The sequence below is a fragment of the Mus caroli genome, unplaced genomic scaffold, assembly GCF_978045245.1.
Source record: "Mus caroli unplaced genomic scaffold, Mus_caroli_1 scaffold_4, whole genome shotgun sequence".
NCBI lineage: Eukaryota > Metazoa > Chordata > Mammalia > Rodentia > Muridae > Mus > Mus caroli.
The window spans coordinates 85,837,042-85,981,220 of record NW_028227259.1 but is presented as its reverse complement, the minus strand read 5'-3'; the positions used below and the strand labels follow the sequence as shown (position 1 = coordinate 85,981,220).

General features: G+C 35.4%; 1 protein-coding gene across 3 annotated transcripts; it reads left to right on the top strand.

Annotated features, from left to right (window-relative positions):
- Nucleotides 1-26,370: 26,370 nt before the first annotated feature.
- On the top strand, nucleotides 26,371-116,995 carry Tecrl (trans-2,3-enoyl-CoA reductase like). Of its 3 annotated transcripts, XM_029477523.2 has the most exons (13): nucleotides 26,371-26,703; nucleotides 28,528-28,557; nucleotides 41,190-41,241; nucleotides 69,505-69,549; nucleotides 73,458-73,561; nucleotides 82,407-82,522; nucleotides 88,966-89,071; nucleotides 92,477-92,549; nucleotides 93,768-93,811; nucleotides 107,918-107,975; nucleotides 111,773-111,858; nucleotides 112,286-112,331; nucleotides 113,023-116,995. In XM_029477523.2, the coding sequence occupies exons 1-13, from the start codon at nucleotides 26,476-26,478 to the stop codon at nucleotides 113,148-113,150; spliced, it is 1,116 nt and encodes a 371-aa protein (XP_029333383.1). In that variant the 5' UTR covers nucleotides 26,371-26,475; the 3' UTR covers nucleotides 113,151-116,995. The 3 variants fall into 3 exon arrangements, with proteins under 3 accessions (XP_029333383.1, XP_021019580.1, XP_029333384.1); XM_021163921.3 differs by lacking the exon at nucleotides 28,528-28,557 and having other exon boundaries at nucleotides 26,372-26,703; nucleotides 113,023-116,994; XM_029477524.2 differs by lacking the exons at nucleotides 26,371-26,703; nucleotides 28,528-28,557; nucleotides 41,190-41,241 and adding an exon at nucleotides 61,622-61,730.
- The last annotated feature ends 27,184 nt before the right edge of the window (nucleotides 116,996-144,179 follow it).

The following is a 144,179-nucleotide window of genomic DNA, read 5'->3' as shown; positions in this document are numbered from 1 at the left end:
CAGCCTGACACCTTATAGAACCCAGAAGTATCAGGCCAGGGATGGTATCACCCACTAATAGGCTGAGCTCTTCCTCATTGATCACTAATTAAGAAGATGTCCTACAGCTGCATCTCACGAGAGGCATTTCCTCAACTGAGGCTAATTTCTCTATAACTCTATCTTGTGTCAAGTTGATGCAGAAAACCAGCCAGCCAGCCAGTGCAAGGTCCGAGTCCACACTGAGGAGTTAATTGGCAATGGGCCGATTCTCAGGGAGTTAGCATCATTCTTTGTTGATGATATGGCCTATGGTAGGTTTGTAATTGTTCAATAGAAGTTCCTAACCCATTCACATATGTATATATGAATTGCACTATCTAGACTAACTAGGTTTGCCAAAACTAAAATAAATTTTTTAAAAAGGCATGAAGTGCAGGATAAGAGAGTATGAGGAATTTTTAATTAATTAATTTTATTTCCTGATGGCTGTTTTCTCTCCCTTCTCTCTTCTCTGTCCCTCCCCCAATCCTTACCTTTTCATCCCTTCCATCCACTCCTCCTCCATCTCTCTTCATCAAAGTGTAGGTCTCACATGGATATCAACCAGGCCTGGCATACCAATTTGCAGGAATCTAAGGTGCATCCTCTCCTATTAAAGTTAGATTACGCAATCTGTCAGGATAAAAGGGTGCCAATGACAGGCAACAGATTCAGAGACAGCCTCTGCTCCCACTGTTAGGAGTCCCAAGCTACACAACTGTAACATATGTTTGGAAGGCCTTGATCAGTCTGATGTAGGCTGCCTGGTTGGTTGTTCAGGATCAATGAAGCCCTATGGTTTCAGGCAAATTGATTCTGTGGGTTTTCTCTGGCTCCTGCAATCCTTCCTCCCCATTATGTGTTGGTATCTGTTTCCATAAGTTGCTTGATGAAGTGTCTCTGATGACAATTGGACTACTCATCGGTCTATGAATATAGCTGAGTATTATTAGAAATCATTTTCTAGGACTTCAACAACAGAAATGACAGGAAGCCTATGAACTAATAAAAACTGAACAACACACTGTTGAAAGACCATTGTATATTCATTTAAATGATTTCTAAGAAATCTTTAATTTCTTTCTTTCTTTCTTTCTTTCTTTCTTTCTTTCTTTCTTTCTTTCTTTCTTTCTGTTGAACTCAGTTATCAGAGTCATCAGTTTGACAGAGTTATCATAGTTGTTCCATTTTCTTGAGTTTGTAAACTTTCTGTTGTTTTTTTACTTCCATTTTTAATACATTGTGTGATAGGATGCAAGGAGTTATTTAAATTTTCTATATCTGACTTGGCACTGTATCTGAGTTGGTGGTCAATTTTGTCAAAAAAAATCTATGAGGTACAAAGGAGAAGATATACACCTTTGTGTGAGGGTGAAATGCTCTGCAAATGTCCTGTAGGTCTTTATAACTTGCTAGTCCAGAATTTTTCTGTTTAATTTTTGTCTAGATGATCTGTCCATTTGTGAAAGTGGGGTATTGAAATCTCTCGTTGTCAGTGTCTGAGAGTCAATATTGTAATTTAATCTGAATTAGTGTTTCTTTTACAAAATTTGGTACCATTTTGCAAGAGCATTCATATTAAGAATTGTGTGTCATCTTTGTGGATTTCCTTTTAGAGGATATGTAGTGTTTTATCTCTTTTGATTAATTTTTGGCTTGAAATTTATTTTAATATTATAAATGGATATATAATATTAAATATTATGTTATTAATATAATATAATATAATATTATTAATTAATATTATATAATATTAAACATTATATCAAATATTCATATAATAAATATATATATATGTGAATATATAATATTAAAATGGCTACATCAGTTTCTTGTTTAGGTATATTTACTTGGAGTATCTTTTTCATCCCCTTACCTTGAGGTAATAACTATCCTTGATGTTGAGGTTTATTTCTTGGATACAGCAGAAGGATGAGGCTGGAAGATTTGTTCTGGGAAAACAGGAAGAAGAATGATGTCTGAAGGCAGCCTATAAATATAATGTTATCTTTAAAATACAAATTGATATCATTTTGCCACTAATATTAATTAAAATTTAGTTCTACAATAATGTTTAGTGTCATTTAGAAAATTAATTATATAAAGTTACTCTCATTGAAATTTCCACTTATGATCTTCTTATTATAAAGGATACACTATTTAGAAACATTAGTTAATAACAAAAACGGCATATATAAACAATAAGAAAAGCCAGATGATGTGAAATAGGATTTCTTTCATTCCCTTATCTCAAACCACTCAATAGCAACAGGTAGTTGATGGACATCCAGCCTGGTACCTGGTGCTGGATACATAAACATACATACATCAACACCCTTTCTTAGTTATTGCAATAGTGTTGCTTATACAATTTTGTGTATGTGGAGTAAAAGCAAATTATTTCTGATGGAGATCAGTCTATGTGCGTGACGATCTGATTTCTAGAAATTAGCAAGACATTCTTGTTGCTAGTATTACTGACTCAAAGTGTAGAATGTGCAGGATAGTAAGCATCATAATTAAGAGCCAACAAGAATGAATGCCAAGATGCTAAGACATTTCAATACTTGATTATGAAGCGGAACAGAATCATTTAAAATCATTTTTGTAATCCAAGAAATATAAACTCTATAACCATTAATAATCACCCCAAGTCTCCCATTTCTATCCCAGTCTATCCTTCTCCCTAACCACAGCTGTACCACAAAAATGGGAAAAGCTCTTGTATCTACGGTGGGAAAGCACTGGTTTCCCCCCTTCCGATCTTTCCTAATAGTGCAGTCTAATATCAGCATTTTCACAATTAAAGCATATGTAATGTTACAAGCAGCCTACCAGTGATTTAGAGCACATGGGATAAATTAATTGGTTACCAACAAATGCTAAAACATTAAATTAGAGAGTTGAATGTACACAAGATTTTAAAAAGATTATTTTAAAACTCAAACAATGTATAGGAAACACTATTCCAAAGAAAGAAATGACAAATGAAAAAATGTTTTCAAAGAACAAAGAGGGATAAATGCTTTCTGTTATGGGATACATGTATAGGTTTGTGGAAATAGTCATTGCATTTAAAAAAGAACATTAAATGTAAATATGTATTTATTTTTCAAATTATATGGGTTATTTTATTTTTAAACATTTGAATTTTTAAGTTTTCATATTAAGCAATAAATATTGTATTAAATAATAAACAAATGCTGTATTGATAAACTACCCTGACTCCTTCCACCTTATTCTTGAAGGCTATCTTATAATAAAAATAAACAAAATTCATTGTATTTAAGACTAAACCTAATTCTCAAGGATTGGGCTATGCCACACCTTTAACCTTAACTGCAAAAGGTTATGTATTGCCTGTTCCAGGAAACAACAACCATATATATTAGAACATTTATATTAGAATCTTCTTATTAGAAAATTTATATAACTTGTGGAGTTTCTGTTAAGTCTTTGTATTAGAGTATGGATTATACTATATTAAGTTTATTTTCTGTAAGTTGCAAAACTTTCAGCATTTGTCATACACTCTAGAACGTTGATAACTACATCTTTGTTTTGAAGTAAAATCCGTTGGCAGCATTAGGAAGGCTACTTTCATTTGCATGGTAATTGAAAAGAAAATAGGGAAAAATAGCAGGATGATAAAAGAATTCTATTTGTCCCAAATAAACTTAGGTGTCACATATTCATTCCTATAAGACAGGAAAGTAACAAGACTGTCCGATTAATTATTCACATAGATTGCAATTCTGGAGCAATCTTCAACACCCCCCACAAGGAAATCTATTAATCAATGAGAATAAAATGAATCATAACTTTTCTGGCTCCTGTTCACAATTTTAATTTTTGACAGATAAAAGCTGAGAGTTTCATATTGATTTGAAGATGACGAAGCTCATTTAGCTGGTCAGATATTCCCTAAATTGTTCAGCTCATTCTGATATTATGCAATAAAACCACTGTGGAAAAATCTTGTTCAGCTTTCAGGGTGACAAGGTTATTATCCTTGAAGAATAGCTAGTATCCTGAAATTCATTTTAAATCAGGTTTAGCATTTTGTTTTAATATAATTGACAAAGTTTTATGATAAAATCATAATGATCTTTGTTACCTTATAATAAACAAAGTTGAAAATCACATGAAAATGTCTAGCAGTGTTTGTATATCCAGTAAATGAATTTGTATAAGGACAGTTTTTGAAATTGATTTTGTTTAGATAAAATGACTGTAATTTGTGTGTGTGTGTGTGTGTGTGTGTATAGATACTCATTGACATGCAATAGTCTTCTAACTTTTTACATGCAGTTTTTGTCTGTTTGTTTAACTTGATTATATATTTTGCATTAGAATATTATGGATATTCTATATCTGATGCTACACAGGGTGCTTTCAAGTTTCTATTAATTTAATTGATATACAATCACACACATACACGTAGCATTCAATTTATAGCTACTAAAGAAACTTGATATTACACATATGGGCATATAGCAAAATACCAGATATTTTACCATAAAAAGCAATAATACTTAAATAAGTTACTGAAAGCTAAATTTCAAGGAGCAATAAATATTTTCATGTGATAATTTAATGTTAGGACCATTATGCTCTCCATTGCATTTACTATATTTTTAGCATTTAATAATATTTCAGAGGTTTACATTAGTTAATTTAAAATCTAATTAATTAAAGTAAACTCTATGGGAATACTCCATGAAACAAGCCATGGAATGTATTAGATAGAGCAGAAAATAATACAATACTGGATGCCAGTTATTCACGTTAAATCTTGGAAATTTTCCTGCAATAAAACTTAGAGGTACATTGATTTAGCTGTACTTAACAGTACCAACATGCTACATTGTCAAAATTTCATACTTGAGCAACTAACATTCCCACCAATCCAAGAAATTCTCAGACTTTCCTCCTACCAACATCCAGGGGCACTTCCTTTTCTCTGACTTTCTTTGATAATTCTGTTACTCTTACATTTGAAGCTCAATTGTTTTTTTTCCTGCTTATAATACTTATAATTCATGATCTATCTCTCTTTACAAATGCATACTAACTCAACATTTCTCTGAAATTTTGCTCTATCCTTATACCTTTTCACAAGACAATAACTTCTGAATCAAATCCTGTGAGTGTTCATAGTAGTTTAAATCATTTCTTTGTAGGGATAGGGATTGGTAGAGTTTATGTTAGCCATCTCATTTTGATTTCATAGATGCAGCTTTTCTGTTGCAGGGTACACCATCTCTCAGAAGACATCCTGATATGTTGGGTCCTGCAATGATTCCACTCTTCTTCTTCTTCAATGTTTCCTGATCCTAATGTTCAGGAATTGCACTTTGGTATATAAGTTTGAGTAGGAGACCCTGTGGTCAGCTAGATCAGTGTTTCTCAGCCTTCTTAATGATTGATTATGCCCTTTAATACAGTTCCTCATATTGTGGTGAACCCCATACATAAATTTATTTCCATGCTATTCCATAACTAATTTTGAAACTGGTATGAATTGTAATGTAAATATCTGTGTTTTCTGATGGTCTTATGAGATTTCTGTGAAATGGTTTTTCAACACTATGAACCTTTAAGTGTTATGATGCACAGCGTGAGAACTACTGTACTGGCTGGTTTTGTGTGTCAACTTGACACAAGCTGGAGTTATCACAGAGAAAGGAGTCTCCCCTGAGGAAATGCCTCCATGAGGACCAGCTCTAAGGAATTTTCTTAATTAGTGATCAAAGGTGTAAGGGCTTATTTTGGGTTGTGCTATCCCTGGGCTGGTAGTCCTGGATTCTATAAGGAAGCAAGCCAGTAACATCCCTACATAGCCTCTGCATCAGCTCCTGCTTCCTAGCCTGCTTGAGTTCCAGTCCTTTCTTCCTTTGGTGATGAACAGCAATGTGGAAGTGTGAGCTGAATAAACCCTTTCCTCCCCAACTTGCTTCCTGGTAATGATATTTGTGTAGGAATAGAAACCATGACTAAGACAAATTGGTACCAGCATAGTGGGGTATTCCTGTGACAACCTGACTATGCTTTGCAGAGGACTGGGAAAGACTTTGGAACTTTGGACTAGAAGAGCCATGGGTATTAAGAGCTCTGTGGGATGTTCTGTAGGACCTTGGAAGATAATGTTGAGAACAGTGCAGAAGATAAAAGCCTGGCTTGTGAAATTTTGGAGAGAAGATTAAAGGCTCTTTACAGGATCATTGCTGTTTTGATTACAAAGATTCTGTGGTTTTGGTTTTGTGTTTCATTGGGATAATAAGGAGCTGATCAATGTGGACCCAAAAGTTATCTGTGATTGATAAGAAGTCCATACACTTGAGATGAATTCATCTGTCTTTCTTTGGGACAATAGAAAATAACTTTTTTGGGTTCAAGGCATAGAATCTTGTGAGTAAAGGAAGAAGATGTAAAGAATGAACAATTTTCTGAAAGTGAGATTAATGGATGAATGTTGAACTGTGCTAGAATTAAGGACAGTGTAGAACTATGTAGCATGACAGACCTGGTGACTGACAAATTCACAGAATATATACTAAACACTATGTTGAACATGTCAAAGATGTTCAAGTTATGTATAACTGAGAAGGGAGTGGTGATACAGAAATAAAGTTAGGATAGAAACTGATGCCAGAGAAATGAGGTCCTTGCTATGGCAAACTTCACCAAGCTGATTTGGTGTTGGAATGTGAATGATTTTAGAACTTTGGCTGGAAATATCATTGAGTGCACAGAGCTTAATGAGTTAATTTAAAAACTGCTTGGAAGATAAAAATCACTGAAATCTAACCTTTCCAGAGGGAGTAAAGCCTACATTGAGACTTGGTATATGTGCCATTTGTGTAATTCTTGGCTAAGAGTCTGTGTGTGGTGATCACGCTGAGGCAAAGAACCAGCTATCATGCCAAAGACATAAGAAGCCACTAAACTCCTTTCGTGTTTCATAAAAAAATAAAAAATAAAAAATAAAAGGAGGAAACTGAACAATTTAAAGCCAAAGGGTCAGCTGTGGCTCATAAGAGACCTGAACATTCTAATTTACTTCTGCTTTGCTCCATTGGGTCAAGAGGAAAGTATTTTCTCTGGTTCAGTACACAGGGAATGGTCCAAGAAAGTCTGACTGCATCTTTAGTTTGTATCAGTACTCAGTTAATTTATGAGCAATCCAAGTGTTAATGGTTTTAAAACATATAAAGGTCATGAAGCATAGCTAAAGCAGGGTCAGTTCTGAAATCCTAAAAAGTGTCCTTGAGAAGACACTAGTGATGATGAAGCCTCCTTTGCAATGGAGATCCCAGCCGATTGGAGATCTCAGGACTGTGGGATTTCCATCAGTGTAAGTTGCAGTCATGAAGGATAGTTGGACCAAGAGGAAAGCTAAGTTTGTAGTGGATGGCAAATGAGACTGCCCTTAGGTGTCCAATACTATGCTACTAGTTTTGATTCACACTGCCAAGACAGATGTATCCCAACTTCAGGTTTTTAGGAACCTTGAGCACACTGCACAATTTACATAATAAACAAAAGGTTGGAGAAGGCCCCTGCTATGTGGTTTAGTTAGTCCAATTTTCCAGCATCTGAGCTGTTTTGGGCTTCTTTCAGATAAGCTGGTCTGATCTGAGATTCTTCTTTGCATCTTATCTCCCACCTCACCTGAGAGGAACTGTCAACTTTTATTTTGACAAGGAGCAGCCTAGAGCATCTAGTCAGTTTCAGGGACTTCCCATAAGTAGGTTGAATGAATACTTCCCTCTTAAAAAGCTTCCATGCTGGGTGGAATGGTTTAATTTCAAAGGAAATGGTTGTATAATTGTGGCCTCCCTTCCCCCCAGCCTGGAACCTGCCTGCTCAAGGGTGGAACTACCGGCTCATTCGTCCTGCCACGCCCACTGCTGGAACCTGCCTCTGCTGCCTGGAGTCACACACGTGTTCGTCCTGCTACTGGACCCTGAGTTACTTGGCGGGAAATTGGGTTCCCTCCCCCTTCCTTTATAAACTGAGTGTCTGGAAATATTAAATTGAGTCTTGATCAGAGTCTTGTCTTGACTCCATTGTTTCTTCCGCCCCGTCTAGATTCCTCTCTTTGCAGGGAACTGCCATTCTCAGTGAACCGTTCGTGTTGTGGACCGTGGGCGGGCCGCAACAGTTGGCGCCAGAACTGGGACCTGAAGAATGGCAGAGGGATGTTAAGAGAAACGACTGCTGTGTGGAGCTCCACAAGAAAGGAAAGAATCTTCGTATCGGAGGAGCATCGGAGCAACGGACAGGTACACATGCTAGCGCTAGCCTAAAAAATTTCAGTTTTGTAAAGTGTTGCTGAGGATGCGGTAGGATACGAATCAAGTTTGAAGCAGTGCTGACCCAACACTGTTTCTGCTTGGGGTCAGCAGTTTCGTTAATCGGAACTAGATATGGAGACAGGCGGTGTGCCGCAGTTTTTTAGAAAACTGCTTAGGTGGAAGAAAGAAGGGTTCAAAAGCATGGATCAGGCGGTTGTTTTTAGTTTTCAGGAGTTGCTTAAGGATAAAGGAAATTCATACCTGAAAAGGTATGGGCTAAGCTGAGACAGCGTTAAGCCCGAGCGCTGGTTCACTTAGGTTCAGCAGTGAAGCTTAAGAGGAGCTAGGCACAGGCAGTAGGCCGTGGCTGGAAAAAAGCTACATTGTTAGGTGTGAGAAAGGAAAGGGTTTATTAAAAGGAAATTAATACAGGCGGATTGCTGCAGTTATAAAAACTGCATCATGAGGGAGGAAATTGTCCCAAATAGCAGGAGTACTCTGCCCCATTTTGTGTCTTGTTTATGTCTGGTGCACCAATCTGTTCTCGTGTTCAATTCATGTACGTTCGTGTCCAGTCTGTATGAATGAATGTTCTATGTTTTATGTTGGATAATAAAAATGGTATAAAAAACTTTATCTGCAAGGCCGAGAGCTGCCACGTGTTTCAGCCAAAAACCAGACACGTGGCAGGAGGGCCCCTGATGGAAAAAATGTTCGTTTTAAGAAAAAGCAGCGAGTACACAGCCTCTTAGTTTCGAATCTGATAAATGGTTCATGATTAATGTGTTTGACAATGGTAAAGTACTTTTTTATTCTATGATTGTAGCTACAAAGATTAATATTCTCTGATTGGTCTAAAATTAACTGCTTCATTTGGTTCTTTATTAAAAATGTGCTCTGCATGTTTTCGCATTCAGCTCATAAGTTGTTGGTTAAAATTAATAATTGTTACATTGCTACAGATGGTTAATGTTAAATTTGATAACTCAAGTTTAGAGTCCTTCCGACATGTGGCCTAAGGCAGCCCTAGAGGCTGAGTCTCTTAAGATATTTCTAGTTTAGATAATGATTAATGTGGTTCCTATCCTAAATAATAAAATTTAAGATAAGATATAAAGCAATGCCTCTTTATTAAAGCGTTAAAGCTTGCTTTAATAGGTATTCATAGGTATTAATTGATATCCAAACTTCGTAATATGATAGTAATGCTTCTAATATTGATTTTAACAGTAATAAATTGTTTTAAACATAGGTTTTGCTTTCCCAAAGTTGTAGATATTATCCTAACCTTGCACAAAAACTTAAAAATTATGGTTAAAACTGCCATTGTTCCATTGACTGCAGCTTGCAGTTTGATTACAAATTTAAGATTAATGCTCAGATTAAAAGGTATTTTACCTTTGAGTCAATACAGGGCTCTGGGCAGTCCCAGAGCGGCTTGTGGCCTTTTCTTTTGTTTTGCAAATAATGCCTAAAAAAGTTTTTCCCTGTGTTCAAAAAAATTTCTTTTTAACAGTGTTACAGATCTATTCAGATGTTTAAAATAATGCTTAAATTCAAAGATTTTTGCTTCTAGTAAACTGGTAATCACTAGAAAATTTTGCCTCTATGTATGGCTAATATAGCTTTACATTATGTAAGAAAAATGTTTATTGTTTCTGCTTCTTTACAAGAAGCCAAAAGTTTTAATCTTTCAGTATATATTGTTTCCTAAGTGGAAAGTATTTTATTAACTAATGCTTCTCAAGGGAAGTTTACCTTAAATCCTTGCTCTCACCCAAAAGATTCAGAGACACTATCCTTTTGTTATTTGGTGTTTTGGTTTGCTGCAAGGGGTTTTGCAGGAAATAAAGAAAGCTTTTATAATTGTTGTTAATTGGTAATTAAAAATTAGTTGTGCCGAAGACAATTCTTTGGCCAAAAAAAACATTATTGTAAAGTCATTTTTCTCATCCTCCCAGCCGATCGTTAGCCCACGTGGGCCCAACTAGCTGCTGTGGAGCGGAGTCTTAAGACACACAGTTGCCCCTATTCCAGCACAAATAATCTGGTTGTGTGCTGTAGATGGTGTTTTAAAATGCTGAACAATCAAACTTTAATTTATATATTGATAGTCAATGCTATATCTCTGAGCTCATAATTACTTAAAATTGTTCGTCCCTCAGATACTATTAATTCTCAAATTTACAATTGCTTATACATATTTCTAGTTAATAAATAAATAAATTATGCACGTGTGACTCTTAATAACTTTTCAAGCTTTCTAGTTACAACCGTTCCTTAAAAAAAAAAAAAAAATTAAAAGTGCAATCAGTCACTGCCCCTTTACAGCCAAATATTTAAAATGTTTTGTCCAAAAAGTTATTAATTCAAAAGGTTAGATATTGTAAAATTTTAAACTTTAACCTCTTAAAAAACAAAAGAGAGAAATTGTATCCCCATATATACTATTTAGTGCATTTCCATGCACACTATTTAAAACATACCTTTATTTTCAAAATTTGAGATTAAAATGTCAAATTTAATAAATGCTTTTTAGTATCTTAAAAAGATCTACTTATTGGCTTATAAATTGATCCTAAAACAGCTACCTTATTAGGAAAAGGAAAGACAGGTTCTCTCCACAGAACTCTACAAAAACATATTGGTAATTCGTGTGCTGAGCTGACAGGTAAGTTAACTCAGTGTCCTGATTAAAAGGACTAAAAGATTAAATTCATGTTTTAGATCCATCCTTGCTTGTCATTTTTCCAGTTTAGACTAGCTTCTAGCCTTTTAACTTTATGGCAATAGTACATCAGAGACTGTATATTCAGACTTAGTAAAATTAGTCATTTAATAAAGTCATAATGATTTTTCACTCTTCTTCAGTGTGACCAGCCATTCTAACTCAATCTTAGACTGGTCTAATATTCAGTTCAATTATTAGAGATTCCCATATTCTAAATTACCTAGCAAAGTTAATTCAGAGCATATCCCCCAAAGTCACCAAAGGCTCATCTTGCCTTTACCTTATTTGTCCTAAACTTTTTGCAAACTGACATTAAAGGTCAGTCTGCAGCGAAACGCCACTGGCACCCAGTTACTTCTAATTCTTATGCATTGGTAAAATGGAAAGACGCCCTGACTAATAAATAGAAGGGTCCAGATCCAGTTCTAATCTGGGGAAGAGGCTCGGTTTGTGTTTTTTCACGAGATGAAGATGAAGCACGGTGGCTACCAGAGAGATTAATTCGTCAGGTAAACACAGATTCTGTCTCTCCTCGTAAGTATCATTCTAAAGACTAAAATTCCTCTTGTGCTGGGAGTGGAAGCTCTCAGAAAAAATTGTTTTCCTCTGAGCCAATTCCCCTAGAAGAGGCCTGAGATTAACTTTAGCTTTACAATTTGCATCTAAATAAAGTACCTTGACTTCTCCAAACAAAAAATTTACATTGCTACACTCTCATTGTTTAGAATTCTTCCTTCTCTCAAGCAGGTCGATCTACATTCTCCGGTTCTCCGCCCCGCCCCTACGAGCAAACAGGTGGTTCTGCTAATCTCCCTTCCAAGGACATCCCAGCATGTGGCTTTTAGTCTAAGATAAGATCTAGATTTACCAGGAGAGCTAGAGAAGTAGAAATTTCATATATATTTACAAAGATTAGTTCTTATTTTGATAGATATAGGCTTAGTCCCTTAGCTGGCCTCTGGCTTTTCACCCTTGCTGTTACTGCAAGGTGTCCTTAGTTCCTCAGGCTACTGAGAATAACAGAGATGAAGAAAAAAGACTTTCAGCTCCTAGTTTAACCAAAATTAATGGTGTTAATACTGATATAATTCTTGTCTAGGCCTTGCTAAATCTGAGGTTGACAAGTCTCATATAGAGACCTCGCAATAACTCAGAATTGCGATACTGATTCATAATCATATGAATACGGTATGGGTACCGCTTGGCGCAGGAGATTACTGCGGAGAGAAGGTCCAGTTTGACCGTTTCTGAGTTCCCTGTGCGACACACCTGATTTGACGGAGGTTGGTATCCGACTCCAGCTAAAAACCAAAAATACTTAAGGCTCTGCCTCCCCTCCCCAAAAGATACCAAGAGCCACAGATGTGAGTCGTTACAATACTCACGGGAGGAATCAGGCCAATGTCCACCCAAGTCAAGGTTAAAGGCCCACTCATCTACGGATGAAAAAATCATTTGATCACCTCTGTTGAGCATTGCCTATTTAAACTTAATTAATAGGGGGGAGAGAGGTTGGAGACCTTGCTGTCGTAAGGGCAAGCCCTTCACTGCCTCCCACCCAAATAATAAAAAAGCCAATTGGCCTTGTACTAAAGAGCTGGTCTTAACCCCTTCTCATTGTTCCCCTGCCTTTTACCCAAAATTGCAGAGGATTATCAGTTCAGTGTTATTCTAAAATTGTTTAGTTAAACTCAGCCAGGGTTCCAACGCCCTACTTAAAAGGCAAACAGGTAGCTACCTATTCAGCACTAATTAGCATTATAAAGTCAGAGCCTACAGCCCAGTGCTGCTATTCAGTCAGTGCTTTTAAGACAGTCTCAGCCAGATACAGTTTTTTTTCTTTAGCCCTAGGAACTCAGGCAGAACTATTGAACATAGATAATTTTTCTGCCACAGGCCACCCCCTTTTTTTATTTTTGTTTTGTTATCTAATGGGGGGAAATGTGGCCTCTCTTCCCCCCAGCCTGGAACCTTCCTGCTCAAGGGTGGAGCTACCGGCTCATTCGTCCTGCCATGCCCACTGCTGGCACCTGCCTCTGCTGCCTGGAGTCACACACGTGTTCGTCCTGCTACTGGACCCTGAGTTACTTGGCGGGAAATTGGGTTCCCTCCCCTTTCCTTTATAAACTGAGTGTCTGGAAATATTAAATTGAGTCTTGATCAGAGTCTTGTCTTGACTCCATTGTTTCTTCCGCCCCGTCTAGATTCCTCTCTTTGCAGGGAACTGCCATTCTCAGTGAACCGTTCGAGTTGTGGACCGTGGGCGGGCCGCAACATATAATAATGACTAGCTGACAAGGTATGGGTTATACTGTTACTCTTATTTGTTGTGTTTTATGATAGTAACTGAAAGGAAGTAACCTGGCAAGTTTTGCTGTTCTTGTTTATTTGTTTTTAAGAATTGATAAATAAAAGAGGCAATTTTGTTTTCTTTTGATATTTCCATTCTCTTTCTTTGTCTCAGAAGTATAAATTATAATTAAATTGACTTAGTGCTTAATTCTAAATATAGATATATTTATGGTTTACCCAAGTCCACATTGGAAAGTGTTGGTAATGAATTTTTACAGTTTTGGATATTATTTTCATTTTAAGTGAATCCTTTAATGGTGTCAAGCTTACTTCTAATAAAGTATTTAACTAAAATTTCCATGAGTCATTTATAAAAAGTTTAATATCAATGTAAGACAAACAAACAAACACCAAAAAAAAAAAAAAAAAACCCTTTATCTAACCAATCTAAAATGTTGGTAGTGTACACGGATTCCCTTTTTCACCAGTTGAGACTAATGGCATACTGGCTACACAAGTTCAGATAAGTGAAATGGATTGAGATGTGAGGAAATTTATGAGAAGTCATGACACAAGCAGAGTGAATTTCTGTTGGAATATGCAATTGCATTTCTCTTTCTGAGAGAAAAAGTTTTTTTTTTTCCCCAGAAAAAGGTTTTTCCCTATTCTGAACCCTTCATAAAAAATCACAGTGTCTTTGTTGAAAGAGAGGTGTACATATTTATTCTTGTTGTATCATACTCTTTCATCTTAGGCTTTGATTTCTACTGCAACAGAAGTATAATTGCTAATTATAAAAATATTTATAGATATTATATGCATGTAGGCAGTGTTGCCTTTGACTAATCCCCAGATGTGATGTACTTCCTATTAAGATCGCTTGCATGCTGAACAGTATAGGAATGATAAGGATTTGACTTTTCATTAGTTTAACCATGCTACTTATATGAAAAAGGTATATAAAATACTAGTATATTGGGCTTCAGTTTAAAGCAAAGTTGTTTTAGAAATACATAAAAGTTTTAGTGTGGTTTCTATTTACTTTTGATTCATCTGGATTTTTTATTGCTCTGCTATAGGATTATTTAGAAATTAAATTATTTAGTGCCATAAATAAGAGTTCAAGACAATAATTCTGCTGTTTATTTATATTTGAGAGACATTTTGGCAGTTGAATGTTTATGCTAAGAATATTTATTTGTGGTGTCTTTGAACACATATAATGTCTATCATATTATAAATATATTATACATAAAACACATATAAAGGTCACATATACCTGTTATATGCAAATATTAAATCATGAAAAGGTTAAGTAATATATTTACAAAAAACATGCTTTTTTTGTATATTTCTTCTGGCTCCATCATTTACTTAGGTACACATCTTGGTGACCTGTTCTCTGACCTGACACTGGACATGTTTTTCTTTAGTGGAACAATGAACACTTGGGACCTACAAAGGCTGTGAGTCTGAATTATTTTCAGGGGTATATGAAAAAAAAGTTAAACTTTGTGGGAGATAAAATTTTCTGATGGTACTCAAGCAGATGCATAAGTAATTCAACCCTGAGTAAACTCTAACCCCTTGAAATTCAGTAAAATTAAAAACAAACCATGCATAGATGGTTGCTTTCTCATGAAACTAATTAAGTTGTATGATATAAAATTTAATAGAAAATTTTCTCCATGATAGATTCATATTAATATTAAACATTTTTAAATGGTCTGAGTTAAAAATAGACAGTATATTATAAAGTCTTATTTTGACTAATTTCTCGGAGATAATGTGTGAGATACACAAAAAGTTAGAGTCATGTATTATTAGACACACTCTATATTCGTAAACATATGACACTTTCATAACTCACTCCATTATATTTACAAGAATTTCTATTCTGAAAAGCAGGTGCTGCTAAATACATTGTCATACCAATTATGATAGTAAGGATACCTTCCTATCAGATTTCCATATCCATTTCCCATAAAATAGAATTTCAAGAATATGAGGAGAATCAATGTTCTATTAGCAAGAAATGATAAATTGGCATAAAATAATTTATTACAGAAATAAAAAAAATCAAGGGAAACTGTTTGATATATTTAACAGTCAGAAGTCAAATAGTGTGACATTTCATCAACTATTTTTATCTAACTTTGCTACATAATTTTAAACAAATTAATAAGGGTATTAAGCCAGCATTGAGACATAATTTTATGAATAGTTCTTATAGCAATTACACAAAAAAGCTATTTTATTGGAATATGCTCTTAAGTTATACATAGTGTTAAGGATTTTATAAATTAGTAAAATATGCATGAGGAAGTTACAAATATGAAATGTAAATGTACAAATCTTTGATGCAGTATTTCACAACTAACAGATTTTAATGAAGAAAAAGGACCACAATATTTACATAATATGTTGGCTTCTTGATTTCCTGGGAATGCAGACTCTCCTTTTCTGGAGTTTATTTCTCTGTAAACAGCAAAGCACAGATTCTCATTTGATGTTTGTAGAGACCTTTCATTCACTTCTTCATATTGTCACTCTGTAAGGTAGGCCCTTTGTTTTTTACAAAGAAAAGAAAAGTAAGGTCTACTTGATCTTACTCTTCCAACGTTGACTTCTCAACCTATTTTCAACTCAGCACCTACCTAAGATAACATTACTAACTCAGACAATGACAGTCACCTCCTAACCAAACCTAAGGTCAACTCATCTCTGGTTTAATGAAAGTTGGCTCCACCTTGTGATGCTTGAAAGCATGCTTTTGGCTCTCCTGAAACCTATATATCCTGTGCTCCTCCAGGACAGCTATGAATTTCTCTCCGTATCCAAACATCTTCTCAGGAATTTTTTCTGTACAATATAGTCAATGTTTGGGAAACAATTCTTAATGATTATTTCATACTTTGCTCAATTTAAGTTTCTTTTCTTAAGTATTTATTGAATTATAGAGTAACTTAATATGCAGTGCTAATGTTCTCTAAATACGTTACAAGCTTTATGGGGATAAGGACCGTGCTTCTTTAAGCCATTATCATTTCCTGATACTGAGTTTTGAAAATGTAGAATTTATAAACAGTATTACTATTCAAAAAGCCATTCTTTAATTTTCTTTTCTTTTCTATTTTTATTAGATATTTTCTTCATTTACATTTCAAATGCTATCCCGAAAGTCCCCTTATACCCTCCACCTACCCTGCTCGCCAACCCACCCACTCCTGCTTCCTGGTCCTGGTATTCCCCTTTACTGGGGCATATGATCTTCTCGAGACCACGGGCCTCTCCTTCCATTGATGGCCAACTAGGCTATCCTGATTTGATTTTCTTATAAAATAAAGTCAAGCTACTAAATTTTGTTGTAAAAAATAGTCATTTAATTTAAAACTGGGTTAAAATTCTTTTATATTAACTTGTTTAGTATTGCTTTATCTTATACACCACAATGTAGTTGTATATAATGAAATAATACAATACTTTGTAAACGTACATTTTAGACTACTTAGATTAATAAACCAAAGTATTCTAAAATCTACCCAAATTATGTTTGCATATAGAATAATTATAACTTTTTAAGTAATGTTATTCTTATAGATGAGTAGATGAAATTAAAGAATGATCAACATCAACCACTGAATGAAAATAAGAGATCACAGAATGATCTAAAAATAATGTCCAGAATAATACCTGAACTTCTCTTTCCTCAGAAATAAAAGGTATTGACTTTCGGGATAGCATTGGAAATGTAAATGAGGAAAATACCTAATAAAAAATAATGAAAAAAAAAACAAAAAACAAACAAACAAAAAAGAAAGCAGGCTTAAAGAGCAAAGAAAAAACAAGCGGAATAGAAAATAATGGGGAGGAAAAGGAGAGAAAACGGGACAGATTACTCTGAAAAGCTGCTGATGTTGTCTTAATGGAGGCAAATACAACAGCAAGGACCAAGTGTTGTCATCTTCCAATACCAGCTTCGTGACTGCATACTCAAGGGGATTTGCTTTTAAGGAAAAAAAAAATAGTCGAGTAGTGGTGGTACATGCCTTTAATCTCTGCACTTGTGAGGCAGAGGCAGGCAGATTTCTGAGTTCGAGGCCAACCTGGGCTACAGAGTGAGTTCCAGGACAGTCAGGGCTACACAGAGAAATCCTGTCTCAAAAAAACAAAAAGAAAAAAAGAAAAAAAGAAAAAAGAAAAAAAGGATTAAATATAATTGCTGATGTACAGTAGCATACATGATTAGTCCTGGCAGAAGATTTCTATATAAAATAAATTCCAAGGAAAAGAGCTAAGAAAATAAAAGACAAGAGAGAGAGAGAGAGAGAGAGAGAGAGAGAGAGAGAGAGAGAGAGAGAGAGAGAGAGAGAGAGAGAGAGAAACCGCCAAAGTTTGTGAGATCAGCAGCATTGCTGGATACTTGTAGTAATGCTGAGTGATGACAGAAACAACATTTCAGAATATTCTCCATTTTGAGGCTCAGTAAGTATGTGAGGAAACAAGAACTCCATACGACCTATAATGGAACCAAGGATGATTTGGAGATCTGGCTTGTCACAAAAGAAAAGAGACACTTTCTTTATGTTAATTTGTTCTTATTAAATTGCCTCTTTTATATTAATTTGTTTACTTGGCATGTGAGCCCAACAAATGTGACTCTGAGTCTCGTTCAAAAACAAATTTCTGGGAAAGTTCCAGGAAACTGTTATCAGTCTGGAGCCTACCAGTACTAGACACTTGAAATGTTACAGTTTCCACAAGCTTGACCTCTAGCTGCAGGACTCAGCTGAAGTCTGATCTATGACCTTGATTTAGAAAAGGAATTCTGTCTTACTACCAATGCCAACAACCATAGTTTAGTTGGTGGTTGTAGCTGAATACCAGCAAGAGAAGTGAGCGGTTGTCTAAATTTGTACTTCCCTATAGTTTGGCAACTTTTGCATATCCTCAGCCCTGGAGTACTATAGACACACCACCTTATTTAACACAAGAAGCAGAAGGCTCAGAACGGAACTGACCCAGCAAGAAACAATCACCACACATCCCAGGACATCATGATGCATTGCTGAAAGCAAGAGATTTCAAGCAGCACAGTTTTCAATTGTAGCACACACATACCATTTTTATCTAAAAGTAGTTGGTGAAGTAGACTTTATTAAAATTTATATGTATCTCTTTAATTTTTAGATTTGTCCTTTTCAACAACTACTTAATTTGATTAAAATGAGAAAGAAGTTAAAAAGAAATACAAAGAGAAATAGGAGAGACAGCTAAATATATTAATTGTGATGTTTAACCTGTCTGTCACCTTGAGAGGTTGTGCACTCAACTAAGAGAGAGACTTCTGGGTGAGTCTGTAGAGCACTGCCATTCATGGCTGACTTAAAGATGGGACCCTCTCTTAGATGGGTGGCAGCTTTTATGTCACTGGTCCAGATAAAATGAGGTCCAATTTATACTTGCTTGCTTGCTTGCTGATTGATTGATTGATTGATTGATCGATCGATTGATTGTAATTTTCATCACATCTAACTCTGTCTGTTTCCTACACAACTCCTCCCATGAATTTAATCTCTCAAAATTATGACCTCCTTTGGATTTTTACTATACACAAACACACATTTGTATAAATACATCCTGTTCAATCTGTTCGTTGTTATTTAGATCTGCTGTAGTGCTAGTGTCCATAAAAACCCACATGAGGGGGTGTGCACATAAAAGTTATGTGCTTCTTCCCCAGAGGCCTCTGGGTGCCAGGTCATCACCCAGTGTATAAACATTATTCCCTAACTCAAAATGACAAAACGTAAGAAGGATATAAATTACAAATATTTCTGTGCCATGAATCATTGTTTACATGTGATTCTTTGCTACTTCTTTATGTGTTCCCTGAGTAGTGTGTGGTTTTCATTCATTTCATTTCTCAGCAATCATGGCTCATTGATCTCTCGTGTTCTTTCAGTGTGAGAAGGAATGAATGTATTATTAAAAAGATAAATAGATGGTAGATGAATTAATAAATGAATAACTTAATAAAAAAAGTAAAATTTCCAAAAAAAGGTTATCTTAACTTCTTGTTTGCCTTCCTGCTGATGAGTGCCTCTCTGACTGTTGCTGCTCTTGAAACCCTCTGCTGACAATGAACTCAAAAGCTGATCAGCTTTCCATTGGGTTCTGAAGACCACCAGCTCCATGGATTGATCTCAGATCATTGATTTAGTGGCTACCTGACCTTAAGCATCAGCTGCATGTAGACAACCCCTGTTAGATAATATGTACACTCCTGCATATGCTATACCTGCAAATGTTTTCTCAACTTATCTTTCATTAAAACATGTCTTATTTCAGTGATATTCCTTTAGAGAATGCCTATGAATAAAATTGTTAAAGTTATTATACAATTTTATCTGAACACAAATTTAATGTTTTCTTTTTCTTAGTCCAAACATTTGAATCAGAAGAACAAACTTTTTGATAGACCAGGTCATTCCAGAATTCTTTTCACACACAGAAGGTATGATATAATGAAACTGAAGATGAATTTAAAGTGATTGCTGTACTCAAATGGAAAGCATATTTAAAAACTTATATCTTCTGAAGTAAAACACAATTCTAAACCATAGAAACAAAAGTACGTGATAGAGAGAAATCGAAAGGTCATTATTCTGGATCAGTTATTATTATTGGAATTTTACAGTTAAATTATAGTATTATTAATATATTAAGTATAAACAATAATTTTTAGAGCTAAGGGAAATTTTTGCCACCCAATTTTAATATTATATCATGAAGTATGTTTATTTTGCATTATATATATAATATATATTATACATATTATATGTTATACATATATATAAGTTTATGGTCTATTCAGCATTTTTCTTTATTTTTTGTGAGTAAATCACATAGCTTTGTCCATACAATCAGCAACAATGTGACTTACATGAAATACTGACACTGACTGACTTTCATTTAGTTAGATAGGAGAAACAGTGCATACAAATTTAGAAAAAGGAAGGTGTGTGATTATGATTTAGATTAGTGAAAAGTGAAAGAAGCCATAAGAGGGAGTACAGTAAATATAGTATGCATAATTTTGTTAAACATGATTGTTAAAAGCTTTTACAAAAATTGAGAAATATTTTAAAATTTTAATTTTTGGTGATTCCATTTGCTACTAATTTGACTCTGTCCTTGGTTTTTAAGACACAGGCTGTAGCCAGGGCTGATTTGCAGCAGCAAAATAGTCCTCATCCTTCAGCCCCAATGCTAGGAACACAGCTGAGAACCATCATACCCATCTACAGTAAGTTTTATATAGATGGTAAATTGCTCTTCTATATGCTTTTCTACATCTCTAAATCAATATGCAGTTGTAATAATTTCTCAAACAATATAGTGTGCTAAGTACTGAGAAATAATAATGTGTGGAATAGACTCCAATGACCCAGCTAGCTCAAATCCTAAAATCCTGTCTAGGGTGCAAATTAAAAAAAAAATACAGACATATAGACACACCTAAAATGATGCTACCATGATCAATATATTGAAGAAAGAAATATACTCAAAATATCACAGACCTTAGAGATCAGTACATTTTCTGTTCAGTTATTACAGTCCCTGAAGTTATTGTTGCTTGAAGACCAACTACAGTGAAACAGGATAGACTATATGTGTTATAAATTCAATTATGTCAGAATCATGAGGAAAAACGTAGGAAGATATACAAAGGTAAGAAGAGGAACAAAAGAAGAATGGAGTGGAGGAGGAAGTGGAAAAGAATACCGGGAGGAGGATAAAGAAAAGGAACAGGAGAGGGTAGGAGTCAGCAGATTACAGTCATATTTAAAGTAGATAGGATGATAACTTTAGTATGAGTGGATTCTGAATAAGGTCACTCACACTGAGTCCTGGGCATGCCTCAAATCATATGTCACATTCTAGAGCTTCCCTGCACACCCTCATTCTAACCCTTGACAGCTGTATATTTCCATTTATTATCTTGGCCTTCAGAGCTTCTCTTCTATCTCTGATCATATCAAATCCTGCCCCCCTTTGACCTCTTCTTCACAATTCCTCCTCAGATTCCTCTCTCCCTCTGTCTCCCATGATTATTTTGTTCCTTCTTCTAAGTGGGATTGAAGCATCCTCCTTGGACCTTCCTTCTTGTTTAACTTCTTAAGATCTGCAGGATGTATCATGGGTATTCAGTACATTTTGGCTAATATCCACTTATCAGCGAGTACATACCCTGAATGGCTTTTTAAGTCTGGGTTATCTCACTCAGTATGATATTTTCTAGTTCCATCCATTTGTCTGTAAATATCACAATGTCCTTGCTTTTAATAGCTGAATAACTATTGATAAATGGGACCTCTTGAAGTGGAAAAGCTATTATAGGGCAATAGACACTGTCAATAAGACAAAATAGCAACCTATTAATTGGGGAAAGATCTTTACTAACCCCACATCCAGGAGAGAGAAAATATCAAAAATATATAAATAACTCATGAAGTTTGACTCCAAGAAACAAATAACCCAATTTAAAAATTGGGGGTACCGAGCTAAACTCAGAATTCTAAACAGACGAATAAAGAAATGTTCAATATCTTTAGTCATCAGGGAAATAAAAATCAAAATGACCCTGATATTCCTCCTTACACCAATCAGAATGGCTAAGATCAAAAAGTCAAGTGACAACATATGGTGGCAAGGATGTGGAGAAAGAGGAAGACTCTTACATGTCTGATGGATTGCAAAGTGGTACGACCACTCTGGAAATCAACCTGGCAGTTTGCCAGAAAATTGAAAGTAGTTCTACCTAAAGAGTCAGCTCTACCACTCCTGGGCATATAACCAAAAGATGTTCTACCATACCACAAGGACATGTGCTCTACTATGTTCATAGCAGCCTTATTTATAATATGCAAAAACTGGAGGCAACCCGGATGTCCCTCAACCAAAGAATGGATACAGAACATGTAGTTTAAAAGAATGTATCCTCGTGAAATGTGATGATCATTGAGTCATAGCCCTCCTGATGCAGAACCCCAGGGAATTTGCTCCAAGTTATTTTTTAATATTTATTTCAGAACATTATTTAGATTTGTGACAAAATTATATGTCTTCCTATATTTTTTCTCATTCTTCTATTGCCAATCAATCTTGAGGATTGTCTGTCTATAACTTTATTGACTAGTTGAACACTGTTATCTAATTGACCACATACAGTATCTTTCAATTTTGATATCTACTGTATTCACTTTTATTGATATCATTTTGCTAAAGAAGAATATAATATAATTCCAATTTGGGCTACTAACCAGAAGTACAGATATATAAAACATAGTTAGGAAGTAGTATGCAAATATATCTGAGATTTCAGACTTAAAACTCAGTAGTCAGAAATCATACAAAGTGCAAATGCACAAAAGCAAGAGTATAGACCAAGCCCATTAGCGAATGCTAATGTGAAATGAGTGCCTTCAAATTATTCCTTGTGCTCAAACAATGAGATATGATAGCATAATTCACATATATTATGTCTGGATTCTATAATCCAAACAAATGAAAATTGTTAATGGGAATGTGGAATGACATGAGCTAGCATTTAATGCTGGTGTGGTTTAAATATATTACAGGAGGACTGCAATTCTCTAAAGTATTTTTCTGTTGTTTCTTTCGTTTTTTTAAAAACTAACTGCAAAGCTACCATTTATGTTTATGTGAAAACCAGCATTAAACTTCTTACAACATTAGAACACACATTTAACCCTTACCATGAATTTAAAGTGTTATGAAGTTAAAGTAACTCTAATTTGAAGGTGTGAGGATAAGTACAATTTATGCAACCATGGGAAGCCACTTCAGGGAACAAGTGGTGTTAAAAAAAGAGGTAAAGGTTGGTTTAACAAACAGAATTATGTGGGAGGAGAGCCATAAGGAGGCTACCAGGAGTTGGTGGCACAAGATTAGGACTGGTGGATTGGGAGAGAAAAGCACAAAGATAAAAGAAAAAAAAAACTGTTCTGTATTGCACAAAATAGGAGCAACAATAATCTGTAAAGAAAATATAGTCAGAAATTTCAAATAGAAAGTGACTTTCTAAAGTAATGTTTGTGAACAATATGTTGGACATAAAAAGTAAAATGTTCTCAAGGGCTCAAGCCGATAAGAAATATGTATGGAATTACAAGCCACTTTATATCACAGTATTCTAGGATGAGCAAGATACTATTCACATTTCTAATCTCAGAATATGAAATTCAAATCCTGGCCATGAAAATATTCCACCAATATCTATATCTCAACAAAATGGTTCTTCAACTATAATATACCAAAGGGAAGGTTTGGGCTAGATCTTGGCCCCTTACACATATGTAGCAAATATGCAACTTGCTCTCCAGGTGAGTTCCCTAACAAGTGGAGCAAGTCCTAACTCTCACTCTGTTGCCTCCCCTTGGGTCCTTAGCCCCTTCCTTGGCTACCTTGTCTGGCCTCAGTGGGAAAGGATATGCCTAACCCTGCTGAGATTGAATGTGTCATGGCAGGTTGGTACCCATGGGGGTCTTTCCCTTCTCAGAGTTCTTGCAGAGGACTAGAGTTCTGTTATCAGTTCACAAGTCCTTCACTTCTCTCTGTCTTCTCAAGGTCTGTCTCTTATTCTAGCCTATGTGGCATTCTGCTTATGTGCACACAAATATTGATAACCATTCACATCCAAAAGTCCTAATTACAAGCTAAACTAAAATTATAAAAATAATGCTAAATTGTTTCTATATATTAACATTTTTCTACAAAGTTTGATTATTTTATGAACTAAACTAATGAAGTGCTGGAGAGACAGATAGGCAGTTTAGACCACTCCCTGCACTAGCAGAGGACCTTAGTTTAATTAGCATCTTAAGTGATTGACAGTTGCCAAAATCTCCACACACAGAAGATCCAAACCATATTCTGACATCTTCTGACATCTGTGGGCACTTGTCATGGTTTACATGCAAAGAAGCAGGCACATATACATATACATAAATATAAACACAGATTAATAAAAAGTGAACCCAAATGATTTTGTTTTTGAACTGAGGAAATTATTGATTTTTTCCTTGCTGTTGTTAAAGACGACAAAAAATGATGAGACCAGAAAAATGATATTCCTTTTGAAAATTCATTTACATTTTATTATAACTATATTTCATTAAAATGAAGATTCTTGTTCATCACTGATTATTTTATCAGTTTCCAGCATGGCTGCAAATTTTATTAATTTGCTGGTGTCATGAATGTAATGAGTCATTGTTAATTGAAGTATCAATGTTATAAATCAACTAAGAAAAACCAAAAGCACTTTATTTTAAATAATTACTTCATTCGTATATGATAAAAATTAGCTGCAAATGTTTTTATTTTCTCATATTTTAAACAAGTAATTATCACAGATTAATATATACAATTTTCAAGATTTAAGCTATAACTTTCCCTATCATTTTCCCTTTCTTTAATCATTATTGATATTATAGATAATTTATTGCTGAGTGGGTTATTATGTCATATTTTACATTTTGAGATCATTTTACACAAACTTTGAGATGAGTGTATTGTGGTTTTTGTAATCTTTAAATTATAGTTTGTGGCTGGGCGTGGTGGCACACGCCTTTAATCCCAGCACTTGTGAGGCAGAGGCAGGTGGATTTCTGAGTTCAAGGCCAGCCTGGTCTACAAAGTGAGTTCCAGGACAGCCAGGGCTACACAGAGAAACTTGTCTCAAAACAACAACAACAACAAAAAACCAAAAACCAAAAACCAAAAAACAAATTATAGTTTGTGTGTGTGTGTCTGTGTGTGTGTGTTTGTGTGTGTGTGTGTGTGTGTGTGTGTGTGTGTGTGTGTGTGTGTTGGGTGTTGGGTATTGAGATGCCTATGGACATCAGAGGGCCATTTGCAAGCTTAGTTTACTCAGTTCACCTTGTGGAACCCGGAGCCCTAATCAGATATTCAGGCTTGGTTGTAAGGTCCTTCACTCACAGGGTTTTCTCTCTGGCTTGAGTATATCGTGAATAGTTTTAACATTTACTGTTTGTGAAGTTTCTTCTAATTTAATTTCCTTTCGAAACTGATAATTATCCCTGATAATGTCTTGTTAGTCAAATTTCTGAATGTTTTTGTTCAAACAATAATTCAGGGTAAACACAGAATTTTCTCTATCTATCTCTCTATCTGTCTATCTATCTATCTATCTATCTATCTATCTATCTATCTATCTATCTATCTATCTATCTATCTATGCACACACACACACACATATATATATATATATATAAACCTACATATGTATATATACATATATATATACACACATATATCTTATAATTATATATGTATATATTATATATAATATATATTATATAGATATATCCATATATCTTATACATATGAACATATGTATATGTGTTTATATATATTATATGCTGATATAATGTTTACATTTTTAAAGAGTATTTTTCAAATGTACTCCAGTTTGCCTTTTATGTGGTTACATGGTTACAATCTATGCTGCCTGCCAGTTTTTTCTCTATGAACGTTCAATTTTTCTCCTTCTGGGCTGTTTCTAATTCTGTCACTAAATGAAACTCATCCTACCACTGACTTTATGTGTATCTTATGACTTTAACTATAGACTGAATTTAAATGTCTTATATAATATTTTGCAGCGTTATAATTCACCCTATATGGTGTCACCCTGCTGGAGTATATTATGTATGAATGAGAACCAGTGTGTAATAGGTTTGAAGATTACTGTATCCGGAACTGGGAGATAATAAAAGCACTCTGTTCTTTTCTGCTTTGGAATTTCAGATAAGAGTACTCATAAGTAGCAGAGATAAAAAGAGAAAGCAAGAAATAATTCAAATGCAGAAGCCAATGCACTACTCTGCAGCAATTCTCAATAGTGTTATATATAGAAATCAGATCGGTCATTGTTTCCCAGCCTGCTAAATAAAACTAGACCGCTGGAATGGCATGCCACTTGACCTCCAGGGCGTCCACAGCAGTGTTTAACAGGCACAAAGGGAGTACTCTTGCAAGTATCTCCTGTTTACATGCCAGATTCCCCTGCTAGTTCACACAATGTTCAAAAGGCACAAGTCCCTGGAACGCAAGAGGGAATTGTTATTCCAGGGACTTCCACAGTCCACAATGAAGAATAATACAAGAAATTTCCACTCTTTGTCACAACTTGTACTCTCAGCAGGCCCGCTCAAAACTACTACAGCAGTCAAACATTCAAAAACGACTCACTTTGAGATCGAAATACTGGATGCTCATACAAGAAAACAAATATGTATTGTGGATAAGGTAAGCTTTATTTAATCTTCTTAAATGTTTCATGTTAGCATATATTATTAACTTATTAGCAAAATTATTAACTTCAAAATTGAATGACAGGACTTTGCTAAATGCATTACTAATCATCAAACTTAGTTCTTGAGTGAAGAAGTTGCCTTATATACTGATTCAAGGAGAAACATTTGCTTAATTTTCATATTTACCACAAATAATCATTTTAATTTCTGCTGTATTGCCTATAATCCCTAAGTAAAAACATTTATAATAAAACACAGATTGCATCAAAAATTTTTCTTTTCATGCTTTTATAGCAATAAAATGTACACCATTTTAGAAGTGCTTGTAGAAAATAGAAAATAGAAGTAATAAAAGTTAAAAGTATTTAGTATGTGTCCAAATTGTAAACGTTTTAGTATATTTTAGTATATTGTTTTTGTTGTTTACTTTTCTAAAGATTTTACCTTTTTAAAGAGCAGTCTTTAAAGTCTTAAAGAATACAGCTTTTTAAATGTCCCCTTTCTCTGCATCTGTAGGCACAGATGTTTCAAGAAGAGTGCTGTAATCTGTATATCTTAGATCAGAAAAAAATGAAATATGAAAATGTGTTTATTGAAGATTAAAGGGCATGTATCATACACCAAAATGTTTTTCATCTATTTGAAAAGGCAGCAACTTCAATTCATTACAGCATTGATATTTTCAAAAAAGTTATGTATTTTGTTTTATAGAAACACTAGTGGGTGCTTTTTGTATAAACAAAATATGCAATCACTTATTCTATGTAAGCATACTGCAGGTGGATTGCTAGGTAACAGCACTGTTCACTGCTCTTCATAACTGTCAAAACATTATATATGTTCAAATTTACTAACTGTAATGGCAATCATTTACAACTTAAACAGAATGATTTACTTTTAGGTTAAAAATATTAGAATGTTATATTTTAGTGCAGGTCACAAGTAACACTAAGGACATTCTAACCATCAACTTGTATATAGTTGGAAATCTTATAAATCTATATTTCTGTAAGTGAGAAATATGTTTTATGTTAAAGAAAATTTGATATATAGGTTCCATATAATATGTTTTGTGTTTAATACAAAAGTCTTTTCTTTGATTTTTTTTTCCAACATTACTTTCAGGAATAGAAAATAGTTATAAGTTTTAAGTCTTCTCAGAAACAGCTGACATTTGCAACATTTGCCTATTAAATGTCTGAATGGATAAAAAGTTCAGAAGAGGTAATTACGCAATTAACAAATGGCAGAGAGTAGAAGAACTGTTCCATTAAAATAAGAAATGTAAACACTTGTTAATTATTATTCTCATATCTGATATTGTCCTTGAAGAAATGAGAATAACTTTCAGTTTCATAGATATTAATTCAATTAAATAGGAAATATCAGAAAGCTACTGTCTTAGGAATTTCAACTGTAAAATCCTGGTGCTCACATCTGAGTTGTATTATTTTATAGAAATAACATTTTACTAAGGGGTTTACTTTGAGCTCCTCACGACCCTATTTCTTATTTTCTTTCATTACTCTCTTCTTTTATACCCAATTGCTCCACTGTTCTTTTATTTATTTATTTATTTATTTATTTATTTATTTATTTATTTATTTACTTTTCTTCCTTATGGTAAAGTCAGCCCAGAGCACAGTGCATATTGTGCCAGCCCCCTACTACAAGCTGCCACGCCCTCACACATGCTATAAGACTGAGGCATATTAATTTAAATCTCTGATTTTGCATTATTAGGAGGAGTTGCTCTGTAATTATTTTTGTTTGTTTGTTTCCTTTTATGCCATAAAATGTTTCCATCATGATGAAGATACATGAAAGAAACAAGATATGGGTAAAGGTACATTTTCGGTTGTTCTTTAATGATTTCAATTAGTTTGAAATTTTAATCATGACAGCTGATATTGTTTGCTAGTTTTATGGTTTTTTTTGTCTTTCTCATGAAAAGTATAGAGTAAATATAAAATGTTCCATTTCTCTTATTAATATTTTTCAAACCCAACTCTTGTTACTCTCTCTGTTTCTCTTCTCTTATTCTATTTATGTCTAAGTCACTCAGGCCTTTATATTCCTCAGTTCTCAGAAGTGGAACTTGCAGAATCCAGAGCATTGGTGGCAAAGACCCCCGAATCCCAATATGTCACAGTGGGGTTACAGCATGTTCTATTATTAATCAATTAGAAATGTTCTCAGGATACTTGTGTTTATCTACAAAACCATTTTATTTCTACAGTACTTCTTTAGCTTTAAAAAAAATAATTTATTGACTTTTGATCTCTGTTGATTCATCATTGTCCAATTCACTAGATATATATGGTACAACCTATCATCTATCTATCTATCATCATCATGGTCTCCATCATCTTCTATGTAGCTGTATCTTTTATTAGACCTGCCTAATTTAGCATATCTGAAGCTGATAATATATGAGGCATCTTAGGGCCGTTCCTAAAACATAATGTGAACAAAGTTACTTTTTAATTATACTCATGATTTGGAAAGACAGTATTTGTTTGTACAAACACTAAGAAAAAAGGCTAATACATTTATTTTATTATGATAAATGTATGATTTGAAGAGATATTTTATGTATTTAGTTTAAAATATTATTTTCAAATACCAGGAGTGGGCTCTGTGTAGATCTTGCACTAATTAGCTTCCCTAGAGATCTCCAAGTAAATAAACGGAAACTACCCTTCAAATAACTCTCTAGATACTCGTGGGAGTCATGACTCATCCCTTAATCTCATGCTCCACACACCATCCATCTTCTTGACAATACCTTCAAAGTCTATCCAGACAGTGACAAATCCCTGCCACTTCCACTGCCAGCTTGCTTAAATCTGCAGCCTGCATTTGTCATTATCGCCTACAGTGGATTCCCTACATGGTAACCAGAGCTAGCTGTTACATTGTGTCAGATAATACACTCCACCTGGTAACTAGGCCATGCCTTCCTTTGGATTTCCCTGTCACATTTTCCTCCAAGGCTATTTCTAATGTTGAGCCTTTAATGTGTTCCAACATGCCTTTCTCCCATATTCTCTACAAGTGTTACTCTATGACATTGTGTTTACTTTTATTTCATTGTTTGGTCTGATTACAGTATGTTGGATTCACAAACTGAGTGGGTTTACTATTTCTTTCCCTTCAACTTCTTTTGCATTTAGACCAATGCTTGGTACAGTTTTAATGGCTAGGTGGTTAGTAAGTGACACCCGTTTCAAAACAAGAGCCTGGATATTGCTCTCCTTTTCTAAAGTTATAGGTTTAAATTGGAGTATTATAAAACATTTTGTGATTTCCTAGCTGTAATTAAGGTAAACTTATTCCCACATGAAGACATTTCTTGACATTGGATAAAATTTATTTTTATTTATTTTTTAATTTTTTAAAATTTTATTTAATCTTGTTTTTTTACACTCCAGATTTTTTACCCCTCCCAGTCAACTCTTGGACTGTTCTACATCTCATACCTCCTCCCTGCTCCCTGGCTTCACGAGGATATCTTCACCCCCCACTCCCCACCCACCTCACCAGACCTCTATACTCTCTGGGTCCTCCAGTCTCTTGTGGGTTAGATGCATCTTCTCTGACTAAACCCAGAACCTGAAGTCCTCTGCTGTATATGTATTGGGGACCTCATATCAGCTGGTGTATGTTGCCTGGTTGTAGGTTCAATATCTGAGAGATCTCTGGAGTCCAGGTTAATTGACACTGCTGATCCTCCCACAGGGTCACCCTCCTCCTCAGTTTCTTCCAGCTTTTCCCTAATTCAACCACGGGGTCATCAGCTTCTGTCCATTGGTTGGGTATAAATACAGTCGATAGTTAAACCGTAGAAAATTGTATAATATTGGCAAAAGCTGTCATAATTTTCTTGGATCATCTAGTGATGTTTATTAACGAACGGTTTTTTATGAATAATAATAAAACAACATGAATAATGTCATTGCTAAGGGATTGCTGGAACACCAAAATATAAGACACTGCATAAAGATAATTTTAAGGAAATGGTGAATCTGTAGCTCTTAGCTATTGTCATTGGCTCCTATATTTAAAAATGCCAGAAGCTTGCCTGATGCTAAGTCACTTATTCAAGAACAGAGCAAGGGCATAAAGCACTGTGAGTGATAGATAGTCCAGGGTCTTCACATTCTGTTCTCTTTATCTTTATTCAAAAGAGATGGAGGTTATTTTATTCTTCTCTTTACCCTTAGTCCCCAAGAGAATCTTTCTAATTGTCTCATAAAAATAAAGCACAAACATCCCTCCAGTGGTGCACATATGACCTACTGCTACAGAACAGTAGAGATGACCTTAGAATTAGAATCCCTTAAATAGTGTATCTTTAGATACTTTTTACAAAATTCTGAGAAAATTTAATACTCTATGTAGTGCCAATTTAAATACATCTAGCAAATTATAGCCAGTGTGTTTGTTTGTTAATATTATCTGTTCTAAAATGGTTATGTATTATTTTTTACAGAGACTTCTGGGTTTATTTTTAAATTTTTACATTTATGTCACTAACAGGTCTTGCTTCTTTTCTTCTATCCCTTACCAGTACCCCCTTTCTTCCACACTCACTTTTTTCTGCTCAGTTCTCTTCCTTGCATTTTCTATGATATAGAAAGATACAGCTAGCAGGTTATGAATATTTAATTCAGACATATCAGAATGTTATTAGAAAGCTGAACAATTTTTAATTGCCCAATATATCTTATTTCTAAAAAAGGGAATACTATCAATTACCCTTTATAGTATAAAAAACACTGAAATATATATATTTTCCCACTAATAGATATAGCTTTAGGATCTTGTGTAGTTTATGTTTTGACATATGGGAAATAAAATAGCATTAGTTAAATTGTACAAATGAATAAAACATAAGCCTTAAGCCAGTATAACAGTAAATTAAGACTTAATACCCCTTCAATTTATTCTATTGAAAATAGATTCTTCTCTCAAATAATACATCCTGGCCCACATTTTCTGCTCTCTCAGTACTTCTAGTCCTCCCCTATCTCTACTCTCTCCCAGATCCACTCTCCCTCTCTTTTTACTTCACAGAAGCACAGGCCTCTGAGAAACATCAACCAAAAAAGGCAAAACAAGATACAATAAGACAAAACAAATCCCTCATATCAAAGCTATAAAAAGAAACCCAAAAATTATTGAAGTGATGGTTTCCAGTTTAAAGTTCTATGCCCTTTTTATTTGATATAACACTACTGCATATTTATGGGTATGGTGGGCTATTTTGAGAGATGTATGCATTGTATAATAGTATATCAGGCTAACTGGCATATCAAATCAATAGATACTGCACATATATGGAATATACATGTAATATATATATATATATATATATATATATATATATATATATATTAAAACAATACAATAAATGCTCAGGATAATTTTGTATATAAAATCCCCTTTTATATATTTTTAACTACTTGTGCTTTATTAGGTGTATTCAACTTGATTTGTAAAAACCTCCAAAAATTTTAATCTTAACAACTATTTAAATTCAATTTTAAACCCAATTGACCAACAAATATCTCCCTTCTTCATCAACCTGTTAATGACAGGGATCATCTTCATAAGTTTAGTTGTTATATAAAAGATTTTATTGTGTATATTTAACTAACTTATGTCTACATTTACATTTAAATATATTATTACATAAGAAAAATATTTTATTGCTAAACTATATATTGGCTATACACTGATTGTAAATCTATACAGTGACAAGGTATTCATGGAGGACTTAGCAATGTGTTAAGTTGGCGCCCTCCTTGAAGACATAGTATTTATATGTATATGATGAACTGTGAATAGCAAACTGGATAAATAGAAGGGGATATGATAATCTATGAAGTATGTTTGGTTGACTATGGAGATAGATGGAGAGGGCTGCAAACAAGATGCTGGTTCATGTCCTCGAGCAGTTCCAGACCATGGATTGATATAGCTTACTGTCTTAAATTGAGAGATTTGTTCGTTTTCTTTCAATTTTTTTTTTTTTTTTTTTGCTCAGACACGTAGAAAGGCCAACATGCATGCTAAAATGTACATCATACCTACATATAATAATATATTAAAAGTAGAAAATACTATAAATATTCTTCGTACCAAATATTCTTTTCTGAACTGACCAGAGTATGTTAGGTGGTTGTTTGAGGGGAAATCCTGTCTGGAATTGATTTATCAGTCAATACTGGAGGACCTTTGTGAGAAGTCTTTATTTTGTAGATAGATCTTTGAAAAAAACCTGTCCTAACTCAATCTTTCACTCTGCTCTCATTTACCAATAATAATTTTATTTTAATTAGTATGTACATGCTCCTCCTCTCTGTGTTTGTATGTGTGTATTTGTATGTGGGTGCAGGTGCAAGTGTCTGTGGAGAGCAGCAGTTTCAGAATCCTGGATGGAGAGTTACACATACTTATATACTACCTTACCTGGATATTTGGAATCAAACAAGGACAATATAGAAGAATACTATTGGGCTAAACCATCTCATAGGGCTAAATCATCTCTCCAGCTTATGTTCTGTCATCATGACTCTGTCATTTCTGCTGCTTGGATGCTGCCAAAACCAGTACTGCATGGGAGAAATTTACCTCTTGGCAAGTTTGTTTGACAGCTTGAGGAGCAATGCTGGCCATCTGTGTGCAATTTCCTCTATGAGTTGACCCCAAGGAAGTACTTCCCAGAAGATTTCATTGTTGATGATACTGGTCTCTTACTAATCACAGATGGTTTTTTGAGTCCAACTACCAAGTAAAGGTTTTGTGTCTACACTCCCCATTTAAATACAAATGGCTCTGATAAAATCTGGAAGGAATCCCAAACTTCTCTCTAAAACTTGATATGCCTGGGCTCCAATGTCTTCATTTCTTTAGCCATTCCATCTCCAAACTTTCCCCAAAACAGTCAATTAAATTTTCAACATTCAACAGCCTCTTCAGCCAAAAGCATTCAAATACATCTCCCTATCCAAATCAACATGGCCAATTATATGAAGGTATACTCATTAAAGTTTGTTGAATTATCTATTGTCAAACTCAAAAATATTTTGCAGTGACATAATCCTAAAAAAAGAAAAAAACTAGAGCTCATGTTTATCTTCTCCTTCAATCATGATGTTCTCTTTTATCCTCTGCTTTCCTGCTTATCTGGACTTGCTTCAACAATTATTCATTCTTCTGTTTTAATGGGCTCTTCACTGCAAATTTAATCACCCATAGATTAAGAATTACAGAAAAGGTGCCTCCATACAGTACATTTATAGTATACATGCACAATCTTTGTTGTTATTATTCTCTGAAAGCTAAAGCAGTTATTTACATCTCATCTGTCATACATTAGGTATTTAAAGTAACTAAATGATGGATCAAAGTAAATGAGAGGAAGTACGCGGGATTTTTGTGAACATCATACTCACTTGATATAAAAGCTTGAACATCAATGAGTGTTGATTTGTGAGGAATTCCTGGAAACTATGTAAGGGAAGACTGCATACTGAGTATATCATAGAAGTGAGTCACAGTCTCAGACCCTAGGTTGAAGTCACACTGAACCAGAGAATTTTCATACTCTTCAGATATCCCTATTATTGAAAAAGACATGCACATGTCATTTGACACAAGTAAAGACAATAATTATTTTTTTAAATGAACATGGTACTTGATGAGTTCAACTAAAGTTTTTTTTTATGTTATTGTTTTTGTTATGTTTAATTTGTTTTGTTTTATTTGAGATAGGGACTAGGCAATTGCTCTACTCCTGATCTGAATCTCCAACTCCAAGACTGTAGAGTGTCCTGTGTGTGTGTGTGTGTGTGTGTGTTTGTCTGTGTGTGTGTATGTATTTAGAAGAGCTGATGAAATGTCTTCCATTTAATGTGCCCAATGACTTCATCACATGGGAAGGTAATCATGGGTCATCATGAGAGAGGTGGCAAAGGAGGCAATTTCTTTCTTTCTTTCCTTTTTTTTTTTTTTTTTTGAGACAGGGTTTCTCTGTGTAGCCCTGGCTGTCCTGGACCTCACTTTTGTAGACCAGGCTGGCCTTGAACTCTCCCAAGTGCTGGGATTAAAGATGCAGTAAAGATGCCTTAGAGGAGTTCACACAGGAAAGCCAAATAAATGATCTCATCCCCTTAAGTTTTTTCCACGTGCAAATTTCTCAGGCTCCAAACCACTAGGATATCATGTTTTATTGGTGTATTTTGAAGCTGATTAATCTCTGTTGATCTGCTAAGATTTAAGGAAGTGACCTGATTGAGCCAACAACTGCAGTGTGATGTGTCCCAGAGTCTGACATTCTCTCTTCAAGAGATTCATTTTGAATGCCATGGTGCATTGCTCTTTCTTTTTGTTAGAGGAGTGTTGAACTTCTGTTTTCATTCTCTTTTCAACTGTGCAAATGAGGGATTAATTAAGAATTGTGCTGCTTCTGGCCACTTAACTTTGTCATTCCGTGGTTTTAAAGTTTCTAAAATGAACATTTAAAATTATTTCATGTTTAAAGGCTTTTAACTTTGCAATTGTTCATTATTTGATTTTGAAACCCATAATATAATGTAATTAGTAATTTCTTCTAGCAAAGTGTTTGATAAATTGCTTTCTTGATGAGTTATTTATTTGTCTATACAGGTGTTTGCATCACTGAAAACAGATTTATTACCTGCTTGTCGTAAACATCACTGAATGAAAATCTGAGCTTCATTTAATCAGAATTCAGACCTAAGTCAGTACAGATGTGATGCTAAATCTACTCTAAACATGGGTAAACTGCAAAACTCTACAATTATTTTTAATTATTTTTTACATTTTTTTGTTTTTGTTTTCTGTTTTAAGCTGTACTTCAAGTAAATTTTTTACAAAAATCTACTAGTACTATTTTGGCATCATATATAACCATATTTATTCAGATGTATCTATTTTTTAAGTTTCTAGGGTACATGCTTTAGAGAAATTGGCATATATATATTAGTGCTCATGTTTTGACAGAAAGGCATATTTGGTATCTGTTGGGGGAATACTATAATATATAAATATTTTATGATAGAAGAATCATATTCTTAGAAATGAACATACAATCAGTAATATATATTGATTTAACAGAGAATTCATACTGAACAGCTCATTTTTATATTTATATTATTAAGAAATATTATTAATAAACTGCAAATTTCATGCAAAGTACCCCACACCTTGCCATGGGGGACAATTTTAAAATATCTTCTTTTTTTTTTTTTTGGTTTTTCAAGACAGGGTTTCTCTGTGTAGTCCTGGCTGTCCTGGAACTCACTCTGTAGACCAGGCTGGCCTCGAACTCAGAAATCCGCCTGCCTCTGCCTCCCAAGTGCTGGGATTAAAAGCGTGCACCACCACGCCCGGCAGGGGGGAGGGGGACAATTTTATATAACAAAGACTGGCCTCAAGTTTATAATGTTTCTGAAGTTGCCTTTGAATGTTCAAATCCTTTCTTTACCTTCAGTTCATAATTGCTAGGATTTTGAGAGTGCCCATCATACTGTTTGATGTAGTGCTGGGGCTCAAACATAAGCTTTCATGCCTTGAAAGCAAACCTAGGAGATGCTTTGAAGCATCCCTAGCCACAGAGTAATAGATACGATCTACCAACATAAGCATTTAGATGATTGGATTCAGTATCCAGAGAGCTAACTTTCATTAAGAATCTGTTCGACTATTTCTTAATTAATAAGTGAAAATTAATGGAAAGTGAAATCTTAAGTAAATGAGGATTTTATTTATATCAGTACTAAAATATTACTTGCTCATGTAAGAAATACTTACAAATTTTAAAGCAAATTTTCAACTTATTATCCCATTTTCTAAACTAAAAATTCATAATAGAAATTTACAGTTACTCTTCTTTTCTGCATTAGTCCTGGGTTTGATTCTCTTGGGGCCATGTTCTTCCTTCTGTTCTAAAGCCAAAAGTGGCAGTTTCTACCATCTATCAAGCCTGTTTGAGTGATTATATTATGTGTTCCTCTGAGGAGTGTTACATCTTAATATTTAATCATTTATGATGGAATATTTTATTCTGTTTTCTTTTGTGCTTGTGTAACAGTTTTCTCAGTATTCATTGATAATTTCTGAATCAAAAATTGCAAATTTTTAACAAATAGGTTGAACCAGCTGTTGGTTTTTTTTTCCACTAACCATTTCATTTTCCAAAATTCTAGTGTTGACAGTCTTTCAGAGATGTCTGTTCAATTTTAGGAGCTCCAGGACACATGAGAAAAATATAGTTATGCAAACAGTGATAGTATGAATAGCTTATTTTAAAAAGACAACAGATGGTAAACAGACACTACTTTTATTTCTTGCATGTGAAAACTTTGCTTTCATCAGTGTAAATGTTGGCAAACCAGCAATGAGTCAAGCCTCAACGACAATTTGCTGAATTTCAGATGCATACATTGGTTCTGTTAGAAAGCTTTACCTTGCTTGCTTATTAGTTCATGATTGATTTCTTATAAGAAATATTAAATAGTAGAATGTTAAAGTTTCCAGTTTGGGCATTTGTATTTCTTATTTATTTATTTAATCATTCCATTCATTTTCATCGCAAATGATCTCCCACTTCCCAGTTACCCCTCCACAAATACCCCTCCCCACACCACATCTGCCCTTTCTCCCCTCCCCTTTGTCTCTAAGAGTGTGATTCCCCATCCATCTACCCTCTTCTGCCTCACCACTCCAGCATCCTCCTACCCAATGCTGGGGCATCAAACCTCCACAGGGTCAAGAGCCCCCCTCCCATTGATGTCAGATAAGACCATCCTCAGCTACATATGTGTCTGGAGCCATGGATCCCTCCCTGTACACTCCTTGGTTGGTGGTCTAGTTCCTGGGAGCACTGGGTGGTCCAGCAAATCCACATTGTTCTTCCTATGGGATTGCAATCCCCCTCTGCTCCTCCAGTCCTTCCACAAGCTCCCCTACCTGGGTCCCTGAGCTCAGTCTGATGGTTGGCTCCAAGCATCCACATCTGCATTGGTCAGTTGCTGACAGAAGCTCTCAAGGAGCAACCATACCAGGTTCCTGTCAGCAAGTGCCTCTTAGTAACAGCAACATTATTTGGTTTTGTTGACTGAAGACAGGATGGATTCCCAGGTGGGGTGGTCCTCAGATGGCCCTTCCTTCAATCTCTGCTCCTTTTTGTCCCTGTCTTTCCTTTGAACAGGAACATTTCTGGTATAAAATTTTTGATGGGTAGGTGGCCCCATTCCACAAACGGAGACTCTGCTTATCTACTGAAGATGGTCTCTGCAGATTCTATCTCCCCTTCAGTGAACATTTCAGCTGAAGTTATCGCTGTTATGTCCTGGGAACCTCTTGCTTGCCTGGCACCTGGGACTCTCCAGTGGCTATCCCCAGTTCCTCATCCTCCACTGCTATATATTTTTTATTCAATTTCTTGACCCTCTGTACCTCTCTCTGGTCCCCTCTAGTACCTGATACTGCCCCTCTTCTTTCTTCACCCTCCTCTCTCACTTCCAGGACCCCCTCCCTCCATACCCACTATCACCCTTTTTCCCCAACAATGCAGGACTGAAACATCCACACCCTGGTCTTCCTTCTTCCTATGTTCCATATGGTCAGTGGGTTATATCATGGGCATGGTGAGCTTTTGGGCTAAGATCCACTTATCAGTGGGTACATACCATATGTGTTCTTTTGTGTCTGGATTAACTGTCCCAGGAATCTTCTCACAACGACCCCAAAGAAGAGAAACACCCTTTAAACCCCAGTGTAGGGGAATCCCAGGACCAGAAAGTGGGAGTGGATGGGCTGGTGAGCAGGGGGACAGGAGGTTTGTGGAGGGGAAACTAGGAAAAGGGATAAAATTTGAAATGTAAATAAAAAAAAACTAATAAAAAAAGAAATAATAAATAAGTTCTAAGGCAAGGAGAGAGAGAGAGAAAGAGAGAGAGAGATTTCTTTGAATATATAGCAGTGACTTATGACAATGACTAAATTAATGTGCTGTTCAGTTATCCTTTAGAAGATTCTTGAAAACTGGGTGAAAGGGAAAGGCTATTAAAAAACATGTAGAGACAATTCCTGGGTCATTCACTTAGCAGTCATAAGCTTTCCATACTTTGTTTTTGGATATTCCTATTCATTTCTTCTACCTTATCTTCAGATCCTGAAATTATTTCTTTCACTTTATTTTATCTATTGGTAAGACTTCCCCTGAGCTTTTTGTGTTATTTCTGAGTGTTTTATTTCAACTTTTATTTCAATTTGACATTTAGTGAATCAGTTTCTTTATGAGATTACATTTTCATATCTCGAATTGTTTTGCTTAATTCATTTTATAATGTCTTATTTGAAGTGCTTATTCATAATCTTTTGAAGTCCTTGACCTCATTCACAGTTCCAATTTTGAAATTCTTGTCTTGTATTTCAGCTAAGCTAGTTTTTAAGAGAATGTTAAAATAAGATTTCTTGTTTCTGGAAAAGGTATATTGTGTCATTTGTTTATTTCTGTGGTTTTGAGCTTGTATCTTTATATCTGGAATTAAAATGTGTATGATGTTTGTTGATACTGTGTGGCTGTTCAGGTCTTTGATTGCTATTATCCAATATGAAATTTTGTGTATTAGTAGCACAGTGATGTTTTGTCAGTTTAAGGGTCACTCAAGTTTTAATTTTCAGATTCCAACTGATCACATATCTGAAGTGCTGGCTGAAAATCTTGGAGCATATTCCAAGCAGTCCCAGATTAGTTAAGTGTGTTCTAGTGGTAGGGAACTTCAATGACCCTTCAGGTTTATACAGGCATGTTTGGCATCCAGCTCCATGGACCACTGAAAGGTCTAGCCTATGCACTACCAGAGAATCCAGTGAGTCTCAAGGGAATGAAATGATCTAGGAGGATAGGCTGATGTGGGCAGCAAAGGCAGAATTATTGGTACCCTAAGGGAATCAGAATGCAGGAAATGAAGGAGGACATAGTGTGCACTGGTCTCTGCCAACAGTGATAGCTGTGGGGTCCAGAGAAGACAGTGTGTCTGGTTAGAGGTGGGTCGGTTGTCACAAAAGAATGGGGCAAATAGCTGAGGAATGGAGCAGATGAAGAGCTATGAGAAGCCTCTTTCTGTACAAGGACTGGCAGCCCAGTCCCAAGATGATGAGCATGGGCTGGGAGGATGGAGTGAAGAATTTGCATGGAAGTCAGAATCTATGGAAGTCAGAATAGAGGAATGGAAGGAAAGTACCTGGGACCATGCCGTGGGTAGTAGCTGTTGGTAATATAGACATCTTAACAGTACTGAAATATTGCTCATAGTGTCATTATGCAGGGAAGATAAAGTGAAATAGATATATCTATTGTGTAACTGTAGTTTAAGTGCAATACAATACAAAATAATTGAATAAGTATTTTTTAAATAAAGAAAAAATATTTTAATTAATTAATTAAATAAGTTCGTTTCCTTTTTGCCTGAGAAAGTCTTTTTTTTTTTTAAATCAGTGTATAACCTTTTTGGATAAGTATTTTATGTATGCTCTTTCATGAATATTTATTTAATTATTTTTTTAAAAAGCCATAATTCAAAATCAGTCAACCAAACTTGATAAACATTTTTTTCTCATATGGTCATCATATATTTCGCCAATCTCCTAAACCTACAGGAGAAAAAAAATCAAGTTGTAAGAAGTGACCTTAAAATGTGCTTTCAAGGCATATTTATAAGTAAGTATAAAGAATGAGTGGTGAAAAGAATTATGAGTTCTGAAAATTGATATAAACAGAAAGTCAAGATTACTGTGATAGCTTGATGTATTAGTATAAAACCGTTGGTTTCAGTCATTTTCTACTGTAAATAATTCAAACCAAGTTGCATTTGTAAATAAGTTATTCTCAGTAATTAGAGATAAAAATATGTTAAACCTAATATATGATGCACCTTGTATGCTTTTTGGTGTATGTTTAATGTATTTAGTTGAGAATTGTTGTAAAATCATTTACCATTATTTATTAATGAAATCATGTAAGTGACTTGTCTCAAAACAGTTCTATATACCATAAATTTTTAATATATTTACTGTATGATTCAAATGCACATCAAACAGCACCTGATTCTGAATAAATGATTTTTTTTTTGGTTTTAATTGGTCATCCTTTTTTACTCAATATTCTCTTGATTGTTGAAGACTGAAATTACATAATTTGAAAAGATGAAAATTTTAAAGATATGCTTTAGAGGAATATATTTGATTGGACTTAAATTACTATTATTATATGTAAAAAACACAAATGTAATATTAATAACATATTATTTCTTAAAGTAGAATTTAAAAGTTATTTAAAATATAAATTTATTGAAATTTTACCAACATCAGCATGTTTCTTAAATATTTGTTTAGCAGAAATTATCGTGTTTTTCTTATAATTGTATTTCCTTCTTTCAGGTCACACAAACATCAACTATTCATGATGTCAAACAGAAGTTTCACAAAGCATGTGAGTTTCATTTATCTATTAAAATGTATGTCAACATATTTTCAAATAGGCTCAAATTTTTCTTTAAGAGCAAGCACATGAAAGCTGTATTTTAAAACTGATCTCTTTGATAATTTAGTATTTAGTAATTCTTAAATATAATGATTCTCACACATGATACACTTTTTGATGCTTTAACATTAAACAGGTTTTTGTGAGTACTGGTCGTGGAAATTCTTGCCGATATTCAGTAGACAGGCAGTTAACAATATCCCAAAAAAATCTTCAGTTTTTTTCAATGAAATTATATATAAAATTGTTTTTATTCATAGTTCAATGTTTTTTTATATGAAGACATTTTAATATATAAAGACATTAACTGAAAAAATATTTCTTTTATATTAGCACAAAACATTAAAATGATGATTTTATTCCAACTATTTAAATAAGTTAAATTTATTCTAAATTAAAATTATTTTACAAGACCTATAAATGATATTGTTCAAACTTATTGATGGATAACAGTGTTCTGTGAACAAAATTCTCTATAATTTGCTTGACAGCATTCATATTTTACATATATATTTACTTTTTATCTAGCTTTAATAATTAAATTCATTCTAATTTTCAAACAATGAAAATAAAATTACTGGAAAATATGATTGTTTACTATTTTATAAGGGTAAGTTTGATTGCTTAATAATTAAAATCAAGTCAATGTTAGAGACATTTTCCAAATAGATAACTCTCTATATGCATAGCCCCCTTCTGTTATGAAAGCTCTTCTCCAGTGTAATAAACCTATATTGATATATCATAATGTGCCAATGCCTGGAGGATTAAGATATATCATTAATTTCTGCACTTATATCATTTTGAAGATTCTTTTTACCATGTCTTATTGGACAGAACATGTGTTTTGGGGAATATATTCAAATTCATAATTTTATATATTGATTCATTGTATAAAATTTGAAGATAAACTCAGGGAATAATTAAATTATTTCTTTTAAAAGAAATAGAAACATTGATTGGTATCTAGATTTATATATAGCTATCCCTATGATATGACTAGTTTAGTTACAGTGCAAATAGTAACATCATTCCTATTAAAATAAAAATGCCTATACAGTATTTATATACATCTTAAGAAACAAAAAAAATATAACAAGGGGTAACAATTAGTAGAGTTTAAATGGATAACTATTTTAGGACTATTGATCTTAATGTATTTTTAAGAGACATATACAATGAGGAATATAGTTACTTTAAAACTGCTTATATTTCAAGTTACTTTGTGAAGATGTGTTTTGATATCTTATCTTAAAGGCATATAGGTTTTTAATACATTAAAAATAAAAGATCAGGACTGGAGAGATGGCTCATCGGGTAAGAGCACTGACTGTTCTTCCAAAGGTCCTGAGTTTAATTCTCAGCAACCACATGGTGGCTCACAACCATCTGTAATGCGATCTGATGCCCTCTTCTGGTGTGTCTGAAGACAGCTACAGTGTACTCATATAAATAAAATAAATCTTTAAAATAAATAAATAAATGAATAAATAAATAAATAAATAAATAAATAAATAAATAATCAGGGCATCACAGCATCCAAAATGAAATACAGGGTATCCACATAGCTTTTCTTAATTCATTTTTCTAGCACTAACTTGGTTATCATATTCTCTGTAATTGTGTGCCTATGTTTTCTGAAGCATGGGATGTCTTAAGATTTAAGTTATTAAAACACAACTTTATTTTTGAGACTTTGAATGTGGTAGTACATGCCTTTAAGCCCTCCAATGCAGGGTTGAAAAGCAGGTGGCTATGGAATTGCAAGCCACCCTTGGCTAAATATTAAGAAGCCAGAGATAAGTTGAATTATTATCTATTCACATTTTTTATGTAGGTAATCATCCTCACTATTCACATAAAAATCTCTACCTATTTATACTCTTAGAACACTTATTTAGGGATTATGCAATCTGAGCATAAAGCACTTATCACAATAAAACAGTAATTGCAATGCTAAAATTTAAAATGTCAGAAATTTAGTCAGAGGAAATTGTTATTTAAGTGAACAGAAATTTGAATATGACTTTAAAAAGTAAAAGTAATTTGTTCAAAATTTGAGACATATCCAACTGGCAGAGGTGTTATCAGATTTAATAACTATAATAAGACTTGAGATTTATTAACTACTGTTAAGTGATCCTCTTTCCCAGGCATAATATTTAGTATGCTTATTAAACTTACTAAAATAAAAGCACACCTATCCCTCGAGAGACTTGAGGCCCCAGGGAGTAGGGAGGGCCAGGCGGTGGTGGGGTAACATTCTCTTAGAGACAGGGGGATAGAAGAATGGGATGAGGAACTGTGGGAATGGAGGGCAGGAGGGGGACAATTGTTGGATTGTTAAAAAAATAAAAGTCATAAAAATTCATAGGCAGACATAGTTCGGGAGAAGGAGCTGAGAGTTCTCCATCTTGATTGGCAAGCAGCAGAAGATTGTGAGCCACACTGGGCTTTGTTTATGTGAGCATATGTGACCTCAAAGTCTACATCCAAAGTGCCACACTTCCTCCAACAAGGCTGTGTATTCCAACAAGTGCATATCTCCTAATAGTGCAACTACCTAGAGGACAATTATTAAAAAGCACTTTAGTCTATGTGTGTGGGAAGCCATTCTGGACTCCCTGGCCAGCCGGACAGAAATCTGTGTCAGGCAGTAAACAAGCCCATATTTGGTGGATGGCTCGCCCTTAATCCCTGATTGGCTGAGCAAGCCTGCCTGGTGAGGTGATGTGACCTGTGGTGATTGGTTGAGGCATGGTTGTGGCTTGAGTGGATACGCTGTACCCCAGGCGCAGGGAATTTGAAGAGAGAAGCTGTCTGAGTAAACTGCTTTAAGAAGAAACGGTGGTTGCGTTTTCCTTGCTGTTCGAGTTGGACTCAACATATGGGGGCCATACCTATTCAGCCTATCACACATAAATTTATGGGAATCCATGAATAGCCATATTCTATAATAATTTTATGCATGAAAATCCACAACTTTGAGGCTTAAAAACGTTATTTTCTGATACTAAATTAACTTCTTGTCATGTCCTTTTCATATTATTTGTCTTTAGGTCTTAGAGTTTAAAAATTAGAATTATTAGTGTCTTAAAACTCTAAATGAGTAAATAAACCATTCCTAACAGCAGGCTCTGATTCTTACAAGAAAAAAGTCTTTTGTTAACTTAATTCATTAACAAGTTTACTGTACAACAGCATTTGTTTATGATATCTCCATATAATAATAATACTTTCTCTATTGGTCTATATTTCAGTTTTTCTTTTTCCCTATCATCTCTTTTTCCATCTCTAAATCTCTAAGACTCCCTCTTTTAGTTCTCTGTCTTGCTCTCTCTCTCTCTCTCTCTCTCAAAACATAAGAAACACACATACCTTATAGACCACATGAATACATATTAGACAGCACATATGTTGTTTGTGTTTGTAGAATTGACTTGTTTCATGAATATATTGATCCTTAATTTTATCCACTTTTTTCTACAAATGGAGTATTTCATTTTGCATGGCCAAATAAAATCTCACTGAGTATACACATTTTCTTCACAGTTGTAATGATAAATTGTAACCTCGAGTAATTTTATTACTTGGTTATTGAGAATAGTGTCTCAATCAATGTAAGTATTCAGGTATCTCTGATCTTGACTTGTTGAAGTAACTATCTAACTTAGGGTTTTATTGTGGTTGGAGAGGCATTGTAACCAAGGCAATCTTACAAAGAAAAACATTTAACTGGGTTTGGCTTACACTTTAGAGGTTTCGTCTCTCTCTTTCTCTCTCTCTCTCTCTCTCTCTCTCTCTCTCTCTCTCTCTCTGTCTCTCTCTCTCAGCAGAAAACAAGGTCGCTTGCAGGAAGATGTGAAGTTAGTAAGAGTTCTGCCTTCAGATCTCCAGGTAGCAGGAAATGATAGTGTCACACAAGTCGGGATTGAGCTTCTGAGATCTCAGAGCCCACCCCATAGTAATACACTTCCTCCAACAAAGCCACAGCTCCTGCAACATGGCCACACATCCTAATAGTGCCACTTCTTATTAGCCTATGAGGGCCATTTTTATTCAAACCACCACAGAATCCACAAATGGGTAGATCTGGATGTTATGGATGATGGGTTTGTTTTTCTTTATTTTATTTTATTATTTTTCATAGTGTCTGAACCAAGTAGACTGCAATGAATAGAATATGAATCTCTTCTTTCCTTCTTACACAGAATGGCAGCAATTTCTTTTACTTGGTGAACTTAATGATGGCCACAGTGAGAAAAAACTTCAATGTAGTTTTGATTAAGATTTCCTTGATAGATACTGATGATAACTAGGTAATTAATGAATCCTGCCTATGTAATTTTAAGACATCATTCTTTGTCATCTTTCTGATTTTGTTTTCTAATTTCTTATTCCACCCCCACCCCCGTGAGCTCTTCAGGTACAAACTGTACCATGACTCAACATAATTAAAAAATGAAGTCTGCCTTGTCATCCTCCATATTTTCTGCTGCATGTTAAACTTTCATCTCAATTTTTATGCCATCTTCATATCCTGTAGCAAGCTATGTTGATCATGCTCAAGTTCCAGTTTATTAGATAATTTATCATTTAATCTGTAGTTAATTAGGAATTAAATTCAGTTACTCAATCTTGATAATGTGGGTCATAACAAATGATTTTCTCTTATATTCTATGTCAAATTTACATGGCCTTCAATAATGCTGAGCCTTTAATATGTCCTTATTTTAAAGCTCATAACTCCCTATCTGTCAAATGTATCTAATATTCATAAGGGATAGCCGTATTTTCCCACTTCCATAGCTATTTTTGTGCATTGTTTATTCACTTTTATTTCCAGCATCATTTTCATGTTTTTTTTGTGTGTGTTATAACTATCCCAATGCTGTCCTCATACTATATGTTATTTTTATTGCTTCTAACTTTTACTGTAGTAACAGTGTAGTAATCAATGCTCCCCAAATACACCTTACAATATTTGATTATCACATCTTCAACTACTGACATTCCTCACACCAACGTTCAGTTCCTGGAAAAAAATAGTCATGTATTATTCATACTTTTTTTTATTACATGCTTAGGTCTGGTCCTACAAAACTACAAGGTCCGTATATAAAAGCTTATGATTTACGAACAAATTACTGAAAGAAATTGTACTGCTCCTTGAGATCATCCTTTAATTCTTCCTTAGCAAAAGCATCACAGAGAATAGTAACAGAGTTTGTCTCTAATACTTAAGTCTGTGCATAAACCCATGAGCAGGCTTGGTAAGGGGCTTTGAATCTAACAGCAATGGCACACGTGAGCTTATCTAAGATAATGAAATACACATTATGTCACTGTAGTTCTTTGTGAATGTCTCTTTTATTTCCTCAGATGAAGAAATAAGGTGAGAGCCACAGCCTAGCTATGTGACTTCAGGGCTTGGGCTGTTCCTAGAGGATTTACTTCTCTGTTCTATCAAATCTAAACCTGGAATCTTCCAAGTTGACTGATTCAATCAAATTTCTCTTGGCTTCTGTCTGCATTGCTCTGCCTGGTCTCATGCTAACTTTGGCACTGTATTTTCATCTTCTGACTCCTTCTCATTCTCTGGCTCATTCTGCCTTTACTGTGTGTAGCTTGTTCCCGCTGCAACCTCTATATGAAAAACTATTTCTGTAAAATTCCCATCACATACCACAGCTGTGTCTAGCTTATTATCTTTCCCTGCATGTTTCTTAAGTAGCCTCACTTTGCTGAGCCGTTCTTATGAGATTTCGGCATATACTATCTCTGACTCATTCTATCAAATCTTTCTCTGATTGCTTGGGTCAATCCTAAACAAGATGTATAATAAAACACATGTGTGTATTTTAGGCAAATGTGAGTGTAATCCAGAGCATATCTGCATTCCAGCCTGGTCACATGGACTTAAAGATCTTTAGATATGATCCCTTGCCAGTGCATCCATGCTGCTGGATTATAAATTCCTCTATATTTCTTAACTCCTTTTTAGACAGAATCTTTTACTTTTAGATTCTCAGTTTTAAAGTCTTCTCCCTCTTTTAATTCCTCAAAGATAAAAATGTTGATATATCTGTGTTATAGGCTATCTGTCTATAAGAACAAATTGTCCAATGGAACTATTGTTATGTTTTGCTATTCTTCACCAACACATAGCCTTTCCTAGATCAGAGATACTGGGATGCCGGCCTAACATTTCTCAGCCATTTGTGCCTTTCCATCACTATATAAACATCCTGTATTTTTCTGCAACTATCTAATAGGCAAGTTTCTTTCAATAACTTTTAAGTACTTTATGTTTTACTCATGGTTGGGAAATTATGAGTTGCTCTAGAAAATTTTCTCTTCCTCCATTGCTTTATTTTGCTTGCAAGTTGTCTAATTATTGATGAAAATGAATTTTAAGAAAACATTTTTATTTCCAGAAAACTCCATTATATCTATTATGTTGAATATTTGGAGAATACATTTTTGACTTTTCTTTAAATTCTTTATTATACCAATAATTCAACATGTAGACAGTTTATGATGCTCATTTCCAAGGCAGATCCTGTATATAGTTGTTCTGAATGAATTTTTAAATTTCATTTGGGTATTTTTTTATCTGTATGTGTATGTTGATATGGATTTGCACATGAGTACAATGGCATGATAGTGGAGGTCATAGGACAAGTTTTGTAAACTAGCTCACTTTTTGCAGCATGTGAGTTCTGGTACTTGTATTCTCGTGTTGTCAGGCTAGGCTGAAAGAGTTTTTATCTGCTGAATCCTTATGCTGATCCTTGAATGGAGATGTCATATATACTGTTCTACAGAAGGGACAGAATTTTTACTGAAGAATTATAATGTTTTAAATAATTTAATTTTGCTTTTGAGGTTTACTGATTCTTATTTATATTAGAGGAAAAATTTGACAATTTCTGAATTTGGAAATATGTATACGTAATTTGAAAGTAAGAGACAGAATGATTTTACAATATTAATAATATTTCCCTATTTTAAGTACTTGAGTACAAAAATTTCCAGTAGAGAATTTAATTCATTGATTGATTTCCATTTAATACTTTTTTAATAACTGAAAAAGGACATTAAAACACCAAATATTTTTACTGCTATTACTGTTTCTGAATTACCAAGGGAAGAAAGGGAGAAAAGGCAGATTTCATAAAGTTACCCAGAGCAGTCACCATTAAGTTCCAGACTTTTGCAGAGTAGGGCAAGGGAGTTAGAGACTGTAACATTGTATCATTAAACTTCTAAAAGTTAAAATGTAGCACTGGTGATTTTTCTCTCAAATACCTGCTTTATTTACATTTTGTTTCTGTACTTCAGTATACAGTCTCAAAAACATTGCAGAACTCAAAATACAGAAGGAAGACAATATTTACTAATCCATCCACTATAGATTAAATTTCAAGAAATAATTTGAAAACTGATATCCTCCTTAACTGAGTAGCTTATGAAATATTAAAGAACTCATATAAACCACTTATCTCTGCAGAGCACTGGCTTTTCTTGAATTTCTTTTCTGGAATTTATTCAAGGTATAGTTAGTAAGTAATTTAAAAATTAATGATATGTGTTCAAGTTTTAAAGAAGAAATACCTCTGTATGTTTAGTCCTACTGGGAAATATGCAAATTTTGATTATTTTAGGAAATATGTGACTAAAGTTAAAATGCTTCCAATATTCTAAAGGGAAAGTACTTTTCTTTTAAAAATTATTTAAAATGTAAATATATACAATGTTGATACGAAACTTTTAACATAGTATCTTTTAAACTTATTTTTTTCTTGTAATAATCGTTAACTTGTGAATTTCAATTGCTTCAGTGTTTCTAGGTCATTTACTTGCTACCTAAATATTTGCTATAAATTTTATAGTTGAGAAATTTAGATTACTGGAAACAGGATGTACTCATAAGTAAGGAAAAATGTGAAAATGGGTGAATAGAGTATAGGTGCTCAGAAACACTGACTCTGATGGACATATGAATCTGATGGTGTTGATCTTGTAATTGCTTTAGAAGTAGAATATATCAATAAAGAAATTGAAGGAAAAAACCCTTACCTTTATAGCTGGCTAAATTTTGAAGTCATTTTATATTAATGAAAGTAAAGTTTTAAATGTACCTCACTTTGTTGATTTTATACATTAGTTTAAATGCTCTTACAACACACACACGCATATATATATATATATATATATATATATATATATATATATATATGCGTGTGTGTGTGTGTGTGTGTGTGTGTATGCAATATTGTTTCAGTTTTTCCTCATGTTTCAGAGAACTTCTCTAGCATCTTTGTCGCTAACTCAAAAAGGTAATTGAAATGAGCTAGTGCAGTTTTTTCTGGGGTCTGTAAGGAATAGTCATTTTTGTTAGTTTGTTTGTTTTTGTTTTTGTTTTGTTTTGGAGACAGGGTTTCTCTGTATATCCCTGGCTGTCCTGGAAATCACTTTGTAGACCAGGTTGGCCTCGAACTCAGAAATCTGCCTGCCTCTGCCTCCCAAGTGCTGGGATTAAAGGCATGCGTCACCAGCTCACGCTCAATGCCTCGTGGTATCCATGCTTAGTTTTTGTCTCCATTTCTTTAGAACTCCTCACAGTTATATCATACTTGAGAGGGAATTTAGTCTTTTTAAATATTGATGTAAATATCTTTTCTGAATTCCAGTTGGTTGAAACTACGTGTGAATGTCTAGAACTCCTGAGGTGGTGGCATTGTGTGATGAGCTTTAGAGAATGTAGTCTTACCTGAGGAAGCATGTCAATGGAGGATTGGTTTTAGAGCTCTTACCTCATCTCAGTTCTAATTAGCTTCTCTGTCTCGGGTTTCAGATTGATCTCTCAGCTTCCTATTCCTGTCACCATACCACCTGCTTGCTACCAAGCCTCCCCACCATGATAGAATCCTAATTCTCTGGAAACCTAAACCAAAGCAAACACTTTTACCATATGTTGCTTTTTGGTGATGCTGTTTTATCAGAGCAACAAAGAAGTAATTGAAGCAATTACTCTGCTTAAAATTATGTCATATAGTGACATTGAAATGTATGCATATTGCACGATTTTATTTTTTTATATCTCATAAATATTCTGTGGAGTGTATGCATCACAATTTCTTTATTATTTGTTGATGGACACACAGGCTGAGTTTACTTGTTTACTATTGTGAAGTGAACAGTATGATAAATATGAGCCTGGGTATACCTACATCATAGGGTGTGGCATTCCTTGATTATATGACCAAGATTGGTATAAGTGGGCGATAAGATAATACTATTTTCAGTCTTTTAGAAAGCATCCAGCTAATTCAAATAGACGCTGTGGTTTAATCTCCCTCCAACTATATGCGGGTTAGTCATTTTTCATATTTTTGTCAGTGATTATTTTAAATATTTTTAGATATTTTCTTAATATACATTTCAAATGCTATCCCCTTTTCTAGTTTCTTCTCTGAAAGTCTCCTATACCCTCCCCTGCCCTGCTCCCCAACCCACCCACTCCTGCTTCGCTTCCTGGCCCTGGCATTCCCCTGTAGTGGAGCATATAATCTTCGCAAGACCAAGGGCCTCTCAGTGATATTTTTAATCTTGTTTTCTTAATAGTGACTGGTGTCACTTGAATGAGATGATATCTGAAAGTGATTTTAATGTGCCATAATTCACAAGTCTCTGATTTCTAGTGTTGTTGAAAACATTAATTTAGATATGCTTTTAGCATAGTTCTTCCTAAGTAGTCCTAGCTACCCTGTAATTCACTCTAAAGATCAGACTGGCCTCTAAGTTACAGAGACCTACTTTCTTCTGCCTCCTGAGTACTATATCAAAACCACACCCAACTGTGGTTTTACAGGTTTGTAATGAGTATTTGTAGCTCTTTTCTGACAGTTGCCTATTTTTTCCATTGCTCCATTTCTGGATTTGTGACTCTGATGATTCATGTTTTCCATTTTTCAAAATCTATAGATAGGTCCTCTTCGTATAAAGGTAATAGATTTTTTTCTCATCCTATGCACTGTCCACTTATTCTGTTGATTATTTCTTTTCTCTAAGGATGTTTTTATTTCATTTTGCCAACCTATGTGGCCATATCCGTTGCTATTGTGTTTCTCTTTGTACATTTTTTCTTTTTTTTTTTTTTTGCCTGCAACTTGGTCCAAAAGTGTTTTCTTTCTTTTTTTTCCCCTTTTAGCAATTGCACTGCTTTATGTTTTAAATTAAATTCTCTGATCCAGTTTCAATTGATATTTTGTGCTCTAAAGAAATAGATATAATTTTATCCTTTTGATTGTATATGTGGTTTATTGTCAGCACCACTACCTGAAAAGACTATTTTTTCCAGATGCATACTTTGTTAAAGCTTAGGTTTCTATAGCTCAATGAATTTTTCTCTGAGCCTTCTATTATAGTCTATTGGTTTATACATCTGTTTTGTGCCAGTATCGTGATACCATGATATCTTTATCACTGTGGCTATATAGTATCATTTCAGTAAAGGTAATGTGATTTCTTTAATTTTCATTATGCTTGGAATTGTTTGCATGCTCATAGTTCCCACCCCTGTGTGTGTGTGTGTGTGTGTGTGTGTGTGTGTGTGTATTTCCATAATTGCAAGACAATTTTTTTTTTACTTCTGTGAATAATGTACTGAAATTTTATGAGATCTCATTGAAGCTGTAGTTTTATTTTAGTAGTATCATGTTTTATAACAACTATTCTGACAATCTAGGAACACGGGATATATATATATATAGTGTGTGTGTGTGTAGACAGAAGCCTGAGGAAGAATTATTTTGAAGTAGGAAGGCAGTCATCAACATACTTGGACAGACAGTCTTATACCACAATGTTGGTAGACCAAAAGAGTAACCCTAGAGAGAAAACATATGACCAGATTCAGGTCTGAGCAATGCGATAAAGATTAAAAAGAAAATTTCTGTTTGCTAATAAGTGTGAAATACAACCAAACATAAAATGCATTTCAACTTCAGTTTTCTAGTTTAGTTTCAAAAGAATGGAGGTAGATAAAATTACCAAAAAAGAAACTTCTAAGGACCCCATGTTCCTGAGTGCAGGTGCTCTATAAGCATTTGGGCAAACTCGGTAGCTTATGAACTCTAGGAAAAGGCGAGTGGTCATCGAGGATAGAGTCAAGTGCTGTTTACAGAAGTGTGAGTTACTTGATAGGCATCACAGATTCCTGTTCTATCTCAGGACTCTGGAGAAGGTTGCTGTAGCCTCTCTACATTGTTGCAATAAAGGAATGGCACTGGAGCTAACATCTTTGTGAACAACAAGATTTTATAAGACTTACAAGGCAGGATTGTGAAAACTGATTCATTGACTTACAGGCATTTTCCGTGTTGGACCTAAAAGATATTTTACAGCTGACTGAGTATCAAGGGATATACTCCTAGAAAGAGAAATGAGCAGCAATGAGTGGACTGAAGAGGATTGAAGTTCTATTAACTTCACCAAGCATGAGAATCTGTTCAGGAGAGATAGCTTTCAAAAGGAGCAGTGTGGGGTAGTAATTTGTGAAAGTGTGAATATTTGGCTGTTATTCTGCCTGAAGCCTGGTTGTGTAAAAGAAACAAGTGCTGTTATTTAGGGACTTTTGGTATAAAAAATAGTCGTTGAGAAGCAACTAAGTGTTGAGATCTTTTGTTTGTTAGTTTGTTTGTTTGGTTGGTTTTTTTTGTTTGTTTGTTTTTTAATTTTTAATGTTTTTTTATTACGGATTTTCCTCAATTACATTTCCAATGCTATCCCAAAAGTCCCCCATACCCTCCCCCACTTCCCTACCCACCCATTCCCATTCTTTTGGCCCTGGCATTCCCCTGTATTGGGGCATATAAAGTTTGCAAGTCCAATGGGCCTCTCTTTCCACTGATGGCCGACTAGGCCATCTTTCGATACGTATGCAGCTAGAGACAAGAGCTCCGGGGTACTGGTTAGTTCATCATGTTGTTCCCCCTATAGGGTTGCAGATCCCTTTAACTCCTTGGGTACTTTCTCTAGCTTCTCCATTGGGGGACCTGTGTCCCATCCAATAGCTGACTGTGAGCATCGACTTTTGTGTTTGCTAGGCCCCGGCATAGTCTCACAAGAGACAGCCATATCTGGGTCCTTTCAGCAAAATCTTGCTAGTGTATGCAATGGTGTCAGCGTTTGGAAGCTGATTATGGAATGGATCCCTGGATATGGCAGTATCTAGATGGTCCATCCTTTCATCACAGCTCCAAACTTTGTCTCTGTAACTCCTTCCCTGGGTGTTTTGTTCCCACATGTAAGAAGGGGCAGAGTGTCCACACTTTGGTCTTCATTCTTCTTGAGTTTCATGCGTTTAGCAAATTGTATCTTATATCTTGGGTATCCTATGTTTTGGGCTAATATCCACTTATCAGTGAATACATATTGTGTGAGTTCCTTTGTGATTGTGTTACCTCATTCAAGATGATGCCCTCCAGGTCCATCCATTTGGCTAGGAATTTCATAAATTCATTCCTTTTAATAGCTGAGTAGTACTCCATTGTGTAAATGTACCATAATTTCTGTATCCATTCCTCTGTTGAGGGGCACCCTTTTGACAACTGGCACCCTCCCAGCCGGAGGACAGTGGTCCGCCCTGCACGGTAGCCCTCTGCCTCAGGAGCAGGGAGCGCCATCTTGGTCCCAGTACTCTGCCAAACTTAGGAACTAAGTCTGCACAGGTGAAAGTATGCACCACAGAAGCTGACAGCTTCTGTGAACTGCCAAAGCAACACAGCATCTGGGAAAGGTCCTGTTTTGGACCTTCTTAGGCCAGGAGGAGGTCTAAACACCAGATATATGTGCACCTTCCCTGTAAGAGGAGAGCTTGCCAGCAGAGAGTGCATTAACCACTGAAACTCAGAGGAGAGAGCCTGTCTCCCAGGTCTGCTGATAGACAGTAATCAGAATCACGAGAAGAACAATCTCTAAACAGAGACAACTATAACAACTAATTCCAGAGATTACCAGATGGCAAAAGGTAAACGTAAGAATCTTACTAACAGAAACCAAGACCACTCACCATCATCAGAACCCAGCACTCCCATTTCGCCCAGTCCAGGGCACCCCAACACACCCGAAAAGCTAGACCTGGATTTAAAAGCATATCTCATGATGATGGTAGAGGACATCAAGAAGGACTTTAATAACTCACTTAAAGAATTACAGGAGAACATTGCTAAAGAGTTACAAGTCCTTAAAGAAAAACAGGATAACACAATCAAACAGGTAGAAGTCCTTAAAAAAAAAACAGGAAAAGACAACCAAACAGGTAGAAGTCCTAAAAGAAAAACAGGAAAACACATCCAAACAGGTGATAGAAATGAACAAAACCATACTAGACCTAAAAAGGGAAGTAGACACAATAAAGAAAACCCAAAATGAGGCAACACTGGAGATAGAAACCCCAGGAAAGAAATCTGGAACCATAGATGCGAGCATCAGCAACAGAATACAAGAGATGGAAGAAAGAATCTCAGGTGCAGAAGATTCCATAGAGAACATCGGCACAATAATCAAAGAAAATGGAAAATGCAAAAAGATCCTAACTCAAAACATCCAGGAAATCCAGGACACAATGAGAAGACCAAACCTACGGATAATAGGAGTGGATGAGAATGAAGATTTTCAACTCAAAGGACCAGCAAACATCTTCAACAAAATTATAGAAGAAAACTTCCCAAATCTAAAGAAAGAGATGTCCATGAACATACAAGAAGCCTACAGAACTCCAAATAGACTGGACCAGAAAAGAAATACCTCCTGACACATAATAATAAGAACAACAAATGCACTAAATAAAGATAGAATACTAAAAGAAGTAAGAGAAAAAGGCCAAGTAACATATAAAGGCAAGCCTATCAGAATTACACCAGATTTTTCACCAAAGAATATGAAAGCCAGAAGATCCTGGACAGATGTTATACAGACACTAAAAGAACACAAATTCCAGCCCAGGCTACTATACTAAGCCAAACTCTCAATTAACATAGATGGAGAAACCAAAGTATTCCATGACAAAAACAAATTCACACATTATCTTTCCACAAATCCAGCCCTTCAAAGGATAATAACAGAAAAAAACCAATACAAGGACGGGAACCACGCCCTAGAAAAAAGAAGAAGGTAATCCCTCAACAAACCTAAAAGAAGACAGCCACAAGAACAGAATGCCAACTTAACAACAAAAATAACAGGAAGCAACAATTACTTTTCCTTAATATCTCTTAATATCAATGGACTCAACTCCCCAATAAAAAGACATAAACTAACAAACTGGCTACACAAACAAGACCCAACATTTTGCTGCTTACAGGAAACTCATCTCAGAGAAAAAGATAGACACTACCTCAGAATAAAAGGCTGGAAAACAATTTTCCAAGCAAATGGCATGAAGAAACAAGCTGGAGTAGCCATTCTAATATCTGATAAGATTGACTTCCAACCCAAAGTCATCAAAAAAGACAGGGAGGGGCACTTCATACTCATCAAAGGTAAAATCCTCCAAGAGGAACTATCAATTCTGAATATCTATGCTCCAAATACAAAGTCAGCCACATTCATTAAAGAAACTTTAGAAAAGCTTACAGCACACATTGCACCTTACACAATAATAGTGGGAGACTTCAACACACCACTTTCACCAATGGACAGATCATGGAAACAGAAACTAAACAGGGACACAGTGTAACTAACAGAAGTTATGAATCAAATGGATCTGGCAGATATCTACAGAACATTCTATCCTAAAACAAAAGGATATACCTTCTACTCAGCACCTCATGTTACCTTCTCCAAAATTGACCACATAATTGGTCATAAAACAGGCCTCAACAGATACAAAAATATTGAAATTGTCCCATGTATACTATCAGATCACCATGGAATAAGGCTGATCTTCAATAACAAAATAAATAATAGAAAGCCAACATTCACGTGGAAACTGAACAACATTCTTCTCAATGATACCTTGGTCAAGGAAGGAATAAAAAAAGAAATTAAGGACTTTTTAGAGTTCAATGAAAATGAAGCCACAACATACCCAAACTTATGGAATGAAATGAAAGCATTTCTAAGATGAAAACTCATAGCTCTGAGTGTCTCCAAAAAGAAACTAGAGAGAGCACACATTAGCAGCTTGACAACACACCTAAAAGCACTATAACAAATGAAAGCAAATTCACCCAAGAGGAGTAGATGGCAGGAAATAATCAAACTCAGGAGCGAAATCAACCAAGTGGAAACAAGAAGAACTATTCAAAGAATCAAACAATCAAGGAGCTGGTTCTTTGAGAAAATCAACAAGATAGATAAACCCTTAGCCAGACTCACTAGAGGGCACAGGGAAAGCATTTTAATTAACAAAATCAGAAGTGAAAAAGGAGACATAACAACAGATCCTGAAGACATCCAAAACACAATCAGATCCTTCTACAAAAGGCTATACTCAACAAAACTGGAGAACCTGGATGAAATGGAGAAGTTTCTAGACAGATACCAGGTACCAATGTTGAATCAAGATCAGGTTAATGATCTAAACAGCCCTATATCCCGCAAAGAAATAGAAGCAATCATTAATAGTTTCCCAACCAAAAAAAAAGCCCAGGACCAGATGGGTTTAGTGCAGAGTTCTATCAGACCTTCAAAGAAGATCTAATCCCAGTTCTTCACAAACTATTCCACAAAATAGAAACAGAAGGTACTCTACCCAACTCATTCTATGAAGCCACAATTACTCTGATACCTAAACCACAAAAAGACCCAACAAAGATAGAAAACTTCAGACCAATATCCCTTATGAATATTGATGCAAAAATCCTCAATAAAGTTCTTGCTAACCGAATCCAAGAACACATCAAAACAATCATCCATCCTGACCAAGTAGGTTTCATCCCAGCGATGCAGGGATGGTTCAATATATGGAAATCCATCAACATAATCCAGTATATAAACAAACTCAAAGACAAAAACCACATGGTCATCTCGTTAGATGCTGAAAAAGCATTTGACAAGATCCAACACCCATTCATGATAAAAGTCTTGGAAAGATCAGGAATTCAAGGCCCATACCTAAACATGATAAAAACAATCTACAGCAAACCAGTAGCCAACATCAAAGTAAATGGAGAGAAGCTTGAAGCAATCCCTCTAAAATCAGGGACTAGACAAGGCTGTCCACTTTCTCCATACCTATTCAACATTGTACTTGAAGTCCTAGCCAGAGCAATTCGACAACAAAAGGAGATCAAAGGGATACAAATTGGAAAAGATGAAGTCAAAATATCACTTTTTGCAGATGATATGATAGTTGTGATGGTTTGTATATCCTTGGACCAGGGAGTGGCACCATCTGAAGGTGTGGCCTTGTTGTAATAGGTGTGACCTGGTTGGAATGGGTGTGTCACTGTGGGTGTGGGTATAAGATCCTCACCCTAGTTGCCTGGAAGTCAGTCTTCCACTAGCAGCCTTTGGATGAAGACATAGAACTCTCAGCTCCTCCTGCGCCATGCCTGCCTGGATACTGTCATGCTCCCACCTTGATGATAATGGACTGAACCTCTGAACCTGTAAATCAGCCCCAATTAAATGCTGTTTTTTTATAAGACTTGCCTTGGTCATGGTGTCTGTTCACAGCAGTAAAACCCTAACTAAGACAATAATATATATAAGTGACCCTAAAAATTCCACCAGAGAACTCCTAAACCTGATAAACAGCTTTGGTGAAGTAGCTGGATATAAAATTAACTCAAACAAATCAATGGCCTTTCTCTACACAAAGAATAAACAGGCTGAGAAAGAAATTAGGGAAACAACACCCTTCTCAATAGTCACAAATAATATAAAATATCTTGGCGTGACTCTAACTAAGGAAGTGAAAGATCTGTATAATAAAAACTTCAAGTCTCTGAAGAAAGCAATTAAAGAAGATCACAGAAGATGGAAAGATCTCCCATGCTCATGGATTGGCAGGATCAACATTGTAAAAATGGCTATCTTGCCAAAAGCAATCTACAGATTCAATGCAATCCCCATCAAAATTCCAACTCAATTCTTCAACGAATTAGAAAGTGCAATCTGCAAATTCATCTGGAATAACAAAAAACCTAGGATAGCAAAAACTCTTCTCAAGGATAAAAGAACCTCTGGTGGAATCACCATGCCTGACCTAAAGCTTTACTACAGAACAATTGTGATAAAAACTGCGTGGTACTGGTATATCGACAGACAAGTAGACCAATGGAATAGAATTGAAGACCCAGAAATGAACCGACACACCTATGGTCACTTGATCTTTGACAAGGGAGCTAAAAACATCCAGTGGAAGAAAGACAGCATTTTCAACAAATGGTGCTGGCACAACTGGTTGTTATCATGTAGAAGAATGTGAATCGATCCATTCCTATCTCCTTGTACTATGGTCAAGTCAAGTCTAAGTGGATCGAGATCTTTTACATGGGGGAAAACTACTGAAATGGAAGAGAAAGTTGGAAATAAACTGTACATGTTAAGCTATTCCAAACCAGGGCATCCACCCGGATGTGTTCTGAGGGCAGACATCATGGCAGATACTTAGGATCCTTCTCTAAGCAATTTAAGCAGCAGTCATTTTATACAGGACGAGGTTTTTTGGGGTAACAATGTGCAGTCTTCTGAGTCAAAGCAGTGGCTCTTATTATAGAATGATGTTGCATTTGAGTAGACAAACATTGAATGGACGTTGAAGGTCATCAGCCTTAGCAAGATTCCCAATAATATCAGCTTTGTCAGACACTTTCAATAAGTCCAGACAATCTTTCAATAAATTGGGGATTTAACTGATACTAGTGTCTGGCTGTTCACACAGCTATATAATGTGTAAATTAGTCCTGCTTTCCCACATGACCAATATTACATGGAAATATCTGCATATGAATTAGTGCATAGAAAATGAAGGAGAGAACGATTGATATAGAAAGACATTATGTAAAGAGAGTTCTTCATGTGATTCTGTAACTTAAAATATATCAACCTCTATTGCCTTCCACTTGAAGACTAAAGGGAAGTTCTGAGATTGTCAGTGTCAAAGGCTGTATCACCACATGTATCCTTCAGTGTTCAAGAACAAGAAGTGCTTAGCTTGATAAAGGAAGATAGGTGTGCTAGCTCAAACAGACAGCAAAATTATCTTTTCTCTGCCGTCTTGTTTTATCCAGATGCTCCACAGGGTAATTTGTTCCAGCCTACATAGGACTGAGCTATTTTCTTTGCTCAACTTCCAAAGGTCTCCGCTGGGATTTACTGGTTACTTTGAGAATCGTGGTAGGCTTTATTAGTGTCATCTCACTTTTGCTTGGTTCAGCTAATGTTCATCTCAGCCAATTAAAAAATTGCTTGTTTCCCATTGACTCCATGTAGGAATTATCAACTGTTAATTTCAAGACAATGAAAGAAAAATGAAAACTAGAAGTCCTTTGTGGGCTCTTTGCATTTCCAGTGCTTCTTTTCTCTGATTTCTCATGCCTCTCACACTAATTGCTTTTTTGCTCTGGGCTGCTTGTATTAGTGTTGAATATCTTTATTCAAACCTCAAAATCATTAGGTTTTATGTTATGGTTTTGCTTATAACAAATACACTTTATAAATTGTGAGCACCTTTTTCAACGCTGACTAGTAATGTTTACATATTGCATAAGTTTGCTGTCTTTAACATCGGACTTTTATCCAATCAGAACTTTTTCTGCTATTTGTTTTCTCCTTGTTAGCTGTGTGTGTGTGGGGGGGGGTGTCATTACACCAGGTGGTACTTGAGCTATCTTTGTACTTCAGGATGATTTTGAACTCCTAATTCATCCTCCCCCCAAGTGATAAGATTGCAAACATGTCTCATCATGACTGCTTTTATTTGTTGTTGTTGTTTAGGTCTCTCATTGATACAAGATAATACACACTGAAGTATTTTATGTGTACATAGTTAAACACATAACACATTGAACAATTCATTTCAGATTTCAAATTCTTATTTCAAAATCAAAACAAACCACCACATAAAGAATTATAGTAATATACATAGAAACAAAAGAGACAAAGAGAAAGAAATTGATATGAATTTTTTATAGATTTATGGGTCTAGGCATAGGTTAATTTACTATAAAAGTTTTCTCTATGTGTGAATTCTTTTACAACTAGATTGACTACTTCTTTCCAACTCGACAGCAAGAGCTGATAGTTATACTTATCATCTGAGTGAATCACCTAGGTGGTCTGTACTTTGTTTATTCATTCTGAACACAAATTCTCATTTATAGCACTCTGTTTGCAGAGCTGTGGTATTTCCTCTATGAAATGAGTGTCAAGGAATAAACACATATTTTCTTCCAAGTTTTTATCTGTAAATTAAAAAATAATAAATCTTCAAACCAATTATAATGGGAGTATAAAATCTTCCCTTAAGTCATGGTGGTTGCTCACTCTTCTTTTCCATGCATCACTTTTCTTCCATGCATCCATAAAAGTTATAATAGTTGATAATCTCTCATCAAGCATATACAGAAACAACCATCAAAGAAATTCTGTAAGCAAAGTGTATTTGTCAGAACTTGAAGCATGATTACTGAATTGGGAATATATTTCCAGTAACATCTAAAATAAAATATTATTGTCTTAAACACTTGACTTCTTGAAACTTCATTGAATTGTGAGTGTATTTGTATGTGTGTGTGTGCAAATTTCTAATCACTGTACATATAATTATGATCAAGTGATAATAAAAACATGTTTTCATGGAAGTTAAATCTATTCCAGTGGCAAATAGAAGTAGATATTAAGTATCCCAATATGTACGTAAAGTAGTTTAAGATGGAAAGACAAAAACAGGGTGAGGATGAATAATAACTGCATTCAGAAGCTCTGGTTTTCTCCTCAGCATCATATATTCAAATTTATTGCTGGATTTGGTGCCAAACACCTTTAACTGCAGTCTTTGGAGGGCAGGGGCCGACCAGATGGATCTGTGTGAGTTTGCACCCAACTTGGTCTACATAGCTAGTTTTCTGTGTCATAGTCTAACTTACCAAACTACCTTAGGGTTTCTATTTCTGGAAATGAACAAACAAACAAACAAACAAACAACAAAAAGAAACACCACCCACAATAAAAACACCATTGCCAAAAACAACTTGATAGGAAATTGAGGTTTGTTTGTTTGTTTTGTTTGTTTTTCAGCTTACATCTGATAATTTTCTGCTTAAGGAAGTTACAGCAAAAATTCAAGTGAGGAACCTGGAGGTAGGGGCTGATTTAGATGCCGTTGAGAAATGTCACATGTTGGATTGCTCCTTATGGCTTTGCCAGCCTGCTTTGTTACAGTATCTACTACAGTAAACCCTTGAGTGATGCCATGCAAGGTGAGCTAAAATCTCCCATATCAGCCATCTATCCAGAAAAAAAAATGCATCTCTTGTTTCCTACAGGCCAGTCTGGTAGGACCATTTTCTCAGTTGAAGTTCTCTCTTGAAGAATGGCACCATTTTTAGTCATGTCGATATAAAAATTAGATACTATATTGTTATCCAGGAACTTAGAGAAAGGACCACCAGAAAAATATGTATTGTTAATTATCAAGGGGATGTAAAGTAGGAATTGTAACTGAGAAAGAATGGTATGTGTATAAAAAATGTGTTATCAGGTAAAATTTAATATAGTAAAAAATGTATTTGAAGGATTTATCTTAGAATAGATAGGTGGACAATTTCTAGAAATCCTTGTTAGAGAAGAAACACATTGGAGATTTGGAATTATTTTACTTTATTTTTTTAGGTCATCCTCCTATTTCATAATTCAGAGTGTTTGTTTATTCAGCTAAAAATATTATTTATTTGAGTTTTCTTAGTTAAACCATGTCTCTATCTTTCTGCAAAAACCTCACTTTGCAATATTGTTTATATATTCCTATGCTATCCAGTGTCTTTTATCCAAGCACTGCAATATCAAGACTATTTTCTAGCCATTACATTTTTTTCCTTTTTTTTTTTTTTTTTTTTTTTGGTAAGCAAAAATATTCTCATTTTATTGTTGCTGATTTGCATGAAATAGTTTCTGGTTTTGGGCAGGAGAAGGCAAACACTTCTTTCTTTCTTACAGATTCATAAACACTGCTCTGCCTCTCCTCCTAAAACCCTAAGTGTCTGCCTGGAATCATGGTCCACTTTAGCTTGATTACTTCATTATGTCTGCGGTATTTATAATACTGCAAGGACATGGTTTGCCACTCATACATTTGTGTCTAGTTAGACTGAAAGTGTGTAATGAGTGAATCACTCCAAATAAGTGAAACAATTATTTTAGCAAACTAACACAGAAGCCAGAGGTTGTAGCACATCAAGGAGTCATTTCAGGTGATGTGTTATGGTCGTTTTGACGAAAAAGCAACAGAAGTTATGCCCTTTTGGTAATGGCTCATAAAATACTATAGTTACGGCGCATTGCAATATACAAAAGACATCCTCCCTTTGTGCATTCTTTATAGCTTTGTTATCTCTTTGTAGTGAGTTTATTTTGTGAAAATAAAAACTTCACATTGCAATGGGCTTTTGGCTACAGAAAAGCCAAGCTGTATGCCTCTGTAAATACCAGAAAGAAAAAAACAGTGGCGGTTATTGGGGAAATATTTGTTAAAGTAAAATGATAGCTTGGTGAAAAATGCTGCTTTCGAATAAAGCAGCTTCACTTTTTAAAATACAAGATCAATCAATATTTCAATGTTTTTCACAAATAAGTCATGGAATTATTAGTTAAAATGAGAATAATTCACCGTTTGTATTATTATTTTTAAATCCTATTTGTTGTTTACAAGGAAAATAACTACTATCAATATTATCTTCCATAATAAAATTAACAATTATTCTATAATTTTTGGTATTATTATGCATGGGACTTTATTTGCTCAACATCTTTTTAATGATGCTATTCTATTTTATAATGCCTCAGCTCATTTGTTAACAGGAAGAAATTATTTATTAAACTCAAGCATGATCTAAAAATCATTTAAGAACTTATAATGTAGTGATCTATAAATTGGAAGTCTATCCAGACAAAAGAAACCAGAAAAATGTGAAGAACATAAAAGACTCTTATTTTTTTAGGACTCTGTTATTTATGTGATGCAATGTGAAAGTGTAACTGCTGAAACACAAGAACCAAAAAGTAGAAAAAAGCACACAGCTTTCTTGAAAACTTGTTAGAAGATTTTGACACCTTGCAATACATACCAATGGTCATTAAAGAAACACTTTGTTAGTATTCGATATATTAATTATACATATATTTATTTATAATATATGATTAATTGAAATATATAACTCACATATTATATATTTATATATAATTATGTAATAAATTATCATTCTTTATATATGTTTATTTACAAATATTATATATAAACATATATAAATATAGGTTTATATTTTATAAGTTATAATGTTATATATAATATATAATAAATAATATCCCATATTTATTTTACTGATGTGGATTATCATGTGGATGAAACCAACTTTTTCCTAATGTTTATGTTTTTATATCCAATCAATAATGCTGAAATTTGAGAACATAGATCACTTCCATTATTCAAAATTGCGCTTTTTTTTTTCTTTCTTATAAGAACTGGTCTGTTTCTAATTCACACTTGTCAGGTACTGGCTGACATACCAGGATCCCTTCAGGTCTTCAGCTTGACTGGGGGCAAAGCATCATTAATATGCTCTACAAAGAGAGATTTGCTTACCTTGCCAGCTCTGGTCTTTACACCCAAATGCAAAGAGGAAACCCAAGGCTCTGGTCATCCATCACTTAATCTGTTTTCCAGATTAGTTTCTATTCTTACATGTGTGTTCCACAATGTGATGTGTGTGTGTGTGTGTGTGTGTGTGTGTGTCTGTGTGTCTGAAGAGATTGTTAGATCCCCTGGAGTTGAAGTTACAGGTCTTAATAAACCACTTGACCTGGGTGTTGGGTCTGAAATCTGGTGTTTGAAATAGTAGCAGAGCTGGGCGTGGTGGCACACCTTTAATTCCAGCACTCCGGAGGCAGAGGCAGGCGGATTTCTGAGTTCGAGGCCAGGCTGGTCTACAAAGTGAGTTCCAGGACAGCCAGGGCTATACAGAGAAACCCTGTCTCAAAACAAAACAATAAAATAAAATAAAATAAAATAAAATAAAATAAAATAAAATAAAATAAAATAAAATAAAATAAAATAAAATGAAATAAGAGCAGACACTCTTAACCTCTGAACAGCCCCTTCCCTTTTACCTCACTCCTTTATTATTATCATCTTCCACTCCTCAAGCCCATCAATTTACCTGCCCGGTTTCTGTTCTTCCTAAACTCACCAAATACACTAACATCAGGTCCCATTTCATCACAGGAGCATGTAACCTACATAAGGCAAGGCCGCTGTTCCCTCTTTTTGATTTTTCATGTTAAACATTCTACTTTAGTTTATATGTAGCCAAGTGATATAATACTCTCCGTGTGTCACAGATAGTTTTCATTTTATCATATGTGGTCTAAAAAGACATATGACCTCCAGCCTTTTGTTTTTTTTAGGTAATTTTTTTATTTACATTTGAAACATTATTCCCTTTCTTGGTTTCCCCTCCAAAAATCCCCATCCCATTCCCCCTCCCCTTGCTCACCAAACCACCCACTCTTACTTTTCTGTCCTGGCATTCCCCTACACTGGGCCGTCAAGCATTCACAGGACCAAGGCCCTCTCCTCCCACTGATGTCCAACAAGGCCATCTTCTGCTACATATGGAGTTGGAGTCTTAAAGAAAGTGTTATAATTTGTTCAATTTTCTATTGCTGTAATGTAGACTATTTCCCTCAAATTTCATTTCATAGCAAATAAAGTTTGTTTGTTTTTGTTTGTTTGTTTACTTGGCATGCAGAATGCTACCTTCCAATAATTGTGTTTTGTTTTGTTTTGTTTTTTTGTACAATGTCATTTTTAAAAGACAAGGTTTTCATTATTTATTTTTCTTTATGGACACTGGTATTTTGCCTGCATGTGTATTTGTGTGATGGTGTCAGAACTCCTGGAGCTAGAGTTAAAGACAGTGGTGAAGTGCCCTGTGTGTGCTGAGAATGAGGTCCTGTTTCTCTGAATGTGTGCCAGTGCTCTTAAGGCTTAATCACTGATCCATCCCTCCAGCCCTCAAAGTACATTTTGTTTTGTTTTGTTTTGTTTTGTTTTGTTTTGTTTTGTTTTGTTTTGTTTTGTTTTGTTTTATCCAGATGGGGTTTTTCTGTGTAGCCCTAGCTGTACTAGAAGTCTCTTCTCTGTTGACCAGGCTGTCCTTGGACTCTGACACCCTACCATGTCAATTTTAATATGAATTAAGAAGTATTCACCTTGTAAATTCTTCCATAATGGCATGTTCTCGCGAACATTGTTGGAAACAGTTTTGCCATGCTGACTGAAGAGACCACATCAAGACTGAGGCTGTGGAAATTTTATTAAGAATAATCAGACTTTTTATACAGTTGCCTGAAACAGAAGATAATGACAATTGCCTGGATTGATACAGTTGTAGTTGCCAGGATACAATAAAGTTTGCAAGATGCACAGGGTGCACAAGATTAATGTCCAAGACTAGTTGTCCTGTGAAGCTTTCATGCTATCTTGACTACTAAGGGTCATACAGAGAAACACAAAGGAGCTTGAATACTTCACTGTCTGAGGGAGTACATCTGTCTCTCAGGAACTGGAAGGTACATTGTAACTCAGGAGCCATAGACTATAACCTGAAAAATTTATGACTCATGTCTTTCAAGGCAACTAGGCCAGGCCAACCCCATGGTTTCCTACAGTTGACAACCAATAATATATACATATACATACACATACACATATGTGTCTATGTACATATGATGTACACATATATGTATACATATACATGTATATATGTATATGTACATAAGCATGTGTATATATATATAAACATGTGTGTATAATGCACACATACACTTAAATTTGAGAAGAGTATGTTTGTTTTCACTTATATTTAGGAAAACATCTTCCTTTAGCCTGCTGAAGCTCTAACATACTTGATCTATGCTCTCAGTTTACTTGGTTGTCTTCAGAAGATTGTCTTGAGTAGGGCATCATCTGAAATGTACCGATCAACAGTCAGGTTCACAGTGAGTTTTCAATCAGATTTCCAATTATTTTGATTTAATCTAGAAAGTTACTGCACATTAAATCAAACATGGGTGTGTGATACACATCAATGATAATAATCTATTTGCTGCTATGTTCAGTATAAAGACTTGCTTACCATATTTAAAAAAAAAAAGAACACATTCCTCCAATTAAGCTATTTGCTAGTCTCTTAAATAACTACCGGGTTTCTTTTTTTAGCATTTGTTAGGCATTGATTTCATTTCTAAACATTCCCCTTTCAGATGAGAACATGCCCCAGTTCAGAAAAATCTCATAAAGTCCACCACTGATTATCGTGTTTCATGTTTCTTATGAATGGTCTCATTTTTACCTTTCTGTAAATTCTGAAATCTAGAAGCAGGTGTGGGGCTCATATATACTTTTATTTAATATGATCACAATATGTCTATTACGATGTGTTTGCAGAAAATCTTTCCTCCCTTAGAATGTGGAGGCTCTGCTAACACTCTTGCTTTATGCTCTCAATTTACTTGGTTGTCTTGGAAAGTTTACCTTGAATAGGATATCATTTGAAACGCACCTGGCAACTGGCAACTTCACAGTGGGTTTTCAATCAGATTTCCAATTATTTTGATTCAATCTACAAGGTTACTGTACATTAAGTCAGGTTTATTTCATAGATTGAAAAGATATGTAAAATATTTCCACTTAATTTTAATAGTATCACACATTATTTACTTCTGACATTATATTATGTACTATAGTTCTTTTTACAGTATACAAGACACATTAGGGTGATAACCCATTGTTTTGCTCAAGTGTTTGCAATCAAACAGCATTTTGGTGCTCTCCTGCCTTTGATCATTTCCTAGTAGTGAATGGTAATTAATCTGTGTTATTGGACACATGCTGTATTAGGCAATATTATTTCTGTTACAATTTCAAAATAAAATGGGTACTTTATATCATTATTATGTGTCTGTCTATCCAGTTTGGCTTTCCACATGCATTGCCTTTTAAAACAGATGTTACAATGATATAAGTACATTGATACTCCTTATTTTCACTTGCCTAGTGAATCGTTGGTGTTAAGTAATGTAATGAAATATATTTTACTTGTGGCAGGGTTCCATTCTTTTCACAGTGTTATTGAATAATGTTAGGGAAAATTTTTAAAGTGTGGACAGAATGCAATAGCTATTACATAAAGCGAATTTACTCTTGTAACTGATAAGATGTCATTATCTTTGCGGTGACTTTTATAGTTATAATTCAACTGTCACACCACGATCCAATATCAGCATTAGAACTACAAGCTATTTAATGTCTACAAGCTATTTAAACTGGTAATAACTGTTACATAACTGAAGTGTATGTGTATGTGTATGTGTCTATGTATATATACATAGAATTGTATACATCTATATATATGTATGTACATATACATACATACACATATATGTAAATGTTTAGAACAAGAGTTATTTTTGCTTTGGCATGTCCATCTAAGATAGCATTATAAATTGTTATAGACAATGATGTCTTCGATGAATATTATTAAAATAAACAGAACCTGATTACTCATGTACAACTTTCATAGGGACACAATTGTGTCCGTGAAATGCACTTGCACTTGCTTCAGTATCAATCGTCCTCCCATGCTCAATTAAAACGGTTGACTTTTCAATGGCATTTTGTTACCTCATATTTTATTTGCCTGAAGGTCACACTGCAGCAGAACTCCCTTTAAGCTATTTCAATAAATAGCGGTAGCTTACAAATCAAAACTTTAAATGAAAAGTTGTAAGTATGTTAGATAATATATAGGATAAAAAAAGATTCCTTTATCTAGAGCATAAACTAAAATGATTTCACAGTATTTGTGTATCATCTTCATAATCATCATCCCTAAATTTTGTTTAAGTTTAAGCCTAAGTACACATTAGTTTATCATAAACTTTTTCTTAGGATTTTCCCCATGATAATCTTCATACACAAGTTAAATTTGGTGTAAATTCAGGAGTATTTCATTCTTTTATTTCAGTAATTCATGGATTTACCACTTCTAATTATTAAAACATTTGCTTTTTAAATGTATTTGCTTTAATAACTCAGGATGGTGTTTTGTAACTCAGGTTGGCCTTGCACTCCTAATTCTGGTTGAGCCTCCAGGAGGATGGTACTGTAATTTTGTGCCTCAACTGATCTCACTGTTAATAGTAATTAAAATGTATTTGGGGGAAAATCAACAGTGGAAGAATTTCCTTCAAAATATACTTACATTAATCTCTTATTATACATTAGATAGAATTGTTTAACATTTACTTCAATAGACATTTAATAGCATTGTATATAATTTACTTTTAGCAGAAACAGATTATCTTTCAATTTGGGAATCATTTTTCAGTATGGCAATATGTTATTAAAATGTTAAGCATTTCTTGTAAAGAAAGTATTAGTCTATCTATTCATATATGTTGTAGAAAAAGAAATTTTAAATTGGCAGTCCTACAATTATTGATATATTTACAATATTCCAAGTCAACCATCCATACCATTCTAATGGAGCTATTCACTTCTGTAGATTTTATTCTGATGGAAAGTCTAAGACTGTGGGTGTTATTCTAACAGAGCACTTACTCCTAAAGAAAAGAATTATTTTCAGGTCCCAAAGTTAGAGAAATTTCCAGTATAAAATAAAATGTCATCATTTTACATGTGTATGTATAAATTACTATTAAATGATTAATTATACTATCTACCTTGGCTTTCTGGGACTACAAAAAATGATACATTCTCATAACCTGAGCACATCTTCATTGTCTAGTGAGAATTTCATCCAGTAACCACCCTCCACTGCTAGTCAGCACTCTTCCAATGAGAATTACTGAGTAGGGGTTTTATTTCCTTTCCCCTGAGAATCCCGTCTTCCTTCTATGTTTTATAGCTAAGTCTCTGCTTTTACTAATGATTAAATGTTATTTTTCACTATATAGGTCCAAAGTGGTACCCTTCTCGAATTGGCCTACAACTAGAATGTGGTAAGACTGATTTCAACCAATCAATTCATTTAAATTGGAATCTGTCCTCAGAGCTCACTAACTCTCATTTATTACTTAATGCATGCATATAAAAACTGCTCCATTTGAATCTATCACTCCAGTGCTTGTCCCTTTTATCATTGAACACTATTTTTTGAAAATTCCACTTTGATTTCATAAGTAGAATACTATGATAAAGGAGAGAAAAACTAATGAAATTGAGGAAAATGCAACATTCTCTAGCAGAAGTAATAAGACCAGAATTTCAATAGATAAATATATAAATGTCAAAATAAGTCTTACTTAAGAACTAATACTATTGATATTGTACCACCTGGACCTAACACTTAAAACCTTCTGTTTATATGAGAGCTATAGATTGAATTGGATTTTTGTAAGGTTTGTAGAATGCATTTTAAAAAAATTTAGTAGTGTTTTATAGGAAGCACCTATTAAGGGGTTGCCACTTCAGATATGTTGGATTTTTTCTTCCTTTTGCTAATATTCATCAGTGTAAAAATTCACTAGAATCTAAGCCAAATTCTTATTTCTAAACAAACCGATATTCTGTGTATGTATATGTATGATCTATTATATTTTTTCTATCCATGTAACTTTAGTATAAAATGAATCATCATCAGATTTTCAAGTCAATTTCCTCCTTACTGAGCCAAGGAAACAAAAGCATTGTCTTGTTTCTATGGACCTCCATAATGTATGGCTTATATTAAATGAGATGATTGTATTATTTGAACAAATTCCTAACACACACACACACACACACACACACACACACAAAGTCTGTGTGAGAGTACCACAGGCATTGGTGTCAAATACAATTTCCATTTAAGGCATACGCCAAGGGACTGAAGGAATCATTTGTTAAAACAAATCTTCTAGTGGCTGAGACATTCAGGACCAGGAAGCGGGCTAACCAAAATCAAACTTCTAAGTATGTGTTTGGATAGAAATTGGAGTAATTACTTTTTTGAGGGGGGGGGGAGAGTGAATTATTTAATTGACATTAGCTGTGTATTGTGAAAGTAAGTTTCTCTTACCTCAGGTTGAGACTCTCTACTTAGTTGACTTCTCTACTTAATCTATTTATGGTACATTGATTGTTATGAATAGCCAAAAAAAAAAAAAGACAACAAAATTCAGTAAGTATTTATTTCTATCGTGTGTGTCTGTGTGTCTGTGTGTCTCTGTGTGTGTGTGGTGTTTTTACAGAAATCTGTGGCACCAAAAGAGGGAATAGGATCTCCTGGAATCAAAATTGCAGATGGTATTGCTCAGCCTGAGTGCTGGATCCATACTTGGGTCTTCCAGGAAAGCAGCGAGCTTTTGTAATGGCTGAGCCATCACTGCAGTCCCATTAAGCTACCAATTTTTAAAAGTGTGAAATCAGATTCTGTTGTAGATTCGACAATTTATTTATGAATCTATAATCGCTACAAGTACTGCCATAGAAGAGGAAAAGTTGAGTGTGAGCAAATCCATAAGACGACTATGGAGCTCCTTCAATGCATTTGACAATATTATTTGTTTAATGAACAATTTGCCTCATGTATTTAATTTCCTCATCCAACAGATACTGTTAAAACCAAAACTCAGTATAATTTTTGAATGCTAAATGGTAAACATTCATTTACCCAGTGGCTCTTAGAACTGGCTGTAGTTTGTTGACCATTTCTAGACTCATCCATTCTGCTGCAATCATCCATTAGCACATGATTGGTCTTGTATGCACAAGATCACAAACACTCCACTGTGAGCCAAGTAATCTGCTTCCCTTTAGCAGAACAAATAGACCATATGAAGGAGAAAAGAGAAAGTCAAGAACTGTGAGTTCTAGCTTTAGACCTGCCAAGATCTCTCCTTCAGATAATCTGTTGACTAAAATGAAATCAGGAGACCATATATCTTCTGAGAGTCAGAAAGGAGATATCAATGTCATACTTAAAATGACACAGAAATAAATGAATTTTGTTTCTTTTATCCACAGCTATTTTACTGTGTTACTGCTTCTCAGTGTTCCAGTCAGTACACTTGAATTTCTAGTATTTAAAGTTGATGAAATGCCATATTGAAGAGCTGAAACATGGATATAAGGAGGTTTTGATTTCATAACTACCAATATGGAAAAGCTTAGTGCACACCCTCCATATGAAATCCATGCCAAACACCTATATTAGGGTGTGTTCCTGAATATAGCCCATTGTTTAGAGTAATTATCTGAAGACTGGCTTGTCTTAAGCTTGTTTGGGCAGAAAATCATGAGCTCTTAAATACAAAAAGCATGATCAATAAGGGTGGCAGGTCCATTGTCTTGGCTTGCACCCTGTCTCTGAATACTTTTCTTCCTTTAGATAAAGACATTTTCTAAAGGCAAGGTACAGAACTCTTTATTCCTAAATTAGAGAATAAAATAAGGAATTAAGGAGAAAATGACTCAGAGACAAAAGGGTTTGTTATGCAAATTTGTATCCTCAGTACTCAGAGAAGAGGTAGACTTGGGACAAGTAGAGACTGGCTAAGTATGGTGGTTTCAGGAGGATCCTGGAAGTATAAAAAGAGATGGAAAATGAAAGGAGAATAGTGATGAAAATTTCTGTTTTCAACCCATATGTCCAAAAGAGTGCAGAAACATATACATCTACCTAGACACAAATACAGGGAGAGAAAGACATGGGGAGTGTGTGTGGAGAGAGAGAGAGAGAGAGAGAGAGAGAGAGAGAGAGAGAGAGAGAGAGAGAGAGAGAGAGAGAGAGAGAGAGAATGAGAGATGATTTATTAAGTATCCAGTTTCTTTACAGAATGTTTTTGCTGAGACTATATTAAAAGCAAATGTTTCAATGTTTTATTACTGTAAGTTTCCAAAGATAATGGAAGAATACAAATGATTTTCCCTTTTAAAGAACCCAATAGGGGCAATGGTGGAGTATGCCTTTAATCCCAGCACTTGGGAGGCAGAGGCAGGCAGATTTCTGAGTTCCAGTCCAACCTGGTATACAGAGTGAGTTCTAGGACAGCCAGAGCTACACAGAGAAGCCCTGTCTCAAACAAACAAACAAACAAAAAAGTATATTTTGGACTGTTGAAATGGCTCAGTGGTTAAGAGCACTGGCTTTTCCAAAGGTCCTGAGTTCAAATCCCAGCAACCTCATGGTGGCTCACAACCACCCATAATGATATCTGACTCCCTCTTCTAGTATGTCTAAAGACAGATACAGTGTGCTTACATATAATAATAAATAATCTTTTAAAAATAGAAATATATATATACATATATATATGTGTGTGTGTGTGTGTGTGTGTGTGTGTGTATCAAAAAAAGGTACAAATACATCCAAATTTTGATTTTACAAACATTCTATGATCTTAGGTGTGATTGTCATAGTAATATTGACCGTTTTGACTTCAAATTGCTTCCACGTCATGTTCACTCCTTGTTGTTATATAATAAGTTAGCAAGAAATGAAATGTTAGAGCAATATTCATTTATTCTCTCCATATAAATATATATATGTATATATATATGTATATATATATATATTCAATATACATGGTTGGGTTTTTTTTTATCTAGTATATACTAAAGCTTAAGTCAAGGGTTGGTTGAGTTGAATTTTCAAGGGAAAATTCTTGAGTAATTGCCATTTTTTCCACGAATGCTAAAGACTGTCTATATTTTGCTCTGAAAGCTTTTGGAAATCTGTATATCAGGAAAATTGATACATAAATTACTCAGATAAAATGCTTCAAGTCTGATAATATTCAGAGCTAATATATAATACAATGACTGTTTAAAACTAATTCTAAGTAGTTACCAGTTTCATATTAATACTCATTGTCACTATGTCATGAAATGATATTTAAATATTACTTCCTCATTGCTTTTACTTTAGGTGGCCCATATTTGAAGGACTACATCACAGTTCAAAGTGTTGCAGCTTCTTCAATTATCACACTGTATTTTACAGACTTGGGTCAGCAAGTCGGGTGGACCACAGTAAGTGTCCATTGGAGTTTAAGACCTACAATATACTGTTATAAATTTCATGTTTATATTTTAGGCTTTTTTAAGTAATAGAAATTGAACCCAGTGCCCTACTCAAGTAAATTGAAGTCTGATCATTTCTGTCAGTTACATTTATATTGAAATTCAACACTGCAAATATGTCTTTTAGAAAATGATAAGTTCCCCTGCACACAAACTGAAGATTATTTTTACATAATAAGGAGAAATTAATTTCAAAAATATACTCAGGAAGTAACTGTATGAAGATTTTATAAAGAACTATAAAAATTCAGGGGGGACTAGAAGAATTAAATAATTATGTACCAAGATAAAAATACATAATAAGGAACCATTGAAGGCCACCATATTTAAAGTGAACTTCCTCATAGATATGTAAAACTCTACTATAATATACCAAAATCATTGGACAAAGTTTGATTGAAACACAGTGTTTTTGTGGCCTAAGAAAGAAAGGAATTTTTTTCATATCATTTTACTGAAAAAGAGGTCTATCTGTTTACTTTATTCCTTATCTATTGAGTTGTATTGCACTAGTTTTGGGCTTATGGATACATTCTCTGCCTTCTCTTTTTTGAGAGGGTAACAGTTGTAGTTCTTAAAATTGCTACCAAAGAATTTAATGATATAGAAAGAAGAGGACTACACCAAAGGAACTGAAGGGGAAAAGTTCTTGAAACCACTTCAAGATATCGAACTACCTACGATTGAGGCAATCAATTAATAGAAAAGTTTCAGCAGCCAGAGTAAACTCCATAGATCTCTTAGTGCAAAGAAAATCAAAGGTGATAAGCAATTCTTGCAATGATATGCAGAGAATGCAATCTTCTCTGTCATCATTTTTATTTCACAATAGGCACATTTCATGGATATTCTTCAAAAATGAGAATTTTTTATTTGTTTTACATTTGTGTTTTCTGTTACAATATAATGTATATTTGTAATGTCTTTATTTCCAGTCTTTTTCCATTCAAGTGCATTCTGTTTTATTGGCACTAAAAATAGTTTTATCATTCATAATGTTTTGAGCAGTTTCCTTATACAATCAATTTTAAAATTGATAAATACGGGGAATGGAGAGGCAGCTCAGCACTTAAAGCTGGCAGAGGCTTCTGGTTCAATTCTTAGTACCCACCTGGATTCTCATTGTTTTTAGTCCCATGAGCTTCTTCAGGTCTTCAAATGCACCACGTACTTATGCACAAAAGACTTGCATGTAGACAAAACACCCATAGACATTAAATAAATGAATTTTTAAAAACTAATAAACATACATGCTCAGTTATATGTTAAAAAACCTTCTCTAAGTCATATGTTTATGTTTATATTTATTAATTTACTCCATTTCCAAATGAATTTTAAGATATATTCCCCTTCCATGTTTAGTAATGAGTCCCTTAATGAGGGTTAGTATAATGGGAACTGTGGTATTATGAATTTGTTTTTAGTTTCCAAACACTGTGGAGCCTTTGAGTACTAAATTGTTAGGCTAATAATTAAATTTAAAATAGTATTAGTTCTTCTGAAATATAGGGATATTAAGGTTGAAACTATTGATGCATTCATTTGTTTTATATATATATATGTATATGTATATATATATAATAACAAATATATAACAAATTATATATATATATATAATTTAACATGGAGCTTAAGCAGGCTTAGTTAAAGATATTTCAGGTAGGTAAATCTGACCTACAATGATTCAAGTATTCTAAGATTCTTTGAGCAAACTTATGATGAAGAGTAAATTTTCTTCCTAGGGATTGTGCTAAGGTGAGAAACATCAGCCATGAGTTCATTAGAAGCTTCCAGCTGCACTAGCAGGATAAGCAATGAAGAGGAGAAGCAGTAAAGGAGAATTCTTTGATAGCTATACTAGAGAATTATACTTATTTGAGAAAAAAAATTCATCTAAGCAACAAAGAGGGATATAGAAATTGATTAGCACTCTGAAATCAGCCTTATGATTCACACACTCTTTTGCCCTAAATGGATCAGTCTAGTAAATGCTTAAAAAAGACACTGCAACCACACCTACTTTGTGTCCTCTAAATTGTATAATGGACATCTATTATCCTGTGTGATATTTATATACATTTATAAAATATTCAAATGCATATGGATAATAACCCATTTTGTAGAGTCAGTAGAAATTGTTAGATATAGCAAAATGAAATTACAGTTTGACTTGCATCTTACATGAAATATCGGTGGTCAACAGTAATGAAAACATTTCTTCTCCACTAAATGACTGTGATGAATGCTTAAAATATCAACCTATTTTTCACCACACAAACACTGGTATCTAAAAATAGTAATTTTCATCATTTTTGCATTCATCTCTATGTATATGTTCATAGCTCTAAGCTACTTGTCTCTAGCATATATTCTAGATTGGGCTACACAATTGAAGGTACACAATTATTTAATCACCAGGAAGGTACTGCGCTGTCATACTTCTGAGTGGTTAGCTGTTTCTATATTATAAAGCAACTGATCTTTTCTTATGCCATTTATTTCTTCTAATTAGAAAATGCTTTATATGGGATCACATAGGTTTGGGGAAATATTTACTTTTCTCTAAGTCTTGTTCCCTTGGGAGTAACCCTGTTTAACTCCTGATGAATACTAGGTTTCATTTCATTGTTATCAACTTATTTTTCATAGCTACAATGGACGTCACTGGAAATCTGATGGTCTTCAATGATTTGCTATTGGCTGCTATTATATATGTACATAATTAATTATTTGGGACTCTCTTTAATTTTTAGTGCTTTTCATAAAATATTCACACAGTTCTTTCCTGAGTATATGGTTTGAAATGAATTTCTCCTGATGCAAAAATTGTTGATCTTGAGTGCAGGAGGATTTGACAATATTTTCTTGAAGACATGATATCAGTGTTATATCTTGACAATTAGTTCATACACATAAGGAATAGCACATCATAGCATGAGTAATAATGTCAGGCCTTGGTGCCCCACCATGAGATGAATCCCAAGTTGGGCCTGACACAGTCACTAGACCTCCTTTCTTTCATTCTCTTCCACATTTTTGTCTCTGTAGTTCTATTACACATGAACAATTCTGAGTTAGAAATTTTGACTGTGGCTTCTTAACCATGCCCTCCCACTTGGGAACCTGTCTATTGACTGGAGGTGGCTTCTTCAAGTTCCCTCTCCCCATTGTGCATTTTGGCTAAGGATACCCTATTGACTCTGGGAAGTCTCTCACATCCCAGGTCTCTGGGACTTTCTAGAGGGTCCTCTCACTTCCCACCTCCAGAAACTGCATATTTCTACTCATTCTCCTGGCCCTTTTTGTTTCTCTCCTGTTTGCCCTGCCCCATATCTGATCCTATTTCCCTCTTCCCCTCCTGCTCCCCCTCATCTCTTTTACCCACGTCCCTCCCTCCCTTTGCCTCCCATGATTTTTTTTCACCTTTCTAAGTGGGATTTAAGCAGCCTTACTTGAACATTTCTTGTTAAACTTTATATGGTCTTTGTGTTGCAGCATGGATATTCTGTACTTTTTAGCTAATATCCATCCACTTATCAGTGAGTACAAACCATTCTTGTCCTTTTGGGTCTGGTTTACCTCGTTGTCTGCAAATGGATGATGTCATCATTTTTAATAGCTAAATGGTATCCCATTGTGTAAATGAATGATAATTTCTGTATCCATTCTTTGGTTAAAGGACATGTGGGTTGTTTCCTGATTCTGGCTATTACAAATAAGGCTACTGTGAACATAGTGGAGCATGTGTTTTGGTGGTATGGTAGAACATCTTTTGAGTATATGCCCATGAGTGGTATAGCTGGGTCTTCAGATAGACCTATTTCCAATTTTCTGAGTAACCACCAGATTGAATTTTATAGTGGTTGTGCCAGCTTGCAATCCCACCACCAATGGAAGAGTGTTCCTCTTTCTCCACATCCTTGTTGGCATGTGCTGTTTTGATCTTAGCCATTCTGATGGATATAAGGTAGAATCTCAGGGTTGTTTTGATTCGCATTTCCCTAATGACTAAGGATGCTGAGCATTTCTTCAAGTGCCTCTCAGTCATTTGAGATTCCTTTTTTGAGAATTCTCTGCCTAGCTCTAGACCCCATTTTTAAATTGGGTTATTTTGGTTTCTGGAGGCTAACTTCTTGAGTTCTTTTTTTTATATATTTTGAGTATGATAAATGTAACCTCATACAACTTAGGAAATTCTGTAAGACAAAGAACATCATTAATAAGACAAATCGGCAACATTTAGATTGGGAATAATCTCTTCACTAACACTACATTCAATATTTTTCAATATCTAAATTGTCTATCTTTCTCTTTTTTCCTTGATCCCAAAGATAGATACATTTAAGCGTAAGTATGTTGGTCTTGTTATTTGAATCTCATATAAGTTCATGTTTTAAGATTTATTGTTACTCTTGATTTGAATCACTGAATACCCAGCTCTAATGTTCATATATTTTGGATAAATGTAGGGGGTTTTAAATAAAAACATTAATGATCTCTGGAAATCAAGATGAAATTGAACTTTAAAACCATTTAACTTATTTCAGATGAATAGTGGCACAGATGACTTTGGGAATTCTTCTTGAAACTCATGACCAAAACAATTTCTTATTTAGATCTTTTTGTCCATGGAGACAAGTATTTTTAAGGCTACCTTCAGTTTTTATAGATAGCATATGGTTTTAAATATTCATTTCCAAGAAGGTTGAAAATATGTGCTGTTGTTATTTCTTATGATCTTCAAAGCTTCATATCCATAATCAATCTCTTATCCAGAGAATATTTTACAACAACAAAAACAACATAACAAATTAACCTCAGTTTGTAATGACCTAAGAGCTTCTCATTCCTGGAAATATCTCATTCCTGGAAATGTCTTAAAACAGGGCTTTGGGCTTTGATTAGGTGTTTTTTTTTTTTTTATCTCATTATTATGATTTGTTGAAAATGCTTCGTGCATATGGATGATTTACATAGTAGATTGTTCACGTGAGAGTTAGACTTAAAGAAAAGAAAGCAGTACTTGTCTAACACAATACCATCATAAATGATATTCAGTAATGCAAAGTGATCTTACTCTTGGGAAATTACTAACAATATAATTCACAACTGTCCTTTGTTTAATAGCTGTTTAATGCCACTGTGTTTTTACTGTTAGTTTCTGGTTATTCTGAGGTATGCTATTTAATTTGTTCACAGAAGTCAAATATAGAATTAGAAACCAAACTATCAACTTCATAATAATGACAAAAGTAGAGATAATTCAAAAACTTATATTAATATATTAAAGAAAGTTTAAGCACAAAATTGCTACCTAATTTATAACTGATTTTTTTTTAGTTTATTTTTCTAGAAACATTTTCTTTGTCTCTTTATTGTAAATCAAGTGGTTTTGCATACTTCCTGTACTTAATTGACATGTTCTAACATCAATCAACTTTATAATCTCTAGCAAGAACTAATATGACTGTATCTAACCTGAACACATACAAATGTGTTTTCTCTCTTTTTTAAAAGAATACAAGATGCAAGGATTCCTATGACATGTAGATTGTATCAACTAATATAATTAACCCAGATGCTAGGGTGTAGAGAAGGTGTTTACTTTCTATGCAGATACTGGACAGATTTATATGTAGAACTTAGTTATATAGGCTTTAGTAGCATGGGGCCCCAGATTCAATATTCTACATATACCAAAGGGAAGCAATTCACCAAGATGAAGATGCCATAGACGTCCCACAGGCTCAAAAGGACCTCCATTGTCTACTTAAAGGAATACAACATAAAAAGAAAAAAAAAGTCAAAAAAAAAAGAATGAAAAAACTGGATCATATGTGTAATATGGAGAAATCTGAAGGAAATTGCATATTAACAAAATATAAAATTAATGACTTTATGAATTATAACTTAAGTGCAATTTGTGAATCCAAAGTAAAATCAAGTCCTTACTGTTTACAATGGAATTTATGAGTACTTATCACTTGCTTGGCTTCTGCATGCATAAGCATCTGTCTGTTCTCTTTTTAGTTTTCATCAGAACACAAATTCCACTTTGTAAGCGATCACAGTAATATATCTATGCAGTCTTTGCTTTTTATCATAAAACAACTTTGATACCTTTTTCAGTTTAATAATCTTTTATCTTTTCTTTTATTTGCCCTCAAATGAATGTTTTGAGACATTGTCCAAAAGTTGGTGCCATTCTCTAGTGTATTCAATATTTATAATTCACATCTAGTTCCCATTTGAACTGCTGTGTTTTAGTTTATGAAATATTGGTGATAAAATATTGTCTTTTAAATTGTATTCGTGTCTATGAGCATACTGTCCTGAATTTTATTTAAGAGATAACAAAGGGGAAAAACATAGTTTAATTTCCTCTGACTCTGAATAACTTTATTCATAATATCTGATAAAATTTTATTACTTTAAATTATAGTGGTTTTCATGAAATTTTACTATTACCCACATTTTTCATATTGAATATATCATATAGAATTTGCTAAAATTTGACTTTGTTAAATCAGATGGCATTGGATTAAACATTTAAAATTTTTTAATATAAAGCAAACAGCCTTATTACTACAAAACATTATCTGAAACATATTATGGGACATTCCTGATGGTTAATAATCTCACTGTCTCTCTAGTCATCATCCCCACTCTCTGTCTCTCTTTGTCTCTCTCTTTCCCTCTTTCTCTGTCTCTTTCTCTCTTCCTTTTTTCTTGCTGAAATGAGGTAACCCAATCACAAAAGAACTCACACAATATGTACTCAATGATAAGTGGATATTAGCCCAGAAACTTAGAATACCCAAGATATAAGATACAATTTGCTAAACACATGAAACTCAAGAAGAACGAAGACCAAAGTGTGGACACTTTGCCCCTTCTTAGAATTGGGAACAAAACACCCATAGAAGGAGTTACAGAGACACAGTTTGGAGCTGAGACGAAAGGATGTACCATCTAGAGACTGCCATATCCGGGGATCCATCCCATAATCAGCCTCCAAAGGCTGACACCATTGCATACACTAGCAAGATTTTGCTGAAAGGACCCTGATATAGCTCTCTCTTGTGAGACTATGCCGGGGCCTAGCAAACAGAGAAGTGGATGCTCACAGTCAGCTATTGGATGGATCACAGGGCCCCCAATGGAGGAGCTAGAGAAAGTACCCAAGGAGCTGAAGGGGTCTGCAATCCTATAGGTGGAACAAAAATATGAACTACCCAGTACCCCCCCAGAGCTCGTGTCTCTAGCTGCATATGTAGTAGAAGATGGCCTAGTCGGCCATCAGTGGAAAGAGAGGCCCATTGGTCGGGCAAACTTTATCTGCCTCAGTACAGTGGAATGCCAGGGCCAAGAATTGGTAGTGGGTGGGTGGGGGAGTGGGTGGGGGAGTGGGTGGGGCTTCAAACTCATGGCAATTTCCCTGACCCATCTTCCTCAATTTTGATGTGATATGAGAACAAGCATGCTAAGCATAATGATTATCTATTTGTATTTCAATAAGAAATCACCTCATAAGCAGTGAATTAATACAAATTCTTATGAAGAATTTATTTTAGAAAAATAATCATGTTTTTACAGTTTTCCTTATTAGTCTTTTTTGCTCCTGATATATGTGTTTCTATTTTCAGAATTACACCTAAAAACACAAAACTATATGCATAAGTACATAATTATATTACATAATCCATTATCAAAGCCTAGATATATGTTTATACATAATATATATTTATACACCTATGTAATAACACACTCATGTGGTTACTTAGCATTTTTCTATAACCTAGGCTGGCCTTAATTCATGAAGCCTTTGACTCAGATTCAGTATTGCCCACTGTAGACTGGGCTTTTCTAGATCAATTAACTTAAATTAAATAATCCTCTATAGACATGTCATCAGAACAAGGTAATGTAGAAAAATCTCTCATTGAGACTCTTCCCAAGTAAATGCAGATTGTGAGTAGTTGAAACTTAAAGTTAAGTATTATAAGGTATAACATTTCAAATAGACAAGACTTAAGTGTTTTGTTTTAATGATGGTAGAGTCAGTTGATTTTTATAAAAGAAATATGTGTGTAGAGGGGAGAACACAACAAGAAGGGAAAGTAGATGCTTTCACTATGTTCTTTTCAATGAGTGGGGTACTTCACATAGGGTATAGAGTGAGCAGGGCAAAACTAAATCTGAGTTAAATGCATTTGCTTAATCACAGAGAAAGATTTTGCACTATTTGTTACTAAGTTCAAAATCAGAGGATATAACACTATTGCTTTTCTAGTTTCAAATCTTGTGTGTGTGTGTGTGTGTGTGTGTGTGTGTGTGTGTGTGTGTGTGTGTGTGTGTATGTGATGGATAAGTGCCTAAATTGTAATGAACGGTGACAATGTGAAATCTTAAGAGAGACCTACTGCTTTACAATGACCATTACAATGATATAGAAGTGCACGGAGATGCACAGAGTTTGGTTCTGGGCAAATAATTGTGTAAGTAGCCACATTAATCTAACTTTGGATGTTTTCATTTGCTATTTCATTGCAATAAAATAGTTGTTTAGAATCATTTTAAAAAATATGTCTACATTACCCATTCTTCTTAGCTCTAAGTGAGTTCCTCTGAGCAAGATTTATTTGCAGCAGTATCTAGCCTGTTTTGAAAAAGTCAATATCTGTTAATATATTTCACCAGATCATGTATTTGATCAATTCTCATGAATGAATGCACCTGAATCTTAAAATATTTATAAAAATATTTTTAATCCAAATGTACTTTCTACTTTCAGGTCTTTCTGGCCGAATACTCAGGACCTCTGTTAATATACCTTCTTTTTTACCTGAGAAGCTCATACATATATGATGTCAAGGAGAGCTCTAGATGGCCCCGGCACCCTGTGGTACAGTAAGTGACACACATGGGAGACACAACAGTGACATATGTGTATCCCTAATAAAGAATAGACTACTTCTCCATAATTACACTATTAGTTAATGGCATCAGAAGTTAAAGCAAATCTAACTTTTAGACCAATGCATCTTAACTCTTATCACACTATAAGGGACCAGCTATTCACTTTCTGATCACATGTATGGCAGAGGCACACCTGCCTCCTAACATCAGGAAGATTGGAATCATATAGCATAACTCAGAAAATATAAAACATTCTAGGTCCATTCTAGGTCCATATTACTAAGTCATATAGATTTTATATAATAGAGTTGAAGACTCTGGGATAGAGGAACAAAACTTTAATTCCAGCACTGTGAGTTTGAGGACAGCCTGATCTGTATAAGTATCAGAACAGCCAAGGCTACACAGAGGATCTTGTCTCAAAAACAAAACTATTTTTTTTTCTGGAAAACAACCAATTTGGATAACTGTGGTGTACTGGGAAGCCAAGCAGACTCTCTTGGAGCATTCTGCAGCAGTTTAGCAACCAAGGTAAAAACAGAGGGGATCTTGGAGATAAAGATCATGACACGTTCATTCCTGTGACCAAGCTGGGCCACATGTTCAGGGTCATGAAAGTAAAATCCCTATAGAAGATCTACATGTTCTCCATGCCTCTTAAGGAACTCAAGATTATTGACTTTTTCTTGGAAGCATCCTTAAAAATGAGGTTTGAAAGATCATGCCAGTGCAGAGGCAGAGTTGGTCTGGCCAGGGGACCAGGTTTAAGGCTTTTGATGCTACTGGTGAGTATAACAGCCATGTTGGTCTTGTTTATAAGTGTTCCAAGAAAGGCAGATAGTCACTGCCATCTGAGGAGCTACTGTCTTCTTGGTCAAGCTTTCCATCATCCCTATGTAGAGAAACTTCTTTGGAAACAAGACTGGGAAACCCTACCCTATAACCATGCAGGATGACAAGCTGCTGTGTCTGTGTGCTGATCACTGTTCCCAGAGGCACTGAATCCATCTCTGCTTCTGTGCACAAGATGCTGTTGCTGATGGCCAGAATTAATGATGTTACATATCAGCTTCTAGGCCTTTGGCTAAAACCAAGTTTTAAAATGTTTTAAAGAAAAAATTCAAACTTCAAATTCTGTGACTTAAAAGTATCTCAAGTGAACTAAGAAAGAGCATTGAGGTCCAATAAATGCTGTGGTAAACAAAGTCCATCCTGATGTTTGCATCTCATTATAGACACTGAGGCTCAGCCATGCTGAGGACTTCTTGTTTTGACTCCCCATTGCACTTCTTTACACAAGTTGTTCAACCAGAACATTCCCAATTCTCATAGCTTCCCCTTTATTATCTAGATTTCAAGAATGATGTTTATATTGCCCATATTGCTCACTTCCAGTAGCCATTCCAATTACTTTCATAAATCTTACTAATTTAGCTTGTTCCTTATTTTCTAAACTATGTTTCTGTGATCATTGTTGATTTTTCTCTAAATTTAACTCTTGCAATAGATGCAATAAGTTGTTGACATGGCATAGTTTATACAAATTACTCATTGAAATAATTTGATTTGATAGGTGAACTCTTTGCATACATTCTTATTTCACTTTGGGTATTTAATGGGTTATATTGCAACTGTTCAATCTGGAAACTGTTCACATTAAAGGAATCTGTATTATAAAGCCATTTAGTCTACTGTAGGAACAGAAGAATGGTTACTGTAGCCCTTCACAAAGGTACACCAGGAAATTGATTCATTATAATGATAGGCTTTTCAAGGAAGCTTTGATATAAAACTCTTTGTTTTTCTTCAATTAAATTAACTGTTTAATAAAGTTAGAACATAAGTTTAGGGTGTTGGAAGGAGAACACAACACTTGGATTTTAAGAATGAATTCTAGCATATATTGAATATACAGCACAGTTTGGAAGATGAACAATTTAGTTACAAATGAACTGACTGACAGATTACTATTCTTAAACACAAGCAGCACGTTTGACAGCATTATTAGTAACAAGTCCATCAGTAGCTCATGTTTTCCAAAGCACCAAATATGTTAATTTCCACAACTAATTCCATGGTAGTAATATAAGAGTCCTTTCTTAAAAAATTAGCCTTGAGTGGTTAGCAGAGATTTATGAAAACTCTGTGCAAGATTCTAAAGAGTAATCTCAAAATGGCAGCAGTAAAGATGAAGAACATGCTTATGTCAAATTATTGATCAGAAGTAAGGAAACTACAACATTACCATAGGCTGTTGTGATTGCTTTTGTATACTTCAAAGAACTTGAATGAAGGCCATTTTATGAAATACACCACAGATATTGGACATACCTTTGGCAGAAGCCTAATTGGAGCTGCCCTGGATAACTTCCCTTGAGGACCAGTTATGATAGTCATATTTAGAAGGATGGAAACTGCCTAAGGAGAAGAGCAATCTATAGTTTATCTAGCTGTAAAATTTACAAACTACTTCAAAGATCAGCTTAGCAAAATATCCTCAAGAGTATAGTATTTTCATCTTGGTGATTACCAAGATGCCCCTAATTGGACTGAAGGCCCATCAGACAGTAGGGAATTTTGCCTGCTATTGCAAACCAGTGCTTAGTAGTATGTGGTGATTATTGAATATTTTATTTACTTTACTGTCAGTACTACTCCTAGTGTACTTATCTAAGTAAAATAAGCTTTTTCTATGATAAACTAAATGTCTTTTATTATTAAATAAGTGGCTTGTTTTAATTTTTACTCTACTGAACTGCTTAAGGTATATTATATTTGAATCATGTTTATTTGGAATATATTTTATTATTATTTTATTTATTTAAAACCCAGTTGTTGACCTTCTCAGTTCCCCCTCTCCTGGTTGCTCATCCTATTCCTCCTTTCCCTTGCTGTCTAGAGGATGCCCCACCCCTTTCCCTAGTGCACTTAATCCTAGATTAAGTGCACCTCCTCCTACTGAGGCCTGACAAAGATCTCTGCTGTGTTTGTGCCAGGGATCTTGGACTGGCCCATATATACTCCTGATTGGTGGCTCAGTCTCTGGGAGCCTCCTGGGGTCTGGGTTAGCTGAGACTGCTGGTCTTCCTATGGGGTTGCTCTCCCTTTCCAATTCTTCGGTCCTGTGCCTACTTCAACCATAGGGATTCCTGACTTCAGTCCAATAGTTGGGTGTAAGTATCTATATCTGTCTCAGTCAGCTGTTGGTAGGGCCTCTCAGAAGACAGTGATGCCAGGACATCCTTTGGAAACACATCAGCATCAGTAATAGTGTTAGGTCTTGGTGACCCGCCCCGCCCCTGAGATGAATCCCAAATTGGGCTGGTCATCGGACTGCCTTTACTTCAGTATCTTCTCCAATTTTATTCCTGAACATTTTTTAGACAGGAACAATACTGGGTCAGAAATTTTGATTGTGGATTAGTAACCCTGTCCCTCCACTTAAGGCCCTGTGTCTACCTACTGATGGTAGACTCTTCGAGTTCCCTCTTTCCAATGTTGGACATTTGGGCTATGATCACCTCCACTGAGTCCTGACAGTCTTTCACCTCCCAGTTATCTGAGTCTTTCTAGAAGGTCCCCCTGCCCCCACCCCGAGGCTGCTTATTTCTATTCATTGATCCCATTCCCCTTTCCTCCTCCACCTCCCCTCTCCCTCTCTAATCCCTTCCTCCCTTTGCCTTCTATGATTATTTTATTCCCTCTTCTAAGTGTGGTTGAAACATCCTCACTTGATCCTTTTGCTTGTTATACTTTCTTATGGTCTGTGGATTGTATCTTAGGCATTCTGTACTTTTTGGCTAATATCTACTTATCAGTGAATACATACCATGCATGTCCCTTTGTGTTCGAATTGCCTCACTCAGGATAATATTTTCTAGTTCCATCCATTTGCAGGTAAAATTCATGATGCCCTTGCTTTTAATAGCCGAATAGTATTCCATTGTGTAAATGAATGACATTTACTGTATCCATTATTTGGTTGGGTTGAGGGACATCTGGGTTTTTTCCTGCTTCGGGATGCTATGAACAAAGTGGGGCATGTGTCCTTGTGGTGTGGTCAGGCACCTTGGGTTTATGCCCAAGAGTAGTATCGAGGGGTCTTCAGGAGATATATTTCCAATTTTTTGACAAACTGCCAGATTGATTTCCAGAGTGGTTGTACCAGCTTGCAATTCCACCAGCAATGGAGGAGTGTTCCTTTTTCTCCACATCCTCGTCAGCATCTGCTGTCACCTGAGGTTTTGATGTTAGCTATTCTGACTGGTGTAAGGTGGAATCTGAGGGTTGTTTAGTTTTTAATTTCTCTGATGATTAAGGACTTTGAACATTTCTTTTAAGTGTTTCTTGGTCATTTGATGTTCTTCTGTTGTGAATTCTCTATCTCTGTACCCTGTTTTTAATGGATTTTGGGGGTTTTTGGATGTTAACTTCTTGAGTTCCTTATATATTTTGGATATTAGATATCTAGCTAGAGCAATTAGACAACAAAAGTAGATCAAGGGGATACAAATCAGAAAGGAAGAAATCAACGTTTCATTATTTCCAAGTGATATGATAGTATAATAAGCAACCTCCAAAATTCCTCCAGAAAATTCCTACTGCTGATAACCACCTTCAGCAATGTGGCAGGATATAAATTAACTCAAATAAATCAGTAGCCTTCCTTTATACAAATGATAAACAGGCTGAAAATGAAATTCTGGAGATAAAACCCATCACAATAGCCACAAATAGTCTAAAATATCTTGGTGTAACTCTTACCAAGAAAGTGAAAGCTCTGTAAGACAAGGACTTCAAACCTCTGAAAAAAGAAACTGAAGACCTCAGAAGACGGAAAGGTTTGCCATACTCATGGATTGGTAGGATTAACATATTGAAAATGGCCATCTTATCAAAAGCAATCTACAGATTCAATGTAGTCCCCATCTAAATTCCAATATAATTCTTCACAGACTTGGGAAGAACAATTATCAACTGCATAGGAAAAACATAAAGAAAGGATAGACAAAAAAAAATTTTCAACAAGAAGAACTTCACGGGGAATCATCATCCCTGACCTCATGCTGTGTCACAGAGCAATAGCAATGAAAAACGCATGGCATTGATAGAGAGAGAGTTTGATCAATGGAATATAATCAAAGACCCAGAAGTAAACCCACAATACTATGGGCACTTGATCTTTGATTAAAAAGCCAAAAATATAAAGTGGAAAAAAAAGCATCTTCAATAAATGGTGCTGGTCTAACTGGCAGTCTATATGTAGGAGAATGTAAACAGATCTATATTCATCACCTTGAACAAAGCTCAAGTCAACATGGATCTAGGACCTCAACGAGAAAGAACCCCAAAGTCATTGACTGGCACAGGGGGAAGTTTCCTGAACAGAACACTAGTGGTTCAGCCTCTAAGTTCAACAATTGGTACACTACACCACATGAAACGGAAAAGCTTCTTCAAGGTGAAATATACCATCAAATACTTTAAATTTTTAACTATTCTAGCTTTCACTTACAATAAAATAGCTAAATGTGTTAATAGAATGTCTGTCCAAGAAAATTGGCCATCCTAAAAGACATTTAGCATTTACTTTGGAAATAGGAGTTATATAAAAATGGCAAGAGGAGGAGTCTTAAATACAGGGAAGCAAGTATATGAAGAGACAAATGTGGCAATGTGTCAGGTCTTCAGAAACTATCAAATACAGGCTGCCATCAGTCAGCATAGAAAATGAAATTCAAACTCTCTTAATGTTCCAGTACTGACAAAAGAAAAAGCAGACAATTAAAAAGTAATTTTGAATGTTGCAAAATGTCAACTACTCTCAACATAGGCATTGGTTATTTTTAAACTTGTTCATTATCTGCTTCAATCTCCAGGCAATTTCTTATGAACACATTGTTAATTATTATATTTATGTCACTTCCTAAGGCATATGGACAGGAAAAATTTTATGTTTGAGATTATGAGATATTTCTGGTATCATCAGAAGTTATTTTGATATATTTTTATTAGTTATTTTCATTATTAAATAAAATTTTAAATTGTTTAGAAAAAATTAAATAAACAGTTATAGATAATTAGAATTAAATAAGATTTCTTGCGAATGGGACATTCTGATATACTTTACAAATTAAAATATCTGCTAAGATTTGTCAAGATCTGTAATACACACACACACACACACACACACACACACACACACACACACACACATATATATGTATGACTTGAAAGCACGAATAAGACTGCAGGGCTCAAGAATTTTCTGTGGCAGAGCAGAGCAAGAAAACAGAGAGGGAATTATGTGCTCAGTATATAATATAGGCCTGTCAGAAAACTTAAAAACTAAATAAACTTTTAATAATTACATAATATGGCAAGGTGGGTTCCAGAAAAGCAGTTAATTGACTATTAATTTTTCAATTTTCCAGCTTGGCTTGCTTCTGCCATTGTATCCACTACATCCGACTTCTTCTGGAAACTTTATTTGTTCACAAAGTTTCTACAGGACACAGTCCTATGAAAAACTTGATAAAGGTGAGAATTAAGATGCATTATGGGTTTAATTTATATTTCAAATAATATAATTTACATTGCATCATTGTGCTAGCTATGGTTCAGTAGCTGTAAAGAAAGAAAGAAGGAGAGAGAGGGGGGAGAGAGAGAGAGAGAAAGAAAAAAAGCCCATGATGACGAAAAACTACTAGGGAAGTACAGGTTTATTTTTTCCTTCTATTGTATTGTGTCTCACTGAAAGAAGCCAAGGCAGGGATTTCTTACACACAACCGTACCACCTACAAAGGAGAGCCATGACCCACAATGACCTGGGCTCCTGCACATCAGTGATAAATCAAGGAACTATCACAAAGGCATGAGTGCATACAAATCTTATAGAAGCATGCTGAATTTTCTAGTCTAGCTTTTGTCAGTTTGAAGACAAACAACAAAGCAGATCCATCATCTATATGATATTATTCACTTTTTCTTATATCTACATATGTATCAACATTTTTATTTTATTTGTGACTTAATCTTAGTTAATAAAACCTCTGAGAACATAGGATTATAAAGTAGATCATACATGGAAATGTATTCATTTGAGCATTGAATCAGGTTTCTTAAACCCATTTGAAATGGAAGAAAGCCACATAGTATTATGTGGTTATCATAACTTCCAGAGTGATGCTAGAATCTGCCGGGAGGAAAAGGTAAGAATCTAAAGAGTTCAAAGGTCAAGAAGCTACCAAAAAATTCATGAAAGTTTTCAAACACTGCATTGAAAATGTAAATTAGGAAACTTGACAATTCAAGTTTTCAATTAAAAATCAATATACTTTATCTTTTATTTGAATTATTATTAATATAGTATGCTCCTAACAAAACTTTTTCTTCATACAAATATCTAAAAAAAAATATAGAGAGAATTCTAGAATGCTTAGAGAATCCCCTTTTTGGACTACCAATTTGAAACAGTGCCAGGAAAGTACTTTAGCCTCTATGATCAAGTCTGACATTGTTTTCAACAAATAATCAGCATATATTAGTGGTAATTATTATGTTGGCATTGTACTATGTAGTATCAATACTTTGCTATAGATCATTTCTTTCAGTATATTAATATTATGATGAAAATAGTTGTTCTTAAAAAATAATTGTATGGTATAAAATATTGAATTTTGTCTTAAATACCTATGAATATATAAAGCCTGCAACAAAGTTAGGTTTTCATAACAATACAAAAATTCAGTGTTAAATGCTGTTTTATGTTTAGCAGAAGCATTCGATGTATTCAGTTTGGACATTTTATCAAAAAAAATCTACAATATCCAGTAGTTCAGTGGGGGAGACAAGAGCCTGTGAACCTCTCTGTGGTATGTGGTGGGCAGAGAGTCCTGTATTGGCTATGTCCATTGTAGGTGGTCCATGGTCTGGGAAAACATTCCTGTATTGTTTGTACCATGAACAGAAAGAAGCTTTAGAAAGTCTGTATCATTCTGTTATTACGTTCTAAATGCTGACAAGTCAGAGATATCCCATCAGACTTAGGGGTGATGGTGGTGGCATATAAATCAGACTTAGGGGTGATGGTGGTGGCATATAAGTCTTGTTCATAAATGAAAAGCCAAAAATGTCCTTGAATTAATTCCCCAGCACTGTGTCAAAGAGAAGTTTTTCTGAATAAGGGTGGGGATAACCTTTGTCTGTGGGAAGAAACAAGTATTTAGAATACAGCTTTCAATCATGGCAGTTTAGCTTAACAATTTGACAGGACCCTGATATAGCTGTCTCCTGTGAGGCTATGGCTGTTCCTGGTAAAAACAGAAGTGGATGCTCACAGTCAGCTATTGGATGGAGCACAGGGCCCCCAATAAAGAAGCTAGAGAAAGTACCCAAGGAGCTGAAGGGGTCTGCAACCCTACAGACAGGAAGAACAACAATATTAACTAACCAGTACCCCCAGAGCTTGTGTCTCTAGTTGTATATGTCGCAGAAGGTGGCCTGGTAGGCCATCATTGGGAGGAGAGGCCCTTGGTCTTGCAAAGATCATATGCCCCAATACAGGGGAATGCCAGGGCCAGGAAGCAGGAGTGTGTGGATTGGGGAACAGGGTGGGGGGGAGGGTATAGGGGACTTTAGGGATAGCGTTTAAATGTAAATGAAGAAAATATCTAATTTGATAGATAGATAGATAGATAGATAGATAGATAGATAGATAGATAGATAGATAGATTCACCTGGAAAGTTTAAACCCTCCTCAGGCATTGGGTTTTGACCAGAAATACAGTATCAAGCATGCATTCCTATGACTGTTGATTGATTCTAGGGAAAGGCATTCATTTTCTTCAGACTTGTACCCACTAAGGAGACCGTCAAATTATCACGACTATCTTGATTAAACTCAGGAACAAACAAACAAAAAAACCACAGCAACAAAACCCATGCATAGGGACAGGCGGTGATGGTGCACGCCTTTAATCCTAGCACTTGGGAGGCAGAGGCAAATGAATTTCTGAGTTTGAGGCCAGCCTGGTCTACAGAGTGAGTTCCAGGACAGCCAGGGCTACACAGAGAAACCTGGTTTCAAAACACCCCCCCCCAACCAGAAAAAGAAGAAAGAGAGAAAGAGAGAGAGAGAGAGAGAGAGAGAGAGAGAGAGAGAGAGAAAGGGAGAGGGAGAAAGGGAGAAAGGGAGAGGGAGAAGGAGAAAGGGGGAGGGGAGAGGGAGAGGAGGGGGAGGGAGGGAGGGAGGGAGGAAGGAAGGAAGGAAGAAAGGAAGGAAGAAAGGAAGAAAGGAAGGAAGGAAGGAAGGAAGGAAGGAAGGAAGAAAGAAAGAAAGAAAGAAAGAAAGAAAGAAAGAAAGAAAGAAAGAAAGAAAGAAAAAAGAAAGAAAGAAAGAAGAAAGAAAGAAAGAAGAAAGAAAGAAAGAAAGAAAGAAAGAAAGAAAGAAAGAAAGAAAGAAAGAAAGAAAGAAAGAAAGAAAGAAAGAAAGAAAGAAAGAAAACCCATGCATATATATTGAACGCAAAGGGAAGGGAGCACACAGGTCAAATAGTAGGTATAAGGGGGTAGGATGGAGATTAAGAGAATGAGGTGTTGCAGTAATCACATGAACTTTATACAGGTATAAAATTTTCAAGTAACAAAGTCAACAAAAGTAATTTTCAAATGTTCCAGTGTGTATGTAAATATATGGGTATTTAGATAAGAATATACAGTGTTTATTATAGCATTTCTTTCTTTGTTTTATTTTGTTTGTTTTGTTTTTCTAGACAGGGTTTCTCTGTGTAGCCCTGGCTGTCCGGGATCTTACTCTGCAGACTAGGCTGGTCAAACTTGGAAATTCACCTGCCTCTGCCTCCCAAGTGCCGGGATTAAAGGTTTATGCCACCACTGCCCAGCTATATTATTTCAATAACTTTTTTGTCTTGTTTTATTTGTAGGGTTGTGCATTTTACTGGGGATTCACTTCTTGGATGGCTTATTATATTAATCACCCAAGATATACACCACCATGTACGTACAATTCCTTTTTATTAAACCCATGCTAAAAAGCAAGTTCAACTCTTATTTACATAAGAGAATGCCTTATAATTAATAGAATTTACTGAAAATGTCAAATTTGAATTTCATATGTATCATAATCTTTAATTTTTCATTTGGTCTTAAAAGACTAAATTTTACTGACTTGTATATTTTCTCTAGAAATTCTAAGAAAATTACTAGTTAAATGTCCAAAAATAGACAGTGAAGTGATAAAAAATATTAAACAGGCTTACCCACTGCCACATTATATTTGCTAAGAAAGGTAAAATCAGTTTTCCCAAGGAATGAAACCTTTGAGAGGTTATCTAATCCTAAGTGATCAGTCTTAAGAACATGTACATACAAGCAGTATTACTAAATGTACTCTGATCTACATATATATATATATATATATATATATATATATATATACATATACAATGTATAAATATATATACACATATACAGTGTATAAATATATGATATACATTCTGCATGGTATTGTGTGTATGTATGGTATATATATATATATATATATATATATATATATATATATGTGTGTGTGTGTGTGTGTGTGTGTGTGTGTGTGTGTGTGTGTATGTGTGTGGATTTATATTATGTATTACGTAGAAATACAAGTATAACCTCTACTTGAACAACATAGGATGGGAATACACCTGTTTACAAATGATATATTTAAAATATAAGTGCCAATTCTCTTGTACTCATTCTAATGATAATTATGAAGTTCTTATAACAGTGAGAATACAAAGTACACTGAAAATTTGTAAAATTAGCATAGGAAATATAAAACGTGCAAAATAATAGAAATATGATTTTTTTCATTACCATGTTAAACAAGAAAAAGAACACAAATATGTGCTGTTATTTGTGACCCATATATACATATTTAAATGAGACCTTAGCAAGATACACTCTACTTTCCAAAAGCTTATACAAAAAATTTTAGATTCCATTTGTTTTCTAAATAGTATTAGCATACAAGAAGTCAAGTATATGAGTAAACAAAAATAATTTGAACATTTTGAAATTCAAAAGTATAATATTAAATATTCAGATGTGTATGACAGTTCTTTTTCATTTGATGAGGTTGGATCCTGTAAATAAGCATGTGTTATGTCTTTCTTTAGTACAATGATCCTGATAGGTGCATTTGCTTGCATCTCACCTTCTTTTTCTTCTTTACAGCATTTGGAAATAGGCAAGTAATAGCATCTGCTATCAACTTTTTGGTATGTATTATATAGTTAATTTTACTGATGTTCTAAATTTAGTGTTAATAAAAATACAAAATAAATCATATAGAGGAGAATACGTATGTAGAAAATATATTTAGCTATGTAAAAAAATATCTATTTCAGGGCTGGAAAGATGGCTCAGCAGTTATTAACACTGAATGCTGTTTCAGAGGACGTGGTTTCAAAACCCAGCTCACAGATGCCTATAACTCCAAGATTTGCCCCCCTCACAGAAATGTGAATGCAGGCAAAACACTATTGCACATAAAATAAAAATAAATAAAAGTTAAAAAGAAAATATCTATTTTATAATGTATATAATTTGTACATTTACACAAAACGTGGTATAGTATATAAATAAGTTTATATAATTTACACATTAGTTGTTAAGTATTTAGCTGTCAGTTATAACAGATAACCAGAATTATTGGAAATATAGCAAACAGTTAAAAGATAGGGTCCATGATCCTTCTTATCATCCATACTTTTATGAATTTGCAAGCCTCTAAGAGCAAACATTTTCACAAATACAATAGACAAATATCCAAAAGTGTTCATTAAGTTATAACTTTATGGGGCTGGAGAGATGGCTCAGCAAGTAAGAGCATTGACTGCTTTTCCAAATTTCCTGAGTTCAATTCTCAGCAACCACATGATGGCTCACAATCATCTGCACAGCTACAGTGCACTCATATACATAAAAATGAATAAATGAATGAATCTTTTTTAAAAAGCTTATAACTTTATTCATTCAACAACAGAAAGAGCCAGCATCCACCTGACTTACTTAGTGGTACTGAGTATTGAACCAAGGACTGCATCTTTCTAAACTGTTCTCACCATAATTTTTCTTCCCCACTATTTCATATAAGCAAATATGCTTTTCCATTGAATTTGATAAAAATTGATCTGAGTACATTATCCCGAGCTTTTGTCCCCGCCGGCAAGAACACACTCAGGACAACTGGAATCTTCTGCGGCAAAGCTTTATTGCTTACTTCTCTGGAAGATCCCGACCCCAGAAAATGGAGTCCCTTATATAGCACTCAGCCATGACGTTTCAGCACCTGATGTGGCGTGACAGCTCTTGATTCGTTGCTCGCCCATCACACCTCTATTACACCCTGAGAATGGGCAGTGACTAGGAGTGAGTTCACTCTCGCACTTGCGCACAAAGCTTGTTTACTAGTTAGTCACAGCGGAGGCCAGCGCCATCTTATAATGGTGATTGCTCGCGGCATGGGCACGGCTCTCCACAGTGATTGCTCGCTGCACGGCTTTCCACATCTCCCCCTTTTTATTTTATTAAATTGAGGCTAGACTAGGTCTGTGTAATTATGCCCATCTGCTGTGGCTCCTGTCTTAGGTCGTTCCTCCAATGTCACAGCCTTTCCTGTCATAGGGTAACCCTATCACTACTGGGCCCCGTGTCTTAGGATGATCTGTGCATGAGGAAAGTTGCCCGTCCCTGGATACTGCAGTGCTATGTGACAGTAACTACTAAATGACCTAGGGCGAACTCTACAAAAGAGGCCAGCCACCAATGTCAACTAATTTTTGAGAATAGATAGCCAGATTTCGGGGGAGGCGCCTTGCTCAATGGCAGCAAGTGCTTGAGCTATCACAACCTTGTCACGTGTTTGTTGGGTTCTGAGCTTGCAAACCAACCAGAGCATGAACACAAGTCCACAGCAGGTGGCAACACCAAATAAACCCACCCCCACCCATTCCTTAAAATAAGAAAATGCAGATGAAATCCAGGAGGAGAGGCCCTCTGTCAACGACAGGTCCACTCGCGTTGAGTTGATCTTTAAAACTGCCACCCTCAGGGCCTCAAGAGTCTCATCGAATCCCTCAGACCAATTTCCTGCAAGATACAAGGAAAGATGTCTAGACAGATTAGATGCATAGGTAAAATTTTCATATTGGACACTGGTAATACACAGGGCTTCCAGTTTTCTTTCACAACCCAACTGGGCCATCTGGTATAGAACTCCTATCTGTTCTTCTGCCAGGTCAAGGCGCTGATTCAATATCATCAGCCCTCCCTTTAACTTGGTACTAGCAGAATTTTGGACAGTGATGGCATCAGCCAGATCTGCTGAAAGCTGATTTAATTTTGTGCCTGATTGAACCGAACTAACCATAGCATGCCCTGCAGCTGTAGCAGCAGCTGCACTGGCTAAAATTGCTATGATCACGGCAGCAGTAATGCCAAAATCTCTTTTTTGTCGAAACAGAGATAAGGTGGAGGGTGTTTCCACAGGAACAGGGATCCAACGTGGGATCCGTGCTACCATGGCACGGGTGTTCTTTGTTACGTCCCAACATTGAGAAATCCAACAAGAATCATTGGAACAGACTTCAAATGAATCATTTGAAAGAATAAACAAGAAAGGGGGGTAAACACAGACTGGGGTAGATGGATAATTAATCTGGTTTACCAAAGTTTTATTGAATCCAGTGATCTCTACACTGGTATTAGTATATCCATAAGAGTCCTGGGAGGCAGCATGTATTCCCCAATACTGAGCAAATCTTGAGATGCCAGTAAAAGAAGCCTTTCCAACTGCTCCTCCCTGGATAAAGATCAAAGGATTGAGTTCTGTACAACTGCCATTGACTCCACAAAGCACCCACTTGTGAAAGGGATGCATTCTAAAGTCCTGTATGAAAAGTCCCTCTTTCATAACAAATTCCTTCTCTGGATCATCTATCATGTTGGGAGAAAAGGAAAGGTTTTACTCTGATCTGCCCAACGAGTGATGGAGGATTGACAATCAGACCAAGGCAGTATCAGCCCTTCATCTTCCAAGCTACAATGAGGGGCTATTTTTGGTTGGTGGGGACGTTCTTTGTCTGAAAAGTTAGGTGGTAGAAATGTACAATTAACCCAAATTGCCTCCTGCCAAAAGGTCCGATTGGTAAAGGTTATATCTGCGTTGGAAGTGTCTTGGGTTGTGCTTACCCAACCTCCTCAGTGCTCATTAAACTTCCCCAAAGCTCGAGCTGTGAGGTTGATACATTTTCCTGGTCCATTAATTTGAAAACATAAAGAACCCTGTTCTAATAAAGAGCGATTTTCCCCTAATGGTGCTTGGGTGGGATCATAGGGTAGATATGGCAAATCTAATGTTTTATTAGTAGTAAAGAATTTTGGAAAAACTATAGCATTATGGCGAACTGGCATTGGTTTAGGGAAAGTCGAGAGAATGGCCCATCTCTGTTCGCCCCTCATACTAGGAACCTGAGACAAGTTCAGCATTGTCAGGATCAGGAGCAGTCCTCGGGAGGTCTGCATCTTCTGCACCATCCTTGATGAATATCTTGCGGGTGAGTCGTTCCGGAAGCCAAAATGGGTTGTCTTCACTCTGTGGAAAAACACAAACAGCTCCCCTGGATCTTATTAAAATAGGATCCGGGCCTTTCCACAGACCAGTTAAGACATCCTTCCATTTGACCATTTCTTTTGGTCTATCAGGGTCTGAGCTATGTCGATCAGCTGCAGAGCGACCTTGCTCATCAAGATTAAAAAAATTAAATGTAAAGAGTGCCATAGATACAGCTACTCTTGGCACTGAGGGCAGAGTCTCATCAACTCCCCCTTTTTGTTTTATAAGATAAGACTTAAGTGTACGGTGGGCACGTTCCACAATGCCTTGTCCTTGAGGATTATAAGGAAGGCCAGTCAAGTGAGTGACATCCATTTGATGGCAAAATTGCTGAAATTTAGTAGAGGTATATGCTGGCCCATTATCAGTTTTAAGAATTGTGGGCTTGCCCCAAGCACTCCATGCTTCTAAACAGTGCTGTATAACATTAGAGGCTTTCTCACCTGTTAAAGGTGTAGCAAACATAACACCAGAGCAGGTGTCAATGGAAACATGTAAATATTGATTTCTTCCAAAGGAGGAAATATGAGTGACATCCATTTGCCAGACCTGTAATGGTCTGATGCCTCGGGGGTTTACCCCTACATGAGGAGTAGGCAGAAACTGACAACAGTTTTGACATTGGGTGACAATGTCACGAGCTTCTTTCCTAGTTAAAGTGAAACGGCGGCGTAATGTTTCAGCCGTCATGTGGAAGCGTTTATGAAACTCCCTTGCAGCCTCTGCCTGCAAGGACAGAGCAGCAGCCACGATTCTAGTAGCTTTGTCTGCCAAGTCATTTCCATGAGACATGGGGCCAGGAAGGCCAGAATGAGCCCTAACATGAGTAATATACACAAGATGTCTTCTATGTAACAAGGCTGACTGAATTTGCTGAAAAATGTGAGCAAGCTTGCTAGAGGGTCTAATTAAGCCAGCAACTTCAAGCATATTAACTGCATTGACCACATATGAAGAGTCAGATACAATATTGAGCCGTCCCAGAAAAGTTTTAAGGACCTCTAAAACTACCAAACACTCTACAACCTGGGGTGATGTCTCATTATATTGTTTAGATGTTATTTGGCCATTTACTACATATGCACCTATGACAGATTTGGATCCATCTGTATACACTACTACCCCATCCGGAAGTGGGTGTTTGGCTGTTATTACTGGAAACACTATAGCTTGGCTTAAGGCAAATTGTAAAATTGGATGTTTTGGATAATGATTATCAATTTGTCCTGAATAAGAGGTAACCAAGACTGCCCAATCGTTAGTTGTTGCTGCCAGGGTTTGAATTTGAGCAGAAGTATAAGGTACGATTAGCATATGAGGTTCTTTCCCAAAATAAGTAATAGCTGCTTTTATCCCCCTAAGTGCAAGTTGAGCAACTGCATTAGGATACCACTCAATGATTTTTGCAGGGGAAGCATTACGATGGACCCACAATAAGGGTCCTTTTTGCCATAAGACTGCTGTTGGTAACTGTGCAGTTTTTAATATGCACAATTCAAATGACTTTGACTCCTCAATGCGTTGTAATTGAGCATCTTGTAAGGCCTTTTCTATCATTTGTAAAGCTTGACATGCAGCTGGGGTGAGTGCTCTGTGGGAGGAGATGTGGGTATCTCCCTCTAATATGTCAAATAAGGGCTTTAATTCTGCTGATGGAATTTTCAAAAATGGTCTTAGCCAATTAATATCTCCTAGCAATTTTTGGAAATCATTCAAGGTATGTAGTTGATCTTTGCGAATCTCTAATTTTTGAGGAACAATTTTGTCAGGATAAATGAGTGACCCTAGGAAGGCTCCCATTCGAGCAACTTGCACCTTTTCAGTGGCCACCTGCAATCCCCATTGCCCTAACGTTTTTATTAATATAGGGTATGCATCTTGCAATAATTGTGAATTTTTATGGCAAATCAAAATGTCATCCATATAAATTATTACCTGTAATGATGGAAAATGCTCTCTAACTGACTTAAGTGCCAATTGCACATACAGTTGACACATGGTGGGACTATTTTCCATCCCCTGAGGTAGGACCTTCCATTGGTATCTTTGATCCGGCTCTAAATGATTAATGGCTGGGATGGTAAATGCAAATCTTTGCCTATCTTGAGGGCATAAAGGTATAGAGAAAAAGCAATCTTTAATATCTATAATTATAATTTCCCAATTTTTGGGTAAGGCAGAAAGCAATGGTAGCCCTCACTGAACTGGTCCAAATAGACGCATTTGTGCTTTAATAGCTCTAAGATCATGTAATAAGCGCCATTTGCCAGATTTTTTTCTTAATTACGAAAATAGGTGTATTCCAGTGTGAGGTAGAGGGCTCTAAATGACCCAAGCGTAGCTGTTCAGAAATTAGTTTTGTAGCTGCTTCTAACTTTTCAGAGGAGAGAGGCCATTGAGGAACCCATACAACTTCCTCTGTAAGCCATGGTATGGGCATGGAGCCCTCAACGGCCCCTAGAAAAAACCCAAACCTTGTCTCACATTATTACCTTTTTGAGGGATAGGTTCAAGTTTACCCTGCTCTCCTTTCCCTAATCCCCTTCCTTCTTTATAGCCCATTTTCTTCATTATTTGAACAGCTTGTGGCGAGTATTCATTAGTCAAGGTCAGTCCTAGTGCCTGTAAGATGTCTCTCCCCCAGAGATTTACTGGGAGTGGTAAAACATAGGGAGTGAATCGTCCTGTTTGACCTTCAGGAGCTGTCCAGCTCAAAGAATGGGAACTAATAGTGGGACAGGACTGATAACCTAAACCTTGCAAAGAACGTGATGACTGAGTAACGGGGCAAGTTTTTGGCTACCATTGGGAAGAAAGGATACTTTTATCTGCTCCTGTGTCTAAAATCCCTTTAAATTGTTTTCCTTCTATAACTAATTCTAAGAATGGCCTGGAGTCAAGAGGCATCACTAAGTAAGCAGAATCATTTCCAGTAGAACCAATCCCTCTGGTAGCTCGAGGGACACCAGAGGAAGGAAAACAGCCATGTAGGCTTGGCCAAATTATTAACTGAGCTATTCTATCCCCTTGTGAAATAGAAAAGACACCCTGAGGACAGGAACAGAGAACTTGAAGTTCCCCTTCATAGTCTTGATCTACGACTCCAGGGTGAACAATAAGACCTTGTAAGGTAAGGGAGGCCCGGCCCAATATTAGGCCAACACTCCCAGATGGCAGAGGTCCTTTATAGTCAGTAGGAATAGGCTGCACCCCCATTTGGGGCATTAGCATGAATCGGGTGGTGGTACGGAGGTCCAACCCAGCTGATCCTTCTGTTGCCCTGCGGACTGTGGGGTCCACCTTTTGCCTGTCGAGGTCCCATATGTTTTTGGGCCCTGAGACCTGAGGGCCCTGTACTGGTTTTTTGGAATGGTCTCCTTATCTACTGCTTGAGGGAATCCTGGCTGCAGGGGCCTGCCTCGAATGTCCCTGACTGAATGACAATCTCTAGCCCAATGATATCCTTTTCCACACTTAGTACACAGTCCTGGTGCTCTCCTTTTGACAAGGGCTCTACAGTCCTTTTTTAAGTGTCCCGGTTTGCCACAATTATAGCAGAGTTTGAGCTCAGCCATGTCAGGGCGTTTTTGCCCTTGTAGAATGGCAGCTGCTAAACCTGCATTAGTGACTGGCCCTCCAAGCTCACGGCAAACCTTCAACCAGTCCTGCAGTCCCTTGCTCTTTCTAGGTGTAATAGCCGCCCTGCATTCCTGGGTAGCCTGTTCATAGATCAACTGTTCAATTAAAGGCATAGCTGTCTCTGGGTCCCCAAAAATTCTCCCTGCCGCTTCTGTCATTCTAGCCACAAAATCTGAGAATCACTCCTGTGCGCCCTGGGTGATCTTGGTCAAATGCCCACTTGCCTCTCCCTTCTTAGAGAGTGCCTTCCATGCCTTAACTGCAGCAGCTGAGATCTGAGCATAAGCTCCCCAATGGTAATTTGTCTGGTTATTAGCGTGTTGTCCCTGACCTGTAAGCAACTCAAAAGTCCATGTTCCTTGGTCCCCTTCAACATTGGCATTGGCCCTTGCCTGTGCTTGGCAGGAGTCTTGCCACAAAGCTTTCCATTCTAAATACATTCCCATGTTAGGAGATGCAGCTTTTACTACAGTCATCCAATCGCGGGGGTCATTGCCAGAGTAGCAAGCCATTTCGACTTGGGCTACAGTAAAGTTGGCATTGACTCCATAGTTACGAACTGACTCTGCTAGCTCTTTAATCTGTATATACTCCACTGGGGCGTGAACGCGTCCGCCCTCTGCGCCTTCGAAGACTGGGAATGCTTGCTGCACTTTTCTCTGTTCCTCTTTTGAAATGAATGAGTCTGATTGATACCTCTGCACATAGGGCGGAGGTGTACTAGGACCCAGAGGTTGCGGATCTGAAGATCACATAGTGATTTGACATTTGTCTCTAGCTACTTTTGCTTTCTTTATGTTATTCTGTGACTGATTAGCTTGTCTTTCATCTGGCTGGTATCTTTCTTCCTCTAAGTCTGTCTCCTCAGAGGAGCTAAGTTCCTTATCCAATTCTGAGCTACTGACAGCTAGTGCCTTGAACTCATCTAATGGCGGGTAGAGGCTCCTTTCCTTATGTGCCTCTCCAGTTCTTTCTCTCTTCTTCTCTCCCTTTCCATCCCTTTTTCTAATCTCTCCCAAGGCATTCTTTCCTTTATATCTCTTTTCCTCGGGCTCAAGGCCCGTGGAAAGGCCTAAATTCTTCGGTGCACCTTGTTTCGTCCCAACTTTCAATCTCTCTCCCCACTCTGCCTCTGATAGACTGTCTTGAATTTCGTCCAAAATCTTCTGCCCTGCTTCTACCATCTGCTGATAATCCTCATCTGTTAAGCATGATCTCACCAATTTCCATAACGGCATGATCTCTGCTTTAAGTTTGCCGTTCTGCTGTTCCCTAACTAGATCTCCTTTCAGTTTGTCCCAAGAGGTGACAGTTAACGAACCTGAGCAAGCATACCATGGTGCCACACGGTCTACCTCCCTGACAAATGCCTCTATACTCTTAGTGGCGATTTTTAGGCCACACTGCTTCAGGACCGACCTTAACGCCACTACTACAGAGTGAGAAATTCCCATACTGCCGCTATCCAGTCCTGATCGTGACTGAAACTAATCACTGTCCAGGCACTGTCCAGGTGCTGTCCGAGCCTGACTGCGACTGGGAACCAGTCAGCAGTTCCAGTGGTGGAAGCAAAATGAAACCGAAAGGGAAAGTGCAATCGCTGTGCAAACAATCAAAAGGGCATCTAACTCTGGAGAAATTTCAAGACTATACTTACCTTGCAGAGCTGTAATGTCCCACAGTTCTGGTTCCGCCCCGCAAACGAGGGATCTTCCTTGTGCCAGTGTGATGGTATAAAGTCCCCGGGTCTTCGGCGCCACGTATCCCGAGATTTTGTCCCCGCTGGCAAGAACACACTCAGGACAACTGGAATCTTCTTCGGCAAAGCTTTATTGCTTACTTCTCAGGAAGATCCCGACCCCAGAAAATGGAGTCCCTTATATAGCACTCAGCCATGACGTTTCAGCACCTGATGTGGCGTGACAGCTCTTGATTCATTGCTCACCCATCACACCACTATTACACCCTGAGAATGGGCAGTGACTAGGAGTGAGTTCACTCTTGCACTTGCACACAAAGCTTGTTTATTAGTTAGTCACAGCGGAGGCCAGCGCCATCTTATAATGGTGATTGCTCACAGCACGTGCATGGCTCTCCACAGCGATTGCTCACTGCACGGCTTTCCACAGTACATAAAATTCTTTCCCTTTTAATAAGTCACTCCAGGAGACAAACTATGTGTTTATATTAACTTCACAGTTGTTATTAAGTTCACCTACTGTGTGTTCAACTTTATTTTAAAATTCCGCCAGGCAGTGGTGGCACATGCCTTTAATCCCAGCACTCAAGAGGCAGAGGCAGGCGAATTTCTGAGTTTGAGGCCAGCCTGGTCTACAGAATGAGTTCCAGGACAGCCAGGGCTACACAGTGAAACACTGTCTCGAATCCACCCCCCCCAAAATAAAATGAAATAAATCAACAAATGTGCACAGAATAGGATACAATTATCTATTATGCAGTAAATATGATAGATTGTTTATTTTTAGAATTTCAAAAAGGTGGTTAAAGTATACTAAACATTTAATTTTCATACTTATACATTGTTCCTACATGAATAGCCTCATAGCTTCATTTTGTATAAAGGTTTTAAAACTAATTTTCCACTATTAACTACTCAGAAATATTTGGGACTGGAAGTAATGGGTTCACAAACAAAAGCAACAACAACGTTTCAGCCTGGACATAATTAGGGTTCTGTTTGGTGTTGGTGTTCACCTCTGGTTATTTGCTCTGATTTTTATCCTTTGTCTAACTGCAGTCCTCTGCTTTTTGCAACATGTTTATAATTACATTTTTGTATTTGGTTTATTATTCACACTATTCCCTTAATGCGCTATTGTTGATTTATTACATATCTCCAGTTTTCTATAATCTATTAATTTTCTGTTAAATATTAAAAGCAAGTGCAAAAATAAACATTTAAAGATAAATATAGGTTTTCAAAAAATTGTATTAGAAGCATTTTAATTCAGTACATAATTAGACATAAGCAAAATTCTAAAAACTTGAAACACGCAACTGACTTGTTTTTCTCTTTATTTGTCAGCTGATTATTGACATTTTCATATACATTCATCAATTTTACCTTGCATAAAATCCAGGTGAAATTGGTGAAATCCAACCAGCTAATGTGAATTAACTCAATGCTCAAAATGGTAAATATAATCCAGTTATAATGAAGTGGATAGGTACATAGAGATGATATTGGAGAATTTTATACTTTTTCTTAAATTTGAAAACAATAAATATAAATTTACACAACAGCAAATCAAATCTAGTAAATTAGAAGTCAATCTTCACTGAACCTCTTCACAATATAAATCATGTTGACAATTAAAGAGAATTGTTGTCTCAGAATATTCTTGTAAAAATATTAATAAGTAATAAATAATATTTAGTAGTATTTATTTATTGTTTCTATACGTTATTTATAAATATATACTATATAATTGCCTATATAGATTTAATCATGAAGATATAAGTAAGTATAATAGTAATAATAATAATAATAATAAATGTTTGCCAGACAGATTTAAATTTACAAACATTTGTTACTCATTCTTAGGTAATGAATAATAATCCAGGACAAAACATTTAATGACCTGAATAATTTTGCATATATAATCTAAATTCAGAATATGTGAATTTATTGCAAAAAGATTGGATAATTCAAAGATAGTTTGTTTATTCATTTATAAAAATGAACAAACGTGTATGAGTATTTTATTATGATATGAATGCTGTAAGTGTATTTTATTTGTAAAGAAATTAATTATCATCTCATTATATGTCCATAACATTGTAAATTAACTCTAATTAAACTAACAGAACATAGTGCAGTCATTTATTATGTAGAATGATCAAAGGGTAAATAATGACAAGTATTCATTAATGTATATTTTAATGACAATGTGTACCTCAATTGCAGTTTTCTAATAATAATTTTTGCAAAACTTTATATTTTTCTTCATTGTTTTATGTACTATAGAATATAAAACTTTAAAATTTATTTAAAAGTTATTTTTGCTTTTGTTGGTATGTAGAATAGCCAACTAGCTGGTGAGACAATTTCAAACCATGTTGAATGGTATTACAGTGTTTCTTGATTTACTTGATTCCCTATCCCAGGAAAGGATAGCCCATTGCTTTACTATATGTTATAATTAATCCTCTTGCTCCATTTCACCTCTTTCTACTGAAATATTGTTACATAATACTTTAGGAAAAATTATCATAAGTTACATGACATTGCCATAAAATATATTTAAAGGTCAGGAGAAATAATTCTGATAAAACATTTACTTTGACCTCACTAAATGAATGCTACAGTCTATGAAGTATTTTATTGCTTGCTTTTTCAAACTTTAAATATAATGTTGACCTCTTAAATATGTATAAGAATCGTACACTCAGAGGGAAATATAAGAATAAGATCCAGGAAACAATATAGATTTTAGAATTATTCTTCTTTTGAAGTTCATGTATTTTTCATCTGCTCTAAATTTAATACACTGTATATTAATGTTTTCATGTATCTACTACAATTCTTGATTCTCTAAAATCAACCTGCTTCAAAAAGTACAAAAAGGAAAGAATCAAAATTCTAAAACAGATTGCTTTGCATTCAAAATATGTTTTTAAAATCTCATTTCAACTCCATTTACTTTCATTTTGTAAACGCAGTCATGGTTTGCAATCTTCTGAATAGGTAGCATTTCACTGACAATGGGTGTTCTCATGCCTTTCTTAGAATATTTAGTTATTAACAAACCAGAAAGAAAACAGAACTTCCTGCAGGTTTGCTAAGTATTCAAATAGTTCTTTACTCTAATGTATTTCTTCTGTCTCTAGTATCAACATTTGTTATCTATTCAGATGGGATTTCTCTCCTTGTTATGATAAAATGCAAGTAGTCTTGGAAAAGGGAGCTGTTTGTATCTAGTGGTGTTTGCCTTTTAAAAGCATAGAAATACCTCAAGCATAAAAAGCATGTACTTGATTAGGCAAGAGGATGCATAGAATCATATTCACAGCTTGTAATAAAGGCAGAGAGTTTGGGCTTGATGTATTAAGCCAGAAAGTCCAGAGAAATTTTGTATAGTGTACTAATGTAGCAAAAATAAATAAAATTATCCAGTACCTTCATCTTCAGCATGATTATGATTGGAATCAATACATATAATTTCATACTTCCTTTTTTTTTAAAGAAAAGAGCAAGTTTAAATTCAAGAGTAGCTCATTTGTTGTTTTAATCCCATCTCAAATCACCTGAAAAACTTATATTAGTAATAACCATATAGCTACATATAAGAAAACAGTGGTTAAAATTCAATTTATCTTATCCATGTAGACAAAGCATTTTTAAATAATGTGAAGTTGGAAAACTACAAAGTAAAATTAATAAAGAGTTTATAATCATTTAAATTAAAAGAAATAATTTTTTTAAAGATTTATTTATTTATTATATGTAAGTACACTGTAGCTGTCCTCAGACACTCCAGAAGAGGGCGCCAGATCTCATTACGGATGGTTGTGAGCCACCATGTGGTTGCTGGGATTTGAACTCTGGACCTTTGGAAGAGCAGTCAGGTGCTCTTACCCACTGAGCCATCTCACCAGAGACAGAGTAATGATTTAAACTAAAATCAGCAACTACTATGAGAATATCATTGTTTAAATATTTAAGCTACATAATACCAAGGCAATGTATAAAAAATTCCTGAAGAAAAGAACTCTCATAAGTAAGTTTCATTCATGCCAGTGCCTGTTCTCTACTTTCTGGGGTCTTTAAACACAATGTGTGGTGTTTAAAACTCACAAAATAATTTGTGATAATTCTATGAATTTGCAAACAATTAACATATTGTATAAACCATGATAATGGGGTGGATTCTAGAAGCAAAAGTGAAAAATCTTCCTTTGTTTGAAATCTGTTGACTAGAGTTTCTCCTCCTCCTCCTCCTCCCCCTCCCCCTCCTTCTGCTGCTACTGCTCCTCCTCCTCTTCCTCCTCCTCCTCCTCCTTTTCTCCTCCTACTTCTCCTCCTCCTCCTCTTCCTCCTCCTCCTTCCCCTTCTTCTTCTCTTCCTCTTCCTCCTCCTCTGTCTCCTCCTCTTCCTTAAAAAAGGCATAATATTGAACAAAAAAACTAAGCACATCCACTCCCACAATTCTGTTTTATACAATAGTGATTGTCAGTTTCTTATTCCATATTCATCCATAGATTAACTGAATAAAATAATAGGTTATTAAATAATTAATATCTTGAAATTATTCAGTTAAATAATCATCCTAACATTATCTTCCAATAATTAATTGTCTTATGAAGGATTTTATCAACTCACAAAATAATGATTAAATTTTCTTTAAAATTAATTCAAATGTAAACTCCATTAGAATTTCCACTTACTAGTCATAATAGCTGCATTGACTTCATATAAAGAGTAAAATCTATTTTATTTTCCAAGACCATTTAAATTCCAATCACATAAAATGACCATGATATTGTTCCTCGCGTCACTGCCACCACAATGACAATATATAAGGAATGGTTTGTTTTTAATGTTCTTCTCACATTTGTTTTTACCCATTCTTCATTTTTAGCTATGTTATCTGCTACTTACCCAACCAAACTGTTCATCATTTACCTGGTTCTGCTTCATTTGCTGTGCTTTCAACACTGGAAACCAGGCTAATGACAATGAAGAATTATTATGCCACAACCTAGAGGCTGCTCCTTATTGCAATTAACCCAGAAAGTGAACTGAAACCAACAGGGTATCTAAGTGTGATCATTGCATTAAGAGCTATGCTTTTGTATGTTAATGAACTTAGACTGTATATTAGTATTAAATCGATCTTTAGCTGCATATACAATAGGTTTATGTTAAGAAAACTACCCAGAGAACATGTTAAAAACATTGACAGACTAATAAGGATGTTGGAACCTTGTTATCAACATAGTGAGGAATATCTTTGGAATTTCTATCTCACTGTAAACAATTATTATTAGATATATGTTTTTGTAAACTTTCTTCTTGTTAATTGAAAATCTTTATTATATTTTACAGTTCTGTGAAGCCGGAAATCATTTCATCAATACAGTATTGGCTCATCCAAATCACACAGGTTAATTCTTTTATATTAATAAAGTTCTTTCAATTTATTTTATAATTAGTATGTTTTACCCCACTGTAAATCTAGAAACATGTCAGATAAACTTCAAACTAATGCAGTCCTTTCTGGTGACAAAAGTTAGGAGGGAAAATGAAGAAAATCATTAAAATAATAATTTTTATGCTTTAAAATTTTTATATTGTAGACCATGAAACTTTTCTCATATCATCCTTCATTCCATGCTTTCAACTACTTCCAGGATTCAACATCACATCTCCCTCCCAAATTCTTGCCCTCCTTTTATAATTTTTATTGTATCTATTTCTTCCAAGATAATTTTCTTTCGATTGCATTTTAGAAAAGAGGATGCTAACATTCACTAAGGATGAATTGACCACTTTTGTAGTCTCAAGGATGCAAGAAATTGAGAATTTGGAAAAGGTTTTGAGTGTGTCTCAGTTTAGCCATCCCTGCTTTCACAGAAGAGTATGGTCTTAGGGCTTTGTTTCACTTCATAGTTAATGCTGGCCCTAGCTTGGGTATTATTAGTCCTCCCATGGCAGGTTATCAGCACTCATTATAAGTTCTCTGTGACATTTTTTGAAGACAGCATAGACACTTGTTTGTCCTTGATAGGGTACCGTGACAACCAAAGAAATCATCCCACATGAGTCTGTTTTGGAAAAATCAATGAAAATTTTTTTGGAGTAACAGGCAGGCATACAAGTGAGGGGTCTTAGAGGACAGTGTGAGACTCAAGCAGATTAATCAATGGAAAACACACTCCCGCATGTATGAACTCAAAAAGCCTACAATTCTGGGTCTCACTGCAAAACTTGAAGTCTTCTCTCTGAAGAAATTGCTTACTCTTTCTATTATCTTAACCAGATGATTAGGGACTTTGAATAATTCTCAAGTCTAATCAGCAGCCTTCTCTATGTAACAAAGATGATGTCAATTCATAGAAAATAGCTATGCTACAGTTGCTATCAATAAAGTCTTAGAATCGTGCATATTTTGCTTTTAATTTTCAATTATCACCTGAAAATTTAACTATATTTAAACTATGTTAAGTATATTTACCTAAATTCCACTTAGTTCTAATCTTTATATTGAGCTTACCAAATTTGTCCATCCATCATTATTACATACAAGCATATATCACTTGTGAACATCTCTGAGTTCAGGGAAAGAACTTATTTCGGAAAGTAAGATGGAGAATGGTAAAAGAATAAATCAGGCATCACACAGAAATACACAGACACACCCAAACACAGAAAACTTGCCATATTCCTTTAATAAAAACTATAATAATTGTAACTTGAGAAAGCAATAATGGAGAATGTATCAATTTGGTAGCACCTAAACTTACATATTATTATAATCAACAGCAACTCTCTCTCTTTTTCTCTCTCTCTCTTTCTCTCTCTCTCTCTCTATATATATATATATGTAAATCTAGAAACATGTCAGATAAACTTCAAACTAATGCAGTCCTTTCTGGTGACAAAAGTTAGGAGGGAAAATGAAGAAAATCATTAAAATAATAATTTTTATGCTTTAAAATGTTTATATTGTAGATGATATATATATACATCATTACCAATATAATTATATATATTTTACAAGACATAGTGCTGCGGACTGGACTCAGTCTGTCCAGGGGAATCAGGATTTCGGTACTCAGGTGGGCAAGGAATTGGCAAAAAGTAGAGACTGACACAGAGAGAGTGCTGTATCTGAATATCTGAATATCTCAAAGTGAGCATCAGACGTATAGAAGAAAACAAAGACGTTAGGTGACACATCAGCCAAGGTATATTGAAGTTATCTGACACAAAACAGCGAAATGAATACATAAAGCCTGGCAGGAAGCAGGCAGTAGTTACAACTGAGATAAAAGGTGGCTTTTTCTAAAGTCAGCCATTATAGGAGCCAGGTGAAAGGGCTAAAATGCTCAGGTGCAGTACTAGTCTATTACATAACCTGCCACCAGGGTCCCTTAGTAAATGTCTAATTATGCTATTCCTCTGGGCCTAGTGAAAGACATGCTCCAGGGAAGTTTGCTTGTGCTAACCTTTTCACGAACAATACAATACTCTAGTTCTTCCTTAAACCACAACCTGATCTTTTTCTTAAACCATTGTAAACTCCTGTATATGGGAGTGACTCAGCTGTTATTCTAAGTGATTTTGTGGGGGACTTTCTTCTATTAAGTAATGCAGTCTGCCATACATAACTGTAATAAGAATTCTAAACTTAGTTTGCTAAGCTTGCCCTGAAATTTCTAACTCTATATAGTAGATAGTAATGCCTGATTTCTTTCACTATCTCTCAATACTGGAGGCAATTTGTCTGAATAGGTAACATTCTTACTGAATTCCAAGCCCAGGGCCAGCTCAAGGACTGTCTAGGACATTGGTGAAGTCCAGCAAACAAAGTTCAACCTAATTTAGGTATTTGACAAAACATTCCTTGGAGGCACCTATAATAAAACAATACTGAAAGAAAGCACAAAGATCCATTCACTGACTAACACAAGGACAAGTTTTGAGAATTTGTGCTACAAGATGCCAAGGCTCCAGGAGACTGAGTTTCTATGACACTTTTTGCCTCAGGACTGCGTCCAAGCTTTTGAGCCTGACACACAGACTTCACTGGAGTGGTTGTAGCAACATAGTCATCATGTAATCTTCAAACAGGTCGTTAAGCACTTGATCAATATTCCATGCTCATGAACTAAACATTCTTTACCTAGAGGCATTTCTCAAATTATCTCATGTGCATTTCTTACCTCAGAAATGCAATGATTTCTCATTGAATTAGCTTCCTCCATAAACTTTCTTTTGACTATATGGTCATCATACAAAGTGTTTACACAAGTTTTCTAAGAGAATCAGCAAAGTGCTCATTCTTGTCATAAAATGAGGCATAAAGAAATCTCCATGATATTTCATATATATCTCTCCTGTCATTTCAACCACAGTTATATTATTGAATACAGCATACTGACACTTTATGATGACCTTACACTTGTAACTAAATGAGATTATATGATTTGCTTTCTAATTAAATTTTGCTACAGAAATAATACAGTGATTTTGTAACTCACATTTTCTTTTCCAAGTGTCACATCTCAAAGTTCAACTTGAAGTCATTATAAATTTATTTTCCAAAATGTTCCCTGAGAAAAATTTACTAGGAGGAAATTAATGAAAATCAAGTGATAGTGTGAGAAATAGAAGTTATAAGTAGTAGTTCTGAAGCCTAAGCTGCAATAATGTTTGTGACATTTCTGAGTATTAACTATACTGATTCAGGATAATCCTCAAGATACTATCAGATTCATCTGATATAAATGACATCCTTATCAAGTTCCCTTTGGGTTTTCACTTATTTAATAGAGAGTTTTGAGGTACTTATAATTTCAAGCACATAGACTTTGACACTGGTAGAATGGAAAAAGCCATGGAATGAGCATTGCATGGTTTATAGTTTAAGAAGAAAAGGCTGTTGCAGCTGTTGCCTAGTACTGAATAATTACAATTACCATTTAATTCCTTAAATAGTGTATTATATGTATGCATCCCATCATTTTACATCAACGTAGATGTAGAAATATTAGAAAATGACAGCTATTCCCTCTGAGTTAAAAGATCATAACATTTGAAATGGATTTTTCTGATAAATTTATAAAATCAGTTGCTATGAATAGATGACTTTGCATGTGTTACACGATTGTACTCAAATATTTAGTATTACATAATTGTATTTGCAATAAATCGACATTTTTTTTTTCTTTCCCAAAGGTAGCAATGCCTGTTTCCCAAGTCCAAATTACAACCCCTTTACATGGTTGTTTTTCCTGGTTTCCTGTCCTAACTATACCTATGAGGTATGGAATTTACATACGCGAATAATGAACTGCATTGTAAACATAATGAGCCCACAACTTTGTGCTTTGAACATATTATGTGCAATCAATAGATAAAGGTTTTCTAAAGATATTGACAGATATAATAATATTTTACCTAAATATATGTATATTTAAGGAATTTGCAAGTCTTATATGACAGATTGAGATATTTTCAAATTTTAAGTTTAGCAAATATTTTAAAATATTTGCTCTTTTCTTCTATGAATGTTGTGATATTTTGTGGTCTTTATGGCTTTCATGTGTAAAAGTTATTATGTGTAATTGTTTCATATACATAACATTTCTATAGTTTTGAGTTTTCAGATTTCTTACTTAAGATCACAAGTGATGACATATCTAGATGAGCCAGAGGTGTCTGTTAACTTTGGGGATTTCTATTTAACAGATCGGATCTTGGATTAGTTTCACAGTCATGACCCAGACACTTCCAGGTAATCTTAATGTTTATTGATAATTAATCAACATGATTACACCTATATAAGAAATAGCCTTTGAAAAAAATTACTGTCACTGATGTTTAACTATTTTATGATGTATGCATTTTTATGTTGATAGTGATTTTTAGCATTAAAATACTGAATTTTTTAATTATTTGTTCCTATATAACTGAAATTTAATTCAAAGTTGGAAATACAATTGAAATGTATTTGTGGATTGTGTATATAATTAGAAGCTACCAATTGTCTGCATATCTTTTAAATTTGACCTGGTTAGTGTTGACTTTGCAATCATGAAAACTTGATATTTTAACACATATAAGAGGAATATTGTTCACCTGAATGATATACTTAAAGAAATATCAGTTATAATTTATCATTAACTTAGTACATATATAAGGTTTGTAAATAGTTATATGCATATAGAAGTTTATTAAAACATGAATTCTTTCAGAAATTTTTGAGAAGGTATTATGTAAGTTGTTTTTATAGATCTTTTGTTTATTTATTCTTTGAATAGATTTTGTACTTCTAATATTTTAAGCCATAGATAAAAGGACCTTAATAGGGAACCATGAAACATTTGAGAAATGTTTTCTATTAGAAATTATTTTTTAGTGTTTCAAATAGAATTCCTTCTTTCTACAGGATTATAATATTGTGATTGTTTTGTTGTTTTTTTCAGTTGGTATTTTCACAATCTTAATGACCATCCAGATGTCTCTGTGGGCACGAAAGAAGCATAAAATATATCGGAAGAAGTTCAACTCATATGTTCATAGGAAATCAGCCATAATTCCACTCATATTATAAGTAAATATAGCTATTCTAATCTGAGCAAGAAGTGCAGAATATAAATTCACTCAAAAAGGCTTAGAGAGTGATTACCTATTATAATGCAACAATTGGTTAATAACAATATTCTAATGAAATTGAAAGGAGATTTCACTAAATTTCTGTTATGAAGTAGAGGTAATAAAAAGCAGGAATTAATCTAAGCATGAGGACTCATTGCTGATTACCAGCATATTGAAAGTTGAGTCAGGAGGATTGCCTTGAGTGAGAGTCCCTACAAGTTTATGATGGAAAGACATTAGTACAATGAGAATGAGAAAAATAAAGCAGATATTATCAATACAAATATTAAAATAGCATTAAATTATTTGCAAGAGCTTGATCTCAAAATAGTCTTATTGCCTTAATATGTCATAGCAGTATTATATAGGGTAATTAATTGAATTAGCAGGCTTCTGGGCTGGCCTACTGGATTGGTGCTTAGTATTTTCATGTTCTTCTCAGAACTTTCCATATTCTATTTACGTCTTAGAAACATCCATTATTATTCCCTTAGACTTTGTGGCATCTTTATTTTTGTTTTTTGTTATTGAAATGTTTCCAGTTTTACATTGTTTGACACTCAAAATAGCAACCCAAACACTATTACCTCCCTGCAGGAAACTGCAGACCCCAGACTTTCAAAACATTAATAATTTGCATTGTTATTCCTCAAATTTATTCTTTTAAAATTTATATGAATGCATTATAGACAGACACATCTTGGCTTAGATAAAGAAAAGATGGCCTAGTTTATATGACTATAAAGAATGTATAGGTACTAATGAAAACCAATTAGATTCAAGTAATGTAAATAATACTAAGATTACTTCATACATTGTTGTTTTATCCTATGGCTACATGGAACATACGGGATAAATATCTGATCTGAAATACCCAGTCAATCACACAATTTGCAAGTACATAAAATGGTGGTGAATTATGTATGTCCAATGACACTTTCATGGACTAATTTAGCTCTTAGTCTGTTGATCTATTTTTGTATTTCATATATAGAAAAAAGAGTGAGTTTGGTATGGTTTTGTGAAGAAAAAAGTACTATTTGAGACAAGACCAGATTGGTTCCTGATATCACAGTAAAACATACTACTGCCTCATTACTTCAAAGTCCATACAAAAGAAAGAAAAACAAAACAAAAGAGATACACTCTCAAGTAGAAGTAGAAGTAAGAAAAAAAAAAAACCTGAGCATCTTTCAGTTTCCATATATTAAAGAAATGCTTGACAAACCATAGCTTTTCACATTCTGTTTAAAGGTTGTTGAAAATAGTAGTTTGTGGATTAGAACTCAAACTTTTGATGACTGGGTTTGTTAGACATCATAAAATTGGAAATAAATCGAATGCATTTAGAAGGAACAGTACAGATACTCTACTAAAACAATAGGGTTTATGCATATGTGCTTAGAATTAGATGTTATCCTGAAATTCCAAAAATGTAATGGTTTCAAAATGCCACAATTTAGGTCAAATATAATTATATAATGTACCTAGAGAGATAAGCATAAAAAAAACAAGGTCTTGAAGCATCAGCTGAAACTTTAGCCGGTATCATTTAATACACAAATTATACTTGCAGTATAATTGGTTATGCTTGCTTGCTTGTCTTTTTTTTTTTTTTTTGATAAACAATTTTATTCTATATATTCCTCTCCAAACTCTCCTGTCCATACCCACAACTCTTTGCCTATTCTTTCCCTCACCCCTCTCTCAGAATTGTGATCTGCTGACTTGTGGGTTTTGCCTCATCTCTGTGAGCTCACATTATAAGCCTGATGAGTTTGAAGACACTGTTTCCTTTGAGTTCTCTCTCATTTCTGGGCTCTTACAATCTTTCCATCTCCTCATTATCATAGGTGTCTAAGTCTTAAGGAAGGGGGTTTATTTAAGTTATAGCTTATATCTATATTAAAATGCTGTCTCTAAAATGTAAGCCAAGTTATAAAATTCCTGATTTTGTTTGTGTGTTGACATTTGCTAGGAATGAATCAAAAATTTAAGATGTTTCAGCTCAAATTATAATTACTGGTCTCAGTTCAGGTCAAAATTCAGCTATTTGTTTTTGTCAATTATAGCAATTTTGCTCCTGAAATAAAAGTTTCTCTTGAATTAATAATGATGATTCTTCTATTTATATTGTTTACAACAAAAAAGTCAAAAAATCCTCTGGTTTTCTCAATATGTTCGAAGAGAATATAGCAAATGTTGCTTTACAGGTTCAATTAAAGTTACTTGTACCTTAGATAACTTGTACCATCTATGTATAACAATAATAATTAAAAATCAAGTTTCTAAAGGCTGTTTAAAAGTTAATATTTTGTTCAGACTCATATAGAACTTTATAATTACCCTTGGTTTCAAGGAGCCTCAGTATAGAAAGTTCCAAAGACAGTATTTCTTGTTAATAGGCACACTTAATTTTTGAAATACTTTTCAGTGATGATGCATGAAAACTGTAAAATGACACTTGGAATTATTTACAAAATCAACGTACAATTAACTTAGAGTGACTTTTGCCAGAGAAAAAGAGTATCTATTCTTGAATTGACCAAGAAACAAAGACCTCTAATATGGTGCCAAAATAAAGTAAAATTTGTATAATATATTAAAAGGAATCAAGATAATAACAAAATTGATTTCTTTTCTTTGGGGTCATTACATCACTCTACCAGCTTGGAAAGATGTGTGGTTTCTCAGAAGAATGCTGAAATTTCAATTTTGCTCTATAATTAATTCCCTACTTGTTATAACATCTCCATATGGTACAATTTTCACAGTAATTGACTAAACGTGTAAACATTTATATAGACAAGACTAAGGTAACCCCATAGGCATCTATACAGTGGAAGAGAGGGTCACTGTGAGAAAGCTTATAATGCTATACATGAGCCCATATACAATGAAAAGCTATCCACTTGAGTAGACTCACAGTGCCAACACTCAAGAGTCTTGGCTACTTAAGATAGCCTATATGCCTATAGTTATACTTGTGATAATAGGAAGAGACATTTTCTAAAAATAAATTCATACATATATACAAACACACAGAACTGGTTCACAGCCTAACTCAACTGCTTTCTTAAAATATGTTTGGTTTTTTTTTCATGCTGTACTGTAATTTGATTTTATGCTGCCATATTTACAAATTATTAATTTTTATTGTATGATATTTTCAAGAATGAGTTATATAAATCAATTCACTGTAAACTCAGTCACCAACATGCATTGGCATTGCAGTGAGGAAAGAAGTCAAAGCACTTCCAGTTTAAACCATAGTCAAGCCTACATTTTATTCTCTACTTCTGTGTCTCCTACCTGTTGATTGAGTCTACCTCCTGTGTGTCTGTTGTATGCTTATGAATCTGAGTCTGCCTGAAGACTGTTTTGTATTGAGGATCCATCATCTGTTCCTGTGTCTTTGCCTTGAGTGAAAGGTTTTTGGAGTATATTTATTGAACACATCAGAAAGCTTCACATCGGGGAAGAAATGAAGGATACTCTAGATAAAAACTCAACAAGTAAGTTTCAAATGTGTTAGTCCCCCAAAAAGGAAGTCAGGAATAATAGAACATCCATTTTGTAATAAAATAATAAATAAAATATCTTTCTTAGTTTTTCTATATATTTGTTTCATATGTTTTATGTTGATCTCCAACATGTTGTAAAGGAAAACATTAACAATCCTTTTCTATCGCAGAACTTCTAAGGATAAAGTTTTATGCTACTTATATTTTAATTCAATAACTGTATACTACTACCATAGATTCCAACCATTATAATTTTATTATACTTTAAAACCCTAAAGAATTAGCTCAGTAAAATCATAAACAAAATAAAAATAAAGTTCAACTAAATTTTAAACATTTTAATTTGTTACTACTTATGGCTATATTCATATATGTGCATATTCAAATGAATGTGTCTTGGGAAAAAAAAGAATCTAAACAACTCTATGAAACGTAGGTTAAAAACAAGACAAAGAGATATAAATGTATGCTACTCAAGGATATCAACAGCTCTCTGAAAATAAATTAATAGTCTACTTGTTCCCATCTAACACATACAGAAGTAACTAGTTTGCCTTGCTTTTGGGGGGGGGGTGTATTCTTTGTTTGTTTCTTTGTTTGAGAAGCTCCTTATTACATAACTGAGATTCCATTCTGTCTATGTATGCCAGGCTGTTCTCAAACTCGTGGGGGTTTCACCTTAAAATATACTTTTCCTTTGTTTCTGACGGCTATCTTCTACAAAGAGATATGGAAATTTAATCTAGTAACCAAATTATCACTAATTTTGACAGCTAAATTTTCTGAATTACTCATGTATTCATTTAGAATATAGCATGGATTAATATTTGAAAACTCAGGTACAAATACAAAATTCTACACATATTTATTAGAATGTAATAACATTTTGATATATTTAATAGTCCCTTTTAAACAGCACAATTTATTATACTTAAGTTTTACTTTGTGATTTAGTATACTTGGAATTAAAGATTTTTAAAATTTGTTTTAATGTATGAATACGTGTGTGTGTGTGTGTGTGTGTGTGTGTGTGTATACATGAGAGAACATGTGGGCGTTGGTTTCTTCTTCTATGTGGTCTTCAGGGCTTATCGCATGATCTCATATTTTGTGATAAGCTCTTTTAACAATGAACCACATCATTGGCACAAATATGGTTTGTAATTAAGGTAAATGTTCACAAATGAAAATCAAAGGAAACTACTTTACATATCAGAAATTATTTATACTACATACAAGAAAATAGAAAATTTATACTAATTTTACATTAAGATTTCTTATTGATGTGTATTTGGCATGAATAATCATGTGAGCATTTGTTTTAAATTTTCATGAGAAAAAATATATTGCTGATATGAATGTTTTCCTTGCAAAATTTCCTAAAAAAGGATTCATAAATACTGTCAATATGATTACTGATATTCAAATAAAACAATACTTTATTTTGTTATTACTGTGAAATTTTATTTTGGCTTTTACATAAGTGAGGATGAGGGGGGTAGCTAAACATGTGAATAAAACAACGAAGACAATTTGACCACATATTGAGTCCATGATATTCATAACTCTCATCATGGAGGTGAGCTGTGACACAGTATAAGCACTCATCTTAAATCATCTAAGAAAGAGAATGTGGGAGGTTGGGGACAAGCCATGTCCTTCATGCTCTCAAATGCCTACCAGTTTCTGCAGCTCCAGTATCTCTATGAATCCATCAATAATCCATCAATTTTTAGGTCAGAAGCCTCACAGTACGGCCACTTTCCAAATGGCCATCAGATAACAAGCTAGTGCTTAAAAATAATGCACAGGTCAATTTAAATTCAAACACAAGATAAACTTGAGGAAAGAAAAGTTTTTCTATACCTGAAACCTGTACAATTCTCAGTCTGTGCTCTAGAACATTATAAATCATCTTAACTAGTTTTGAGTTTGATTTTAAAATATGCAGTAGTAATGGTGAATTCAGTATAAAGTCACCAAAGCTTGGTTTGATTCGAAAAATGTCTAATGCCTACACATTTAGTGTACTCCAATTTGTGCACACTTAGTATCTATTGATGGGACTGTGCTGGTGAAAAGAAATTTTAAAGTTGTTTTCAGCTTGTAAACCTATTTGTTTACTATATGGAATGTACCCTGTCAGATAACTTGCTGAAAATTGACAGCTTCTTGGTTCAATTGGGCTATTCTCCTTTTCTTCATTTATTATTTATTTATTTACTTTACATCCTGAATGCATTCCCATTCCCTCCTCTTCTCCCAGTACCACCCTCCCCCCAACATTCTCCCATTCCTCCATCTCCTTATCCAGTTGGGCTCTTCTTCAAAGCTGATGTTTGGGCCTGGCCACGGTGACACATTCCTTCAATCTGAGCACATATGTTCTTCTATAGAAGTCCATGATCAGATAGCATTCCAAATGAAATTTTTATTTGCCTACTATACTAGATACTCTAACCAAGGCATTTCTTAAATAAGCCTTAGTAATTTTTCCATGTAATGAAAGCAGTGATCATAGAACAATGATATGACTTACACCTACAGACACCAAACATAGAAGAGCTCAAGGTTTCATATCTTCTTCATTTCCTTTTCTTGTTACTGGGAATGTGGGATCTAGAAATGATAAAATGACAACAGCTTCAATTATATAACTTTATAATAAATTATTATTATTATTAACATTTAAAACATCTCATTAAACAATTGGGATGACTTCCTAGAGACAGGATTACAGATGCATACTGTTAAATATTAAACCTTGATGGTACCTCTTACTTGTTCCCTCAATCTTTATTTAACATCTCCTAACGTTAACCTATTGTTTCTTATGCTGACCAAAATAACTTGTGCTTGGTCATGGAGCCTGGTGGGCTTTGAAGATACTCTATCCTATTGGTCTCTAGATCCAGCCTACTAGCTTAAAGGTCAGACAGCTCTGCTTTGTGTAGATATGATGCAAATGCACCGTTTTGTTTGCCCAGATAAAAACTGGGATTGCTAGGGTTAGGAATTTTTGATCCTGACTCCCTGCTACATCTCTGATTAATCAGTCTTAGAATTGTGTTCAGTAAACCATTGATACATGACTGAGATTGGGGTCTATGTGGTTTGTGCAGCTATTCCTGGCCCCTAATACATAGTACTACACAACATCGACAAATGTATTTTGTTTTTATGGCAACTCCTTCTTTAAATTATTTAAAATAGAACTATCTTTTAATAGGAACTTGGTGACATGATCCTTTCCAGTTGTCTGAATTCCATTCATACAAGAAACTCAATCCGGACAAGTACAACAGGCCGTTGAGAAATGCTGAGTGAAGCAAATGTTTTTGTGTGCTGAAGGCTATAAAAATATATCATGTGAGAAATGTTAGCGTAAGTAGAAAAGATCATCACATTTTTTATTTGTGCATAAGGCCTCATGGTTTCAGATGTTATCAGTACAACTGTAGATCATCCATCACCCACACTTTGGGTTCAATAACATTAGCTGGAATGCAGGTAGAAAAAAAAATCGCATGGTAATACTGATAGCTAGAGAATATAAGGAGGCTAGAACTTCACTTTGCTGGCTCCCTAGGTTCTCAGCAACTGACTTCAAGAGAACAATTTTTCCTGTTCACTTAATTAATTCCCAATAGAGACATCATCTTTAGGTTCTTTGCCTCTTAATCCTATTGTAATGAGGGCCATGCATTCAACACATGAACTAGTAGAGGAAACAATTATTCCATACATACTGTCGGTGTGTGAAATGACTTCCACAGGATGATGTGCCTGAACTATAGTTTCCATGCTGTGCTGTATGAGGCAATTATGAAAGCTTTAGGAGAGGAAGCCTTGATAGAGGAAGCATGTCTTAGGGGTTGCGCTTGAAAATGTATAGCCTGGCCCTGTTCCCTGTGTTTACTTTTTAATTTCTATGTAGTGATGAAATCCAATCAATCTGCTTCCTGATTTCAGTGGTTCCTTGCACATAGTCATCACGTCAAGCTTGGGTCTTAAGAGTTGACTTTCATTAGACTGACGTATCACAATAAAAATGTAATAACTGTAATATTCAAGCCACTGAAATACCAAACAAAAATTAAGCTTCAAACATCCCAGTAGGCAAATATTTATTTCAAAAGAGAGGCATTAAAAAATTACTTCATAATATTCTAAGAGATGAGAAAGAAAACATAAGAAACTATGAAGTTGATTATTGTAATTATTCTTATGTATTGAATGAGAAGTAAAAAATGTTCTCAATTTATTTACCTGTCTTTTTTATTTCATCCACCAAAATTAAAAACAATCTTACAAGATTCTATATTGCCGATATTTATGTAGTTTTTTTTCTTACAGTGTTCATGTAAGTTGTATATTTAATTTAACATTGAATGTGCTCAGTTGATAGATAAAAGAGAAATTGACTTTTGTATCTTTTAACCTTATCGAAATTGTTTATTCCTTCTGGTACAGCTCATCTCTTAATCATCTTTACAATTATCAGTAATCCTGGAATTAGGGCAAAATACTGAACTACAAGGCAAAAATATATATGAAAGTTCAATAATAATGTTTTTCAAAAGACAAACTGCTGTTCTTCTTCCATGATATAAAGTGAAATTTGAAATGAAATTAGTATTTTGAAGATGGAACTCCTTTCCTTCCTTTTTTTCCTCAAACAAAAACATATGTGATAGTCATTTGCATAAAACTATGTGATTATGATAACAATTTTCCCTGGTTTTTCAATCAAAAGCAAGTCTAAAATTAGACATATAAAATGCTTTCCCAAGGTGATTAAAATATTCCATTTTAATTTCCATTTCCCTAACAAGGGAAGTAAAGAAACTGTGTGTCAGAATGGGAATTTATGGTACCTTTGGTTGAAAACAGCTTGCAAAGCTAAAAATAGTTTCCTACAGTGGCATCTCTCACTAGGTATACAAAGCTCTCTTAAGGCCAGGATCCATAAACACCAGCACAAAAGAAGCCCAACTGTATTTTAAACATTTTCTATCTAATCCAATAAACCTCTGTCTGGTCATGTTATAACATCTTACTGGATTTTTGCATCTGCTTTCCCATGTTTATGCTTTTCATGGGTTTTATATATGTGTGTGTCACTCTGCATGTATATCTGGTTAGCTTTTGTTCTTTACTCTTTCAGTCTCTCTGTCTTTCTGCCTGGCTATCTGCTAATTTTATTCTATTTTCTAAGGTTTGTTTTTTGACGTATTGATTTCTAAAGTGAAAGAAAGAAGGCATGGGGTTAGGTGAGTGGGACTGTGGAGAGGATATGAGAAAAGATAAGGAAGGAAAATCCATGGTCAGAATTATATATATATATATATATATATATATATATATATATATAAACATCGTTTATAACATGTAATAAATATAACAGAATGAATTATCTGTGTTTAATTTTAAGTAAAATTTGATGTGTTTAAGTATATTGATAGTCTTAGGATTAATTTTAATGGTGAAAATTATAGCTGTTTATTATTTCAAAATATATATATTCATATTCAGAATATATATATACTCATATTCTGGATTTTAATTAAAATGAGTGAGTCCCATCTATGAGGAATTGTGTGAGCAACATCACTATGGAAGTTCAAATATATCAAATTGTACACATTTTTATATTAAGTATGCACAATGCTTGACTATAGTTTCTTCATATCATACTGAGTTGGTATTCAGGTACCTATTTTGTACTGGAAAAATTCATGAATGACATATTTTATTGCTTTTACTTTTTGTCTTGCTTTTTATCAGCAAACATATTGTACTTTCAATTATACTATTTATTAATTATTGTTGTTGAAGGAGCAACCCAAAGTAGCTATAGTAAAAGTGTGTGCCTCATTAGAAGGAAGCATCATATCTGAAACAGTTAATTATTTAACAACTGATTGTTGCACAAGGTCTGAGCTTCTGTTAAAAGAATTGAACTAGTGGCTATTGTACAAGTATCTAAAAAGAGCTGGAAGCTAAAATTGACCTTCCATGTTTAATAGTGTGGCCTGCATAAGAGGAATTCAAGAGGATATTTTACATCTTCTTCAATTCATTGTCCTGATGACTGCAGCATTGGCTTTTATGGTTCATAGTTCACAGTTTCCTTTGCAGCAGAAATCTCTTTCATGTTGGAAGGTATTCCACAAATAATAGAAGTGATATAGGTAGGTTAAAGGCCCTTAACTCACATTTCTAAATCTGCATTTTTAAAGTTTTTTGAATTGATTCTAATATGAGTAGTTTTAGAAACTTAAATCTGCTTGGTAGTTGAACTTGCTGCAAATCTCTTTTTTTTTTTTTTTTTGAGACAGGGTTTCAAACAGTACAGTTTGGAACTGTACTGTTCCAGAACAGTAGCTCTGGCTGTCCTGGAACTCACTCTGTAGACCAGGCTGGCCTCGAACTCAGAAATCTGCCTGCCTCTGCCTCCCAAGTGTTGGGATTAAAGGCGTGTGTCACACTGCCTGGGGGTGCAAATCTTTGAATTGTTGTTTAGAGCTACTTCAAATGTGAAAGCCACTTGAAGAACTGTTTATCTAGAGCTCAATAAAAGTTCATTGCACTTTCCCAGTGGCATCCTGCTGATGGAAGAAGTCAGGCTGTCACACACTTTGAGAAAATGTTAGTTATCACAATCTTGTCTGAAATCTGAGGGGCTATTGCATCTTTATAAGAAATGTGATGGGCATTTCTTTAAAATTGAAATGCTATCTAATTATCACACAATGATGCCATACTTTTCATTAGAGAAATAGTTAATCATCTGTTTATATTTTATCCAATGTATTTCTGCTTTTGATATAGAAAGTGTCTAGCTGTTAAGGACTTAATTCAGAAACAATATTTTTAGAGTCTATATTACAAAACCAGTATTAAAATTATTCACAATGTCATTTGTTTATTACTTTACGTAAGAAAGGTTGTCATATTGTGAGCCTAGTATTAGAATTGACACTCATATATTAATGTTAATTTCTGTATCCCAGTTTAATGTTTTAGTAAATATTCCTCACAAGAAAACACCATCAGTCTTGATTTCTGTCCTCTTTCAGAGGATTGGAGTGTGTATCAGGGAATCTTTGTAAACCTTACGTTTTTAAAAAGTCTGAACTAAACTAAAAGTTTAAAGGTCATCTGCTGAGACAGCTTCCACTCACTTTTTATCGGTCAATTTTATGCTTATTGTACTTGACATGTAACAACTGAGGCAGATAATGCTTCCCAATTTTTCAAGCTGTCAAATCGCATGAAGAGAGAGATGACTCATTGAATTCCGTCACTGTTCAAGTGCAAACTTAGCAAATTAAATGCTCAATAATATTTTCACTCGTGTATTACCAAAAGTGGGTTTCATAACTGTAAATGTAATTTTCCTTTCAGAGAATTGTATCGCATTATTAAAAACTCACATTAGGGAGTAGGTTTAAGCCAAGTCCTGATGTACTTGAGGCAGTTTGGATTTGGTATATGAAGAGAACAGCTGGTTGTCTATGCTGTTTACTGTAACTTTAGCAAACAAGAACTGCTATAGGATGCTAATCCTAAATGAAAGAGAAGCTCTAGGTCTGCCTGTGGATGGAATTACAAATATTCTGGGAATGCCTCAGCAATTTGTTCTCCTCTAATAGCATCGAAATAAATAGAAGATTTCATTACCCCAAAGAGGTGACATCTACAAGATGCAAATGTTAACGAGTTCTGAAGGCTCTTAAAACTCTAGTATTTTTTTTAATTCTTTATAGTTGGCAATCCTTCAATATTATCTTAGTAAAATGCAACAGGCCTTTATATTTGTTGAATAAGCTATACTATTCTAATGTGAGTTCCATTAATCTAAGAGGATAAATATGAATGTGAGTGTGTGTTTGTGTGTGTGTTTACAGACAAATATGTTCAATTTTTTTTGACAAGGTGCTAAAACACACCTTGGTAAAATTAGTTACTATATGGCTATATGAAATTGCTGAAGAATGAGAACTTGCATCCCTAGTGCTATGACTCTAATCTCAGCACTACAAAAAAAAAAGGGGAGTGAGTGGTATCTTAGTCAACACTCTATTACTGAGAAGAAATAACCACGATCAAGGCAAGCTTTTTAAGGAATACTTTAATTGGAGACCTGTTTACAGTTTCAGAGACTTAGCCCATTGCCATAATTGTGTAAAATTTTAATCTAGCCGCATAGTTTGTTAGGCAAGAAATCATATCCTAAGACCTTTTAGGCCCATATGGTCCAACTTGAAAGAAGCATCATTAATCCCTCATGCTGGAATATAGATGAACCGTTAGCACACACCTTTATGCCCAAACAATGAATATAGTTTTAGTTTGTGGCAGGAGAAGCCTTGTTGGAAAGTGAATGGTGGAGATCAGTTAGTCAGGCAGTGCAGGGAGTACAGTGCAATGGATTTGAGATCATTTCAGAATTCTTGCAGTTCAGGGCAAATCAGCAAAGGCAGCTGAAGCCAGGGAATAAGGAGTCAGAAGATCTGAACAGATTGCTTGAGTTTGTTGGAGGCCAAGTAGAGAAATTCAGTCAATAGCTGAGCAAAGACAATTTGAATTAGAGTCCCCTTGGAGAGGAGTTTGAGCCAGAACAGCTGAGTTGAACCAGCCAGCCAGAGTTCAGAAAAAACTGGAAGGTTGTGAAAGACTCCAAAACTCCCAAAGGGAGGCACTTACTCAAGCCTCGGGACAGCCGCGCACCCAAGAAGACACTGAGACCGAACTTAAGATGTATAGAGAGTAAGATTTAATACAGCAACGACAAGAAAGCATACAAAAAGCACATATACCAGATATCTGGGGTCGAAACTCATGCAGCCAGCAAGGTGCAGAGGAGATTCGGCAATTGGCCCAAACTTTTCACAGGCTTTTATGGGAGAAGGGTAAGGGGGGAGCAGGGCAGTGAAAGTACAAATTTGCGTCACTAAGGTGTTCTGCCAAGGGGCTTTACATAACCAAGGGGTCATGTCCTATATTTTGGCAATGTACTCGATCTATTGGAACATTCTGGGGTAGTACCAGGAGGCCCCTATCTCAAAAATGTTCCTGGCATAGTCTTCAGTTAGGAGGGGTAGGACTAGGTTTGTTCGTTCCAGGAGACCCCTTATCTAAAAAATGTTCCTGGAGCAGTTTCCAATTGGGAGGGGGTACCTTGGGGTAAAAAGTTCAGGAGTGCTCCGGGAACAGTCTCTGGATGGGAGGGGTAAGAGAGTTCAGGAACAGTTCAGGTGTTCAGTAATTTTCCTCTTTCAGTTGTGCTTATTCAGCAGGAAGGCTCAGAGCAGACAATCACTTGAGGTTAATAAAAGTTACTTTTATATCAGGCATGGTGCTGGAGAAGTGGACGAGATCAATGTCCTGATCAACATGCAGAGGGGGCAACACTGGGATGGCTTGGGCTTTTGAAACCTCAAAACCCCAATATCAAACCTCTGAATGCTTTGTTCATATAAAACAATTCAACTCCCTGGTGAATAATTATTTAAGTATATTTGCCTGTGGGAGCCATTCTGTTTTACATCTCCACTGTAATGAGAGAAGCTGATGGGGAGGGGTGAACATATTTAATCACATTAAATTGAAAGTTATTTAAAACCAAAAGTACAAACAAAATGAGTAGAGAAGAAAAGCAGCAGAATTAAAAATCAGTAAGCTCTGAGTTAAAAACTTATCTTGAAATCTTCAAATTAGAAAAGAAAGAAGAAAAGTTTGGTCATAAGGTTACAAGATGTACTTGGTTATGTTTAAAATAATTAAAAATATAAAATAAATTAAGATAATGGGCAAGAACAATATTCCTCACCACACACAAAAATCAAGTCAAAATATATTATTGCTTTTTGTATTAAATTTCCTAGCACAGATAACAAAACCAAAATGGACCAATGTATCAATGTCAAATTCAAAATCCGAATGTGTCCAAGAAAATGATCAACATAGCAAAGAAGGTTACAAGTGGGAGAAATTATATTTGCATTATCCATGTTCCTAAGAGTTAATGGCGGGAATGTCTGTGAAGCACAAAGTACTCAGTATTATAAATAGTCAGTTGGTTATAATGTGTGCAAAATCCATGAAATAACATTGCTTGTAAATGGCCAAAACGTATACATGAAAACAAAAAACAAAACAAAACAACAACAACAAAAAAACCCAAAAAGCCAAAACAAAATATTCAGTATGACTAATCACATAAAAAAGTAAGTTGTATGCAGCACACCAAATGGTTTGCCAGTGTCAAAGAGTCAGCACTGATAATGTATATATAATTAACATTATACTAATTTAACAGGTTATATTTAGTAATATATATATATATATATGTAAATAGATATACACATGCAATAACAATTTGTAAAAAAAAAATCCATGAATTTGAAATAGAGTGGAGAAGCATCTGGAAAAGTTTCGAGGAAAGATAAAAAAGAAATTTTGTAATTGAATTGTAGTTGAAGTCTTCAGCTGGCCACTCAAAAGGCCAATCCCCCTCTCCCCCCCCCTCCCCCAGAGAATCCATATGGCATAATGGAGAATCTCATCAGGATGGGGTGGCTCTCCTGGTCCTCATAGACCTTTTGATCCTAGCCTCTGAAGCCTGGAGAAACCATAGACAGACCCACCATGCAGCTGAGAAGTAATCTAAGGAGAAAGAAGTATATCTTTAAATGCTCCACAGTCTGGGGAATAAATCCGATGACGCAAAGTTTTCTGTCAGAGAAATCCAGATGTCCTGTTGAGAAGTGATAGAATGTCCAAGGAAGCAAACGTGTTTGCTGTTCAGAGGAAAATGGAAGTTTTATGATGAGGTGTTTCCTCAGTAAACAAATTGTTGTCCCTCCACATACTGGAGGCTTTGGCTTCCTGAGCCAAACTTTATTTTTGAAACTATAAAGTGATGAAATATGCTCCCCCATCAGCCTGGAATTTCCTTCATCTGTTGATTTATTTTTTTCTATATTTCTTTAAGGGATTTATTCACCTTTAAAGACCTCTATCATCTTTATAAATTGTATTTGAGGTCATTTTAGTGTGTGTGTGTGTGTGTGTGTGTGTGTGTGTGTGTGTGTGTGTGTGTGTGTGTTAGCTTGTTGCTTATGGCCATTAGATGTGCTTTCAGTCAACTTGGTGGGCAGGGACTTGGGAGGCAAAGGTTTAGCTGGTGCTTCTCCTCCTGGAAAGCACACAGGACTTTGGAGTAGGAAATGAGTATGCTGTGTAGTTTATTGCTCTTTGCTAAGCATTCAGGGGAGTTGGCAGGCTAGGGCTTGGTGAAGAGAGGCTTACCTGGAATGCTTTAGGATAGCAGCACTCCAAGTAATCAGGCAGAGTTGTAGGTGCTACTGTTTTTAAAAGAACACACCAATAAAATGACTCCCAAATCAATCTCTTGCTCAGCTATTATCGTCAGGGAGTAACTTGCCCCTGCAGGAGATGGGAACTAATAAGAGAGAGGCGCACTGAACAATGTGCAGAGAACGATCTGAAAACACTGAATCCCGGGTGGAATGTCTGCATCTTTCTTGGCTCAGGGAACTTTGAGGAATAGGAGTTGGAGAAACTGTGAGAGTCACAGGACAAGGATGACCCCAAGAAACTGTGTTCTCCAGACATAAGAGGCTGATGCAAATATGTACTTGTAGAAACTGGCAACATGCACAGAGCTAGCATAGGTCTATGCAAGATCCTGTCCCATTGTTGAGAGGAGATGTGGACACAGACTTCTCCTATAACCTGGAAGCTAACTACAACTGATAAACACTTGCAACAAAGTCACAATGATATGCAAAGCAAACTGAAGGGCCGGTCTCATGCCCAGCAGTGTGTGGCCAACACAAAATGAACACACTGGTATTTTTGAAGGTCTTTGCTTATAATGCCTGTCTTTTATTTATATATTACAATGTCCTGTTTGGTGTTTTTATGTGATTTCAGGAAATTCATAATGTAGATGTGTACCAAAAAAAAAAAATCACAAAATCACAAAATTACACATCTTGAGCAATACAGTTTTATTTACCAGTGATTCATGTATGATTAGGAAAGATTTTCGTTGTTTCCTTCTTCAATTTTTCTGTTCTGTGTGACCACCTACATTATTGAGCCTAATGTTATTTCACTGTAAATTTCAGTTCATATGTAAATTATTTTATAGAGTTTAAATACTACCTCTGTATCAAAAAATATTGTAAGCTGCACAATGAACAAAAATTTATAAAATAGTGTCCTTATACATACTCTTTAAAATGTATTTGGGTGGAGCTATTTTGGATTAGAATTTCTCAAGAAATATATTCAGAGCAAACCATCACGTATTCTGACCATCCTATTACTTGAAGTATATAAAAAAAATTTACACGTTGAAATGCATTGGCATAAATTGGCAAAAGATGTATAATACTGATTAGTGGATTAATGAAATGTACACACAAGATTATTATTTGGCCTTAAAACATTGAGAATGTCATTTGTAACAAGGAACCCAAAGGACATTATGCACAATAAAATCGACAAGGTATTATTATACTCATACATAAGTTTTTATAAAATTAATTTCATGTTATCAATGTTAGAAGAGAGTGTGTGGGTGATAAATGTCTGTTCAATATCTTCCAATTAGATGGAAGAACACAATACATTTAGTAGCATAACTTTTATCAATAAAAATGTATTACACATGTCACATTCAAAAGATTGGAGGATCTTAAATATTTTAGTAGAGAAGGAAAATGCAATAGTAACAGATATGCAATATTTATTCACTTGACCTTTGCACAATGTTGTACTGAATAAATCAGACAATGTGCTTTGCTGCAGACTGAATGTTTGTGATCCCCACAATACATGTCTTCTGTGGAAATCTAGCATCAGTGATACGGTATTAGATGATAGTGAGGCTGAACACAAATTAGTTTCATATGAATCTCTGATCTCAATGTTAGACCCAAAACTGAAACTTTTAGAAGGAAGAAATACAGAGTACACATTAAGATACAAGCATACATAAGACCTTTTTAATAGGACTGTTTGCACAGGAAAAGATAGCAAAAATAAACTACTTGGACCTCATAAAATGAAAGACTTCAGTTCTGCAGAGCAAATGTTAGCAGTCTGAACACGCAGCATACAAACTGGGAAAACAATTTTCTAAGCAATACATCTGGCAGATTAGTGTCTAAAATATACAAGGCAATAAAACAACCCACTTCACTGGAACAACATTTTAGTTATTTTATGTTTTAAAAAGTGGGAAATTTTTATAGCTCCAGATTCATTATATCTGTAAGATCTTAATAGGAGCAGTTAAAATTAACCTATTAAGATTTATATATGAATATACTTGAAATCTAGAAAAAAAGAAATGATTTATATACCGTAGATAAAACTTCTATGGATAGCTATTTCTTGAAATAAAGATGAAAAAAATCAGTTTTAAATGAATCAGTTTCAAGGTTTTGAAATTTTAACTTTAATTTTAAAATTAATTTTAAAAGAAAATTCTAGATAAAATGTAAAATTTAATCTAATCATATGTATCAAATTTTCAATTATTTAAAAATATAAAGTAAAATTATTAAGGTGATGTACTATGACAGCTCTAACCACAAGAATTTCTTGGTTAATATCAAATAATTTACTAAGAAAAAAAAACATTTCAAGCAGATTAAAAATTAGGACCAGCAATCTCAATTAATCTGGACCCTGAGATCTCTCAAACACTGGACCACCAAACAAGCAGCATACACCAGCCCCCAACACACATACAGTAGAGGACTACTGTATATATGATGATAGGACATCAATCAGAGAAGATGTGCCTAACCCTCAAGAGACTGGAGGCCCCAGGGAATTTAAAGGTCAGGTGGTGTGGGGGATGGGAGTAGGGACATCCTCATAGAGACAGGAGTTGGGAGGAGGTATGGGATGTGGAACACTTGGAGGGTGGTGAGTAGGTAGGGGGAATAAAATCAGGAGTGTAAAAAAATAAAAATAAAAAAGATTCCAGTAGTAAATAAATAATTCTCATTATGTTAAAATATGTATATATATATATATATATATATATATATATATATATATATATATATATATATAATAAAAACTCAGTAATCATAAAGTTTAGACAAATAATAACAAAATTAGAAAGGGGTATTTAGGGAACTGTTAAATCCAATATTGGCTCAGATTTTAATATTAATCTCTTTGTAACTTGAACAATAAATATCAATTCATAGATGCCCATAAGTATCTTCAATATTTATGTTCTCCATGGCTTTAAAAGTGATTTAAATATGGTGACATTCCTAACTTTTTTGAATGTAGATGAAACATATTTAAGGGCACAATTAAATATGATTGAACATATCTAGAAGGAATCAAATAAATTAATTAAATCTGTGACAACCATAAATTTCATGTGGGATAATTAAAAGAACAATATGTGCTGTACTCAGAAGCAGAAAACAAAATCTGACACTCCTGCATATATCACTGGTTAAAAATAAATAAAAATGAAAATAGGAAATTGTGGTGATTTAAACAGTTTGGCTAACATAGACTCAAGTGTTTCAATACTTGACCTGTGTGGAGTGGGACTATTAGGAGGTGTGGCCTCATTGGAATAGGTGTGGTCTTGCTGGAGGAACTATATCATCAGAAGAGTGGGCTTTGAGGTCTCCTAATGCTCATGTGCTGTCCAGTGTGGAATACCAGTCTCCTTCTGATTGCTTTTGGATCAAGATGTAGAACTCTCAGCTCATTCTCCAGTGGCATGTCTGCCTAAAGGTGCCCTGAGTCCTAGCATGATAACGGGCTAAATAATCCTCCACACTATGCAAGCCCCAAAGAAATGTTCTCCTTTTAAAGAGTTGCTGTGGGCATGTTGTCACCTCACAGCAATAAACCCTAACTAGGATATAAAGTATAAACATACAAACAAAACATATTGGAAGTGTTCAAATGTGACAGTTTCAAACTTCCCAAATAAATGCAGGCATTACTTCAAGCCGAATTCCCTTTAAAAGCTATAGTTTTAGGAATGGTTACTGTTCTTTGCCATATATAGGAACGGACACAATTGATTTTAGAAACAATCTTCTCCATAAAATTTAGGAAACTGCTTAAATCACCAGAGACTGGTCACTGGGGAAGTAATTAAGCCAAAAGAAAACACCTTCATTACGACATTGTTTTCAGCACACAGTTTTCAGTGTTATTAGAAAGGAATGGAATTTTAACTTTATTCTATGCACTTCTACATAACTTTTTACAGTGTAATTACAGTGTCTTAACATTTTTGAAATTCTCTTACCCAGAATTTGCTGAAGTGTTTAGTGATTTGTTATGTAGGAAATCTGGAGTTTCTGGGTCTGAACTTCTACATGCATGCTAAATAACCGTTCGTTGTACGTAGCCTGTACAGTTTTCCCCGTCTTTTTTCCTTATACTTGACACATAGCTATTCTAAGATCTGCTGTTCAGTCATAAATACAAAGAAGATTTATTCTACTATCCATGCCAATATAAGGGAGACTAGAATTATTTACATTGTTGAGTGTGTGTGTGTGTGTGTTAGGATAATGCATTTGCTTTTGTGCTGCATTTGTAAATTTACTGTTGTTTTTCTTTTCTTGTTATACTTAATTGTAAATGATACAAATGCAAATATCAAGATGTGTACTACACACTGATATCGGATTTTATCCAGCATAACTCAAGTTCAAATTTTAAGGTATATTAAATTATATAAATACAGTGAAAACATAATATTCTTTGAGTCTGCATCCAATGAGCACATTATAATCAGTATGACCACAGAAGTCAGATATAAAATAAGGGACAATGGATGAGAAAGGAATCTCCCAAGGCAAGGGAAACAATATCTAGTTATGAAGAGACATATGAAGATGATGAAAGAAAGAAAGGAGTAGGGAGGTATGTTGAGATGTGTTGAGAAAAGTGGTAAGACAGGGTAAAAGAGAACACCATCTAACTTAAAGCTAGTGGAGAGGTTCTATAAAAACATACCAACATAGAAGTTTCTTAAAACGAATACATCTATGAAAGAAATATAAACAGAAAAACAAATAACATGGGAGACACAGCCCCAGCTAAATATCTTCCTCCCCCTTAGTGAAAATTAACAAGGGATATTGATAAGACAATTGGTTTTTCTCTACTAAATTATAGTACAGCCTTATTGTTGAAGACAACACTAACATAATTATTTAACAATCAGAAGTCAAGCTCACGACCATCAAAAACCTCCACTTTTATTGAATAGTGTTCATGGTACTCCACATGCCACTAAAGGAGAGAGGTAATCACCAACCTAACTACAAGCCCTTTTATCTGCCATGATGAATTTTTTACATGATTTTCTGTTATAATAATGGAACAAATGTGTGTGTGTGTGTGTGTGTGTGTGTGTGTGAATGCATGTTAATGCCTGCATACATACATATCTATATGCATGCATGCATGCTTGCATGTGTGCATCTATTTTTGAGTCTGCTTCTCTGTCTGAGTCTGTGTCTGTGATGCATGGAAATCTGAGTATTTTAAATGTTAACAGTTGATGAGCATGAACTTGTATGTGTTTTCCTGTGAAGGCTAGAGATTAAAATTTTGATTTTTCTCAATCCCTATCTTACAGAATTTTTTTCTCCTTATGTGTTGGTTTCTCACTGAACATTTTTTAAACATTTTAGCCATTATGAGTTCCAGGGATCCGTCTGCCTGTGTCTCCTCAATACCACCCTGAGATTACAAACACACATTGCATTTCTGACCTGGAGAAGCTAATTCAAACTTAGGTACTCTTACTTGTGTGGCAAGCCCTCTCCAAACTGAGTCATCCCTCCAGGATATAAAAATACACTTTTGAAACTGTTTTAAAATAAAATGTTTGTGACAAGACAAGTATAAATTGACATTCAAAATGTGCCTAAGAATTAACTTTTTGTTTTGTAAGTTAGAAAACAATTATGGTTTATTTTTATAGATACAAAGATACCTATGATTTTAAATATGCTTCTGAAAGGAGAAGGTAAGTAAGTTATAAAAGGAATAACGGATATCCTGAGAGGAGGAAGGGAAGGTCACTGTGAACAGCAAATGAGGCTGTCACCGTTAAGTCGCATCAATGGAGAAAATGCCATGGGACATTATTCACCTAATCATGGATAAAATGAATGTCCTCATTCTGTCAGAAAATATGTCTCAAATGACCTCTCTCGTTATCAGCAATAGTGGGCTACAATGGCTCAGGCATTATTTATATACAGATAAGAAGGGATTGTTTTTCTTTCTGTCTTTTGTGATGATGCATACTTACAGCCTTTCTTATCATCTTCAGTACTGAATATTCTAATAGAAATGGCAAGAGCATCTATTTTATCATACAATCTCTTTCACCTATTAGGTTTATATATGAGTGTGTAAGACAATTAGACATTAGAAAGTAAGGCAAAACCTTTCTAGAGTTTGAAAAACAAATATAAATACATATACTCACACAGCCATAATAACAAGACTGCTCCTATTTATCATGCTTTCAATGGAGGGTTTTGATCTGAGGAAATTATGAGTGAAAGCAACCAATTTGTTCTGAACAGTCATCACTTTTTCCTAGATGACTTGTTATAGCAGAATGTATAAAATATACTTTTTCATAAAAATAATTAATCATGAATGTTTAAGTGCTAAATGCATTTCAAGCTACATGATTAACATTCCTATTTTAATTCTTTTTTCTTTTTAAATTTATCTTTGATTGAAAATAGATATTTTTACATAATATATCCTGATTATGGTTTCTTCTCCCTCTATATGTCCCAGATTCTCTCCACATCCTCTCCTACTACACCCACTCCTTTCTTTCTCCAATTGGAACAACCAAATGATATTTTTTAAATTCTTTTTTATTCTCTTATTAGATATTTTCTTCATTTACATTTCAAATGCTATTCCAAAAGTCCCCTATACCCTCCTCCCACCATGCTCCCCAACCTACCCACTCCTGCTTCCTGGCCCTGGCATACCCCTGTACTGGGGCATATAATCTCCCCAGGACCTAGGGCCTCTCCTCCCATTGATTGCCTACTAGGCCATCCTCTGTTTTAATTCTTAAAGCTATGTAAGTTGGGCATAATTTTCTTTGTGATGGTCTTTGTGTTGTTAACTTGACTGGATCTGGAATCAACTAAGTAATGTTTCTCTGTATGTATGTACTTGTGAGAGATTTTCTACATTAGGGTAATTGTACTGAAGTAGTAAGAACCAGGACAAATAGAGGATGGTATCTTCCAGTGACTGCTCAAGTACAAGAGGATCCAGGAAACACTCTGCTTTTTTGTCTGATTGCTTTCATGTCTTAGCAAATTCACTCACTTTGTTCAAGAGTCTATCTACCTTTTTGTTGCTGTTGGTGAATACTTTGCTGACATCAGAATCCATAGCCTCTGGACACTCAAATTAAACTGTACACCACGGTTGGTGGAGAATTCTCTTGATCTTCATTGCAAGATTGTGAATTCTCTAGCATCTACCAGACAGTTGCGGTTGGCCTAGCCATTCTAACACTCCTCATTTATTATGTGTTCATTGTATTGGCTCTGATTCTCTTGCAAACCCTACTACAGTTTCTGTCTTTTACGAACTCACCTTCTGGTTGGAGTTGTATTGGATTAAAAATTTCTAAACCCAAGTCCTAGTCTGTTTGCAGCTGCTCTCCTCAAATATTATGTGTTAAGTAATTTATAAGATTCTGATGTTATTCCTTACACTTCTGGAAGCTACTATATCCAGGAGAATGGCGGATTTTCTACCTATCCCAACCTTTGTATTCAGCATTCAACCCTCTGGAGAAAAGACATACTGAGTTCTTCCATGGCAAACATTAAAGGAATAGGGGACAGAAGGCCTTTCTCCCAGTTCTCTTTGAGGAGCCCCCAATTCTATTCAAAATGCGGGGAAATCTGGCTTGGTACCTCCTGAAATTTGGTTATCACCCAATCATGTAAGTGGCTGAGAAAAGAAATATCATTTGAAATGTAAATGAGTAAAATGATTGATTAAAAAATAAAAAAAAAAAAAGACACTTAAGTTCTATCTGGCTTATGAAGGTTTGGCTAGAAATGGCTACCCCAACTCAGAAAAAAGCAATAGAGTCTATGTCGGCTTACCATTTTATTCACCTTCCTCTCTGTATCTTCAATGTGTTATATTATCCTGCCACATTTTTCTCAGAAAAACATTATCTTTGAATTTTAACTTTTTTAAAAATAAAAGAAACATAAAACTTAACTATTCTTGGTAGATTTAATACTGAGGAAATCCTAATTAAAATGAAAACAAAGCTTCATACAGAATAAAATAGTTCAGTTAATAATGTTAATAATTACTTTTCACGTATTATATATTTCCTACAACTGTATTATATTAGATTAGTTTCACTAAAGATTGAATTTACTGTCTTGCAGGCTCAAACTTGAACAAAAGCAGGTGCTGTCTGAATGGAATGCCTATTGTTTTAATGAGTTTTTACACAATAAATCTGTCTTCTTGCTTCTTGCTTTACATTCAGTGTTTCATACTCAGTCTTCTTTTTTTTTTTTTTTTTTTAATTTTTCAAACAATAGTTTAATCAAGTGGTTTTGATAAATAACATTTGTTTGTAGAGGCATTTGAGAGTTAGCTTTGTACATCTGGCCCCGAAAATACTTTAGTGGGTTTTTGTTTATTTGATTTGATTTTGTTTTTAATAGAGCTATTTCTAACTAACCATGACACCATTGTCAAGTGCAGTCAATTCACTTCTAACAATATGCTGTTCTAAGCTTACATCAGCATTCCTATTAGATGACCAGTTTGACTCAGTAGTGGACTGTTGTCTTGACTCTGTGGTCTCCTTCAATCTAGAACCCATATACCCCAGATCTCCATGTGTATCCTATGACATACATATTTTTTTTTTATTTAATAGTCTGCTTTTATTTTATTTTATTTTTTTTTTAATATTTTTATTACATAATTTCCTCAATTACATTTCAAATACTATCCCAAAAGTCCCCCATAGCGCCCCCCACTTCCCTACCCACCCATTCCCATTCTTTTGGCCCTGGCATTCCCCTATATTGGGGCATATAAAGTTTGCAAGTCCAATGGGCCTCTCTTTCCATTGATGGCCGACTAGGCCATCTTTCGATACATATGCAGCTAGAGACAAGAGCTCCAGGGTTCCGGTTAGTACATCATGTTGTTCCAACAATAGGGTTGCAGATCCCTTTAGCTCCTTGGGTACTTTCTCTAGCTTCTCCATTGGGAGCCCTGTGATACATCCAATAGCTGACTGTGAACATCCACTCCTGTGTTTGCTAGGCCCCGGCATCGTCTCACAAGAGACAGCTATATTTGGGTCCTTTCAGCAAGATCTTGCTAGTGTATGCAATGGTGTCAGCGTTTAGAAGCTGATTATGGGACGGATCCCTGGATACAGCAGTCTCTATATGGTCCATCCTTTCATCACAGCTACGAACTTTGTCTCTGTAGCTCCTTCCCTGGGTGTTTTGTTCCCAATTCTAAGAAGGTGCACAGTGTCCACACTTTGGTCTTCATTCTTCTTGAGTTTCATGCGTTTAGCAAATTGTATCTTATATCTTGGGTATCCTAAGTTTTGGGCTAATATCCACTTATCAATGAATACATATTGTGTGAGTTCTTTTGTGATTGTGTTACTTCACTCAAGATGATGCCCTCCAGGTCCATCCATTTGGCTAGGAATTTCATAAATTCATTCTTTTTAATAGCTGAGTAGTACTCCATTGTGTAAATGTACCATAATTTCTGTATCCATTCCTCTGTTGAGGGACATCTGGGTTCTTTCCAGCTTCTGGCTATTATAAATAGGGCTGCTATGAACATAGTGGAGCATGTGTCCTTTTTACCGGTTGGGACATCTTCTGGATATATGCCCAGGAGAGGTATTGCTGGATCCTCCGGTAGTACTATGTCCAATTTTCTGAGGAACCGCCAGACTGATTTCCAGAGTGGTTGTACAAGCTTGCAATCCCACCAACAATGGAGGAGTGTTCCTCTTTCTCCACATCCTCGCCAGCATCTGCTGTCACCTGAATTTTTGATCTTAGCCATTCTGACTGGTGTGAGGTGGAATCTCAGGGTTGTTTTGATTTGCATTTCCCTGATGATTAAGGATGTTGAACATTTTTTCAGGTGCTTCTCTGCCATTCGGTATTCCTCAGGTGAGAATTCTTTGTTCAGTTCTGAGCCCCATTTTTTAATGGGGTTATTTGACTTTCTGGAGTCCACCTTCTTGAGTTCTTTATATATATTGGATATTAGTCCCTTATCTGATTTAGGATAGGTGAAGATCCTTTCCCAATCTGTTGGTGGTTTTTTTGTCTTATTGATGGTGTCTTTAGCCTTGCAGAAGCTTTGTAGTTTCATGAGGTCCCACTTGTCAATTCTCGATCTTACAGCACAAGCCATTACTGTTCTATTCAGGAATTTTTCCCCTGTGCCCATATCTTCAAGGCTTTTCCCCACTTTCTCCTCTATAAGTTTCAGTGTCTCTGGTTTTATGTGAAGTTCCTTGATCCACTTAGACTTGACCTTAGTACAAGGAGATAGGAATGGATCGATTCGCATTCTTCTACATGTTAACAACCAGTTGTGCCAGCACCATTTGTTGAAAATGCTGTCTTTCTTCCACTGGATGTTTTTAGCTCCCTTGTCGAAGATCAAGTGACCATAGGTGTGTGGGTTCATTTCTGGGTCTTCAATTCTATTCCATTGGTCTATTTGTCTGTCACTATACCAGTACCATGCAGTTTTTATCACAATTGCTCTGTAGTAGAGCTTTAGGTCCGGCATGGTGATTCCACCAGAGGTTCTTTTATCCTTGAGAAGAGTTTTTGCTATCCTAGGTTTTTTGTTATTCCAGATGAATTTGCAGATTGCACTTTCTAATTCGTTGAAGAATTGATTTGGAATTTTGATGGGGATTGCATTGAATCTGTAGATTGCTTTTGGCAAGATAGCCATTTTTACAATGTTGATCCTGCCAATCCATGAGCATGGGAGATCTTTCCATCTTCTGAGATCTTCTATAATTTCTTTCTTCAGAGACTTGAAGTTTTTATTATACAGATCTTTCACTTCCTTAGTTAGAGTCACGCCAAGATATTTTATATTATTTGTGACTATTGAGAAGGGTGTTGTTTCCCTAATTTCTTTCTCAGCCTGTTTATTCTTTGTGTAGAGAAAGGCCATTGATTTGTTTGAGTTAATTTTATATCCAGCTACTTCACCGAAGCTGTTTATCAGGCTTAGGAGTTCTCTGGTGGAATTTTTAGGGTCACTTATATATACTATCATATCATCTGCAAAAAGTGATATTTTGACTTCCTCTTTTCCAATTTGTATCCCTTTGATCTCCTTTTGTTGTCGAATTGCTCTGGCTAGGACTTCAAGTACAATGTTGAATAGGTATGGAGAAAGTGGACAGCCTTGTCTAGTCCCTGATTTTAGAGGGATTGCTTCAAGCTTCTCACCATTTACTTTGATGTTGGCTACTGGTTTGCTGTAGATTGCTTTTATCATGTTTAGGTATGGGCCTTGAATTCCTGATCTTTCCAAGACTTTTATCATGAATGGGTGTTGGATCTTGTCAAATGCTTTTTCCGCATCTAAGGAGATGACCATGTGGTTTTTATCTTTGAGTTTGTTTATATACTGGATTACGTTGATGGATTTCCGTATATTGAACCATCCCTGCATCCCTGGGATGAAACCTACTTGGTCAGGATGGATGATTGTTTTGATGTGTTCTTGGATTCGGTTAGCAAGAACTTTATTGAGGATTTTTGCATCAATATTCATAAGGGATATTGGTCTGAAGTTTTCTATCTTTGTTGGGTCTTTTTGTGGTTTAGGTATCAGAGTAATTGTGGCTTCATAGAATGAGTTGGGTAGAGTACCTTCTGTTTCTATTTTGTGGAATAGTTTGTGAAGAACTGGGATTAGATCTTCTTTGAAGGTCTGATAGAACTCTGCACTAAACCCATCTGGTCCTGGGCTTTTTTTAGTTGGGAGACTATTAATGACTGCTTCTATTTCTTTGGGGGATATAGGGCTGTTTAGATCATTAACCTGATCTTGATTCAACTTTGGTACCTGGTATCTGTCTAGGAACTTGTCCATTTCATCCAGGTTCTCCAGTTTTGTTGAGTATAGCCTTTGGTAGAAGGATCTGATGGTGTTTTGGATGTCTTCAGGATCTGTTGTTATGTCTCCTTTTTCATTTCTGATTTTGTTAATTAGGATGCTTTCCCTGTGCCCTCTAGTGAGTCTGGCTAAGGGTTTATCTATCTTGTTGATTTTCTCAAAGAACCAGCTCCTTGATTGGTTGATTCTTTGAATAGTTTTTCTTGTTTCCACTTGGTTGATTTCACCCCTGAGTTTGATTATTTCCTGCCGTCTACTCCTCTTGGGTGAATTTGCTTCCTTTTGTTCTAATGCTTTTAGGTGTGTTGTCAAGCTGCTAATGTGTGCTCTCTCTAGTTTCCTTTTGGAGGCACTCAGAGCTATGAGTTTTCCTCTTAAAAATGCTTTCATTGCGTCCCATAAGTTTGGGTATGTTGTGGCTTCATTTTCATTGAACTCTAAAAAGTCCTTAATTTCTTTCTTTATTCCTTCCTTGACCAAGGTATCATTGAGAAGAGTGTTGTTCAGTTTCCACGTGAAGGTTGGCTTTCTATTATTTATTTTGTTATTGAAGATCAGCCTTAGTCCATGGTGATCTGATAGGATGCATGGGACAATTTCAATATTTTTATATCTGTTGAGGCCTGTTTTGTGACCAATTATGTGGTCAATTTTGGAGAAGGTACCATGAGGTGCTGAGAAGAAGGTATATCCTTTTGTTTTAGGATAGAATGTTCTGTAGATATCTGCCAGATCCATTTGATTCATAATTTCTCTTAGTTTCACTGTGTCCCTGTTTAGTTTCTGTTTCCATGATCTGTCCATTGGTGAAAGTGGTGTGTTGAAGTCTCCCACTATTATTGTATGAGGTGCAATGTGTGCTTTGAGATTTACTAAAGTTTCTTTAATGAATGTGGCTGCCTTTGTATTTGGAGCATAGATATTCAGGATTGATAGTTCCTCTTGGAGGATTTTACCTTTGATGAGTATGAAGTGTCCCTCCCTGTCTTTTTTAATGACTTTGGGTTGGAAGTCAATCTTATCAGATATTAGAATGGCTACTCCAGCTTGTTTCTTCATGCCATTTGCTTGGAGAATTGTTTTCCAGCCTTTCATTCTGAGGTAGTGTCTATCCTTTTCTCTGAGATGAGTTTCCTGTAAGCAGCAAAATGTTGGGTCTTGTTTGTGTAGCCAGTTTGTTAGTCTATGTCTTTTTATCGGGGAGTTGAGTCCATTGATATTAAGAGATATTAAGGAAAAGAAATTGGTGTTTCCTGTTATTTTTGTTCTTAAAGTTGGCATTTTGTTCTTGTGGCTGTCTTCTTTTAGGTTTGTTGAGGGATTACCTTCTTGTTGTTTCTAGGGCGTGGTTCCTGTCCTTGTATTGGTTTTTTTCTGTTATTATCCTTTGAAGGGCTGGATTCGTGGAGAGATAATGTGTGAATTTGGTTTTGTCGTGGAATACTTTGGTTTCTCCATCTATGTTAATTGAGAGTTTGGCTGGGTATAGTAGCCTGGGCTGGAATTTGTGTTCTTTTAGTGTCTGTATAACATCTGTCCAGGATCTTCTGGCTTTCATAGTCTCTGGTGAAAAATCTGGTGTAATTCTGATAGGCTTGCCTTTATATGTTACTTGGCCTTTTTCTCTTACTGCTTTTAGTATTCTATCTTTATTTAGAGCATTTGTTGCTCTGATTATTATGTGTCGGGAGGTATTTCTTTTCTGATCCAGTCTATTTGGAGTTCTGTAGGCTTCTTGTATGTTCATGGGCATCTCTTTCTTTAGATTTGGGAAGTTTTCTTCTATAATTTTGTTGAAGATGTTTGCTGGTCCTTTGAGTTGAAAATCTTCATTCTCATCCACTCCTATTATCCGTAGGTTTGGTCTTCTCATTATGTCCTGTATTTCTTGGATGTTTTGAGTTAGGATCTTTTTGCATTTTCCATTTTCCTTGATTGTTGTGCCGATGTTCTCTATGGAATCTTCTGCACCTGAGATTCTCTCTTCCATCTTTTGTATTCTGTTGCTGATGCTTGCATCTATGGTTCCAGATTTCTTTCCTAGGGTTTCTATCTCCAGTGTTGCCTCATTTTGGGTTTTCTTTATTGTGTCTACTTCCCTTTTTAGGTCTAGTATGGTTTTGTTCATTTCCATCATCTGTTTGGATGTGTTTTCCTGTTTTTCTGTAAGGACTTCTACCTGTTTGATTATGTTATCATGTTTTTCTTTAAGGATTTGTAACTCTTTAGCAGTGTTCTCCTGCAATTCTTTAAGGGATTTTTGTGCTTCCTCTTTATTGTCTTCTTCCTTTTTAGCAGTGTTCTCCTGCATTTCTTTAAGTGTGTTATTAACGTCCTTCTTGAAGTCCTCTATCATCATCAGGAGATATGCTTTTAAATCCGTGTCTAGCTTTTCCGGTGTGTTGGGGTGCCCTGGACTGGGTGAAGTGGGGGTGCTGGGTTCTGATGATGGTGAGTGGTCTTGGTTTCTGTTAGTAAGATTATTACGTTTACCTTTCGCCATCTGGTAATCTCTGGGGTTAGTTGTTATCGTTGTCACTATTTAAAGATTGGAGCAGAAGCTGTGTTCCACTCACCAGCAGTCCCAAAATCCTGCGGCGGGGGTCGTGGGTAGCTGGCGGGTGTCAGGCAACCCTGCGCTCCCGCTACCCTGGCGCTGATCCGGCCGGGTGAGGCCTGTGGCCCTACTCAGGCTGGTTTCTGCTTCCCTAACTAATGCAGTCTCAGGTCCCGAGCAATTGGATTGGAGCAGAAGCTGTGCTCCCCTCACCAGAAGTCTTAAGATCCTGTGGCGGGTGTTGTGGGCAGTTGGCGAGTGTCAGCAGACCCTGCGCCCCAGCTGCTCAGGTGCTTTTCTGACCGGAAGAGGGTTGTGGCCCTGTGTGGGCCGGATTTCTCTCTCCCCAACCAGAGCAGTCTCAGGTCCAGCGTGATTGGACTGGAGCAGAAGCTGTGTTCCACTCACCAGCAGTCCCAAAATCCTGCGGCGGGGGTCGTGGGTAGCTGGTGGGTGTCAGGCAACCCTGTGCTCCCGCTACCCTGGCGCTGATCCGGCCGGGTGAGGCCTGTGGCCCTACTCAGGCCGGTTTCTGCTTCCCTAACTAATGCAGTCTCAGGTCCCGCGCAATTGGATTGGAGCAGAAGCTGTGTTCCACTCACCAGCAGTCCCAAAATCCTGCGGCGGGGGTCGTGGGTAGCTGGCGGGTGTCAGGTAACCCTGCGCTCCCGCTACCCCGGCGCTGATCCAGCCGGATGAGGCCTGTGGTCCTACTCAGGCCGGTTTCTGCTTCCCTAACTAATGCAGTCTCAGGTCCCGCGCAATTGGATTGGAGCAGAAGCTGTGCTCCCCTCACCAGAAGTCTTAAGATCCTGTGGCGGGTGTTGTGGGCAGTTGGCGAGTGTCAGCAGACCCTGCGCCCCAGCTGCTCAGGTGCTTTTCTGACCGGAAGAGGGTTGTGGCCCTGTGTGGGCCGGATTTCTCTCTCCCCAACCAGAGCAGTCTCAGGTCCCGCGTGATTGGACTGGAGCAGAAGCTGTGTTCCACTCACCAGCAGTCCCAAAATCCTGCGGCGGGGGTCGTGGGTAGCTGGCGGGTGTCAGGCAACCCTGCACTCCCGCTACCCTGGCGCTGATCCGGCCGGGTGAGGCCTGTGGCCCTACTCAGGCCGGTTTCTGCTTCCCTAACTAATGCAGTCTCAGGTCCCGCGCAATTGGATTGGAGCAGAAGCTGTGCTCCCCTCACCAGAAGTCTTAAGATCCTGTGGCGGGTGTTGTGGGCAGTTGGCGAGTGTCAGCAGACCCTGTGCCCCAGCTGCCCCGGTGCTTTTCTGACCGGAAGAGGGTTGTGGCCCTATGTAGGCCGGATTTCTCTCTCCCCAACCAGAGCAGTCTCAGGTCCCGCGTGATTGGACTGGAGCAGAAGCTGTGTTCCACTCACCAGCAGTCCCAAAATCCTGCGGCGGGGGTCGTGGGTAGCTGGCGGGTGTCAGGCAACCCTGCGCTCCCGCTACCCCGGCGCTGATCCAGCCGGATGCCATACTCAGTCTTCAAGAGAACTGGCTCTTTTAATGCTATTTTAAATTTTAGAGAATTACAATTTTAGAATTTTAAATTATGTGTTACTTATTTTGAGAAGACAGTATGATTCTACCATAATTATTACCCATTGATAAATGTCAATCAGG

What these genes read in the sequence shown, in the direction of transcription:
- Tecrl (XM_029477523.2), top strand. Translation starts at nt 26,476, where the DNA reads ATGTTCAAAAGGCACAAGTCCCTGGAACGCAAGAGGGAATTGTTATTC. An exon ending in AGCAAGTCGGGTGGACCACA is followed by an intron (nt 73,562 to 82,406) that starts GTAAGTGTCCAT and finishes TTCTACTTTCAG; the next exon opens with GTCTTTCTGGCCGAATACTC. An exon ending in GGCTCATCCAAATCACACAG is followed by an intron (nt 107,976 to 111,772) that starts GTTAATTCTTTT and finishes TCTTTCCCAAAG; the next exon opens with GTAGCAATGCCTGTTTCCCA.